This window comes from Micromys minutus (genome assembly GCF_963924665.1).
Source record: "Micromys minutus genome assembly, chromosome: 16".
NCBI classification, from domain to species: domain Eukaryota; kingdom Metazoa; phylum Chordata; class Mammalia; order Rodentia; family Muridae; genus Micromys; species Micromys minutus.
In genome coordinates this window covers 14,306,712-14,450,890 of record NC_137985.1, presented here as the reverse complement: position 1 = coordinate 14,450,890, position 144,179 = coordinate 14,306,712, and the positions used below count along the sequence as shown (strand labels likewise).

Here is a 144,179-nt window from a genome sequence, read left to right as displayed (position 1 = left end):
CTTTCTCTTCTTTCCTTGCTTCCTTACTTCTTTCTTTCTTTCTTTCTTTCTTTTTTTTTTTAAGGGTGGAAGGGTTTATTCTGGCTTACAGTTCACGGTGCATTTCTTTGATGGAGTAGAAGGACAGATTCTGTTTTCACATCCATTCACCTAGTCAGTCTTTATTAAGAAACTGAGTCCACTGATACTGAGAAATATCAGTGGCCACTGATTGTAAAATTTTGTTACTTTTTTGATGGTATTGTTGGTAGTGGTGGTGCTGTGTGTTTGGTTTGTGGGTATGAGATTATTTATTTCCTTTGTGCAGTGAAGCTCCTTGTCTTGCAATTTCTTTTTCCTCAGCCATCTTCTGTAACACTGAATTTGTGGGAAAATATTATTTAAATTTTCCTTTTTCATGGAATAACTTATTTTGTTCATTGATTGGAGATTGGTGATTGAAAATTTTGCTTGGTATAGTAGTCTGGGATGCCATCTCTGATCTCTTAATGTCTGCAGTATGTCATTCCAGGCCCTTCTGGCCTTGAAGTCTCCATTGAGAAGTCAGATGTAATTCCAGTAGCCCTGCCTTTATATGTTACTTGGCCCTTTTCCCTTGCCACTTTTAATATTCTTTCCTTTTTCTCTATGTTTCATGTCTTGATTTAGTAATGAGGTTCGTGTTTGCTTATTTTGTTTTTCTCATCTAAGCTATTTGCCTCTTGCACCTTTATAGGCATTTTCTTATTTTGTTGAAAATATTTTCTAAGTCTTTGAGATGGAATTCTTCTTCCTGTATTCTATTATTTGTATGCTTGGTCTTTTCCTAGTGTCCCAGGTTTGCTGAATTTTTTTGTGTCAAGAGGTGTACTGACTAGTTTTGTGTCAACCTGACACAGCTGTAGTTATCACAGAGAAAGGAGCCTCCCTTGAGGAAATGCCTCCATGAGATCCAGCTGTAAGGCATTTTCTCAACTAGTGATCAAGGGGGGAGGACCCAGCCCACTGTGGGTGGTGCAATCCCTAGGCTGGTAGACCTGGGTTCTATAAAAAGCAGGCTGAGAAAGCCAGGGGAAGCAAGCCACTAAGTAGCATCCCTCCATGGCCTCTGCATCAGCTCCTGCTTTCTGACCTGCTTGGGTTCCATTCCTGACTTCCTTTGGTGGTGAACAGCATGTGGAAGTGTAAGCTGAATAAACCCTTTCCTCCCCGACTTGCTTCTTGGTTATGATGTTTGTATGGAAATAGAAACTCTGACTGAGACAAGAGGTTTTTAGATTGAACTTTTTTTTTTTTTTTTTTTTTTTTTGACGGATGTATTCATTTCTTGTGTGGTTTCTTAAATACCTGAGGTTTCCTCTTTCTTCTCTTGTATTATGTTAGTGATGCTTGCCTCTATAGTTCATGTTTGAATTCCTTTATTTCCAGAATCCCCTCAGTTGGTTTCCTTTATTGATTGTATTTTCATATTTTGAACAGTCTTCTTCATTTCCTCCAACTGTGCTTCTGGGTTTTCTTAAAGTTATTTTTTTTTGTTTGTTTGTTTTTTTTTTCCTGTTAATTTCCTCTTTAAGAACTCCTATCGTCACAGTATCTGGCATCGACGTGTGAAGAGACTTTCGTTCCAGAGAGGTCATGTTTTCCCAATGTAGGGGATTGACAAGGCAATGGGGTGGAGAGGGGGATCAGAAGGGAGCGCACCTTTGTGAAGGGAAATGTAGGGAGAGGTGGATAGGATCCAGGCAGGGTAAAGGGATAACATCTCAAATGTAAATACAGAGTGTCTAAAAAAAAAAAAAAAAAACTGCTATCTTCAGATCTTCAAACAATTTGAAAGTCTATTTCACAGTCTTTTACTCGTGCTTCTGTAGTAGAATAGCTGTGCTCCACTGGGCACATATTGCTCTATTTCTGTGCCCTTGTGCTGGCAAATATCTAGGCATCTGTGTTTGGGATGATTATACATTTAGGAGCTGATTTCTGGAACTGTCTTTGTTGGGTGGGCATTTTGTTCTTTGGTTTCTGGTTCTTCCCTGTACCTTCAGAAAGGGTAATTGCTGTGTGTTGTCTGTTTTTTCTGACCTGCTCATCTGGTGTGTTCACAGAAAATACCTGGTGGTGTTGGGGGCCCATACTGGACTTAGTTGGAGGAAAGGTTCTCTGTGATCCCTTGTGGACTGGATAAAAAGGAAAAGAGAGACCTCAGCAGATTTCTTGTTACAGATCTTGGGATGTACTGGGAAGCAGAAGCAATTGGAAAGGTAAGGCTTTCAGCCTACTTGTTCTGGAGTGAGAGCCCATTGGGTTAGCAGAGTACACCTGTTAGGGTTGGAGTTGAGACTAAGAAATTAGTGGAGGAGGAATGTTAGAAGGTCGAAGAATTTTGAGATCTACAGGGGATGGGAGAATGTTTTGGGAGAGGCTGTCCAAGTTTTGCTGTGTATTATTTTTCCTATAGTAAAATTAAAACTAAGTTATTACTGAGTAGTCTTGTCTAAACAAAATATTTAAGATATACTAAGTTTGAATTTATATACTTAAATAAATATTAAACAAACAAACAAAAACAAACAAACAAAAAACTTGCCAGGCACTCTTGTGATCTCATATTATTCTAGTATTTAGGAGGCAAAAGTGAAGGATGGGGTATTCAAGGTCATGGCCACCAACATGTTTGAGGCCATCTATGAGACTCTGGTCTCAAGAAAGGGAAAAAAAAGATAAAAGAAACAAAAAGTAAACTACCTAGAAATGAAATGACTGAAAATGGAACTGACTTTTTAAATACTGTATTTGAAAATGAAAGATGTACCTTCTACAGTTGAATCTGAGTTCACATAATCAATACTTCTTTCCTGTAGAAGCTTTGCATTCGCCTGCAGTTGAAGCACAGTTGTTAATTCACAGTCTACTATGAACATATAAACAAATAAATGACAACAATTTCCTGGAAAAATGGCCTACTGATGATTATAAGTCAAATACTGTATGTGTCCACAGCAACAAATTTAAAGAAAAATTTAATAATTATTTAATTGGTGATATCAATAATAATTAAATAAGAAAAAATATTATGAAGCTGCATATAAAAATCACAAGGCCCAAGAAAAATATAGTAAGGTGGGAATCCTTGAGTCTCTGTATCAGAATTTGCTGAGTAGAAGCATATGCTAAGATTTGGTAGCCCTACCCAAAGTACTGCTGAATCTTAACTGTTTGAAACAAAACTAAGGCTGAAATCTGCCCTGTAGATAAACTTCTCAAACAGAGCTTGAGAAATATTGCCACAGAGCAGACAAAACATTTCTTTTCAACATATAAACTTTTTTTTTCATTTGTAAACATGGAGAAATTTTTCTTCATTGGAATTGGTGATTTATCTGTTACATAAATGAAGAATATAAGGTTTGGGGGGAGAAGAGGCATTGGTATTTTTTTTTTTTTTTTTTTTTTTTTTTTTTGTACTTTGAGGCAAGATTTTGCTGTGACCAATTAGTCCATGAACAATTTGCTTCCCTTTGCCTCTTGAGTGGTGGGATCAAAGGTGTAAACTCCTATGCCCAGATAATATATAATTTTAAGTAACTCTCTATTATGTAGCACTTGGGATAGGAATAACCTGCATGTACAATTAGTATGAAAATTTTTTTATTCCACATATACATTTTGAGAATTGATTAAACAATTTGTTAGTTTTCAGGCTGTTGGCTTTAGCTAAAAATAAACTAAAATTTTATATGTTTTATGAGAGGAATGATGGAAACTAGTAATTAAAGTAACTGAATGACTTTCGAATGTTAGTCTTTCATCCTGTCTCAATTTTGACAGTAAGTTGAGGCTTGACAACCAATAGGAAATGATACAACATTTAACAGTTTATAAATATGATTGATTTTCTAAACTTAAGTTGGAGTCAGCATTTGGTAAAGAGTTATATAACATGACACATGCACAAATCTAAGGATGGGATACCTACCATTACAAGACCTATTATGGACTAATTAGGTAAGTGTTGAAGAAATCACTCTATATAAAAGTACTAAGGAAAGCAGTATTACCTCCAATACGAATGTCGCCAGTGCTCTATCAGAGGGCATCTACAGCCTGAGTCCTGAAAATCCATTGTAAAAAAGTGTGATTGCCTGGTTCCAGAGTCTTTGGCATATTTATTAATATGGAATCTGTCAGCATTCAGAATTTCAGTTTTCTCAAAAAGATTGATGTCATGAATTGAACTACATACAGCAAACAAATCAGCCTTTGCCATCCAAAATTTAATGACTATGTTGTTTTTATTGTTTTCTTTTTTTTTAAGAAGTAGCACTTTAACCATGAGAAGTACTGTTCAATTGGCCTTGCTTATTGCCATTTCAGAGGTGTGCTATCTTTTGAAGCTAAAAAGATTTGATAGGCAGCTTAGGTAAGTCATAGATACAAACATATAGGTATATGAGTGATTTTTTTCATGATACATGCATTCTGCCATAATTTTTATTTTTATGTAAGGTAATAAAGAACTAAGGGACATAAAAACTAAATAAGTTACTTACTTTGCACTAAATATTAAAATACAAACATGGGTTTACCTTTTTTTTTTTTTTTTTTTTTTTTTTTGAAGCTTTAAAAGTGTCTCTTTATTTCATCCCTACCCCCCTCCCCCGGAATTTTCTCAAGCTCTCACATAATTGGATATCTAGAAAAGAAGGACCAAACAATTTGCTTCAAATAATGTTATTATTTCCTGCCATTTCTGAACACTCAGTAATCATGTTTAAAGACAGTGGATTGTGGAGTATGAGACATAAGAAAGTATTATCTCTTGAAACCCCCTTTAAAACTAACACAGTTACTTAGAAAAAAAATTTTTTTAACTTTATTTTAAAAAACAAAGATAAAAGAAAAAAATTTTAAACTTTTTTGCATAAATGTATACAAATACAATTGTGTCAGTGCTTGGCTTTTTTTTTTTTTTTTTTCTTTTTTTTAAGGTTTGATACTCTGCATTAAGGTCTTACTATTTACAATGAGCAAAAAGTACATGTAAAACAGGGTGTAACCCAGAATTTTTCAACGTGTTCTTAGAGAGAAATAATTTCTCTATAATTTCTGGTTTCTTTAACGGAACAGAACTGAACAGATGACTGTAAAATTAACTGGGTTATAGGATATGGCCTGAGTTGGTTATCTCACATGCACATACTGAGAATCTAGTAATAAGGCTGGACATCTCTGCATCACAAATATGGCCCTGGAGTCCTGGTGGATTTTTAAAAAGTCAGTTGTCCCCAGTCTATGTGGGAATCCAGATGAAGCAAAATTGAATATTGGCCACAGCAATAAGATAAAACTGCCAGATGTTAAAGCAACTAAGCAAAAGGCAACAGCTTCTTCCATGTCCTTTTATGTGGGCTTCCATGAGGTGTGGTGAAGATTTAGACAGCGTATGCCTACTTCAAATGATCTGATTAAAAGAAATTTGTACTCAGAGCTGGAGAGATGTCTTAGTGGTTAAGAACACTGCCTGCGGTGTGTGAGTGGATGTAAGCCGCCGCCGGAGCTGCAGACAGTTTGCCGAGCCCCGACGCCGTCATGTCCCGATACCTGCGCCCCCCCAACACCTCTCTGTTTGTCAGAAACCTGGCAGACGACACCAGGTCTGAAGATTTACGTCGGGAATTTGGTCGTTATGGTCCAATAGTAGATGTTTATGTTCCACTTGATTTCTACACACAGCGTCCAAGAGGATTTGCATATGTTCAATTTGAGGATGTTCGTGATGCTGAAGATGCTTTACATAATTTGGACAGAAAATGGATTTGTGGGCGTCAAATTGAAATACAGTTCGCACAGGGGGATTGAAAGACACCAAATCAAATGAAAGCCAAGGGAGGAATGTATACAGCTCTTCACGATATGACGATTATGACCGATATAGACATTCTCGAAGCTGAAGTTATGAAAGAAGGAGATCAAGGAGTCGCTCCTTTGATTATAACTATAGGAGATCTTACAGTCCTAGAAATAGACCGACTGGAAGACCACGGCGTAGCCGAAGCCCTTCCGACAACGATAGATTCAAACACCGAAATCGATCTTTTTCAAGATCTAAATCCAATTCAAGATCACGGTCCAAGTCCCAGCCCAAGAAAGAAATGAAGGCTAAATCACGTTCTAGGTCTGCATCTCACACCAAAACTAGAGGCACCTCTAAAACAGATTCCAAAACACATTATAAGTCTGGCTCAAGATATGAAAAGGAATCAAGGAAAAAAGAACCACCTAGATCCAAATCTCAGTCAAGATCACAGTCTAGGTCTAGGTCAAAATCTAGATCAAGGTCTTGGACTAGTTCCAAGTCCAGTGGCCACTGATAATATAAATCACGATACTTCTAGGCATGTATCATTCATTTACTCATAGTTTGGTATACTTAAATTATCAGGAATACAATGTTGCAATGATGCTTTTAAAAACAAACAAACTTAACTTGTTAGTTTTCCCTGTATTGGGCAATGGTTATAATTAAAATCATACGCTGTTGAGAAGCCACTCTTAAGAGTCCAGTTTGTTTAATGTTATGGGCAGCTACCAATTTGTGGTGTCTCTGTATATTTTTGTAAAGATTCTCGTTTTTTATGCTTGAAGTATTTGGTGAAAAGATGTTGGTGACCATAATTTGCAACATTGACTTATTAAATAAATTTTCATATTCATATTTGGTAGAACTGTTAACCTAGAAATGTAGCTTGCTAATAAGATAGAATGATACAGAAATGAAGTGGTAGCCACATTACAACACTGACTGCTCAGACACTTAGGTTCAGGGTGGACCTTTATGTCTTGTCAAGATGTCTAAGCCCATGATGATTATTTATGATGCAATGTGGAATAGTTCTTTTGTTAACTCCACTGTCTGGGGATTGATGCCAACTGGATTACATAGTGTTTTCAGGGAGACTGACCTTTTCACTGAAACATGGAGCCTTCACTGCATTCCCCACCTCAATCCCTGCTGGTTTCTAAGATTTGAAACATTAAAGCATAAGGGAAACACCTTCCCCTTAAGTTTTGAGTGTGTCGATGATCCCAGAAATGATTTTAAGGGGAAAAGACTGTTCTTAGCATAGTTTCTCTAAAATTTAACTATTGTTGGTCCTTGTTATTTAGGGGTTTTGTTGTTTGTTTTTTGTTAGAAACAAGTAAACTGTCCGAAAATACATTGTTCGTTTATATGCATAGTGTAAAACCAACGGAATTTTGATGCTCACAGCACTTGACGTGCATTTGTATCAAAATCTGCCTGTTCTTCATAGGGGAGGCTTGCCCTTCACACCTCAGTTTATTCATGTGAGACAAGTTAAGATGACACGCCTAGGTGATTCTGTGGTGCCGTGAAGTTTTTGGGAAAAGTTAAGTTTTAAGCAGAAGCCACATCAGTCTTTGGTAATGTAGGACATAACTAGAAAAAATAACGAAATGATACCCTTAAATATTTATAATTTCTAGTACTTCCAGTTGTTTTGGCGGCAATAACGTGACTTGAAATGTCCAGTGTCATTTCAGAATACAAAGCTAGCATCTCTGAGATCTTAGACTCCTTGCTTACAGATGTGAGTGAGATACTGTGGGTGATCCTCCCAGAGGATTACCTTTTTTTTTTTTTTCTTTCAGTTTTGTTTTAAAAAATCTAGTCCTTGCTTGTAGACAACAAAAGATGATTTTAAGAACTGTTTGTGGAGTGCGTTTGGAAGATTAATTCTAGAACCTTTGTATATTTAATAGTATTTCTAACTTTTGTTTCTCTACTGTTTGCAGTTAATGTCCTTGTTCTGCTATGCAATCACTTATATGCACGTTTCTTTAATTTCTTTAGATTTTCCTGGATGTATAGTTTAAACAACAAAGTCTATTTAAACTGTAGTGGTAGTTTGCAGTTCTAGCAAAGAGGAAAGTTGTGGGGTTAAACTTTGTATTTTCTTTCTTATAGAAGCTTCTAAAAAGGTATTTTTATATGTTCTTTTTAACAAATATTGTGTACAACCTTTAAAACATCAATGTTTGGATCAAAACAAGACCCAGCTTATTTTCTGCTTGCTGTAAATTAAGCAAAGATGCTATAATAAAAACAAAATGAAGGAAAAAAAAAGAAAAAAAAAGAAAAAAAAGAACACTGCCTGCTCATCTTGAGGTCCTCAGTTCAATTCCCAGCAACCACATGGTGGCTCACAACCATCTGAATTGGGATCTGATGCCCTCCTCTGGTGTGTCTGAAGACAGCAGCATTGTACTCATATAAATAAAATAAATCTTAAAAAAATGTATTCAAGGAGGTGTGGTGTCACATGCCTTTAATTCCAGCAGATGGGAAACAGAGGCAGATATATCTCTGAGAAATGAAGGCCAGCCTAGTCTATCCAGTGAGTCCTAGGTCAGACCTACATAATATAAAGGCCCTATTTCAGAGAGGAAAGAAGAGAATACCCTACTGGAGTACCAACAAGCTTAGATTTAACTAAACCAAGATTGACCATCACAGTAAGATTCTTTGAATTTATTGCCAAGCCATTGTTGAGAGGATCTATGATAGATTCTACCTCACCAGTAGCAGAACAACAAAATAGCAAAGAGACAAAAATAACACTCAGGGTAGGCTTAGAGGTCTAAAGAAGGATGTAAGATAATTGAATCATGCAACTATGTAAAGACTCCACCTAAGGATGAGGCTTCCAGTTCTCCTATGCTTAGCTGCAAGCATCTTCCAGTGTATCAGTTTGACTCCAGTAGAGCCTATAAAGAGGCACCCATATCAGGATCCTGCCAGTAAGCACTACTTTGTATTAGTAATAGTGCTTGGGTTTATTCGATGCATATGGGATAGATTCCCAGGTGAGGCAGTCTCTGGATGCAACAGAACTCTAGGGGCAATTTCATTCCATTGAGTCAGTTGCTCTGCAGAGTCCCTGGGAAGTCATCAGACTGTGGTGTCAGTGGTACAGTTAGTTGCCTTGTGTGCAAAGGAACTCCTAGGGTGCCTTCAGGCTGTGGTGTGGTGCCTGGTGTGCATGTGATCTCCTGGGATGCCGAAGAATTTGGTGTTTTCAGAGGAGCAGACTAGCTGGCAGTCTGCACTGACAGAAGTCCCAGGCCAGAAGTGGAATGGAATTCAGGGGAAGGGATTCTGGGGTTTAGGGGTGTGATGGAGTCCACTGGGCTCCCAGCAGCAGATCTCTAGGGATGCCTGTAAGATTTGCCTTGTTCAAGACAACAGAGTCATGTTCTCTTTATTCTTTTTATGTTTGACTTTTATTCCATCCCGAGGGATGCTTTTATTTTCTGTCATGTAAGCCTCTCCAGCCTAGTGTTTATTTCATTTTCCTTTGATTTTCTGAGTCTTACTGTGTCATACTGATCATCCTAGAATTTGATATATATATATATATATATATATATATATATATATATATATATATATATATATATATATATATATATATATATATATATATCAGGCTGCTCTTGAATTTACAGAGATTTGCTTTCCTAGTGCTCAGATTAAATGTGTGCACCACCACAACCAGCATTATTTCCTTATTTTTTTTGGGCAAATTCTAGTAAGATTTCCATATAAGCAAAAAAACCTATTTCAAAAGGAGGAATTATCCATTTCCATTGTTAATAGAATATTACTCTGATTTTTTTTTCATAAATTACAAACATGAAGTTAAACTTTTTTTTTTTTTTTTTTTTTTTTTTTTTTTTGCCTCAGAAATAAAGATTCACACAGACTGTGGAAATCAGAAGCTATGAACTAAGTTCTCTCTGTCTCTGTCTGTGAGACTACAGAGGTCAAGCTGCTGCTGAGGCGTTTGCACAACAGAGATATTAGTTGGGCACATTAATGGCACCATATGATAACCAAGCCCTATGGTCTGAAACAGACATTCTGAAGTTACTGGAATGCTTGAAGAAGAATATCCCATCAGATGACTTCAGAGAATTCAAAAACAGTCAGGCAGACCTAGACTGGAGCAATGTAGCATTTGGACACTTTTCAGGAGAAGTGTGCAGACAGAAATGGATGGAGATTTCTTGTAATTTAAGGAAGTTCCGCACACTGAAAGAATTAGTGCTGGAAGCCAAAGAACTTATTAAAAAACCTCACAAAAATAATACAGTCAAAAAACATCCTGACCAACCCAAAAGACCCTTGACTGCTTATCTGCGCTTTTACAAGGAGCAGCGACCCAAATACCGTCAGAGGTATCCTGAGTACAGCAATGCTCAGCTGACCAAAATTCTGGCTAAAAAATACCATCAGCTGCCAGCAGAGGTAAAGCAGAGATATATCCAGGACTTCAAGAAGGAGAAAGAAGAGTTTCAGAAAAAAATGACTCAATTAAAGGAAAACCATCCTGTTTCAGGGTATCTTAAAAAATCTGTGGTGCCCCCAAGTCACCAAACCAAAGTCTCTAAGAAGTCACAAGGAGATACAAAAAACGTAAAGTCTCTTCTTAAAACAAAATCTCCCAAAACATTTTCCTTAGATATAAAATTTCAGGGAGAACCTAGAAAACCCCCTATGAATGCATATCATAAATTTCACCAAGATTCATGGTCAAGTCCAGAACTGAGGCATCTGTCCTTTAGGCAGCGCTGGGTTGAGATTTCTAGGCGTTGGGGTCGAGTCCCAGAGGACATGAAACAGTTTTATAGCAGACAAGCTGAGAAGCTACAGAAACAATACTGGGTGAAGCTGGACCTCTGGCTCAAGAGATTGTCACCTGAGGGATATGCTGCATACAAAGAGGCAAAGTTCATCTGTAGTAAGGGAAAGAACATGAGCATGTCTGGAGGCAGAAGCCACAAGTTTGGACGAAGAGATGATCTACAGTCCTCAGAGAACGGACTTCAAGTAAAGCTTGTAGAGGTAGAGGAAGTGCTGGATTCTGGGTCAGATTCCTCAGAGACTGAATGGGACCATCATGGTGGCTCCCGGGTATCCAGGCATGATCTGGTGGATGATAGCGAGGAGGAAGGCTTTAGCAGCTCCTCAGATTTTCGAAGCTCCTCAGATTCTAGCTGTACAGATGAAGATGACGAAAATTTTCCTCAGGGGAACCTTTACCATTAGAGTCCATCTTAGACAGCATTATATTCTAAACCATTGTTTAACGCCATAAAAGTAAAACCCAGGGCATTTCTAAGAGGTAGAGAATTGTCCTCTCTGTATTTTTGTGGTGAGACACGAGTGGGTGCGTGGGTGGGAGAGCAACCTTATAAAAGCTGTTGGAGGGTGAGATGGAATAGGGGGGTTGTGGAGGGGAAACCGGGATGGGGATAACATTTAAAATAGAAATAAATAAAATAACCCAGCAATTTTTTTTTTTTAATTCTTGGTGCTCTTATTTATCTCCAGCACATGATTTCTTTCTTTTTTTTTTTTTTTTTGCCATACTTTCTCCTTTTTACCATAGACCAGTATAAGTATTATCAATAATAAACATACCACAGACTCAACATTCTAGAGTCTTTTGTTTGATTTTGAGACATGTTTTCTGAGTTTTATAGACCTAGCTATCCTTGACCTTGTTAAATCTATATGTCTTGCCTTGAGCATACACGGATTCATCTGCTTTTGCCTCCCAAGTAATAGAATTACCACAGTGTGTATCACAGTATCTGGCATCATTATGCAATCTTGAAATTTTCTGTGGCTAAGAAATTTATTACTTTTACATTTCACCCCGGGCAAATTGTTAGGCCAAGAATGGAAGGAAGCCAGATTCTTTTCCAAAACACAAACTCTCCCCACACCAGTTGTGAATATTGCTTATTATCGAAACCTACCTCTGCAGATACAACTCCAAAGTTTCCATTGTGTTTAGAACTACAGTCTTCCATGCTCTATTAGAGTAGTTTGCTAGGCTCTACTTGCAGTGTTCTACCAATTTTGTAGTCCAAATTTACAAAGACTTGCACTATCTGTGGGGGGTGGAGGGAGAACCAAAACAACAAAAGGACCACCACCAACAACAACAACAATAATAACATGGTCTCTGGTACAAACTCCTGTACTAGCTACTATTCTGTTTCTATGATGAGATACCATGACAAGGGAGGAAATAGAAGGGCAGAGGGGAAGGGTCTGTATAGGATGCCCTACTTTAGCAAACTAGAATGAGCTATTTCTTAACATGTACAGGCTTGTTATATTCCTATATATTTTTCTACACATATTTACTTGTCTTTTTTTCATTGGTGGTCTATTAAGCAGAACCTTCTATACCTTGTAACCATGGTTTAATGATTGAACAGTATCATTGCATGTAGTTGCTCCTGACAAAAGTTCAGGGCAAGAAACATTCTGGATCTTTAGAACTTCTTGTATGCTTATTGTTTGAACAACCTAACCTGCTGAAAATTAACATCCTCAAGTCTTGAGTCCCATTTCATGGAATGAGCTCTGATATCTGCACCATAGTGGTACCTGGATAGGGACTTGACAGCTTTGTAAGAATGGGGCACCTGGATCTGTACTTAACTGGTGAGCATGAATGGGTCTAACAGTGGATCTCACCACATTCCCATTGTTATCCGTCTCTTGCACTGTTTAAACAAATGGAGGCTGTGGCTACTAAAACTATTACAGTGCATAATGCAAATGCCAGGCACATAATTTCCAAAAGGAGCATATCAAAATCTGCCTGAACCTTGGGAGTCTACTCAGACTTTACTGAGATGTGACAAGGCTGTCAATTTTTTGTTGTTGTTGACTTTCTTAATTATGTTATAATTGCAATAAAAGAAAAAGTCATTTCTCAGTCAGCAAGTATGTTAAAGTATTGGGTTTTGAAAACATTAATATGGGTATACAAGGAGTTCTGGTCATATTTTGGACAAAAGGTCACTATCAGTAATCACATCAGAATAAGACATTGTAACACAGCAACATAAAACAATGCTTTTACTTCAGGATTATGGAAAGCACTTAAATTGCTAAAGCAGCTTGCATTAGTAGTGAGAAGTAAAGACACCTAGGCAAAGATTGTATAAAATATTCTTCTGGGGCTGGAGAGATGGCTCAGCGGTTTAAGAGCACTGACTGCTCTTCCAGAGGTCCTGAGTTCAATTCCCAGCAACCACATGGTGGCTTATAACCATCTGTAATGAGATCTGATGCCCTTTTCTGGTGTGTCTGAAGACAGTGTACTCCTATAAAAAAATAAATAAATAATTTAAAAAAAAATATTCTTCTGGCTGCATGATTAGCAGTAAACTTGACATGCCCAATTCTGTACAAGCCCCCACCACAGATGTGCCTAAACTCAATGAAGATTTAAAGCTTCCTTTGGCCCCTTACATTGAAAAGTAGTTTCAAGAGATATCTCCAAGGGTCAGCAACAGTTCAGGCATATGATCAAAGAAGTATTTTTTTATCTCTCTTACTAGCAACCCCACGGTGTACAGGATTAAACTTGCCAGGTTCTAGAAATGTGATACTTAAACTAGCAATGGGCATTGAAAACATATCTACAGGAATTTGGGGATCTAAAGTATCTCAGGGACAGTGGGACTGATTGGGGAAAGAAGTCTAAATCAAAAGGGAATTACATCTTTACAATCTGAGGTTGGTAAAGATCTTTTCACAATCTGTTGGCTGCCGTTTTGTTTAATTGACAGTGTCCTTAGCCTTATAGGAACTTTGCAATCTCATTAAGTCCCATTTGTCGATTTTTGACCTTAGAGCACAAGCCATTGGTGTTCTGTTCAAGAAATTGTCCCCCGTGTCTATGTGTTCTAAGGTTTTCCTAACTTTCTCATCTAATAGTTTCAGTGTACTTGGTTTAATGTGGAGATCTTTGATCCACTTGCATTTGAGCTTTGTATAAGAAGATAAGAAAGGGTCTATTTTCATTCTTCTGCATGCTGAGTGCCAGGTGAACCAACACCACTTGTTGAATAGGCTGTCCTTTTCCACTGAATGTTTACAGCTCCTTTGTCAAAAATACATATATGTGTCCATATATGTGAGGGTTAATTTCTAGATTTTCTATTCTATTCCATCAATCCATGTGCCTATCTCTGTACATGTACCATGCAGTTTTTTAGCACAATTGCCTTGTAAGATAGCTTGATGTCAGGGATGGAGATTCCCACAGATGTTTTCTTGTTTTTTGAAGATGGATTTAGCTATACTAGGTCTTTTGTTATTCCAGATGAAATTCCACATAGCTCTTTCCAACTCTATGAAAAATTGGGTTGGAATTTTGTTAGGGATTGCATTGCATCTGTAGATTGCTTTTGGTAAGATGGCCATTTTTACAATGTTGATCCTTCCAATCCATGAGCATGAGAGATCTTTCCATTTTCTGAGATCTTTCTCGATTTTCTTTGTTAGAGATGTGAAATGTCATACAGGTCCTTCACTTGCTTAGTTAGAGTCACACCAAGGTATTTCATATTATTTGTGACTATTGTGAAGAGTATCTTTTCCCTAATTTCTTTCTCAGCATGTTTGTCCTTTGAGTAAAGGAAGGCTACTGATTTGTTTGAGTTAATTTTATATCCAGCCACTTTGCTGAATATGTTTATCAGCTGTAGAAGTTCTCTGGTAAAATTATTGTTGTCACTTAAGTACACTATCATGTCATCTGCAAATAGTGATATTTTTACTTCTTCCTTTCCAATTTGTATCCCTTTGATTTCCTTGTGCTGTCTAATTTCTCTGGCCAGGACTTCTAGTAATATGTTGAATAGGTAGGGGGAGAGTGGGCAGCCTTGTCTAGTCCTTAATTTTAGTGGGATTGCTTCAAGTTTCTTACCATTAAGTTTGATGTTGGCTGTTGGTTTGCTGTATATTGCCTTTATTATGTTTAGGTATGGGCCTTGGATTCCTATTCTTTCCAAGACTTTTAACATGAAGGGGTGTTGAATTTTTTTCAAATGCTTTCTCAGCATCTAGTGAGATGACCATGTGGTTTTTTTCTTTGAGTTTGTTTATATGCTGGATTACATTGATGGATTTCCGTATATTAAACCATACCTGCATCCCAGGGATGAAACCTACGTGATCATGGTGAATGATCATTTTGATGTGTTCTAGGAATTTGTTTCCAAGGATTTTGTTGAGTACTTTTGCATCAATGTTCATATGTGAGATTGGATTGAAGTTCTCTTTTCTTTGTAGGATCTTTGTGTGGTTTAGGAAGGAGGGTTATTGTGGCCCAGAAAAATGAACTAGGTACTGTTCCATCTGATTCTATTTTGTGGAATAGTTTGGAGAGTATTGGTATTAGGTTGTCACTAAGTGTCGGATAGAATTCTGCACTGAACCCATCTGGACCTGGGCTTTTTTTGATTAGGAGGCTTTTGATGACTACTTCTATTTCTTTAGGTGTTATGAGACTATTTAGATGGTTTACTTGTCCTGGTTTAACTTTAGTATCTGGTATCTGTCTGGGAATTCATCCATTTCCTCCAGATTTTCCAGCCTTGTTGAGTATAGGCTTTTGTAGCAGGATCTGATGATTTCTTAAATTTCCTCAGTTTCAGTTGTTATGTCTCCACTTTCTTTTCTGACTTTGTTAATTTGGATACTCCCTCTTTGCCCTCTAGTTAGTCTGGCTAAGGGTTTATCAATCTTGTTAATTTTTCAAAAGAACCAGCGCTTGGTTTTGTTGATTCTTTGGATGGTTCTTTTTGTTCCTATTTGGTCAATTTCTGCTCTGAGTTTGATTATTTCTTGCCATCTACCCGTTTTGGGTGTATCTGCTTTCATTTGTCCTACAGCTTTCAACTGTGCTGTCAAGTTGCTAGTGTATGTTCTCTCCAGTTTCTTTTTGGAAGCACTCAGAGCTATGAGGTTTCCTCTCAGTACTGCTTTCATTGCATCCCATAGGTTTGGGCATGTTGTATTTTCATTTTCATTAAATTCTAGAAAATCCTTAATTTCATTCATTATTTCTTCTTTGACCATGCTATCATTTAATAGAGCATTGTTTAGTTTCCATTTGTATTTGGGCTTTTTATTGTCTTTGTTGTTATTAAAGACCAGCCTTAGTCCATGGTGATCTGATAAGATGCATGGGAGTATTTCAATCTTCTTATATCTATTGAGGCTTGTTTGTGACTGATTATATGATCAATTATTGAGAAGGTGCCGTGAGGTGCAGAGAAGAAGGTGTATTCTGTTGTTGTAGGATAAAATGTTCTACAGATGTCTACTATTTCCAATTGGTTCATAACCTCTGATAGTTTCACTGAGTCCTTTTTCATTTTCTGTTTACCTGATCTGTCCATTGATGTGAGTGGGATGTTGAGGTCTCACACTATTATTGTGTGGGGCACAATGTATTTTTTGAGCTTTAGTAGGGTTTCTTTTATGAATATAGGTGCTTTTGTATTTGGAGCATATATGTTAAGGATTGAGAGTTCCTCCTGACAAATTTTTCCTGTAATGAGTAAAAAGTGTTCCTCCTTATCTTTTTTGATAACTTTTGATTGAAAATCTACTTTATTCAATATTAGAATGGCTACTCCAGCTTTTTCCTTGTGGCCGTTTGCTTGGAAGTTTTTTTTCCCTACCTTTTACTCTGAGATGGTGTCTGTCTTTGTCTCTGAGATGAGTTTCCTGTATGCAGCAAAATGCTTGATTCTGTGTATGTATCCAGTCTGATAGCCTCTGTCTTTTTATTGGGAAGTTGAGTTCATTTATGTTAACAGATATTAAGGAATAGTGGTTGCTGTTTCCTGCTATTTTTGCTTTTAGTGGTAGAATTGTGCCTGTGTGTTTTTCTGCTTTTGGTTTTCTCACTTAGTTATTTTTTTGTTTTTACTAGGATATAGTTTCCCTCCTTGTATTGGTTTTCCACCTATAATTTGTTGTAGTGCTAGGTTTGTGGTCAGATATTGTGTAAATTTAGTTTTGTCCTGGAATATCTTGGTCTCTCCATCTATGGTGATTAAGACTTTTGCTGGATATAGCAGCCTGTCCTGACACTTGTGTTCTCTTAGGGTCTAAATGATGTCTGTCCAGGATCATCTAGCTTTCATAGTCTCTGTTGAGGAGTCGGGTGTGATTCTGATAGGTCTGCCTTTATATGTTACATGACCTTTTCCCTTACTGCTTTTAGTATTCTTTCTTTGTTTTGAACACTTGGCGTTTTAACTATTATGTGTCAGGAAGAATTTCTTTTCTTGTCCACTCTATTTGGAGTTCTGTAGGCTTCTTTTATGCTCATGGTCATCTCATTCTTAAGGGTAGGGAAGTTTTCTTCTACAGTTTTGTTGAAGATATTTACTGTGCCTCTTAGTTGGTATTCTTCGCCCTCTTCTATTCCTATTATCATTATATTTGTTCTTATCATTGTGTTCTGGATCTCCTGGACATTTTGGGTTAGGAGCTTTTTAGCTTTTGCATCTTCTCTGACTGTTTTGTCTGTTTTCAATGTTGTCTTCGGCCCCTGAGATTCTCTTTTCCATCTCTTGTAGTCTGTTGGAGATGCTTGCATCTGTGACCCCTGATTTCTCTTTTTGGTTTTCCACCTCCAGGGTTGTCTCTTTTACTGTTTTCTTTATTGTTTCAGTTTCCATTTTCAATTCCTTCATCTCTTTGCTTCTGTTTTCCTCTAGTTCTTTGATATATTTGAGTGTTTTTCGTGTTTCCTCTTTAAATGCTTCTATTTGTTTATGGTTTTCCTCCCATTCTTGTTTAAGTGAGTTATTCACACTCTTTTCAAAGATCTCCATCATCATCTTGAGGTATGATTTCAGGTCTGAGTCTTTGTTTTCTGGAGTGTTTGGCCTCCCACTGCTTGCTGTGATGGGTTCTGATGTTGCCAGGCATTCTTGGTTTCCATTGCATAAGTTCTTTCACTTTCCTCTTGCCATCTTGTTGTCTGTGATTATACGTGGTCTTGTCAGTGATTGGTTCCCATCTCTCCCTTGTAGTGGCCTGTGTCCCTGGACTTCTGCTGTTTTAGGTGGCAAATGGCTTGAGTGTTTATTCTGCACACAAGGGCCTTCCGAGTGGACACTGAGTCCTTAAGGCAGAGTTCCTGCTCCCCTGGACCAACCGGAGGGCCACACCTACTGTGTCCTAGGCCTAAGGCCTCTCTGTACCCTGGCTACTCACAGAGCAGTCTTGGCAGGCCTGTGTCCCTGGATCTCTGCTGTTCCAGGTGGCAAATGGCCTGAGCGTTTGGTCTGCACGTGGTGGCTTTCTGGGTGGATATCAAGTTTCTCTTCCAGGGTTCCTACTCCCCTGAATCAATCGTGAGGGCCGCCAATTGATGTTAATTTTATGTTCCCAAGAACAAAAAGTTTAGAAGGAGGAATAGAGAAAAAAATAGAGGAAGCTGTCACATCACATGGCCACAACACATTATGAGGGAACAACCTTCTTTAACTCTATACTTAGAAAACAAAAAAAAAAAAATTTTTTTTGGTCTTAGCGATACAATCGATGATAATATTATTACTGCTATCCTTATCATATGGTTGACTGATTCTCCTGTTTGACTTGTCAGTGGCCAACAAATGGAGCAATTATATCATCTTAAAGTATTGGTTCAGCAACAGTTGGATGTCCTAACCACTTGGGTGATCCTAGTGATCCCTGTCTTATTTATCTTTAATGAGCTTCCAGAAAAGGAACTTCCAGAACCACTCTCCAATTACAGTAAAAGACATAAGAGATTCCACTCTGGTAGCACAGGCCTTTGATCCATAAACTCAGGATGCAGAAACTGTGAGTTCTATAAAACTGGGATCAGCTTGGTCTGCACAGTGAAAGCAAGACTGGCTTCCAAACAGTAAGCCCCTCTGTATTTGTCACCATTCCCTAGGGGAACAGAATGATGTTATAAATCAGGTTTATGACATCATCTATAATATCATTGATTTATAACAAATTTGTAACAATGTTATGAATCAAAATATATCTAAAAGGATATTTATTTATTTATTTATTTAATTTTTGGTCTTTCAAGAGAAGATTTTTTTTTTTCTGTCTACTCATGGTTGTCTTAAAACTCTCCATAGACAATACTGGCTTTAGACTCAGAAGACCACCTGCCTCTGCTTCCCAAGTGCTTGATTAAAGGCATGTGCCACTGTCTGGCACAAATGGGGGTTTGTTAGCATGTATTACACTTTGTGGTTTGACTAGGCCAATAGTAACTGTCTCCCCAGAAAAGGGGGCAAGAATACAATTGTTGTTCAGTGAGTGTGAATGCCTCCACTGATTTTTCAGTATTCACTTGAATTGTGGAGTAGTCTTGTAGGGCCAAGGAAATGTTAGTGAACCCCAAAAAACCAAATAGGAGGTAATCTGAGGAAATCACTCCAGGATCTTTGCTCAGGCTCATTCTTGGACTCTGCCCCTTGCTGACACACAGGGCAGTTTTGGTGGAGAGGAGCCTCAAATATCTATCTGTGTAAGATTTTATAGACAGGAACAATAGGAATGAGAGGGTTTCTAGCTGGGCAAGCATCTCATTGAAGAGCTACTATGACCTTTAGCATAATTGGCTGTTGCTGGGAGTAAAACCATAAGCTTAACTTCTGCTGCCCTATGCATTCGTGTTGTTAGGCAGGGTCCTGGGTTTGTTGGAGATTAACCTGGAAATGCTGGATTTGTTAGGGGAGATTAACCTGGACAGGCAAGTCATATTGGGGTTAGGGTAGCAACTGGAACTAGGTTCAGGATTGGTTGGGGTGTGGGGAGGTAACTTGGAAACTAGTGCTAGGTACCAGCCTGTTAGTTTATCTGAGTTTAAGTTCTTTAAAATGGAGACTGAACTTAAATGATTAGGTATTTCAGTCTCTAACACTAGCTACAAAATGCCTCAGGAAAGGATAAATGAACTTTTCAATGAGAGTGAAAAAAAGAATGAGAGGAAAAAGCAAAAGCTTTCTTCATTGCCCTAATATGTATGTTGCTACTAGTATTTCAAGAACACCTAGTTCTGTCATATGTTTTCCAGGGGTGTTGTGGTCCCAGAAGAAGACACTGTCTCAATAAATAAATAAATAAATAAATAAATAAATAAATAAATAAATAAATAAATAAATTTTAAAAATGAGATTTTTAAAAAGTTAGAAGCTTTTAAGTGCCTGGGTGCTGTGGTTACCACACGAGTCTGCTGTGCTCCATGAGAAAGATGCTTACCACTGTGACCCAAGTATTTGCAGGCTCTGTGAAGAAGCCTCCCATAGTTTTGCAAATGATGCTGCATTAGAAATTAATGCTACCTTCAGTGTATGAGGTTTTATGTAGAGGTCTTTGATCCATTTGCACTTGAGCTTTGTACAAGGAGATAAAAATGGATCAATTTGCATTCTTCTACATGCTGACTGCTAGTTGAACTAGCACTATTTGTTGAAAATACTGTCCTTTTTCCATTGAATGTTTCTAGCTCCTTTGTGAAATATCAAGTGACCATAGGTGTGTGGGTTCATTTCTGGGTCTTCGATTCTATTCCATAGGTCTACCTGTCTGTCTCTGTACCAATACCATACAGATTTTTATCACAAATGGTGTAGAAGAAAGCCAACACTTCCAAATAAAAGGCATACTAAATATCTTCAATAAAGTCATAGAATAAAACTTTCCTAACCTAAAGAAAGAGATGCCCATAAACATACAAGAAGCCTACAGAACTTGAAATAGATTGGAACAGAAAAGAAATTTCTCCCATCACATAATAGTCAAAACAACAAATGTTCAAAACAAAGGAAGAATGCTAAAAGCAGTACTATGAAAGCTAAAAGATCCAGGACAGAAATCATACAGACCCTAAGAGAACATAAGTGCCAACCCAGGTTACTATATCCAGCAAAACTCTCAGTTTCCATAGATGGAGAAACCAAGATATTCTAGGACAAAATCAAATTTAGACAATCTCTGTCCACAAACACAGCCCTACAAAGGATAATAGATGGAAAAGTCCAACACAAGGAGGGAAACTACCCCCTAGAAAAATCTTCTTGCAAGAAAACCAAAAGAAGAAAAGCACATAAACATATTTCTATCTCTAACAACAAAAGTAACAGGAAATAACAGTCACTATTTCTTAATATTTCTTGACATCAATGAACCCAATTTCCCAATAAAAAGACATCTACTATCAGGCTAAATAAGAAAGCAAGTTCTAACATTTCGCTGCATACAGGAAAATCATCTGAGTGAAAAATAAACAGATACTACCTCAGAGTAAAAGGTTGGTAAAAAAAAAAAAAAAAAAAAAAAAAAAAAACTTAACTGTTGCAGTAAATATTAAAAAATAAAAAGAAATTTAAAAATGCTTATCTCTTTATCTCACTCCTCAGGCCGGACCCCAATAAGGAGCTGGGTGCACCTCTGGTGCCCAGTCCAAGCAACCATCTTTACTTATTCCTGAAACTCCCTTCCCGGATGGTTTTCTACCGACTGTTCTCTGCCTCGGTCCTGGGGTGTTTCTCTACCCCAAAATCCCACATAAATACAACTCTACAGACTGATAGCTTTTCATACAAGTTTATATATTCAACTCTCAATCCACAAACATTCTACACACAAGATTATATCAAATAGACAAAGATACAAACTGCCCTTCTATATAAGACGCTAGACCTACAAAATCCTTTATGTTCATAGCTATTTAATGCTAATTAATATCACCTGGGTTTGGCTGATTCTTGGGATCATCCATCTTGCCACAACCTTTACCCTCTGTCCTCTGACCTCCTAATACCTCTCAGCCCTCTCCACCTCCCTCGCCCCTCCCAGTCACTGGCTTTCCTTTATTTTACTAATTAAAATGGGAAGGTTCAGCTGGAGTCAGGTCACTAGGCAGCTCTTCTTGGGGAAGTGGAATTAACATTAAAGTACAAACAGGTTCACTTAACAAGCAAATGGTCCCAAGAAACATGCTGGAGGATCACTTCTAATATGGAATAAAATAAGATTTTCAAACAAAAGTCATCAAAAAAGATAAGGAAAAACATTTTTATTCAACAAAGAAAAAAATCTATCAAGATGAACTCTCCATCCTAAACATCTATGATCCGAATACAAGGGGACACACATTGATAAAAGACACTCTACTAAAGCTCAAAGCCAATATTGCACCACACAGAAGTTGCACTAACAGAAGTTATGAACCAAATGAATTTAACAGACATATATAGAACATTTCATCCATATATATTTTTTTCAGTACCTGATGGCATCTTCTCCAAAATTGAACATATAATTGGTCACAAAACAGGCCTCAACAGATACAAAAAGATAGAAATAATCCCATGCATCCCATCAGATCTTCATGGACTAAGGCTGGTCTTCAATAACAACAAAAACAACAAAAAGCCCACGTATACATGGAAACTGAACAGTAATAATTTGGTCAAGGTAGAAATAAAGAAAGAAATTAAGGAGTTTTTAGAATTTAACAAAAATGAAGGCACAACATACCCAAACTTATAGGATATAATGAAAGCAGTGTTAAGAAGGAAGCTGATAGCTCTGAGTGCCTCCAAAAAGAAACTGAAGTGAGAATAAACAAACAGTTTGGCAGAATACCTGAAAGCTCTAGAACAAAAATCAGAAACACCCAAAAGAAATAGACAACAGGAAATAATCAAACTCAGAACTGAAATCAACCAAAAAGAACTATACAAATAATCAACAAAACAAGGAGCTGTTTTTTTTTTTTTTCTTTTCTTTTTCTTTTTGAGAAAATCAACGAGATGGATAAACCACTAGCCAGAAACTAGAGGATACAGAGAGTGTATCTGAATTAACAAAATTAGAGATGAAAGGAAATACAGAACAATACAAACACAAAATTCAAGAAATCACATCCTACTAAAAAAGCCTGTACTAAACAAAACTGAAATATCTAGAGGAAATAGACAATTTTCTAGACAGATATCAGGTACAAAAGTTAAATTGGGAACAGATAAAGCATCTAAACAGTCCCATATCCCATAAAGAAATAGAAGCAGTCATAGTAGAAACAGTCATCAAAAGCCTCCTAACCAAAAAAGATCAGGACCAGATAGGTTTAGTGCAGAATTCTATCAGACCTTCATAGAAGGCCCAATTCCAATACTCTTCAAACTATTCTACAAAATAGAAACTGAGGGGACACTACCCAACTCATTCTTCGACGCCACAATTATGCTCACACCTAAGCCACATAAAAACCCTACAAAGATAGAACTTTAGACAAACTTTCCTCATAAACATCAATACAAAAACAGTCAATAAAATACTTACAAATCGAATCCAAGAACACATCAAAACAATCATCCATCATGATGATGTAGGTCTCATCCCAGGGATGCAGGGATGGTAAACTATGTGGAAGTACATCAACATAATCTGCTATATAAGCAAACTCAAAGAAAAACACCACATGATTAGATGCTGAGAAAGCATTTGACAAATTTCAACACCCCTTCATGTTAAAAGTCTTGGAAAGATCAGGAATTCAAAGCCCATACCTAAACATAGTAAAAGCAATATACAGCAAACCCACAGCCAACCTCAAACTGAATGGTGAGAAACTGGTCACAATCCCACTAAAATCAGGAACCAGACAAGGCTGCCCACTCTCCCACTACCTTTTAAATATAGTACTGGAAGTCCTAGCCAGAGAAATTTGACAGCACAAAGGCATCAAAGGGATACAAATTGGAAAGGAAGAAATCAAAATATCACTATTTGCAGATGATATGATAGTGTACTTAAGAGACATCAAAAGTTCCACAAGAGAATTACTACAGCTGTTTAAAAACTTCAGCAAAGTGGCTGGATATAAAATCAACTCAAACAAGTAGAGCCTTTCTCTACTTAAAGGATAAACAGGTTGAGAAAGACATTAGGGAAATTACTGTCTTCACAATAGTCACAATGAATGTAAAATAACTTAATGAGACTCTAACCAAGCCAGTCAAAAATCTGTATGACAAGAACATCACATCTCTGAAGAAGGAAATTAAAGAAGTCCTCAGAAGATGGAAAGATCTTCCATGCTCATGGATTGGAAGGACAAACATTGTAAAAGTGCCCATCTTGCCGAAAGCAATCTACAGACTCAATGCAATCCCCATCAAAATTCCAACTCAATTCTAAGTAGAGTTAGAAAAGCAATTTGCAAATTTATTTGGGATAACAAAAAGCCCAGGATAGCTAAAACTATTCTCAACAATAAAAGAACTTCCTGGAGAATCACCAGCCCTGGCCTCAAGCTGTATTACTGATCAATTGTGATAGAAACTACATGGTACTGGTACAGAGGCAGGTGAATCAGTGGAACAGAACTGAAGACCCAGAAATGAACCTACACTCCTATGATCACTTGATCTTTTTCAAAGGAGCTAAAAAATTCAATGAAAGGACAGCCTCTTCTACAAATAGTGCTGTTTCAACTAAATGGCAGTCAGCATATAGAAGAATGCAAATTGATCCAGTCTTATCTCTTTGTACAAAGCTCACATTTAAGTGGCTCAAAGATCTCCACATAAAACCAGGTACACTGAAAGTAATAGAACAGAAAGTGGGGAAAAGCTTAGAACACATAAGCACAGAGGAGATTTTCCTGAACAGAACACCAATGGCTTATGCTCTAAAATCAAAACTGAACAAATGGGACCTCATGAAATTGCAAAGTTCTGTAAGGCAAAGAACACTGTAAAGAGGACAAAACACTAACCAACAGATTGTGAACAAATCTTTACTAATCCTACACCTGATAGGGGCTAATATCCAATATATTTGAATAACTCAAAAAAATAAACTCCAGAGAATCAAATAACTATACCTCTCCTGAGGATATACTCAAAAGATGCTCTAACATATACATATAACAAGAACATATGCTCTGCCATGTTTACAGCACCTTATTTATAATAGCCAGAAGATAGAAAGAACCGAGATGTCCTTTAAACAGAGGAATGGATACAGAAATTCTAATATATTTACACAATGGAATATTACTCAGCTATTAAAAACAATGACTCCCTGAAATTTTTGGCAAGTGGATGAAACTAAAAACTATCATGCTGAGTGATGTAACCCAGTCACAAAAGAACACTCATGGTATGCTGTCACTGATAAACCAATACTAGCCCCAAAAGCTCAGAATACTCAAAAAATAATTCACAGACCTTATTAAGCTCAAAAAGAAGAAAGGCCAGAATATAGATGCCTCAGTCCCTCTTAGGAAGGAGAACAAAACACTCACAGGAGGAAATACAGGGACAAATAGAGAAGCAGGGGTTGAAGAAAAGATTATCCAGACTGCTTCACCTGAGGATCCATGCAATTGGAAGCCTCTAAACCCAGACACTATTGCTAATGCCAAGAAATGTTTACTGTCAGGAGCCTCATATGGATGCCTCTCATGCCAAAGCCACACTGATACTGGTGAGGATGCTTTCAGCTAATCATCAGACTGAGCATGGGGACCCCAAAGAAGGAGCTAGAAAAAGGACTGAAGGAGCTGAAAGGGTTTGCAACCCCATAGGAAGAACAACATTATCAAACAACCACACCCTTCACAGCTTCCAGGGACTAAAATACCAAGCAAAGAGCACACATGGAGGAAACCCATGGCTTCAGTTGCATATGTAGCAGAGGATAGCATTTTCCGATATCAATGGGAGGAGAAGCCTTTTGGCCAATGAAGGCTCTTTTTCCCAGTGTAGGGGAATGCCAAGGTGCTGAGCTGGGAGTGGATGGTTGGGAGAAGGAGCACATTCATTGAGGCAAGTGGAGGGATAGAGGGGAAGTGAGTTGGGGGAAATGTAAATACAGAGAATATCTAATAAAAAAATAGAAGAAAAGGAGTGGAAAATACCAGAAGAAAAAGATCTGTAGCACATGACGTATAGTGTGGTAGTGAGGTAGAGGAAAATATGTCAAAGTACATTATTAGTTCTTTCGTAGTCAGGGATTTTTTGTGAAACTGTTTTCTCACCTAAGACAACCTAGTTAGATCACATAGTCCTTAAACTGACAGGGATCTGCCTGCCACTGCTCGGATCAAAGATGTGTGCTAGCACACACAGGTATGTTATGATGTTGTATGAAAATAACCTCATGGAATTTTATATAATTAGGAATATTAATTTATTTTAAATTAGCTATAGAATATGGAGGTATAGCTCATGATAGAGCAGTAGTATAAATGGATAGATAGATGACAGGTATAACAGCATCTGTAATAATATCTTTATGTCATTAAATTACTATCCCCTAAAAGATTCTCTGGACTTTTATTTAAAATGTAAACCTTTATTGATAGTTTGGATTGCAACAGAGAGTTCCACAAAATTAAACAGGTCCCAAGACAGTCATATAAAAAGTTGCTGCGCATAGGTTCATTAGTAAAAGCATTAACAACATAAATACTTAGTATAAAACACTAAATAAGCCCTCAGGTCAATTATTCCTGTATAATAAAAGTAAATTAAAAATAATTTACAATTAGGTAAGGGATTCTTGCTTGTAATAACATTCATCAGGCTAAACCAGAAGAATCAAATTCAAGGTCTAACTGGCCCAAATAGTCAAACTCCAACAATCACCAAATTTCTAAAAATTGTAACCTGAAATTGAACAATTTTGAGTAAAGAGATCCTCTCCCAGTAAATCTAATATAAATGCATCTATTGTTAAACCATGGACATAGCACTACAGAGCAGATTAGTATATCTATTGAGGATTGCCTCTTTCCCAGGCCTGAGGCAACTGGAGGTGGATCCAGTCTTAAACCTAAACACCTAGCAAGTAGCAGTTGCTTGGTAGGAGGCAACAGAAAATTAAATTCAAGGCCTCAAGGCCACCAGGCCTGTTTAGCCTAAGTTAAAGCTTTGTTACTACCTAGTTGCTCCACAAAACCAGCTGCTAAATTCATAGACCCTATTCATCTAAATTCTATATAATAAGGAATTTCTTTTGCTCTGTAAGTTGCTGTCAGATCTATCCCAGAGTCCTACTGTAGATCACAATTGACCAAAAGGATGCTTTTTACATGGAATCTCTTACAGAACATTTCTATTCAAACTGGAAAAACTATGATTACAAACACTACTGCTTAAATTTTTTGCCTTTCCAAAGCCTATAAAGGAATGAGTTGGGTTTATAAAATTTGTTATTTAAAGATATACGAGTAATGCTGGGTGATGGTGGCACGTGCATTTAAACTCAACATTATGGAGGCAGAGGCAGGGTTCCAGGACAATCAGGGTCATATCTGGAAACAGTGTGTTGAAAAACAAAACAAAACAACAAATAAAGTTCCTTCAAGGACTCACAAAGACCTCAACACCTGTTTTCCAGTCATGTTTATTCCCTCATGTTCTCTGCCTGCTTGGCCAGCCTGTCTGCCTCCAAGGCCTCTGCCAGTCTCTTCCTGGCTCTCATCACATTTCTAGTCTGTCTCCAGATGTCGGCAGTAGTTACGTTTTGTGGAGTGAGATGGTAACAGGTGAAGAGGCACTGGCACCGTTACCCCTTGACTGGAGAAAGATGCTGACAACCAAAGAGCCACTTGTTCAGTGTTTTCCGAGCATGGGGGCTGGACAGAGGTGACTTCTCCAGGAGTGAGCTGATCCTTGACATCACTTTGGTTGTTGGCTTCATTCTGCATTCGCAGTGCAATTCTTTCTACAGGGTTTGCAAGCTCCAATGGACATGATAGATCCCCTTTACTGTCTCCAACTTGTTTCTGTACTCTTTTCAGTGCACAGAGCTGCTGGGGCTTCTTCAGATTCACTTCCTCTCCCGTGTACCTGGTTTGATTCTCAGTATATGAAGTTATGGTCACAGGCTTTGGGAAGATGCAACTGGTCTGCCTCACAGCATTCCTGGCAGTAACACAGTGTCTGGGTTTGATCTTCATCTTGTTCTTGGCAACCTCAATCGTCCTTCTCTTCTCTTGTAATTTGTTGGGTATCATACTTCTTTTGAGTCTTCCCTTTGAAAACAAAGTGAAGTTTAAACACAGGATGAATTCTATGCCTTGTTATGGAGACTTTTCTAGGTCATGGATATTACACCATTCCTTTTCTCTGAAGAACTAGGTTCCAGATTTGAAGGCTAGCTCCCTAAGACTGATGCTATAAACACTCTGTTTCCCAGGCTTTTAGGACATCTAGCTCATGTGACTATCAAGGATAGGAAATTGAGGGTCTCTATCAAACAAGTTACACACAGATTCCCTCCATCTTTCTTTAAGGATGCTACTCTTTTCTTTCTTATGTTCACTGTGTGCTGATGCTCCAAACTTTCCTCAGTGACACACTGACATCACTAGTACAGAAGTATACAGTTTCAATTTGTGCAAGAACTCTAGATGTTTTTTTTCAAGGACAAAAATCATCCAACAATGTATTTCACAGAGCAAAGCATGCTCATTTGGGACTAGTGAAGTACATTTTACATTTTCCTACCAAATATTAACAAATAGTTAACAGCTGTACACAGGACATCAACTTATGTCAAGTACAACTATGCACTAAATTAAGGAGGTTTACATACAAAGAAAAAGGACAAGGGTGAACATTCCACAGTAATGTGAATTAAGTACTCACTATGGAAGGCTGGCTTGAAACTGAGTTTCCTGAAAGACCCTCCATGGTTGCAGACTCCATCCTACAGGTTCCACCAGAGACGCATATAAGGCTTGAGTTGCTTGAAATGGTAGTGTCTGTCTCACCTAATCCTCCTTTTATATAGAAAAGAGAGAGACAAGCTAATTATCAGATAATCTAACCCACAAAGGAATATTAAAACTGTCAGGGAATAAATCAATTGATGGATAATCTAACTCACATATAAACTGGACAGTAGATTTTACTTTTTCGGATAAAATGATCAATGGACAATTCAAGGGAGATACTGTGTCATACCCATATGATTTGAGGATACTTAAGTCTTTAAATAAAAGTAAAAATATCTTTGATACTATTAATAAAGAAATAAACATTTAAATGAGGTGATAATTGTCTCTTAAAGATTACATTTTAAAAACTGTCTATAAGCCCAGTGTGGTGCATACACCTTTAATCCCACGCACCTGAGAAGCAGGAGCTAGTGGATTTCTGTGAGTCTGAGCAGAACCTGGTCCACAAACCTTGTTCAAGGACATCCAAAACAGTTACACAGAGAAACCCTGTTTCCAAAAACAGAAAACAAAGCATCAACAAAATTGTCTATAAGGAATGATTGAATATTCTGATCTATATATACAGAACAAGGACAGGACTAATCTACTCAGTATACACAATATATCACTGATATTTTTATATCAACATATATCATCCACTTTTTTTTTCTCTATGCTTCAACATCTCCAAATACATTCTAAAGGAATAGCCATAACTGTTTCTATATTGATAAGTTTTCATACTTTTAAAAAGACAGATACTTCCTATAGATCTCAGACTGGCCTGGAACTCACAGGAGCTTCTGCTTTTGTCTTTCCAGTATTTAGATTAAAGATGTGCAAGGCCCCACCTAAACCATCAGTTATGTGCAGGATAAAATAAGAGAATATTTTTATGTTCATCAGGGTTGGGTGTGAGGGTATACTTCTTTAATCACAGCATTTTGGAGGGAGAGACTGGCAGATCTCTGAGTGGACCATCAAGAACTACATAGTGAGACCCTTTCTCAAAGAGAAAAAATTAAAAACAAAAAAAAAAAAAAACTGCTTACCAATAGAATATTTGAAACATACTCTATGCTTTATAGAAATAACCTATAGAAGTGTTAATATAATGCGTAGGTATTAAAAGAGAAATTGTTATTCTGTATATTGAAATTTTATGTTATTCCTTATAAATCATGCTCATATTACTTATCAGCCCCTTGGTTAACTTTGCCTTCATGCACCATAGGATTATACACATACTTGGTTTTTCAGACAGTTTCTCTGTAACACTGGCTGTCCTGAAATTCACTCTGTAGACCAGGCTGACCTCAACTCAGAGATCTGCCTGCCTCTGCCTCCTGAGTACTGTGAATAAACGTGTGCACCACCACTGCCCAGATAGAAGTGCACATTATTACTCAACTTTTCTCTACATAAACATGGTGTAGGTACATACAGATCTATGTTCTTACCCTAATAAATAAGTCATTAATCTTTTTTATACATGCTAACACAAACATTTTAAAGACCCATGTCTAATGTTATATCTTAGGAAAATGTGATTCTATTTTTGATCCTTCTTCATACCTGAATTTATATTATTATAAATCTTAATTCTAATATAACTTAATTCCAGAAAAACACTTTATGGATGCATAAAATAACAGAAGAATGAAAACTTTTCAATCAATGAGGAGAACATAATTTCTTTGTGCAGAGTACATTAAAAAGACATAGACAAAATTATGATTTATAACACAGGAATTATAATAGTTGCTAATAATTATCAAACTAGATTAAAAAGATGGGAGCAACCCACAGTATTGAAGAAGCAATTTGAATTACATGTATCCTGTTATGTTCTGACTCCGCCCCAGCCTCCCAGAATAGCTGTAACAATTTTGTTCATGCCTGGGAGGTATCTCATATTGTTACTGTAACATTCCTGACAGTCATTGACACAGAGAAGTGATTTGGCTCAAGGATATCCTGACCATATACCCTGTTTATTTCTGTATGCTATGAATGTTCTGTATGAGGTTTGTTAATATTAAACACCATAAAGCATTATGTAGAAACCACCAAATTAAAGGTCAATATGAACTATTGAGTCTAAAATATTTAGAGTCAGACCTGAGCACCATGCCATCCTTCCTGCAACTATCTATAAGCTCAGTGCATTTTTTGTGACTAATACTGAAAAATGCTAATAATAAGCTGAAGTTTATTATTATAATAACGCTCTGACCCAACACAAGAAGAAAAATTACTCCCTAGAATAAGCAAGAAAACCAAAATAAGAAAGATACACAGATGTAATTCTACCTCTAACAGCAAAAATAGCAGGAAACAACAATCACTATTCCTTAATATCTCTCAACATAAATGAATTCAGTTCCCCAATAAACAGACATAAATTATCAGACATAAACAGAATTCCTACCTGTTCAATATATTACTGGAAGTCCTGGCCAGAGCAATTAGACAGCAAAAGGAAATTAAAGGGATACAAATCAAAAAGGAAGAAGTAAAAATATCACTATTTGCAAATGACATGATAATGTACTTAAGTGACCCCAAAAATTTCACCAGAGAACTTCTACAGCTGATAAAAAACTTAGGCAAAGTGGCTGGATAGAAAATTAACTCAAACAAATCAGTAGCCTTCCTCTACTCAAAGGACAAACATGCTGAGAAAGAAATTAGGGAAAAGATACTCTTCACAATAGTCACAAATAATATGAAATACCTTGGTGTGACTCTAACTAAGCAAGTGAAGGACCTGTATGACATTTCACATCTCTAACGAAGAAAATTGAGAAAGATCTCAGAAAATGGAAAGATCTCCCATGCTCATGGATTGGAAGGATCAACATTGTAAAAATGGCCATCTTACCAAAAGCAATCTACAGATGCAATGCAATTCCTAACAAAATTCCAACCCAATTCTTCATAGAGTTGGAAAGAGCAATGTGGAAATTCATCTGGAATAACAAAAGACAGAGAATAGCTAAATCCACCTTCAAAAACAAGAAAACATCTGTGGGAATCTCCATCCCTAACCTCAAGCTATATTACGAGGCAATTGTGCTAAAAAACTGCATGGTACATGTACAGAGATAGGCACATGGATCAATGGAATAGAGTAGAAAATCCAGAAATTAACCCTCACATATATGGACACATATATGGATTTTTGACAAAGGAGCTGTAAACATTCAATGGAAAAAGGACAGCCTATTCAACAAGTGGTGTTGTTTCACCTGGCACTCAGCATGCAGAAGAATAAAAATAGATCCTTTCTTATCTCCTGGTACAAAGCTCAAGTGCAAGTGGATCAAAAATCTCCACATAAAACCAGGTACACTAAAACTATTAGAAGAGAAAGTGGGGAAAACCTTAGAACATATAAGCACAGGGAAAATTTTTCTGAACAGAACACCAATGGCTTGTACTCTAAGACCAAGAATTGACAAATGGGACTTAATGAGATTGCAAAGTTTCTGTAAGGCTAAGGACACTGTCATGAAAATAAAATGGTAGCCAATAGATTGGGAATAGATCTTTACCATCCCCACATGTGATAGAGGACTAATATCTAATATATATAAAGAACTCAAGAAGTTAGACTCCAGAGAATCAAACAATCTCATTAAAAAATGGATTACAGAGCTAAACAAAGAATTCTCGGCTGAGAAACATGGAATGGCTGAGAAGCACCTAAGGAAATGCTCAACATCCCTAGCCATCAGGGAAATGTAAATCAAAACAACCTGAGATTCCTCTTCACACCAGTTAGAATGCCTAAGAAAAAAACTCAGATGACAGCAGATGCTGGCGAGGATGCAGAGAAAAAGAGACACTTCTCCACTGTTGGTGGGGTTGTAAGCTGGTGCAACCTCTCTGGAAACTACTCTGGCAGTTCCTCAGGAAACTGGACATAGTACCTGAAGACACAGTTATTCCACTTCTGGGTATAAACCCCAAAGATGCTCCAACATACAATAAGAACACATGCTCCACCATGTTCATAGCAGCCCTATTTATAATAGCCAGAAGCTGGAAAGAACCCAGATGTCCTTCAGCAGATGAATGGATACAAAAATTGTGGTATATTTACACAATGGAGTACTACTCAGCTATTAGAAACAATGACTTTATGAAATTCCTAGGAAAATGGATGTATCTAGAGAATATCATCCTGAGTGAGGTAACCCAGTCACAAAAGAAAGACATAATATGCAGTCACTGATAATTGGATACTAGCCCCAGAAAGCTCTGAGTGTCCAAGAAACAACTCATAGACCATATGAAGCTCAAAAAAAGAAAGGCCAAAAAGTTGAAGCCTCAGTCCTTCCTACAAATAAATAAATAAATAAATAATACATATATAGCATCCTCTCAAAGTGGGGTACACCTAGACCTTAAATCATTAATAACTCAAGAGCTAAGAAGATAGCCTTGTGGCAATTTTTGGTATTTAAAAACGATTATGTTTAGTCTTTACACACCAAGAAAATTTTGGCTATTTTCATGATATGTTTTGTTTTACATTTACTTTATGCTCATTGTAGCTAGTAAGATTCAATGCATATTATCAAACCTTTAAAAAAATCAAGTACTGACAAAAATATATTCATATAATTTTATGCCAAAATGCTTTTAATAATCTGTACATGTATCTGTTTTTTTTTAATAAAGTTGTAAGAAAATGAAAAAAATAATGCTCTGTTATCTCAGTGTTCTAAAATGCCCGTTCACCACCCCTCCAATACTCCCCTTACCTTACTCAGGACTAATCAGCTTAAAGGTTGAACGATAAGGACTGGCTTTGGGAGTCAACTGCTTCCCTTCTTACTCTTTGAACTTTTGAACCTAGTTTTTCTCCTAAAAACCTACCCTGGGAGCAGACTAAGACCACCTTCCATTTTAAGATCCTGGACATCCAGTATTATGGTGTGTGTTCAATAAAAGGCTTGCTTAACTGAGATTGTTATATGTATAGGTGGCAATTACTCAGCTCCCAACATATCCAATAAATTATATAATAAAGAATTATAAGAAACTGTTAGGAAAATGGGTGGCAAATTGGTTAGTCCCTCCACAGAAAAAGAGAAAACAAATGATCAATAAACCTGTAACAAAATCTTCAATTTCTTTAAATAATGGTGAATTTTGTTTTTAAAATCACAGTAAAATACTTTTTTACACACATGACTCAGCTAAAATGAAAATGATTGGGCTGGAGAGATGGCTCAGTGGATGACAGCCTCAAAGGAGGCTACTGGGAATGTGGATAGTCTGTCTCCCCAAACATTTGAGTAGTGTTTATTAAAGCTACATGAACAATGTAAGTACTTGTAACAGGCAAGGTTGGTGACCCCATCATCCTGAGGACGAGTGGCAGGGGCACTGCAGGTTCCAGTACTCCGTGAGCTACATAACGAAACCCGGTCTCAAAGCCATATTTCCCTGCACACAGCCAGCCTCACGGCCAACACTGCTCATTCTCTTAGGTCATGGGAACTAGACTCAGAAAAGCTGTGAACAAGAATTTAAAAAAAAAAAAAAAAAATTGAACAGCAAAAGAACAGATTCTGAAAATGTGGTGTCACATTTTAAACTCCATACAGCAAGAATTTACATAACACAGCTAATGTAATATTAGGAAACCTCTCACACACAGTGGGGACAGCTGTATTTCTCTTTTCCTGTCTTTCAGACTGGAGTGAGGATCTTTCTTCAGTCTGGACCTTGCCTCTCTCCACTCCTGCTTCATTTACACTAATGATGACACGTACTCTAAAGCTTCAGCTGAGAGACTTTAGAGGGGGAATCGCCTCTTATTAGGGGCACTGGAATAGGAGTATTGTATTCATAGTTAAATAGTAATAAATACAAAATCACTGCTTATGATAGTGAAAAATACTTCATTGTAAACACTTCTTTTAATGGCATGTTTTTCTTAGAACAGCTAAGATGTTGAGGGTGGGGATAATTTGTGTCCCTAGCAGTCATTAAACCTTTAGTGTTACCACAGCTGCCTTGATTTAACAACTAGTTCCCAGAGCAATCAGTCTGACTGCTCAGAGGCTTTGAACAGTCTTCAGATATTCTGAGTTCTGCATTAGCACATTGACTGAACTCCCAAAGACCCTACAACCTATTTCACTGAGGTCAGATGGGAGCACTTCCTGGACCACAGATGGAATGCCTGTAACTGCTACAATCACAATATTTTGATTTCAGAAGAGGCTGTGCCAGGCTTGCTGAAAACTCTGCCCTTTCTTCACTTAAACATCTGCTATGTTTGGAGCAAATACCTCTGTGGTTATCCTCTTCTGGTTCTGTAAGATATTCAGCTGAAATTACACCTTAGCTGGGACCCTTTCCTATATTACTCTACGGTATTTCATCATTCTCTCAAAAGTCTTTTCCTGTATGCTTCACCTTCGCCAGCCCTAGCTCTAATCGGTCATCTCGTTAGCTCGACTAGCTTTGCCAAGCCAGAGCTCCGAGATGGCTCTCTAGCCAGAATCACCCATGGCCAGCTCTGACAGTGTCTGCCTCAGTCTACCACAGCTCCATCAAATAGCCAGTTTGCGTTTTTCTTGAGAACAGTGCCCTTTTCTCCTTGTCTGCTCCTCTGCCTCTGGACTGTCTCTTTCACCCCACCTGACACCAGGAATTGAAACACCAGACAGTTTTAACTCTTTAAAACCAGCCAGACAGTACAACTGCTGGGTGAAACATATCTTGTCTCAATTTACTTGGCGTCTGAAGGATGTGGAGGCCATAATCTATTGGTGCCCCGAGAAACCTACATGTCTATAATCTCTCCTCAGCCTGTGAAGGGTCTGACTCCTAATCCTCCCTTCATCCCTCCATCTCCTTCTCTTGTATCCTGAAAAATCTCATCTTCCTAGTTTTGCCCAGAGACTGACTTTTGTCCTCTTTATTAGCCAATCAACAATTATGGAAATAATTAGGGAAACAATCAGAGAAACTCCTCCTTCAGGCTGGGATAACTGATCTTGAATATTTAATAACAATACTGTTCTAACATGCTCATAGATATTAAAAGACACTATTTTTCTTTTTCCTGCTTTCCCTTTGAGGTCTGTGAGGCCTTACTTAGGGAACTGTGAACCTTCTCTATAAAGACTCTGGAACTGTAGGAAATCATTTATTCTCTTGTTCCAGGAAAACAACGAAGACCCACTCAGTTAATTCTAATCACTATCCTGTCTATGAAAAGGAGGGAAACTCAGAGGAGAAATTCCTTCAGTACTTCAGTGGAAAGATACATCCAGACCAAACGAGGTCTTTACCTTATTTTCACATAGGTAGACAGCTGGTAAAGAAGGGCTTTAGGAGTCAGAGATGCCTCCAAAACCCAAATGAATCTGTCTTAGTGTTTCTATTCTGTGACAAAGCACTAAGACCAAAAAGCAAGTTGGGGAGGAGAAGGTTAACTTGGCATGAACTCACATGTCACAATCCATCCTTGGAGCAAATCAGGACAGGAAGTAAAGCAGGGGGGAAGCTGGAGGCAGGAACTGGTGCAGAAACCATGAAAATGTTATTTACTATCTTGTTTCTCAAGGCTTGCTCAGCCTGGTCTCTGTTGATCACTAACTGAGAAAATGCCTTACATCTGGATCTCATGGAGGCAATTTCTCAACTATAGGTCCTTCTTTTCTGATGACTTTAACTTGTGTCAAGTTGAAACACAAAACCAGCCAATACAGATCCCCCAAGGAACATTGACCCTAATGGGACAAAAACAAAAAATAACTTTGGTTACCTATATGCTTTTAAACTTCAGCAGAAAGATGTTATCAAGTTTAAAATGCTACACACACACACACACACACACACACACACACACACACACACCAGCCAGCCTCTATATTGGGCTCTTTCCCATCTGTAATTTTAACTATAAATGGGTAATGATGTCTGTTTCAGAATGGAAATCACGTCTTTGTTTCAAAAGTTATTTATAATCAACTTGTAACCCTTTTGTTTCAAAATATTATATGACTACCTTGTTATGATTACCTATAGTGATTACATTTTTCTGACCAGCTGTTATGTTCCTCACCTATAAACCCACCTACTTTTCCCCATTTATAAATTCCCTGCTTCTGAGCTATAAAAGCCTAGTCTCTAGCACATCTGATGCTGACGTTTCAAACCCCACTTTAGGGTAAGACGGTGCATACACAGGAATTACACGATTTGATTTAATTAATTACTTTTTAAAATTAATTTGGCCATGATGATTTGGGTGGATGGTATTTCTCCTTCCATCTTGGGATTCACAACCCACACAGAGACATACACACACACACACACAAACACACCAGCATATAAAATCTCCCAGATGTAATGACTTTGACTTATATAATTACCACTGTATCTATACAGAGCTTAGAAAATAATCTAATCTTAAATAAAAAATCTAAAAGTCACTATGCAAACACAAGGTTGAATGAAAACTCTCCATGATGTGGAAATAAAATTTAATGAAGAAGTTGAAGCACTAAAGAAAACCCAAACTGAAATAAAAGTGAAAATGAAAGAATTAAAAAGTCAAACAAAAAATTTTAGAGGATACCTTTAACAATAGAGTACAAGCCATAGAAAAGAAAATCTCAAGTGTTGAAGAACAGGTAGAAAGAAATAGATACCTCATCAAATAAAATGTTAAATACAATAAAAGTACATTGAGAAAACTATGGGAAATATGGAACATTATGAAAAGACATAGTCAATAGATAATGGTGGAACATACGTATCAGATGTGCAGCTTGGTCTTCATACGTTTCATACAAGTGGAGCAGGGGATGTCCCTGAACCAGTTACCTGCCTGTGAACTCATCTACCCTGGGTGGGCCTCCATGGAATGTCCTTCTAAATTGAGGTAATTTATTATGATGACTTAGAGTCTGTATTTCAAGTCCCCAACAATGGACAGCTGTGAATTGGAAGTCCAAGAATCTCATAGTGGCCCATTCCCACAACAAGTGAGCCCTTCATTTCTAAATTGTAGTTCATTCCAGATGTAGCCAAGTTGCAACCAGGAATAGCCATTACAGGTCCTAAAACTGAGAAGAGCAACTGAACACGGTCTGCTACCCCTAACCAAGAAGCTGTCTTCAGTGGACATCTGCTTGAAAAGGAAAAATTAATTCTGTCCAATAGAGTTTCACAGGGTATAGTAACTACTCTGAAGTGTATGTAGGCCCCATGCCTAGAAGTAGGTGACCAAATCAAAAGGAAAGGGGGTACTTTTATGCAATAGTATTTTTGAAGATTATTTTGGTCTCATGTTCTTTTGCTTGAGTATTTTTTGTCTTACAGTTTTGAATATAATTTTTAATTTTGTGTTTTTATAAATGTTGTGTGTGTGTGTGTGTGTGTGCGTGTGCACACACACACACACACACACACACGAATGGGAGTTCTTTACATTTTAAAAAATTATGTTTTTATTGTCTTCTAAAGATAGAGAGAAAAATAGAAGTTATTGAGTTTTGTGAGTGGAGAGGTAGAAAGTAGGGAAGATTGGGGAGGAGTTGAGGGAAGGGAAACTGTGATTAGCATATATTATATATAAAATATTTTCAATAAAAAAGCAAAAATAGAAAAAAAATGTAAAACCATGTATTACATTAATTATAAGAAGAAAGTTAGAAATATCAAAATAAAGACTATAGGACTTGGAAGACTGAAACTTTCTTCATATATTAATAAACAGTAGGAAACTAGAAATGTGTTGAACGCCTTTAATCCCACCAGTATGGACACTGAGGCTGGAGAATCACAAGTCTGAAAAATGTCTGAACTACAAAATAAATTGGAGAACAGTCAGAAAACCTTTTTTAAAAGTAGTAGATACCACTCTTAATTTGAAATTTGTGAAATGCTACCTGAATTTAACTTTTGTGGACGTGTAGAGGTTGTGGGTTTTGACAGCACATATTGTGAAATATGACTCGCAAGACCTTCATTTCACGGGTGGGAAAATGGATTTTTTTTTCCACTTAGAACCTAGATCATGCCATAGACTCTAGAATCCTGCCCTCTTCTGTTTTCCTCTGTGGTGAAAGACCAGGATAAATCCTGACCCCCTAACAGGTAAAGTAGAAGACCCCTAGCAGGTAAAGTAGAGCCAAAAATGTAGGATAGCAGGTTCAGTGACTCTGCTTCAGGAACTGTCTGACCATAAAGAATTTATGGCCTTAAGGTCAGGGTGACTCTGTTTCAGAAAGTGACTGACCATAAAAACATAAAAGTTAAATAACACATCATAAACAATCTTGAGAAACCGGATGTTCCCCCTCGCAATTCTTCACTGGTACTTTTCATCTTATTGGCAATCTTGAGAAACCAGGTATTTCCCTTCACTGGTATCCTCCAATGATGTACTCTTCCCGCCCCCAAGTTGTGGTTTGTTTCCTTTAAAACCCCCATCTCCCAGCCACTTGGGGTCAGACTACTCTACTCCTGCGTGGGATATGAGTCTCGACCCCAGTGCACTGGTTAATAAAAAAACCTCGTGTAATTGCAGCAAGGATGGTTTCTCATGAATTCTTGGGGGTTTGTATTATCCCGAGACTTGAGTGAAGGTCTCTCCTCTGTGGAGGTCTTTCAGTGCCAGAGACATTTAAAACCAATTAATGTCTGACACAGTTGCTTTGCATTAGCGAGGCATATATATTTGTTCCCATCCTTTAGTACCTGTGACTTCAGGATATGAGACCTTCTGTTTCTGTGGTTGTTGTTTGTGTCCCTTTGCAAAATATGAGAAAGTTCATAAAACTGCCCATCTTGAGTACTGGCCCCTGTAATACTGGCCTCTGTTTTCTTGAGGCCATGTTTTATTAAGAAGCTTCTGTCTCTCATGAGAATAAGTATCTGGGTTAAATCTGTGTTCTGAAATTTGTTTGTTAGTTGAGACACTGTGTCTTGGAGTTTAATCTGCCCTCAGGTTTCTAGATATCTGAAGACCATTTTGAATTTCTCTGTTCCTCCATTGCTACCTCGGAAACAGGGAAAGAGAGGCTTGTGGTTTCAGAAGCCCAGAGTCTCTTTCTCAGACTGCTTGCTGCAACTCAAGATGTAAGTTCTCAGCGATGTCACCACCATACTTGCCTGCCTACTGTCATGTTACCTGCCACGATTATAATGGACTAATGCTCTGAAACTGTAAACAAGTCCAGAATTAAATAGATCCTGTAGGTTGCTTTGGTCATGGTGGTGTCTTTTCACAGGAATAGACACTGACTGGTCCTCCCTAAGCCCATGTCTATAGATTTGTCACCATAAGGAACTGACGGTTTAAAGGAAAAAAAATTTAAAAACCCATGAGTGGAAAGAAAACTTTAGACACTAAAAGAAAAAAAAAACTTTTTAAAAAAATACAGATATGTAGGTTTAATTGCAGACGGAAAATGTCCATGGTTGTGAAGCCTGGTTCTCGGGCAGGGTTGAGGAACATCAATAAACCTCAGGGTCTTGAGTGGTCACCTGGCAGCCGGGGACAGGAGCTCTATCCATTAGTCTTGTCTTTTCCTACTCAGCCCATCCTGGTAGGTCATGTGCTGTTATCCACCCCATGGCTATGAGTGGCTTTTAAGGAGAACTGACATGGGTCAGGAACAGAGTACATGGCTCAAATCCCTACACTTCACATAGGACTCATTATGTAGACCAGTCTAGTCTTCAATTCACAGAGATAAATCTGCCTCGGTTTCCCATGTGCTGGGATCAAAGCCAGTGCCAGCACATTTAGCTGAATAAGAAATTTTCTTAATCAGATAACTTGAAGTAGGCATTCTCAATCTAAACATGGATCATACCTTCTTGTGGCAGCCCACATAAAAGGACATGGAAGAAGCTGTTGCTTTTTTTCTTGCTTTTTCTCACACCTAGCAGTTTTGTCTGTCTTATTGCTGTGGCCAATATTAAATTCAGCTTCATCAGGATTCCCACATAGACTGAGGAAAACTAACTTTTTAGAAATCTTCCAGGACCCCAGGGTCATATTTGTTATTCAGAGACATCCAGCCTCATGTGCAAAAAATTACTAGATTCTCAGCCTTCTAGTTGTGAGATAGCCATTGTTAGCCCACTTGGGCCACATCCTGTAATCCCCTGTTAATTTTACAGTCTTCTGTTCAGTTCTGTTCTGTTAAAGAAGCCAGAAATTTTAGAGAAATTATGATTTCAAATGTCACAATGAAATCCACTCTTCTATAATTAATAAAAACTAATTTGATAACTATATTTCTTTGAGTGTAGATTATGTATTTTGAGCTTAGAATAGCTAGCATTGAATTGAGTTGATCTTTGTACAGGTCCGAAAGTATTGACTGAATCAGCAACATACCAGCTTGTTGGACTCCACCTTGATCTCCTTACTCCTTCTTTCTTTTCCTTCTTGTTTTTCCCCCCTATTTTTTAAGGTCAAAACCAGAGTCTATTATAAATTTATCATCTAATTATCAGAAAAGTGTCTTTAGTTATTTGCTGTTTGATAAGCCTGTTTGATTCTGAACAAAATAATTCTTCATGATGTATAGAATGTACTGAAAAGAACCAGCAAGTCTCTGGAAGCCATCTTTCAGGTGGTTTATTCTCAGCACAGAATTAACACTGAATTCTAATTATTGACACTGCAATTTTGAAAAATGTCTCCCAGATCCTACAATGTCTGAGAGAATACGATTTATATTCCAATTAAATGCACAAGGATGTCGGAAGTCAATCGAGTCAGTTATGAATAGTAACTATTTAATGAAAACATTTTTAGCTCAATGGAATAAAAGTAAATTATTTAACTTTTCCAACAAATATTTCCAATATAAAAGTATTAGCTACTCTCTCTTTGCATTTTGCCTTTTGCTGGGGGACTCCTGGAAAATACTTCAAAAGTAAGCCTGGCTTTCTTGGCTATTGACCATATTACACTTCTCGTTCACCTGAAGACTTGCACACTGGAAAGCAAGGCCACACAGTGCCTTCACTGGGTTTGTCTGCTTCTTTGTGATGGCAGTGATCTGTTGACATGGGGTTGCCTAGTCTACATGTGCTGGTTTAACATTTTTGTCCTTGAGGATGCTTTCCCATGAAGGAAGGTAAAATTTAAAAGTAGATCTTGCAGACTTTGGTAGCCACTGCTACAAGTCTAAAATTCAATGTTAAGCTTAAAGAGAGGTTTTGGATTGATCCGGGTGTTGATTTAAAAGAAAACATTGCCTTTAGTCAAATATGTGTGCCCTATATATATACAGTAGCTAGAAGAATTCTGGAAAAGGCCACAAGCAGCTGTGGTTTCTGATTGCAGAATCATTGCAACCTTCTGAAGGTTTGGATATGAGATGTGAAAGAAACTGAAGATTGATATGGGAGACTGGAATCAAAGATGAAGTGAACATCAAATTTAATCCACAGCCTTTACCACCCACAGAAAAGGTAACAGAGGATCTTGGTGCTCAGCTTGCAAGAAGGGTGCAAGTAGAAAGCAAATATACAAAAGTGCCTTAAAAAGAGATTGCAGAGCAGAAAAATGATGCAGACAAAAGTCTGGTTTGCTTCTGACCTCTGATTACGGACGGGAAGGAACAAAGATGGCTGGTTAGCTATCTTTCAGGAAATAGTATCATCGAATGAAAATAGATATCAGAAAAAGAGAGAGTGTTAGAGAGGAGATGTAGAGGAAGTGGGTCACAAGAGTCACTGAAGAAATATTGAGAACACAGAAAGGAAAGGCACCAGGATAGTTAAGACTGGGAAACAGGAGGAATGTATGTGTTAGTGGTTAGAGAAGAAGGGGGCTAAATTGGAAGACCTGGGCTAAAGGCCAATTTATGTAACATACCAGTATTTTATTTCCAACTGGAACCATGAGGTAGGGGACCACAATCTCCACTTGAACTAGAGGGTTGTTCCCTAATTTCTACATATATTGTTGAGTAAAGTAATTGTGACATCAGAAAAAAAAACTACCCAATCACAGTTGCTGCTTTTTCTCTAAATTTCTTCTCCCTTTTGCTAGACTTTTCTCACTACCGTAGTTTCATCTCTCTGAATATTAATAGTTCTCTGAATATTAATGAGTGTGCTAAACTACAACACCTCAGTTTATATTTGTAATGAAAATTGAACCCAGAATCTTAGAAGTGCTCAGCTGGGATGACTCTCTTCACGTGAATCGCAGTACTCAAAATACTAAATATTTGCTTCTTTGAAAGTAAGCTTTGGTGCAAGGAGCGACGTAGCAGCGCTGGGCAGAGCGCCGCTCCCGCTCCCCTTTCCCCTTTGCAGGGCGAGAGGTGTCTATGGGGCTCCCGCTGCCGCCGCCGCTGGTACCGCCACCGCCACCGCCACCGCCACCGCCACCGCCGCCGGGTGCAATCTCTATGGCGAGGAGGAGGAGGAGGAGGAGGAGGAGGAGCGCGAGCTCAGAGACACAAGTACACAAGTAAAGGGTAAAATATTTTTATGAAACAAATCTTCAATCAAGCATAACATTTTGATGCTTCGCATCTAGACCCCTTGTGCTGTCACTATGCCAGCAGCAACTGTAGATCATAGCCAAAGAATTTGTGAAGTTTGGGCCTGTAACCTGGATGAAGAGATGAAGAAAATCCGTCAAGTTATCCGAAAATATAATTATGTTGCTATGGACACCGAGTTTCCAGGTGTTGTTGCAAGGCCCATTGGAGAATTCAGAAGCAATGCTGACTATCAATACCAACTGTTGAGGTGTAATGTAGACTTGTTAAAGATAATTCAGCTCGGACTGACATTTATGAATGAGCAAGGAGAATATCCTCCAGGAACATCAACTTGGCAGTTTAATTTTAAATTTAATTTGACGGAGGACATGTATGCTCAGGACTCTATAGAGCTACTAACAAAATCTGGTATCCAGTTTAAGAAACATGAAGAGGAAGGAATTGAGACCCAATATTTTACAGAACTTCTTATGACTTCAGGAGTGGTTCTTTGTGAAGGGGTCAAATGGTTATCATTTCATAGTGGTTATGACTTTGGCTATTTAATCAAAATTCTGACCAACTCTAACTTGCCTGAAGAAGAACTTGATTTCTTTGAGATCCTTCGATTATTTTTTCCTGTCATTTATGATGTGAAGTACCTCATGAAGAGCTGCAAAAATCTCAAAGGTGGATTACAGGAAGTTGCTGAGCAGTTAGAGCTGGAGCGGATAGGACCTCAGCACCAGGCAGGGTCTGACTCACTGCTCACAGGAATGGCCTTTTTCAAAATGAGAGAAATGTTCTTTGAAGACCACATTGATGATGCCAAATACTGTGGTCACTTATATGGCCTTGGTTCTGGCTCATCCTATGTACAGAACGGCACAGGGAATGCATATGAAGAGGAAGCCAGCAAGCAGTCATGACAGGAAATAGTCTTCTTATTTTTATTTTATACGAGTTACACACATGCTTGTATATAGGTTTTATCATCCCTTAAATAATAGGCAATACCTCCCCCTCCTTTTGTAGCCCGTCTTTTCTGCTTTCAGTAATAAGTATGGCCTTTCTTAGCTATGATCTTAATAAATTAAAGTACATTCAGGTTAAATCTGGCCTTAATTTAATACACTTCTTATCAAGCTTGTGTGACAAAGCTACATTACTGAATAATTTGATAAACTTTGCCTACTTGAGCACGTATGGGTCTAAAAAAAGCCTCTAGAGTTCCCTCACTACTAATATCCAATCACAAGGGCTTCTTCATGAAGAGTGTAAAGCTGGTTTGAAATTCTTCCGTCACATAGCAGCCTATGCATGCCAATTTTAGGAAAAGGGAAAAACAAAACAAAATAAAATTAACTAGCATTGACTGTAATTTATTTCCCTCTTCCATGCCTCTCCTCCTATTCTGCAGTACTTATAGGTATTTAAAATTGTGGACCATCAAGTTTGCACTTTATAGAGTGATTTCAATCCTCTATTTTTTCAGAAATTGTGATTTTTTTTCTTGCTCTTAGCTAGAAAAATGACCATCCACCACCTTTTTACAGTATTTGCTTGTTTTTGACATTCAGCGTACAGCACGTGCATTGTGCAAATTGTTGATTCAGCAGGACTAACAGAAAACAAGAACTACTGAGGAGCCTAGTAACTGCTGTTCTGTGTGTAGTGTTTAGCCTTCCAAGCACATCTCATGTCTGTTGGTTTCTAATTGGCATGCATAGGCCAATTAGCTAATAAAATTACCTGAGGAGTGTAATGCTTGTTTATTTTTTGTGTATATCTTTGCAATCTATTTTATATATATTGACAAGAGACTGTGAAATATTTAGCCATGCAGAATATGTGACCAGACCAGAGCATGTGTTGGAAGATTTTGGTGAACATTAACTCTACCCTGAAGTGATGGACTACAAGTTGTAATGTGTGTTATCTGCACTTCAATCAATAATATTAGCAAGTCTCCAACTGTTAGCAACATAGTTTGTTTCCCTTGTACATTCTGTATACATGATGCTGTACCTGGACGGTCCTTTTTAAACTAAACATTATTTGCAAAACAGAGGGTATTATTTGTTTTTAAAGCTTTTGTAAATAAAGGCTTCAAAAATGTTTTCCTATATATTTGTGACTGGTGAAAAAAAAAAAAAAAAAAAAAAGAAAGTAAGCTTTGCTTTCTCAGCAGACATATATCATGTGGCCTATGACCATTTCTGTAGGAGTGCTACCTTGTGACATCATTGATGGTTTGATGCTTTTAATTTTAAAGGGAACATCTATAATAACACTAAGTCTTCAAATAAAGGATAGAAATTTTTTGTCACAGCTACTGTTGAGAATGTGGATATGACAAATATCCAGTCACTCAACTCTTTTAAAGTTTTTGTGTGCATGTGTGTGTGTTGTTTTATTTGCACAGATTCCTCAATGGTTTTGGTTTAAAAATAGAGTCTATGTATTTCAGATTAACTTGAATTTATTACCTAACCCAGGATGTCTTTAAACTTTTTGAGGTAAATCTTCTCAGCCCCTTGAGTCCTGGTAGTAAAATGCATGCCAGGACACTGGATTCCATCTCAGCTTTTCCTAAAGGTTAGCTATAAATTAGTTGAAATGACTCAATTCTGGAGTTATAAGGATGCTTCTAAGTTGTGAGAATAGGAGGGGAAAAATTCATATAAAAGCATTAAACTTGCTGTATGAGAAAATAGTTTATTTTAGAAGCTTACTGAATAATAAGTTCTTCAAATAGTTATACTGAGAGATTGGTTTCCAATAGAAAATGTTCTTGTATACATACAGCTTTGAAGAAAAAAATTTATTATTATTCTTTAATCCTATTTTTATAGTCCAGTCTTCCTCCCTTCATCACCTTCCCTGTCCACTCCTTTGCTACACACACACACACACACACACACACACACACACACACATTTATATATATACATATATAAATGTATATGTGAAGGGAATGAATCCATTCCATGACTCAAACTTTGAAGTAGAAAGACTCATCTTGATGGCCTTTCCTTCAGTCTCTGCTCCATGCTTTGTCTCAATATTTCCTCCCTTGAGTATTTTGCTCCTCATTATAAATAGGACTGAAGCATCCATACATTGGTCATTCATTTTCGTGAGCTTCATGTGGTCTGTGAATTGTATCTTGGGTATTCTGAGGTTTTGAGGCTAGTATTCACTTGTTTGGGAGTGCATGTCATGGGTGTTCTTTTGTGACTATGTTACCTCACTCAGGATGATAGTTTTTAGTTTCATCAATTTGCCTAAGAATTTCATTAAGTCAGTGTTTTTAATAGCTAAGTAGTACTTCATTGTGTAACTAGCACAATTTCTGTATTCATTCCTCTGTTAAAGGACATCTGAGTTCATTCCAGCTTCTGGCTATTATAAATAAGGCTTCTCTCAACACAGTGGAGCATGTGTCCTTGTTATATGTTTAAGCATCTTTTGGGGTATATGCTCATGAGTTGTATAGCTGAGTCCTCAGGTAGTACTATGTCCAATTTTCTGAGGAATCACCAGACTGATTTCCAGAGTGGTTGTACCAGCTTGCAATCCCACCAACAATGAAGGAGTGTTCTTCTTCCTCATATCCTCACTAGCATCTGTAACCATTCTGCTTTGTGTGAGGTGAAATCTCAGGGTTGTTTTGATTTGCATTTCCCTGAAGACTAAGGATGTTCAACATTTCTTTTGGTGTTTCTTAGCCTTTCAGGATTCGTCAGTTGAAAATTCTTTGTTTATCTCTGTACCCCACTTTTTAATATGGTTATTTGGTTAGTCTAACATCTTGAGTCCTTTTGTATATTGGATATAAGTTCTCTATCAGATCTAGGATTGCTAAAGATCTTTTCTGAATCTCTTCTTTGCAGTTTTGTACACTTGATGGGGTCCTTTGCCTTACAGAACTTTTGCAAGTTTATGAGGTCCCATGTGTCAATTGTTGATCTTAAAGCATCAGCCATTGGTGTTCTGTTCAGAAAAATGTTCCCTGTGCCCATCTGTTCAAGGCAGTTTCCTACTTTTTCTTCTGTTATTCTCAGTGTATCTGGTTTTATATGGAGTTCCTTGAACCACTTTGACTTGAGCTTTGTACAAGGCGATAAGAATGACTGATTTTCATTCTTCTACATGCTGACCTCCAGTTGAACCAGCACCATTTGTTGAAAATGCTATCTGTTTTCCACTGTATAATTTTAGCTGCTTTGTTAAAGATCAAGTGACCATAGTTGTGGGAGTTCATTTCTGAGTCTTCAATTCTATTCCATTGAATTATCTGCCTGTTTCTGTACCAATACAATGAAGTTTTTATCACTATTGCTCTGTAATATAGTTTGACATCAGGGATGGTGATTCCCCATCCATTCCACAGACACCAGACTCAGACACCACTGAGGACACCAAGAAGTGTTTGCTCACAGGAACCCAACAAAACTGTCTCCTGAGAGGCTCCACCAGAGTCTGACAAGCACAGAGGATGCTTGCAACCAACCATTGGACTGACCACGGGGACCCCAATGGAGGAGTTAGAGAAAGGACCAGAGGAACTGAAGAGTTTGCAGCCCATAGGAAGAACTATATCAACCAACCAGACCCCCAGAGCTCACAAGGACTAAACTACCAACCAAAGAATACACATGGAGGGACCCATGGCTCCAGCTGCATATGTAGCAGAGGATGGCCTTGTCAGACATCAATGGGAGAAGAGAATCTCAGAATGGACTTCCTTTTTTCATATTTTCTCCATTCTTTCCTGCAGTTCTTTCTGACAGAAACAATTCTGGGTCAGAGATTTTGCCTGTGGGATGGCAACTCTATCACTCCACTTGATGTCTTGTCCCTCCACTGGAGATGGACTCTACAAGTTCACCCTCCCAACTGTAGTCCACTTCATCCAAGGTTCCTCCCTATGACTTGTGAGAGCCTCTCACCTCCCAGGTCTCAGTTACATTCTAGAGGGTTCTTCCACCTCCTACCTCCCTAGGGTGCTGCCTCTTTCCATTCTTTTCTGCTGGCCCTCGGGGCTTCAGTCCTATCCCCTGACCCCAATACCTGATCATGTTCCCCACTTCCCCTCCCTGTCTGTTCTCCCATCCAGTCCCCCCCCTCTATTCCCTGTGATTACTTTCTTCTCCCCACACCCCAAGTGGTATTGAGGCATCCCGAAAGAAAAAATGCTATTAAAGGTTGGTAAAGAGCAATGATATCTGTGAAGATTCCAATAATTAACAAGAGTTACTTGAGAGCAGCCCTCGGTGATACACTTAATGAAGCTGAAATTCTGAATGCTTACAGATTCCATATTAATAAAGGGCCAAAGATTCTGGAACCAGCCAATCACTTTTTACAATGAATTTTCCGGATTCAGACTGTAGATGCCGTATAATAGAGCATCGGCAACATTCATATTGCAGGTAAACTGTTCTATTAAATCATTTTTATTCAGTGCTTGCCTTATCAGTCCATCATTGTTTGGGAATGGTAGGTATCCCATCCTTAGAAATTTGTACAGTGTGTACCAAGCTATAACTCTTTAATAAATGCTGGCTAGATTATTCTAAAATGTTAAAATTTTAAGTTTGGAAGATCAACCAAATTGACAAACTGATAAATCATGTACTGATTTCTCCTGTCTATCAAACCTCAACTTACTGCCAAAACTGAAACAGGATGGGAAGCATTAACATTTGAAAGTAATTTAGTAACTTTAATCATTAGTTTCCACCTTTCTTATAGTATTTTTGTGTGTTTTTAATTAAAGCCAGCAGCTTGGAAACTAACAAATATTTAATCAATTCTCAAAATGTTTATGTGGGATACAAAAACATTTGATACTATTTCTGAATGGGTGTAATTCCTGTCCCAACTGTTACATAATAGAGGTTATTTAAAACTATATGTTTATCTGGGCATGGTAGTGCATGCCTTTGATTCCAGCATTTAAGAGGCAAACGCAAGCAGATTGCTGAGTTCAATTACTACCTGGTGTATAGAGCAAGTTCTAAGACAGAGAAACCTTGTGTCAAAGAAAAGAGAGAGAAAGAAAAAAAAAAAAAGAAAAAGAAAGAGGACCAAAATCAAACAATGCACTTCCTCCCCCAAACCTTATCATTTTTAATTATATAACAGATAAATTCACCAATTCCAATATGTAAACAATATTTCTTCTTCATGTTTTATAAATGATAAAAGTTCATATGTTAGAAAAATTATTTTATCTGCTCGGTGGCAATATTTCTTAAGCTATATTTGAGGCACCTTTGAAATAATTTTGTTTTAATTTTCTATGTATTTTCTACATGTAGGAGAGTTAATTTTGATATAATAATATATTTTTAAGAGTGTTCATTTCCAAATAAGAATATCAGAGGTACTTGTTTAGGATTGTCCAAAGAGCCAGTATTGAAGGAACTGATGTTACCAGGGGCTTTAAAAGTTTATAAATATTTAAAAATAATTTGTTAGGCCAGGGGATGTGGTGCAATTGGTACAGACACCTCTAAGACGAAAAAGACTTGGGTTCACTTCCCACAGCTGTGTAAACTGTGTGAGGCGTTTCATTCCTCAGCAGTTCTAGGTTGTCATTGCTGGAACAGCAAGATCAAGACCAGACTGTGGGAGTTCTAAAACAACTTACTTTATTCAATGCATTTTTTAAAAGATAGCTCTCAGGGCTTTTGGCAAAGTTTCTAAAGAAATGCCATTTGGCATAGTGGTCAACAGTGACACCCAAGAAAAACACATTAGGAGCTTCCAGAAATTTACCGAAAGCAAGGTGCCTTAACCAAGGCCACTAGGGACTGCTCAGGATACAGAGAAGGCCTAGAGATGTCATTGCTTTCAATGTTCACTCAGGAATTTTGGTTTGGCTGCAAAAACATTTCTGGCTGGGCTGAAAACTCAATTATAAATTGTTAGAATGTTCCCTTTGAGTGAGAGAGATACAGAAGTTTTATTTGCAAGGCCAGCTGTTTTGAGAACTTTCTAAACCACTTTAAGGGGAAATGCTTTTGAAGTTTAACAGGGGGACAGGAACAAGGTCACGAAAGAAGTTTTGAATTTACTGCCAGTAATAAATAGTGCAGGGCCCTTGAAATGATCAATTTTGTTCGTTAGCAGCTGCATTAGTCCAGTGAGGTTTGTTTGTTTGTTTAATCTGCTAAAGAAACACAGAAACGTGGAGTTTTGTTATGTGGGAATGGGGGTTGGAATGGGACTGGGATTGGGGTGGAGTCCGGGTGGATGAGCCCTGGAATAAAGTCTCAATCTCCGGGATTTGGTGGCAGTAAGGAGTTGAGGCAGCAGGTTGTTACTGAAGCAGTCCAGGACACACTGTCCCCCAATGTGAGTCGGTATCTGTTGGGACAGAATCTGCCAGCTGAGTAAGGAACTCCGGTGTGAGCTTTGCAGTGCAAACACCATTCTTGGGACGCAGTTGACAAAAGGCTGTGGTTGGTTGCTTGGGGAAATAATCAGAGCTCTTGGTAGCGGCTCCACCCGCTGCCCTGCCTTCCACTGAAGGCCAACTAACAGGAAGCTGCCTGTTCCCCGGGGGCTTCCAGTCTCCTCTCCAGAGTTTCCCTTAGTCTCTGGATCTTTGCAAAATCCCTGTACTCATTTTAGCTATCCATCTGCAGCCCCCAGGCCTGCAGTTGCAGTCAGAGGCACTTCCTGACCCCAAAAGGCATGGCCAGGCCTCGGCATCTCAAGGGCCTGGGCATGTGCATTGTTGCGGCGCTGGCCTCCTTCATCGCGGGCGTTACTGTGGGTAAGTGCGGAAGCAGGGGCGATGAGACCTCATCACAGGGAGGAGAAGCCCAGGGTGGAGGGCTGGGATTTGTTCCGGAGGAGTTCCCAAAAGAATACAGCAAAACTAGAGGGTGGATGCGATGCAGTTCGGTAGGAATTCAACTTTACTAATCATGTATTGAGTGTAGACTACTGCTGCGTGCAGCTGAGATCACTCAGGCTGTCACTATCTATGGGAATGGGAAAAGATGTAAATTCATTGCCAAGTAATTATGGATTGAAACGGTGGTTTTACACGTATGGTTTTGGAGGGCTCCTTCCGTGTCAGGGCCTGTTATGAACTAGATTCTAAGGGAACGCTGAGAATGCCATGCTTCCTGTTTTCGTAGCACACGAGAAAGAACGCTTCTTAAGTAAACCTATTGTACTGTCTATGAGGATTTTAATAGTTTTCTGCAATTACTATGGTTTTGTGTTGTTTTGGTTTGGTTTTCCCCCAAGCCTGTACAATGATCTGATAGTTAGGTATCATTATGTTCTTTTTATTTTATTTTTATTACTCCTTTAGTAGTGAGAAGCAATCAGTATACATGTGTTTGTTTTCATGTGTGTGTGTGTGTGCTATTCGTGTGTAACTGTAATCCCCCCCACCCCAGGCTGGTTCATTAAGCCTCTCAAAGAAACAACAACTTCATCTGGTTATCATCAAAGCATACAACAGAAATTCTTATCTGAAATGAAAGCTGAAAACATTAAATCTTTTCTTCGGTAAGTCTCTTTTGCATTTTTATCTTAGAAATAGTGTTTATTGCTTGAACAAGTACGTAGAAACTTGGCCGGTCTTCATTTATATGGAAATTATAAATTGCTCATCACTTCAATGATTTTTAAAATGTCTCTGTACCCCGGGGGCTGAAACCCATGGCCTGTTGCAGTGAGACCTTTCTTCTGGCTACATTCACCCTACAGAAAAGTATCTGGTTGGTGCATTTACAGACCTTTCATCTTCATTCGACCTTGGGCTGAACTGAATGGCCTTGTTGTGTTCCTTGTGCATGGATTTATCAGTATTCTGGATTTAACAGAAAAACCTTATTCCCCTCCAAACCCCTTCCTGTAGTGCATGCTGTGGGGAAGAGTCAGGACAGTGGGAGACTCGAGACAGCAGAAAGGAGGTTGGTGTATCTGGCTGTGCTTGTCTTGCATTTTCCGAATTTCACAAATGTAGTTGTTTTTGATTAAGCACTGTACTAACTCATAACAATAAGGATAATGTAGACTTTTCAACTTGTTTTTGGACGGCAGTTACTATGTTATGTTGAGGCTACTTCAGAATATGGTGGCACTTACAAATCAGATTTAATGAGTTACAGTCCATAAAATCCATAGCTTCCAGACCTAAGATTTCCGAGATGTTACAGTTGTATTATAGTAAATGACACACATGTCCTAGTAGGGTCTCTCTTCTCTCTGGTCATGAGTCTGAAACAAACATGAGATACACTTGTGCTTCGTGAAAGGAGAGAGAAGCTGTGGAAGGGAACCTGTAAGGGAGAATGCTATACGTTTGTACTTTACTTGAACATTACCGAATTACTATTCCATTCGGAGCATGAAGGGGAACTCAAACATTACAGTCTGTTTTTCTTTCTTCTTCTCTTCACTTCTGTGTTTTATTTCACTGAACCCTCTAAAAGATGAGAAGCACGCGTTCAACCCCCATCTCTATTTAAACAAATATATCAACTTTTTTAAATTGCAAAAATAGTATGTGTCCATTGTAGAAAGTAACACAACAATAGAGTATTATCATAGACAGATTTCTATTGCTATGATAAGCACCATTAGCAAAAGTCACTTGGGGGAGGAAGGGCTTTCTTTATCTTACAACTCTCAGGAGCTAACCCATCACTGAGGCCAGTGAGGGCAGGTAGCAGATAGCAAAGCTTAAACCATGGATGCGTTTGCTCCCCATGGATTGCTCAGCTTGTTTCTTATTGATTCCAAGACCACCTGCCCAGGGATGGCAGTGCCCACACAGCTGGCTGGTTCCCCTCTCCCAACATCAATCATTAATCAAAGAAATGCCCCACAGAATTGCCTCTCTTGTGCCCCAGGGGGGCTCAGTGTCCGAGGTGTCCACACCCACAGAGACCCAGAGATGGAGAGCAGATGGAATAGCAAGAGGTGGTGTAATTCCAATATACTGGAGGCATCCTGTAGTCAGGACAGAGAGATGACCAGTTCCCAAAACACACCCCCTTTATACATTTTTGTGAAGTAGGATTAACACAGCATGAGTCGGCTACTTTCCATTTGCGGTCAGTGTTGTCCTTTCACACAGTTGGAGACCCCCTGGAAGAGTGATATAGTTCTCTGGTCAGCTGTCACACCCATTTGGGGTGTATGGCAGGAAGTTCCTAGCATCATGGAGTCCACAATTAGAGACCCTTTGAGGAGTGATATAGTTATCTGGCCATTTGGGGGTATGGCAGAAAATGGGGTCCTAAGGTACATCCATTTCTGGCTCCGCTTTTCTCTTTTCCCTCACAGTAATTACGGGCTTGACTCACCAGATCCTCCTTGTCCCTTAGGGCCCCGCACCTCCACTCCAGTCTGACGGAAGTAATTTCTCAGCTGAGATTACCTGGTCCAGATGACTCTAGGTTGTCAAGTTGAAAACAAAACAAAATACAAAGCGAGAAATCCCACCCCAAATGTGGTGGTTTGAATTGGTATAGCTTCCACCCAGACTCATGTGTTTGAATGCTTTCCCCATGGGCACTATTAGGACGTATGGCCTTGTTAGAGGTGTGCCACTGTGAGCATGGTTTTTGGAGTTCCCTATGCTCTTCCCAGTGTGGAAATCCTTCTGCTGCCTTCGGATCAGATCTCAGCTCCGTCTCCACAATCATTTCTGCCTGGGTCCTTCCGTGCTTCCTTCCATGATGATAATCGATTAAAGTTTTGAAACTGTAAGCCAGTCCCAATTAAATGTTGCCTTTTATTAGAATTGGCCTGGTCATGATGTGTCTTCACAGAAACAAAACCCTAACTAAGACACCTAACCAATATAATTATGTGCAGTATAAATCAAATATACCTAGCCTCAATGTGTTGTCCTCTAGTTGTAAGATAACTTGCCTTAATTCACTTGTGCTTTTTAGAAGAAATGTTTGATTTAAACATCTGTAGCCTGTAGTTTTCACTTTATAATGTGGAGAAAGATTTCTAGAGCTTGATATTTAAAGTTTTGTGGATATTTAAAATTTTCAGATAGGCTAGGTAACTATTCAAGTACAGGAAGAAATATTTATGTCTGGAAAGAAGGCCTCTTTCAAATTCTAAAAAGACAGAAAAGGAAAGAATGTGGAAATGTCCACTGCTGTTGACCAGAAGCTTGTGAGCACAGTAACACTGAATGTGTCTGAGAGGTAGAATAATAGAGCAAAGGTATTTTGGGGTTTGAATGTCATAGTTTAGAATATACAAGACTGTCAAAGCATTATTAGCAATGGGGTAATGAGGTCACATCAATTATTAAGAAATACTATATCAGAAATACTGAATCAGAAAGTTTTAATTTTACAATCTTGCCCAAGCATCTGTATGCTGTAAAAACATGAACTAATTTTCCAGTTCCTTTATTTGCAAAAGAGTGGAAAGAAGGAAGGGTTGTGAGGATGGAGATGAAATGTGAAAGTGCAGGTATTAGATTTTCAGTGAAAATTCATCCTCATGTCCATAGGTTTGGTTTTGTTCTGTTCATCAAGGGGTTATTCTTTAGTTAATTTAAAAACTAATTTACAAAATTGTTTGTTCCTTCCATATTGATATGGGGGGGGCGTGGAATCTTTAAACCTAAAGCAGAATGAATCTCACCGATAATTTAACTGTGTTTCCCGGGTCATCAAGGTGCTATGACTGAGTTACACACAAAACTATTAAAATATCCTCCAAAGCAAATCAACAGATTTGTGATTTTCATGTCACAGACAAGACAGCATTAGATAATACAGACGTCCTTGGACCTTAATTTCAATGAAACATCCCGGCCGAATGCAGAGCACCTGACTGGCTCTAAGTGAACATTAAGACTTCATCTGATGTGAGCCCTCCAACACATATGTAAGCAGAGTCTGGTCTGGCTTCAATCGGAGAAGAAGCACTTAACCCTCAAGAGACTGGAGGCCCCAGGGGGAGTTTACAGGTCTGGCACGGTGGGGGGGGGGGGGGAGGGTAGGGACATCCTCATGTGTCCAAGTCCAGCTCGATCAAACCACAGATTTCCTAGGGCAGGAACGAGGATTGAAAGAAAAAAAGAGACAGTCAAAATTGTAACATGACTTCAGTCAGTCTTCAGGCTGAAGCAAGCCTTCTTTATTCAGTCCTCTTTTAAACCACTTAAATTACATGCAGAAAGATAACTTCAGTTCTGAGTCAGTAACCGCACCCCATGATGTTAATCTATCCCGCAGTTAATCTACCCAAACCGGGCGAAGGCCTGGGGGTTTGAAAAGAAAGACACAATTCAGTTATACCTGTTACCAGAAAATGCTTTACTCCACCTCCTACTCCAACAGAACTCCAGATACATACAAAGGCAGTTACAAAGGCAGTATGTAAATTCACTAGCTGCTAGGTGGAAGCTTAACCCCTGGGGTGAAGTTTGTATCCTGAGTTAGCCCGAGGCAGGAACAGGAACCCTTGTGGTGTAGGCTTGAGACCGAGTCAATTAATATTACAAAGGAGGCATGTTGATTTCCCTAAATCAAGGAGAGGTAGCTGGCTGTTCTGCTAACCCTTAGCTGATGGGGGTTGGACATAGCTCCCAACAAGTCCGGGAACTCGCAAGTTAAAAATCAAAAATCCTGTAAACATCTTTCTGGAGGCCAGATGTGAAGATCAGGGACTAGAGGGGATCCCAAGAGACAAAGAGACTGCCACACCTACCTCAACTGAACCTGCCCAGAGCTACAAGTGTAAATGTACTTCTGGGAGCTTAAAATTCTAAGTGCCTTACCCTGAGCTTCAAATGCAAATGTTCTTAATCACAGCCAGTTTCCTGAGTATGGGACCAGAATCAGATTCCTGTTTTGTGGACCAGCTTGATTGTCCTGGTGAAGTAAAAAAATTCCCGTTACCAACTGTCCAGTGGCACTCAAAATGCTCTCCACATTTTTGGAGACAGGGGGAGTGGGAAAGAGATATGGGATGTGGAAACTGGGAGGGAAATAAAATCTTGAGTGTAAAAATAAAATCAAAGGGGGTGGGGAGACTTCTACCTCAAAATATTACTCATAAAACACCAGGTTGTTGTATTCTTGCTACAGAACTGTTACGTTCTTCTCCTTCTCCTTCTCCTTCTCCTTCTCTTTCTTCTCCTCCTCCTCCTCCTACTCCTTCTCCTTCTCCTTCTCCTTCTCCTTCTCCTTCTCCTTCTTCTTCTTCTTCTTCTTCTTCTTTTCTTCTTCTTCTTCTTTTTTTGCCCCAAGTGTGTTTTATTTTATTTTCATCAATCATACAAATAATTTTCTATAATATTCCATAGCAAACCAATGAAATTTGTTAGTCAGATTAGTGGGGGGAGGTCTCCTTCAGAGACCCACGGGGCAGTGGCATTGGCGCAGAATGCCTGCTTCACAGTGCAGCTTGTGGCTTGTGTCCATCTTGCAGGAAGCTCATTCTTAATGGGGTCTTTTCTAATTTGGTCCTGTGCTATTGTTTTTTACAATGGACAATATTCTTTCTAGAGGGAGGAAGGATAACAAGGACATTGCAGTTGTGCTTAATTACTTTAAATAGTCTATCTCTCTCTTCTCTCACTCTCTCTGTATATACACTTGTTCTGTTTCTCTCTCCCTTCCCGATCGTTCCCCATGAAAATTCCCCTGGCTTCAGTTCTTGGGTCCAGAGAACTTGCCTGCAGAGAGCAGCTTCACAATAAATCTGCCTTTTTTGTTTGTTTGTTTGTTTGTTTGTTTTTTTAAAGATTTATTTTATGTATATGACTGTCATTGTCTTCAGACACACCAGAAGAGGGCATCAGATCCCATTACAGATGGTTGTGAGCCACCAGTGGTTGCTAGGAAATGAACTCAGAACTTCTGGAAGAGCAGTCAGTGCTCTTAACTGCTAAGCCATCTCTCCAGCCCCTTAAACCTGCCTTTAATAAATAGGCATGTCTAAAAAAATTAATATATCCAGGTAAGATTTTTCTATGTCTGACACATAATTGATACTTGATTGCCTGCTCTCTTAATTTTAATTTTATTCCTCTCATTTTAGTTCCTTTACAAAACTTCCTCATCTGGCAGGAACGGAACAAAATTTACTGCTTGCCAAGAAAATCCAAACACAGTGGAAGAAATTTGGACTAGATTCAGCCAACCTGGTTCATTATGATGTTCTCTTGTCTTACCCAAATGAGACAAATGCAAACTATGTATCCATCGTGGATGAACATGGAGTCGAGGTGATGTAGCATTATTGGAGGTTTCATATGTTGTAATGTCTGGCTTGCACTTTGCCTCTTACACAGGACCTCACCTTTTAGCTCTTACTGGCATGGAATCTGCTGTATAAACCAGACTGGCTCCAAATTAGCAGCAATCCTCTTGTCTGCTTCCTTAGTTCTGGGATTACAGGTGTACGAAACCGTGTCTAGTTCATTGCTTGCTTCTTGTTTTATCATTGATTGAAATACAGAGTCAAATAACAGATGTTTGATATTATATTAGTGCAGTACCACTTCAGAAAAGTTGATACACTGTAAACTCTTCAGTGTCTGTGTGGTAAAGTTCTTCAGACCAAGCTGAAGATTTAGATATAGCTCTTTTTCTTTGAGTGAGGGGAGTCAGACAAAGGAATAAATCATTTAAAACCAGTGGGGTACGTGCTGGGAAGGTTCATGATCAACACGGAAACAGATCATTTAGACTAAAAAGGGAGATAAAAAGTATTCCTGGATGAATTCATATATGAGCCGAAAAAGGGAATAAGAGTTTAACTACATGAAATGGAAAGCAAGATACAAAAGTTCTAGTCAGAGGAAAGCACTGGAAATGCCTGATGATATAAGACCTGCTCACTGTTGTAGGTGGGTTTATATAGTTAATTACAAAGTCTTGCCATCTCAAGTGTAACTCAGGGGTCAAGATGGGCAGTGCCTTACCTGTGATCTGGAATTATTCTATGTAACTTGACATGTCTGAATTCTTGCTAGATTTTTAAAACATCATACGTTGAACCACCGCCAGATGGATATGAGAACGTCACCAACATCATACCGCCATATAATGCGTTTTCAGCCCATGGCACGCCACAGGTAAAAACCCTACATTTTCAAACATGCATGTCTCTATACCTGTGTAGAGAAATATGACTAAGGAGACTTCACATGGAGACTAGATATGTGTATTCATTGTTTGATATTCAGTATTATGAACACCTTGAAAAAATAAAAACACTTTTTTAATTATAGAAAAGGACATCAGAAAAGGAAAAAATCAAAGAAAACAAATGCCCTAAAAGATACAGCTCCAAGAAACAACAAACTTGAGAAATGTGCTTTAATTCAGGGAAGGCAATGGATGCTTTCAGCAGCGTTCCCCACTGCTTACAGTGCAAATTTTCAATGTTATTAAATGTTATTAAAATAATGTTGCAGTTGGAAATTAAACATTTGACATTTTAGGAGCCATCTCCAGTTGATAGCCACTTGCAAATGAAAAATTGTTTTTTTCCTGAGAAAGTCTTACTAGGGAAACAAACTACACTTAAGGTTAGCTGCATGCCCAGCAGTGCATGGCAAATACAAAGCAAATTCAACTCCGCCTTTAGAGGGGTTTGGATTTTTGTTTGTTTGGTTTTGGTTTTTGTTTGTTTGTTTGTTTGGGTGGGTTTGTTTTTTTGTTTTTTTGTTTTTTTGTTTTTTTTGAGGGGGGGTTGTCTCGTAAGGTTACGCTAGGACTTTTTTACTTTTTAAAGTGACCTTACAAGTCCTTCCCATATATATTTTGGCTTCCAGTTTTGTGTTTAGATGCAATTCCTGTGTGTACAAATACACGAATCTCTGCATCTATATGTATTAATTGTGCTTTTTCTTTGGCTTTTTTGTTGTTTTGTTGTGTTATCCTATGCTGATTTGTTTGTTTTACTTTATCTTATTCAGTCTTATATTATTGCTGCAGTGATCTCTCCAACCCAAATAAGCCCTTGCAAAGAAAACATTTTGCTACATGTTATTATTATTATCTCTCTAAGGAGAGAGATAGGGTATGGATATAGATGGGAAGGGAGGGGAGGAAGAACCGGAAAGAGTAGGGAGAGGGAGAGTTTTAATTATAATATGTTATATGAAAAAACTATTTAAAAATTTGAAAATAGAAGATGAAAACTAAAATGCAAACACGCAGTTGGGATTGTCAAAGCAGCGTATGTTTCCTGCTGATATTTTCTTCTGAGAAGAACTATGTAAAATATCTAAGTCAACTACTTAATGAGCTTCTTGAAGTATTAAAACGATGTTTTGGGCTAAAGAAATGGCTCAGTGGTTAAGAGCACTGACTGCTTTTTCAGAGGTCCTGAGTTCAATTTCCAGCAACCACCTGGCTTCTTACAACCATCTGTAATGGGATCTGATGCCCTCTTCTGGTGTGTCTGAAGGCAATGATTGTGTACTCATAAATATAATAAATCTTTAAGAAAGAAAAAAGATGTTGTAATGAGCTCCAGATGATATAGTTCATCCTAAATAAGGACAGAAAACTGACAATACAGTTTTGAAGAACAAACTTACTTTAATTTCTTCTTTAAGGCATCTGCGTATATATTTTTCCTGTAGGGAGAGCTTGTATATGCCAACTATGCTCGTACTGAGGACTTCTTCAAACTAGAAAGAGAGATGAACATCAACTGCACTGGCAAGATTGTTATTGCAAGATATGGAAAAATCTTCAGAGGAAACAAAGTACAGTATTCTTTTCTCTAGAGGAAAGGGGAGAGGTTCGATCTCACAAGGATAGATGGTCAATTATGTTCACTCTCTCACGTTTCTCTTAATTGTGTTTGTTTTTTGGTTGTTTTCCATGGTACACAGAAGACTTTATTTTATGTAACTTGATATTTCCAGGAAAAATATCTTTTATTAAAAATGTAGGATTTCCTCTTTAAAAGTCAATAGAAGAAAATCTATATCAGTTATAAGGAACATTTCCTCTCTCTGTATCACCCGACTTACTTTTCTACACATAACCAATTTTAGTTGTTCTCGCCTGATTTAACTTTTGCATTCGAAATATGTGCATATGGACACTTGTGCGACTTTTATGATTAGGCTTTAGAGACACACTGACACACTGTTGTGTAACAGTGTTCTCACTCATGACATAGCCATGTCAACACACTGAGAGCTGTACAGAATAGTAGTGGCCAAGTGGCTGAGACACTAATTCCACACCTGGCTCAGGGCTCGTGTGGGCACTGGGTCATCATACATTTTCCCCGTCATTTGCTCTCTATGCCAGCGTTCTCTTGAGCAGAATAGGGATGCTAATGAGACCGATCTCATAGAGTTGTTCATAGGATCCTAGTCTGTACTGGAAAGCACCTCAGTAGCAAACCAATACTAGCAATTTTTATATGACCATTTATTAAATGTCTCGTTAATTTAAGTGTGGACATAATATTTTTAAGAAGCAATAAACAATTTAGCTAATCATCTTCCTGTTAATAAGTATTTTCCTTTGTTGGACTTTAATGCTACTACTATAAATGATTCCATTTTAATATTCTACATATACTTCAATTATCTGTATATAACTTTTGTCACATAGATTAATAAAAATGCTCTTTCAGAGTGTTGGTAAAATAGTCAAGTGCATTTGCAAGAAGGCTGGGACACTGGTGTGGCAGAGTGCTCTCCTCACAGTGGAGCGCATAGCCTTCTGCTACACTTCTGACGATTAGTAATTCAGTTTTCTCACATGATAAAGTTCCATTTTCTTAGCAAATCAAGATGGATAGATGCTTACAAAGCCACTTGTGAAGGACATGCTGTCTATTGTAGATAGAGGTGAAAACCTATTTATTTACATAAGTCTTTGTAAAGTGCTTACTCAATGATGTGCAAAATTTGGTGGATGGTTGTTTAAGAGCATTAGTCACATTCTACCAAACAACCTCATTTTAATGGGGGAGACAAGCACGTGAAAGCTATTTTAATATATTATGAACTGACCTGTGATAGAAATATATACAGTATATATAAGAAGTATAAAGAAGACGGGAGACTTTTAATTTTGAGGGTTTGAGAATGACAGAACAGTTCATAACAGATAATTTAGTTAGGATTTTGTAAGATAAAAATGACCACTTATTAAGTTTAGCAAATTAGCTTGAAAGCAAAGATAACATACAACAACACCATTGAAAGCGAGTATTAAATTGTACTCCTGCATCATGTTTCATATTGTGTGCTTACAGGTCAAAAATGCCATGCTAGCTGGAGCCATGGGCATCATTCTGTACTCTGATCCAGCTGACTACTTTGCCCCTGACGTACAGCCATATCCCAAAGGATGGAACCTTCCTGGAGCTGCAGCCCAGAGAGGAAATGTCTTACATCTGAATGGGGCAGGCGATCCACTCACTCCAGGCTATCCAGCCAAAGGTAATGGGGGTCTGTCAGTTTACTCCTCTAAAATCCTCCTCACTATTTTAGGTGTATAAAAACAAAGACACATTAAAATAAGAATTAGAACAGAACTAAAATTATACATGGCTTTCTGTTGTTTGGATTTTGATTGCGAGGAAGTAAGTAATTTCTCCTGTATTCTTTTGGTTTTAAACTTCCATCAGATGTAGACATGGGAAGGAGGTATTGGCTGACTTTTCTTTTTAAAAAGCAGGATGGAGGTTCAGAAAACGTGACATTCATAATTAAAATAATACAGAATTTAATCTTATAAGTTTTAGTTCTAAATTGACTAAGGATTTGCTATTTAGTTATACATTTCTTTTTTTAATGAGTTCTTAAAAGTTACTTTAAATGGCCTTTAATCCAAGCACTTGGGAGGCACAGGCAGGCAGATCTCTGTGAGTTTGAGTCCATCCTGGTCTACAGAGTTTCAAAACAGCCAAAGCTACAAAGAGAAATCCTGTCTCAAATAATGAAAATATGAAAAATGGAAAAGCAAAGAAGTTACTTTAAATGTACATGTTTTGGCATATGTGAAGCTGTCTGTCTCTACAGAAAGATAATAGCTGTAGCCCCGATCTCTTCGGTTTCCTCTTCTGCCCTTTCTTGCAATTCTCTCTTCCTCAGTACCTATCTCTAGGCAATCCTTGGTCTACTTTTGAGACATTAGCAGTTCTTTTTCCTTTTTCCTCTTTTTTTTTTTTTTTTTTTTTTTTTTTGGTGTCCCCCTTTTCACATTCCCTGGTTAGGATACATTTCTTCAAAATAGTGTGTGGAGGGTGGAATATGTCAAGGACAGAGAGTACATTATCATTTTTTTTTTTTTAATAACTTCTTCAATTCCCGGAAGACTCTTTCACAAAAGACCAGATTCTGGAAGACATTGGACATCTTTTTGAGTGTTACTTTCTTTCCATCCTTCGATCTGTTACTGACCAGACAACACCAAAGGCTCCATATCCAACAGGTCTATCCGGCTCAGTGTCCAGCTGCTGTTGTGGATGATGCGAGTACTGATGATGGTGCGCCTTAACTGTGCCAGCTGTACCCGAGCAGCCGCTACTGCAGCCGGTCCAGGAGCCCGCCTGGTGCGGGTGATGGAAAACATGGCCGCTGTTGCCCGGGGTTTAACATGGCTGCGGCCGCAGCTGCCGAAGAAGTATGCTGCTGTCCTGGGTGTACAAGAGAGAAGGTGTAGAGGTGGTGAAGATCGTGGTGGTGGTGACCTGCCGCCGCCGCAGATGTACCGCCACTGTAAGCCGCCACCAGTTTTGCGTTGGCTCTTGTGCCACGAAGAGACATTTTAAAAAACTGGAAAGCAACCTGGGTCAAGCTGTCATTTTGGCCATTTAAGAAATTAAGAAAAACCACTCACTTCACCTCAAACAACATAGAGCAAAACTGGCTTTCTCTCCCTTCATCAGTCAATCCATACAAGTTGGAGGATTTTGAGAGTTTGATTTTTCGGTGTTGTGGAAGGGTGTATGGGTTGTCAAAATAAAAGTTAAAAACATGAAATAAGAAGAAAAGGAAGAGAAAAGAGAAGAAAAAAAGAGAAAAGAAAACTGGAGAAAGGGTTCCTTCCCTCCCAGGATTTCTGCCACAAATGGATACTAAAACCCCATTCTTATGAGGGGGAGGTTCCAACTTTGAATGTGGGAATAAAGGCCAAGCCTCCTGACGCCCTGAACTCCACACACACCAAGGATTTGGTAACAAGCAACCCTTGGATCTTGTACGAGGGTTGACTCCGTTCCCACATCTTTTTCTAAACACTGCCCACCTCAACACACACACACACACACACACACACACACAAATCCAACCACTCCAAATCAAAAACAGATGAGGGGAAATTATCAGGGAAACCAGCTTCTAGCTTCCCTCCCCTCGGACTCTCAGGCCATACTACTCCCCTACTCGGGGTCTGGCTGACCCGATTGGGGGACTGGGGAGATGTACCAAACTTTCCTGGGCTGTAAAATCCAGGGAAGGAAGCTGGAGGAAGAGTGTGAGGCAAGGAGATCACAGGCAGGACCTAAAAGGAGAGAGAGAACCTGGTAAAAGCCAAGGGAAGAAAGTGCTGGGAGGGAAAGAAAGAGCAGTGGGCAGGCAGCACACGGATGCCCAGACACAGGGCATCCCGAGGAGTTTAGGTTCAGGGGCCAAACCTCCCCTGCGTACCCCACCCCATCCTCGCCCCCTGTTTCTGTACCCATGGTTGATTTCTCCACAGCCTTGACTCCTCAGCCGCCAGCTAGTGCTGCCGAGGCTGGACTCACCTCCCCTAGCCTACCAGTTTGAGATCCAGACATCCTTTCATATGTTTTTACTTATTTGTTTCTACTATTGAATTGATAGGTTATGCCATAGTTTATCCGTATACTTCCTGCTGGGCATTTGTGTTGTTGCTGTTTAGAAGCTTCTATAATAATGTGTTTAGGTTTTTATGTAATTTATATAATTTGCTTTTATGTTCCTTATTTAAATACTTGGAAATCAAAGAGAAAAATACAATGGTGGATGTATAATGTTTTAAGGAAATTTCCAACTGGTGGCATACTTGCTACAGCCTGGTCAATAGTGATACTATTTAGTGCTGCATTCTAATAGGTAGGCGAATCCTCAAATTCTTCTTTTTACAGTATATTTTCCATATGTTCACTGAGGATTTCAAATATACATACAATATATTTTGATTGCATTTCCCCTCTCCCGACTTTTCTGAACCTAGGCTTTCTCCTGTGTCATTCCTCCCAACTTCATGATTTTGGTTTCTCTGTTTTTTGAAACAAGCTCTCAAAGTCTGTCCTTGAACTGTAGATCAGACTGGCCTAACTGAGCTAACAGAGATCCACATGCCTCTCTCTGCCTCCCAAATGCTGGGATTAGAGGCATGTGCCACCTTATCTACCTTTAGAAATCTTTTATTTAATAACCCACTGAATTCAATTAGTGCTACTCATATATACATAAGCATAGGACCTCCTTTTTAAAAAAATCTGGATTTTTGGTCCTACACCATGTGAATTTTAAAATTACTTTGATTTACTTAATTTTTTCCAGAGATAGGTTCTCTCTGTTTGCTTGGCTATTGTAAAAACTTTCTATGTAGACAGGCTGATCTTGAACTCGCAGAGATCCTTTTGTCTCTGCTCCCTGAGTGCTAATATTGAAGGTATGCACCTCTATACGCAGAAATGTTTTTAATTTTCACATTTTTAAGTGTTGTGTGTGCACGTGCTGCATGTGTGCTCGGTACTCACCCAGGATGATGCTTCTAGTTCCATCCATCTGCTTAGGAATTCCACGAAGTCATGGTTTCTAACAGCTGAGTAGTACTCCATTGTGTAAATGTAGCACAATTTCTGTATCCATTCCTCTGTTAAAGGACATCTGGGTTCTTTCCAGCTTCTGGCTATTGTAAATAAGGCTACTATGAACATCCAGAGCATGTGTCCTAGTTATATTTTTGAGCATCTTTTGGGTATATGCCCAGGAGTAGAAAAGCTAGGTCTTCAGATAGTACTGTGTCCAATTTTCTAAGGAACCACCAGACTGATTTTCAGAGCAGTTGTACGAGCTTGCAATCCTATCAACAGTGGAGAAGTGTTCCTCTTTCTCCAGATCCTCAGCAGCATCTGCTGTCACCTGAGTTTTTGATCTTAGCCATTTTGACTGGTGTGAGGTAGAATCTCAGAGTTGTTTTGATTTGCATTTGCTGATGACTAGGGATGTTGACTATTTCTTTAGGTGCTTTTGAGCTATTCAATATTCTTCACTTGAGAATTCTTTGTTTAGCCCTATACCCCATTTTTAATAGGATTATTTGACTCTCTGGAGTCTAACTTCTTGAGTCTTTGTATATATTGGATATTAACCCAATATTTTAGATGTAGAATTGGTAAAGATCCTTTCCCAATATGTTTTGATTGCTGTTGTGTCCTCTTTACAGGGTCCTTAGTCTTACAAAAACTTTGCAATTTCGTGAGGTCTCATTTGTTAATTCTTGATTTTAGAGCATAAGCCATTGGTGTTTTGTTTAGGAATGTTCCCCTGTGCCTATGTGTTCTAAGCTCTTCCCTACCTTCTCTTCTATTAGTTTCAGTGTGCCTGGTTTTATGTGGGGGTCTTTTATCCACCCGGACTTGAGCTTTGAACAAGGAGATAAGAATGGATCGGTTTGTATTCTTCTGCATGCTGACTGACAGTTGAACCACCACCATTTGTTGAAGAGGCTGTCCTTTTTCCATTGAATGTTCTTAACTCCTTCGTCAAAGATCAAGTGACCATAAGTGAGTGGGTTCATTTCTGGGTCTTCAGTTCTGTTCCATTGATCTAACTGCCTGTCTCTGTACCAATACAATGTGGTTGTTTATCACCACTGATTTGTAATACAGCTTGAGGTTAGGGATAATGATTCCCCTGGAAGTTTATTTTTGTATTCTAAGAAGATCTTTAATTTCTTTCTTTCTTTCTACCTTGACCAATTTATCATTGAGTAGAGCATTGTTCAGCTTCCACGTGTATGTGGGCTTTTTGTTGATTTTGTTGCTATTGAAGACCAGCCTTAGTCCATGGTGATCTGACAGGATGCATGGAATTATTTTGATGTTCTTGTATCTGTTGAGGCCTGTTTTGTGACTGCTTTAGAATATTTGGACACATTTTCCAAGCAAGCAGTTTACTGGAGTTTCTACAATAGTATTTCAGAATGTCTTTTGAGCAAATAAAATAATCTTGGAAAGTTTAAGATAATTATTTAAAGTATTTAGCTTAAAAGTCCATAATCTCTATGATTTTATTTTACCTTAAAATGTAAATGTCTTGTTTGTTAATGCTTATTCAACTAGGCCAGTTTAAATACATGCTGATTTTTTGATAACCTCTAATTTTACTTTAATTGTAAATATATAAGAAATCTGTAGTAATAATACAAGAATTTCTTGCATACATTTGCCCTCAATCATATCCTCTAATAGTTTTCACTTATATTCTTGATTCTTGCAGAATATGCATTCAGACTTCCCAATGAAGAAGCAGTGGGGCTTCCGAACATACCAGTACATCCGATTGGATATAATGATGCAGAGAGACTATTACGGTACAATCTTTTAGCTGGATATGAATGTTTATCATGTTTAAGATGTCTATGTCTGCTCTATAAGTCAGTTACATTAAAAATAACTATCAAAATAAATCTTGAAATAGAAACACCATTTTTATGAGAACAGTTTAATAACAAAAACAGTAATAAAACATTCTCTGCTCAGATGTAATTCTCAAATATGAAACTCTGTCCAAAGATTAAAATCACCAACTGTTTAAAAACAGTTAAATATTTAATGTCCTTAGATATTCATCAGTCATTTTTCTATGGTTTAAATAAACAAGCATGCTGGCTACAAAATGTGTGATCTTGCACCAGTTACTTTCTCATGGTCTGTTTTCGTTTCCTTACTGGTAAAATGAGAACAGGCTCTCTGCCAGAATCACAGCAGAAGAAAGTGTCTGCGCTACTGTGAACACTGACTTAGTATTTGCTGGTAGTGTCATCTGTTTCCATTGCCTATTTCCCAACCTTCCATTTCCTAAATGACTCTACCTGAAAACATCATTATTTTTAAATAAGTGCATCATATGTAGTTAGCAGTTTCTTTAAAAATTCAGTGTTTTGTATCACAGTCATAAATATTCCTTCCTTTGAATGTCTTCTCTACTGTAGCAAGTGTGAGAAGGCTATGCTACCCTACTACCCTTTGGATTTATTTATTTCCCCTCTTCAGCTTTGTAATTAACATGTTGCATTCTGCTTATTTGTCTAGCCTATGACTCTTTCCAGAATGAAAGCTCCATGAGAAACCTTTTTTTGTTTATTGAATATTTTATGCATTTGCATTTCAAATGCTATCCTCTTTCCTGGTCCCCCCCAAAACCCCTTATCTCTTCCCCCTCATTCTGCATCTATGTGGGTGCCCCTTTGCACCCACCCACTCCACCTCACCACTCTGGCATTACCCTATATTGGGAAATCAAGTCTTCACAAGAACCTAAGGCCTCTTATTGATGCCAGACAATGCCATCTTCTGCTACATAGGCAGCTGGAGCCATGGGTCCCTCCATGTGTACTGTTTGGTTGGTGGTTTAGTCGCTGGGCGCTCTGGGGCATCTGGTTGTTTGATATTGTTGTTCTTCCTATGGGATTGTAAACCCCCTCAGCTCCTTCAGTCCTTTCTCTAACTCCTCCACTGGGGTTCCCATGCTCAGTTTAATTGTTAGCTGTGAGCATTCGCCTCTGCATTTGTCAGGTTCTGGCAGAGCTTCTCAGCTATAACAGGCTCCTGACAGCAAGCACTCCTTGGTATTCTCAATAGTATCTGGTTTGCTGTCTGTGTATAGGATGATTCCCCAGGTGGAGCAGCCTCTGGATGGACTGTCCTTCAGTCTCTTCTCCACACTTTGTCCCCATATTTTCTTTAGACAGGAGTCATTCTGGGTTAAAAATTTGGAGATGAGTGGGTGGACCCATTCCCTAACTGGGGGCCTATCTTAGCTCTGGCTATGGCCTTCTGCCTCCCGAACCTTTTTGTAAGAGTTCACACATATATGTTACCACCACCAATCTCATTATTTCCTCATAAGAAACCTTTTTGATGTTTCATGTACTTTCAACAGCAACTTGGGAGGAACTGCTGCACCAGACAAAAGCTGGAAGGGAAGTCTAAATGTTAGTTACAATATTGGGCCTGGCTTCACAGAAAATGATTATTCCAGGTAATTCTGTAATTCTTTAATAGTCAAAAAAGTTTTATATTAACTGAAAAATGTCAAGATAATGTTCTGCCAGATAAAGTATGCCTTTCACTTTTTTTGCTTATCACTAGTGAGTAAAAGATTGTTTTTTTTTTTTAATGGATATATTTTATTTACCTTTCAAATGTTATTCTCTTTTCTGGATTTTCCATTATATCCCCTATCCTATCACCCCTCTCCCTGTTTCAATGAGGGTGTCCACCAACCCACCTACCCTCTCCTACCTCTCCACACTAAAATTCTCATACACTGCAGAATAAGCCTTGGCAGGACCAAGGGTTTCTCCTGCCATTGATGCTCAACAAGGCCATCATCTTCCACATGTGCAGCTGGAGCCATGGGTCCATCCATGTGTTATCTTTGGATAGTGGCTTAATCCCTGGGAACTCTAGATGGTTGGTATTGTTATTCTTATGAGGTTGCAAACCCCTACAACTCTTTCAAGTCTTTCTCTAACTCCTTCATTAAGGACCCCATTCTCAGCTCTATCTATGGTTGGCTGTGAGCATCCACCTCTGCATTTGTTATGTTCTGGCAGAGGAACTCAGAAGACAGCTGTATCAGGCTCCTATCAGCATGTGCTTCTTGACATCAGCAATATTGTTTGGGTTTTGTGGCTGAATATGGGCTGGATCTCTAGGTGGTGCAGTCTCTGTATGGCTGTTTCATCTCTGCTTTAAGCTCTGTCTCAATATTTTCTCTTAAGAATATTTTTGTTCACCCTATTAAGAAGGACTGAGGCATTCACATTCTGGCCGTCTTTCTTTTAGACCTTCTTTGGGACTTTAAATTGTATCTTGGCTATTTCGAGCTTTTAGGCTAATATCCAATTATCAGTGAGTGGGTATAATTTTGCAATTGGGTTACCTCACTCAGAATGTTTTCTAGACTCATCCATTTGCCTAAGAGTTTCATGACTAATTATTTTTAATAGCTGAGTAGTAATCCATTGTGTAAATGTACCACATTTTCCGTAACTGTTCTACTGCTGAAGGACATCTGGGTGCTTGGCAGCCCTGGCTATTATAAATAAGGCTGCTATCAACATAATGCAGCATGTGTCCTTGTTGTATGTTGAAACATTTTTTGGGTATATGCCCAGGAGTAGCATACTTGGGTCCTCAGGTAGTACTAGGTCCTGTTTTCCAAGGAACCACCAGACTGATTTCCAGAGTGGTTGTACCACTAACAATAGAGGAATGTTCTTCCTCACATCCTCACCAGCAACTGCTGGCAACTGAGTTTTGATCTTAACCATTCTGACTGGTGTGAGGTGGACTCTCAGGATTGTTTTGATTTTCATTTCCCTGATGACTAAGGATGTTGATCATTTCTTTAGGTGCTTCTCAGCCATTCAGTATTCCTCAGTTGCAAATTCTTTGTGTAGCTTTATACCCCATTTTTTAATAGAATTGTTTGATTCTCTGGAGTCTACCTTTGTGAGTTCTTTGTATATGGTAAATATTAGCCCTATAATGGATGTAGGATTGGCACAGATCCTTGCCATTTTTTCCTAATGACAGTGTCCTTTGCCTTACAGAAGCTTTGCAATTTGATGAGGTCCCATTTGTCAATTCTTGATCTTAGAGCATAAGCAACTGGTGTTATGTTCAGGAAACTTTCCCCAATGCTGATATGTTCCGGGCTCTTCCCCATTTTCTCTTTTATCAGTAGGAGTGTATCTGGTTTTATGTGGAGGTCCTTGATCCACTTGGACTTGAGCTTTGTACAGGGTGATAAGTATTGATTGATTTGCATTCATTTACATTGTGACCACAAGTTGGATCAGCACCATTTATTGAAAATTCTATCTTCTTTCCACTGTATGATTTTAGCTCCTTTGTCAAAGATCAGGTGACCATAAGAGGATAGATCCATTGATCTACCATCCTGTCTCTGTACCAATACCATACAGTTTTTATCACTATTGCTCTGTGACACAGCTTGAGGTCAGGGATGGTAATTCCCCCAGTTCTTTTATTGCTAAAAATAGTTTTTAATATTCTGGGCTTTTTGTTATTTCAAATGAATTTGTAAATTGCTCTTTCCAACTCTATGAAGAATTAAGTTGGAATTTTGATGTGAATTGCATTGAATCTGTAGATTGCTTTTGGCAAGATGGCCATTTTTACTATATTAACCCTGCCAATTCATGAGCATGGGAGATCTTTCTATCTTCTGAAATTTTCAATTTCCTTCTTTAGAGACTTGAAGTTCCTGTCATATAGCTCTTTCACTTGCTTGATTAGATCACACCAAGATATTTTATATTATTTGGAGACTATTGTGAAGGGTGTCATTTCCCTAATTTTTTCTCAGCCTGTTTATCCTTTGAGTAGAGGTAGGCTACTTATTTGTTTGAGGTAATTTTATATCCAGCTACTTTGCTGAAATTGTTTATCATTTGTAGGAGTTCTCTGATGGAATTTTTGGAGTCACTTAAGTATACTATCATATCATCTGCAAATAGTGAAATTTTGACTTCTTCCTTTCCAATTTCTTTTTTTTTTTTACTTGTTTTTTTTCTCTTTTTTTAATTAGATACTCTGTATTTACATTTGAGATGTTTTCTCTTTACCCAGCTCTCATTCCCCCTCCCCCTCCAGTTGCCTTCACAAAGGTGCACTCCCTTCTGATCTCCCCCTCCACCCCATTGCCTTGTCATTCTCCTACATTGGGAACACATGCCCTCTCTGAAACAAAAGCATCTTCTTACATTGATGCCAGACACTTTCTTTCCAATTTAGATCCCTTTGATTTCCTTTTGTTTTGATCTGGCTAAGACTTGGAGTATGATATTGAATAGGTAGGAAGATAGTGGACTGCCTTGCTAGTTCCTCATTTTAGTTGGATTGCTTCAAGTTTCTCAACATTTAGTTTGATGTTGGCTTCTGGTTTGCTGTACATTGCTTTTACTATGTTTAGGTAAGAGTCTTGAATTTCTGATTTTTCCAAAACTTTAAAAATGTATGGGTGTTGATTTTTGTCAAATGCTTTCTCAGCATCTAATGAGATGATCATGTGTTTTTGTTTTTTTCCTTTGAGTTTGTTTAGATAGTGTATTGTGTTGATGGATATCCTTATATTAAAGTGACCCTGCATCTCTGGGAGATGAAGCTTACTTGATCGTGATGGATGAGAGTTTTGATGTGTTCTTTGGTTTGGTTTGTAAAAATTTTATTGAGTATTTTTGCATCAATATTTATAAGGGAAATTGGTCTGAAGTTTTCTTTCCTTGTTGGATCTTTGTGCATTTTAGGTATAAGCATAATGGTGGTTTCATAGAAGGAATTGGGTAGTTTCCTTCTGTTTCTATTTTGTGGAATAATTTGGAAAGTATTGCTATTAGGTCTTCTATGAAGGTATAATTCTTCTATGATAGAATTCTGCACTAAACCCATCTGGTCCTGAGCTTCTTTTAGTTGGGAGACTTTTGATGACTCCTTCTGTTTCTTTAGGGGTTATGGCATTGTTTAGATAGTTTATTTGATCCATATTTAACTTTGGTACATTGTATCTATCTAGAAAATTGTCTATTTCATCCAGTTTTCCCGAGTACAGGCTTTTGTTGTAGAATCTCATTTTTTTTTTTTTTTAAATTTCCTCAGTTTCTGTTGTTATGTCTCCCTTTTCATTTTTGATTTTGTTAATTTGAATATGGTCTCTGGGCCCTTTGGTTAGTATGGCTGAGGGTTTACCTACCTTGTTGATTTTATCAAAGAACCAGTTCTTGGTTTTGTTGATTCTTTGTATAGTTCTTTTTGTTTCTACTTGGTTGATTAGGCCCTGAGTTTGATTATTTCCTGCCTTCTCCTTCTCTTGGGTGCATTTGCTTCTTTTTGTTCTAGATCTTTCAGCTCTTCTGTCAAGCTGCTAGTATATACTCCCTCCAGTTTCTTTTTGGAGGCACTCAGAGCTGAGTTTTTCTCTTAGCATTGCTAGTATTTTTGTCCCATAAGTTTGGGTATGTTATGCCCTCATTAACATTAAATTCTAAAAAGTTTTAAATTTCTTCTTTTATTTCTACCTTGACCAAATTATCATTGAATAGAGCATTGTTCAGTTTTTATGTGTATGTGGGCTTTCTGTTCTTTTTGTTATTAAAGGACAGGCTTAGTTCATGGTGATCTGATAGGTTGGATCGGATTATTTCAATCTTCTTGTATCTATTGAGACCTGTTTTTTGATCAATTACATGGTCAGTTTTGGAGAAAGTACCATGAGGTGTTTTAGGATAAAATGTTCTATATATATCAGTTAAATCCATTTGCTTCATAACTTTTGTTAGTTTCACTGTATCTCTGTTTTGTTCCCACTTCCATGATCTGTCTATTGATAAGAGTGTAATGTTGAAGTCTCCCAGTATTATTGTGTGAGGTACAATGTGTGTTTTGAGCTTTAGTAAGGTTTCTTTTATGAATTTAGGTGTCTTTGAATTTGGAGCATATTCAGAATTGATAATTCATCTATGTTGATTTTTCCTTTGAGAAGTATGAAGTATTCTTCCTTATTTATTTTTTTATAGCTTTTGGTTGAAAGTCGATTATTTTTGATATTAGAATGGCTATTCCAGCTTGATTCTTGGGACCATTTGCTTGGACAATACTTTTTCAGCCTTTTTATTCTGAAGTAGTGTCTGTCTTTGTTACTGAGGTGTGTTTCCTGTATGCAGCAAAATGTTAGGTCCTCTGTAGTATCAAGTCTGTTAGTCTATGTCTTTTCATTAGTGAACTGAGTCCATTGATGTTGAGAGATATTAGGGACCAGTGATTGTTTCCTATTATTTTTGTAGTTAGAGGTGGACTTATGTTTTATTTGCTGTCTTTTTGTGGGGGGGTTAGTTGTAAAAAGATTACTTTATTCCTTTTTCTAGGGTGTGGTTTCCCTCCTTGTGTTGGAGTTTTCCATCTGTTATATTTTGGTTTTGTGGAATGATGTGTAAATTCAGTTTTGTCCTGGAATATCTTGGTTTCTTCATCTATGGTAATTGAGAGTTTTTCAGGATATAGTAGCCTGGGCTAGCATTTGTGTTTTCTTAGGATCTGTATGACATATGCCCAGGATTCATAGTTTCTGTTGAGAAGTCTGCTATGATTCTGATAGGTCTGCCTTTGTATGTTACTTGACCCTTATCTCTTACTGCTTTTAATATTCTTTCTTTGTTTTGTGTATTTGGTGTTTTGATTATTATATGATGGAAGAAATTTCTTTTATAGTCCAATCTATTTGGAGTTATGTAGATTTTTTTGATGTATATGAGCATATATTTCTTTAGATTAGGGAAGTTTTCTTCTATAATTTTTTTTTAAAAAATTTACTTGCCCTTTAAGTTGGTAATTTTTGTCCTCTTCTACAACATGTAATATCCTCAGGTTTGATCTTCTCATTCTGTCCTGGATTTTCTGGATGTTTTAGGTTAGGAGCTTTTTGCATTTTGTACTGTTGTGTCAATGGTGGTTATTGTTCTTGTGTGTGTGTGTGTGTGTGTGTGTGTGTGTGCGTGTGTCTTCTTCCCCAGAGATTCTCTTTCATCTCTTGTATTCTGTTGGTGATGCTTGTGTCTATGACTCTTGACCTCTTTCTAGATTTTGTATCTCCAGGATTTTCTCTCTTTGTGATTTCTTTATTATAGTTCCATTTTTAGATCCTTGATATTTTTGTTCAATTCCTTCACCTGTTTGCTCATGTTTTCCTGATTTTCTCTAAGGGATTTTTGTGGTTTTTGTGTTTCCTCTTTAATGGCTTTTACCTGTTTACCTTTGTTATCCGGTATTTATTTAAGGGAATTATTTATGCCCTTCTTAAAGTCCTCAAACACCAACATGAGTTGTGATTTTAAATCAGAATCTTGCTTTTCTGGTGTGTTGGGTATCCAGGGTTTGAGGTGGTAGGAGAACTGGGTTCTGATGATGCCAAGTGTCCTTGATTTCTGTTGCTTAGGTTCTTGGGCTTCCCTTTCACCATCTGCTTACTTCTGGTGTTAGCTGGTTTTGCTGATTCTGACAGTATCTTGACCCTCCCGTAAGCCTCTGTATCAGTACTACTGAATGACCAGCTCTCTCCCAGTAGGATATGGGTATAGAGATCTGTATCACAGGGTCTGCTTCAGGTACAGGTTAAACCCTATATTTATCATTTCAGTTATTGCATAACACACTACCACTTCTGTGTAGTGAGAGTATGAAGTTAAAAAAAATACTTTAAGGCATTTAATAGAATATTTTGAGTTAGAAGTAAATATCAGTAATAAAGAAAGATATAAAATATTGTTTTTTAATGTACAGTTTTCTGTAGTTCAGGGATTTTTCAGTAAAATGTTAAATAAAACTAAACAAATTGCTCCATATAAACTAACTTGTTTTTTTTTCAAAATTCTAGGAAAGTTAGAATGAATGTTAATAACATTAACAAAATCACCAGAATTTACAATGTAATCGGAACTATCAGAGGGTCTACAGAGCCTGGTGAGTCATTAAAATTTTAAAAACATTTTCTTCCAAGGATTTACTAAAAGATAAATTTCTAGCATACTTTTTGGGTCATTAGAAACTGAAATTCAGGGGAAGGATGTTACCATTCTAGAATATTTTACTTGACATTGCTAGTTGTCTTCTGTGGAGGACACTCATGCAGGAGAAAGTTTAGTTACATACACAAATGACAAGTGCATGTAATATATGCTAGTTGAAGCTCTCCGGAACACATTCTTGTTCAGACAGGTATGTCATTCTTGGAGGTCATCGTGACTCATGGGTGTTTGGAGGGATTGACCCTACCACCGGGACAGCAGTTTTGCAAGAGATTGCACGAAGTTTTGGAAAACTGGTGAATGGAGGTAACTAACAATTCTCTAGTAACTAATAATTGGAAGAGACTTGGTTAAGATTCCTGTAGCTCTAGGTGGCCATAGCTAACTACATGTATTAACATGGTTGCAGGCTGGAGACCTAGAAGAACTATAATTTTTACCAGCTGGGATGCAGAAGAGTTTGGGCTGTTGGGTTCAACTGAATGGGCTGAAGTAAGTAGCATGGAAAGTACTTATTAGAATATTGTATAGATTCTCTTACCTAGTAGAGAATGACTCAAGTTAAATTAAAAAAGACATGGAACTTTTTTACTGTCATGTCTGTTTAGCAAAGCAGAGTCACTTTTTAAAATAACACTATTTACTATCAAAATATTTTTTTCTGTATTTGTGTTGTGAAATCAAAATCGGTAAACTTATAAAATAATCTTAATTTGCAAGCTGTTAATTTGTCTTGCTGTTCATAACAGTTATATGCTTTGATTGTTAATTAAAAAACAATAATACTGAAAATTAAATCACTTTAATAGAATATCTTAATGTAGTATTTCACAGTGTTGGCTTTTTTATTTCTTATAGACTCTTAACTCTTAAAGAGCCTTTCCTAGGCAACTTCTTTCCTCTTTCCAGTTCTCCTTTGTTGGTAATATCTAAGTTTTTACTAATGAGTATAATGTTAGCACACACATTTTCATAAAGTCAGTTGTGGTTTGTGATATTTGCTTTCTTTACTATATGTTTATCACAGATTAGTATACATTTTATTCATGTGTTTTAATATATGCATATTTGTGTATAGTTTTAAATATGCCTTCCCCGACTCATTTTTTCTTATGTTACTGTAAGATAATAATATGAAGCAAAATTGCATATACTTACTTATCTGATAATACTTGACTTTGTTAATTATGTACACATTGTAGCATTTAATTTTGATAGCAGCATTTTAAATATACAGTTTGAAAGTAGAACATTAATTTAGACAAGTATTATTGATCATGGTAATTTTGTAAGAATGTGTGACTTCCTGTAATACATATGTACATAAATTGATTTCAGAAATTTAAAATAATCAAAGAAATCTAACATTTAAGACAGTAAATTTGCATTGATAAATATATCAGTTTAGAAATAATTTCAACATTCTTTCTCGTTTCTACAAGAATATTATTATAGTCAACAGCACATTTAGCTTCTATAAGAACATAGATGAAGTTATATATTGTGACGCTCACCTTAGTTCCTGCACTCAGGCAGCAGAGGCCAGCAAAGTTTATATGAATTCCATTCTAGCCACAGGTACACAGTGAAACCCTGCAAAGGCTGTAATAGAGACTTTGCCTATAATCAAGGCAATTATATTAATTACTTTTCTTGTGGTTGGGACGGTTTGCCTGAGAAAAGAAACTCAAGGTAGAAAGGCTTTACTCTGTTCATATTTCCAATGTGTAGTCCATCATGGTAGAAAAGCAGGGATGGCAGGTCTGGGAAGCAAAGGATGATCTGTACAGGCAGGAAGCTGACATAGATGAGTGCTGGTGCTGGTTGGTCAGCCCAGAACCTGGCACATAGAATCGCCATTTTACTCTTTATCTTAATTCTTTCATTTCTCTATAGATTTTTATAAAAATAGATAAATGGACTTTTATGTTTTTCCCTATTATACTTAGGAATCTACTTAGTGGATCTCAAACTTCAGTAGATCAATCTCTAGGATATCTGTTAGAAAATAGATTTCAGCCCTCACTTTGAACAGTGCAGATTCAGCAGACTTTGGGTAGGAATGCCAAATCTTAGTCCCTTACTTCAGCTTATTCTGATAGAGAGAATCAAAGAATTTCACCTTACAATATTTTTCTTGGGCCTTTTACATTTACCACATGGCTTCATAGAATTTTCATTTTTTATTCTAATTTTTATTGCTTACAACAATTAAGTGGGTATTAAATTTTTCTTTTAAATTTGTGGTTGCGGGAAGATACTGCATTTGACTTATAAACATCAGTAGGCCATTTTTTTCCGGAACACTGTTGTTGTTGTTTATATAGTCATAGTAGACTGTGAGTTAACAACTTGGCTTCAACTGCAGGAGAATGCAAAGATCCTACAGGAGAGAAGCGTCGCTTACATCAACTCAGATTCGGCTATAGAAGGTACAGCTTTCATTTTCAAATACAGTGTTTAAAAAGTCAGTTCCATTTTCAGTAATTTCATCTCTAGTTAGCGTACTTTTGGTTCCTGTGGTCTTTCTTTTTCTTTCCTGAGACCAGAGTCTCATAGATGGCCACAAACATGCGGTGGCCATGACCTTGAATGCCCTATCTTCCCACTTCTACCTAAGTACTAGGATTACAGGAGCTCACCATAGTGCCTGGCAAGTTTTTTTGATTTAATATGTTTACAAGTATATACATTTAAACTTAATATATCTCAAATCTTTTGTGTAACAGGACTATTCAGTAATCACTTAGCTTTTAGCTTTCCTATAGGAAAAAATAATTCACATTAATCATTAGGACTTACAACTGAGCTCCTACTCCTAGTTTTTTCTTCTCTTTCCTTTTTGCTCTAACTTTGGTTTATATTTGCTTGTCTTGAGCAGATCTTTAAAGTCCTAACATCCACCTCACATTTCTTGTACAAGAATTGGAGAAATTTCGCTGAAAATATTTCAAAGAAAATTCTCTGCAGAAAATATCGTACAGAAATTATTTTCTTCATAAAGAAACATTTTTTTTCTGAAAACTAAGATAGTATTTCTGCTATTTATTGGAACTGCTTTTGAATTGACATTGTATTTACCTCCAGATTTTCAGTGCTGTTTTGTTTATTGGCCCTGAAGCTGTTAAAGCACACAACCTGTCTAATATATTGATCTAAAATAATGATTATAATGAAAGAATGAAGAATGAGTTTTCTAGTCTTAATGCTTTTTTTTCCCCTGAGAAATGTTGCTACACTGAAAATTGGCTGCTCACTGTGGGAGCTGCAACCTCAGCCACTAGAGCCCGCCATTTCTTTATCAGTTTACACTACAGCTTCTCTCACTCCCCAGGAACATTGTGGATTAAAAACTGTTCCATTATCATTGAAATAGGAAGATGCAATTAAATGTAAATGTATTTCATTTGATTGCTGAGATATTACTTTTGTGTCGAAATATTCTTCAGGTAATTACACGCTCCGAGTTGATTGTACTCCTCTTCTACACCAGTTGGTGTATAAAGTGGCAAGAGAGGTAAGTGAAGACACCTGGCTTCACTGTCGGAGTGGAGAGCACATCTGTCTCCATTGTCTACATTTACTGTTAAATTAGTATCAGAAAATTTATGGGGCAAATAAGTAGCATCTGAAACAAATGTTACAACTCACCTTGTGGCATAACTGTGAGGATGCTGAGAAATAAACTAGTAAAAATAAGCCGAGGGAGTTAGAGAGTGGTCAGTGTAGAAATCACTGGAATTGATCACCAGACAATTCATTGTGTGTCAAGATAGTGAGTAGAAGGGACACTCGTTAGTGCAAAGGCAAAGGGAGGATTCTGCAACTGGTGATTTCACAGAAACCCCCTAATATTTAACCAATCATATATTAAATGCTCTTGAGAACTAAAGCACATTGAATCTCAAAATAAAATCTGATAATGTGTTGACAGTTTCTGTATCCTTCATTTAAGGAGTTCTCCTGTATAGAGAGGGGGTGTAGGAGAGGAGCTGAGCGGTTAAGATCTTTCAGAGGATGTGAGTTTGGATTCCCAGTATCCACAATTGCCTATAGTTCCAGCCCAAAGGGATTGGACATTGTCGTACTTCCATAGAAAGCTTAACACCCATCACGCGTGAACACAAGCACACACACACACACACACACACACACACACCAACCAAAATACACACCAAACATTAATAAAAATAACATGAATATTTAAAACCAAAGAACATAACTAGAAAATTGTTTGCTCCTTTAAGGTCAGCCTAAAAGAAAAGTGCCATTTTACTGGACATTCTCTTTTCCAATCTCTTTAATCTTGCCCTACATGCCTGTTTACTGCTAATATCTTTAAAAGCAATTTTCCCCCCCAAACAAGTGTGCTATTTTTCCCTCTTGATGGTGTCCTTAACCGTTCATTTAAACTTATTTCCTTTTTCTGTTATAAGAAGGCCTCACAATAGTATCTTCCCTAAGAGCAAGTGTAAACAGACTCTTTATGGTTCAATACTTCAAAATATGTTTTTATGATCTGTACTGGACTAGAAAAAGGGCTCCTGTATTTGTTGTCAGGGGTGATAGGAACTTTGTATTTTTGGTTTTTTTTTTAAGTCTGTAAATTTTTGTTCTTTTCTCTTTTACTTTATTGGATGTTCTTTGTATTTACATTTCAAATGTTATCCCCACTTCCATCACCCCTCTCCCTCCCGTTGCTTCCATGAAGGTGCTCCCTCTCCCAAACACCCTCTCAAACTCAGTGCATTGGCATTCCTCTACGATGGAAAAACGCACCTTCACTGGACCAAAGACCTCTTCTCCCATTGATGCCAGACAATGCTATTCTCTGCAACTGGAGCCATGGGTCTCTCCATGTGTACTCATTGGTTGGTGTTTTAGTCCCTTGGAGCTCTGCAGGGTTTAGTGGATTAATAATGTTGTTCTTCCCATGAGGTTGCAAACCCTTTCAGCTCCTTCAGTCCTTTCTGTAGCTCCTTCATTGGGATCCTAGTGTTCAGTCCTATGGTTAGCTGCAAGCATCCTCAACTGTACTTGTATGATCTGGCAGAGCCTCTGCAGGTGCATCCATATCTGGCTCCTTTCAGTAAGCACGTCTTCACATCAGCAATAGTGCTTGGGTTTGGTGTCTGCATATGGGATGGATCTCCAGGTGAGGCACTCTCTGAGTGATCTTTTCTTCAACCCCTGCTCTACTATTTGTCCATGTATTTCCTCCCTTAAGTGATTTGTTCTCCCTTCTAAGAAGGACTGAAGAATCCATATTCTGGCCTAACTTATTTTTGACTTTCATAATGTCTGTAAATTTTTTCTTGGGTATTCTGAGCTTTTTGGGCTAGTATCAGCTTAGCAGTAACTAAATACCATGTGTGTTGGACACACAAAAGTTACCAACAAAAGCCATCATAAATGAAATATTTGGGCTAGTTTTTCCTTATCAGTTGCAAAATATATTTGTGTATAATAGAACATGACATGTACGCACATACAGAGAACAATTAAAGTCGATACTATTATGTACATGGCGCTATTATGCTGGTTATATATTTGCTTCGGATCCTGATGCCCACTAATTGTTTTTCTAGATTTCCAGTCCCGATGATGGTTTTGAAAGTAAGTCACTTTTTGAAAGCTGGCTGGAAAAGGACCCTTCACCTGAAAATAAAGAATGTCCTAGGTAAATTAGTGTATGCAGCTTTTCTACTCCTGGATAAATAAGGACTTCCCTTTTCCCTTGCTTCTTCAAACATGCAATTCTCACATGGCTAATTAAACAAGACAGGATTTCTCTATGTGACCGAGGCCTGGGTGCCCTGGTTTTACTTCATAGACCTGACTGGCCTTGAATTCACAGAGGTCTGTCTCCCTCTGCTTCACAAGTACTGGGATTAAAGTTATGAGCCACCGTAGCTGACTGGCTTCAGACACATTTTTAAAAAAATTTTTTTTGTTTATTTGTTTGTTCTTGATGTGCTGTGTAACAGAGATAAATGTAGTTTTGAAAATTTTCAATAAACTGATGTTGTGGGGGTTTGAGACATGGCTCAGGAATTAAGCATGCTTGCTGCTCTACTAGGGGATCCAATAGCTTCTTCTGGCTTCAGTGGACATCTGAACACCATGGTACATACAAACAGACATACACATATAAGTATAAATAAGATAAATTATATAGTTTTTGCTATATATTAGCCATTATCTGGCATCCTTCTGTAACTTTAAATTCAGATAAGTAGTAGATGCCTTAAATAATTGTGTAACTTTGTGTGATAATAATGTAAAAATTAAATGTGTGTGTTCATGTGTCTAGGTGTGTGTGCGTGTACATGGTGCATTTATGTGTGTGTTGGTGGGAGGCAAATGTTGATGCTGGGTATTTTCTTCCATTGATTTCCAGCCTTATTTTTTTTCCTTTTATAAAAAGGTTTATTTTACTTTTAATTATATGTATATATGTGTGTCTCTGTGAATTTATTATGTATGTGCCCTTTGAGCCACAGGGTGTGATTTCTGGAAACTGAACTCATTTCTTCTGGAAGATCTGTATATGCTCATAATCGCTGAGCTATCTCTCCACATCTCCATCTAATTCATTTTTACTTTTTTTATAGTAGATCATTCATTGAACCTGGAGCAACCAGCAAAACTGTCTGGTTGTGAATTTCCAGGACCTGGTTGTCTCTACTCCCCCCACCCCTGCTGTCTCCCCGCCCCCCAGACATCCAACATTGAGGTTTAAGATGTGAGTGCCTAAGACTGGCTTTTATGTGGGCTGTGCAAATTTTACTTCAAAGTCCTCACTCTTGCATAGCAAGCACTTAGCCCACTGAATTATTTCCCTAGACCTATGCATTTTTATTTTATATTTAATAAAGGAACATTATTAATCATCATCTATTTGTGTCCTTACCTGTAATCAGTTTAGATTTTTATTTTTCTCATTCATGCTGTAGTAACTTTAGAATCGATTATATACTTATCCAATTTTTGGTACAGTATGATTTAAAACTAGAATAGAAAATTCCTAAAATTAGTGGAAAGTAATAGTTTATGACTTCATTCTATTTTCTAAAGTCTTCTTTAAAATAATATTTATTTTAATTATATATATGTATATTAATTATTTTTTTCCTATTTTTTGAGACTATAATTATTTCATTTTCCCCTTTCCTTTCTTCCCTCCAACCTTTCCTATGTACTCTTTCAAATCTATGGTCTCTTTTTCATTAATTGATGTTACATATATGTCTGCCTGTAGATGTGCACAAATTCACTGTGTATACTCCTAAACGTATGCAAATAACTCAATCTGTACAACATCAGTGGTTTGTGTTTTCAGGGTTGACCATTTGGTTTTGAATAACCAATTAGTGTGTAGTTTTTCCAGGAGAAGACTATTTCTTCTTCTTTCACCAGCATTAGTTGTCTGGAGGTTTTTGTTGATGGTTAATCCTTCTTAAGCCTTTCTCTCTTTCCCATGTTAGCATATCTGTAGGTGTTTTCCTTGTTTAGGTAGCCATGTTGGTGAGACTTCCTGGGCATAGATTTTCTGACATTTCCTATTCCTCTGGATCTTAAAACCTTCCTACCTCCTTTTCCACAATGATCAGAGGTTGTGTTGTAGATATATTAGTTGGGACTGGGCTTCCCTGTTGATCAGGTATTGTTTTTTGTATTGTATCCTGTCACATTTCTGAACCTGTTTAAAATTTCTACAAGTTTTCTGAATTATAGTGATCTCTAGGTATCAGACTGTGTCATCTTCTAAAAGGAATAGTTTGACTTCTTTTCCTATTTGTGTGCCATTAATTTTCTTCTCTTCCATTATAACTCCAGCTAGTGCTTCTAACACAATATTGAAAAAAAGTAGGGCCAGCAGATATCCCTGGGATTGCTTCAAAATTTTCTCCATATAGAACGATATTGGTTGCTGGTTTCTCACATACAGCTATTTTCTTTTTGTTTTTAAGGATTTATTTATTTTATGTATATGAGTACACTTGTGGCTGTCTTAAGACACATCAGAAGAGGGCATCAAATCTCATTACAGAAGGTAGTGGGAGCCACCATGTGGTTGCTGGGATTTGAACTCAGGACCGTTGGAAGAGCAGTCAGTGTTCTTAACCACTGAGCCATTTCTCTGGCCCCTCATACATAGCCCTCATTATTTTAGGTTTGTTCTCTCCACTTACTCTATGACCTTTGTCATCAAGGCATGTATCCCTGTGCTTGATTAGTTAAATATATTTACAAATATATATAATAGCTTCTGGCTATTATAAATAAGGCTGCCATAAACATACTGGAGCATGTGCCCTTGTTATTCCCTTGTTGGAGTATCTTTTGGGCATATGCCCAGGAGTGGTGGGTCCTCAGGTAGTACTATGTTCAATTTTCTGAGGATCTGCCGGACTGATTTCCAAAGTTGTTGTACCAGCTTGCAATTCCACCAACAATGAAGGATTGTTCCTCTTTCTCCATATCTTCGTCAGCATCTGCTGTCACCTGAGATTTTTCATCTTAGCCATTCTAACTGGTGCGTTTTTGTAAGGCTTCAATAGAACAAAACAGCAACCAACAGATTGGAAATAGATCTTTACCAATTCTGTATCTGATAGAGGGCTACTATCCAATATCTACAAAGAACTCAAGAAGTTAGACTCCAGTGAACTAAATAAGCCTATTAAAAATGGGGTACAGAGCTAAACCAAGAAATATCAACTGAAAAATATCGAATGGCCATGAAGCCCCTAAAGAAATGTTCAACATCTTAGTCATCAGGGATATGCAAATCAAAACAACTCTGAAATTCCACCTCACACCAGTCAGAACAGCGAAGATTAATTCTTACAGGGCTTTCCTTTGACTTTTCTAGTTGAGTGTGTAATTTTTTTCTAATACTGTCTTTATTTCAGCTACAGTCTTCTTCAGTGTTTCTCTTTATTGAATTTTTATTCCAAAGCCTGGAATGTCTCCATAATTTATGTCAGTCTACAATTGTGTTTTATGTGAGATCACTCAGGAATTTCTTCTCTTTCAGTTCACTGAGCTACTTCCTTCTTTTGTAAACTCTTTGAAATTTTGATAAAATTTATGTTTTTTTGAGTTGCATCCTTGTATTTATGTAGGTAATCTGAACTAGCTAAAATGATGCAGTGTGTGTGTTTGTGTGTGTATGTGTGTGTATGTTTGGGGGGGGTACTTTGATATTTCATGATATTATTTGTATTTTTGTAAAGCGATCTGGGTTAGACCCTGGCGAAGAATGTTATTCATTTTGACTCTCTTTCCATGTTCTCTGTCTCTTTGTGTCTCTGTCTGTCTGTCTGTCTGTCTCTTTTTCTCTCTCTCTGTGTGTCTGTGTGTCTTTGTCCATTCATGTATCACACATTTGTGTTGAGGTCATAGGACGTTTTCCTCCTTTTCTTATGTGGATCTCAAGAAAACTCAGGGTTATTGGCAAAGGTCATAATCCTGTAAGCTATCTTCCTGGACCCGAAATCAGTCTTGTAAAACTTTAAATGTGTATGTTTATTATAAAAGTTTCATATGCTTATTCAGAAGAACATAATACTCTATAAAAAGCTTGTGGTGGACTTTGATAATGGCTCAGTTAGTGGCTTGAATCTTTCTGCTCATTAAAAAAAATTAGGCTGCAGCATTCCACAGTACTACCAAACTCTGGTCATATTCAGTGTAACTTGTCACATTTATATTCTAGCAAATATAAATCTTCAAGGTTGTTTAGCTTTTACTAGTTCCTATAATAATTTGCTATGAAAATTCTTAGCTACTCTCAAAGCTGGATGCATTTTCCCATCTGTTTGACTTGGCATTATTTATTATTTTATGCACATATAATTATTTATTCATATTCTACACCTAGAATCAATAAGCTTGGATCTGGGAGTGATTTTGAGGCTTACTTTCAAAGACTTGGAATTGCTTCAGGCAGAGCTCGCTACACTAAGAACAAGGTAATCCATTTAATTTTTTCTAATATGCAGTACATATGTTCCCTCTTCATTAACATGATAGCTGAAATAATCATCTCATAAAAACATTGTGTGTGGGTTCATGGTTTCAGTGGTCTCAGTCTGTAGTGTTTGTCCTAGTACTTGTGGGGTTATGCCGAGTCAGCACATCATGGTGGGCAGATCTAGTAAAGAAAGCTGCCACCTAGAGCCAACAGGAAGCAAAGAGAGATCAAACTTTCCTCTTCAAGAACATTTCCCCAATGCCTCTTTCTGAGCACACTTCATTATAACTATGAAGTCATGGGTTTCATTATGACATTTTCATATATGTATACAAGGGAATGTAATGATGGTTATCTCCCCTTGTACTCTCTTCATCCCCTCATAATCCTCCAGTTGTCCATCTGCTTTCATGCCTTTTGCTTTACATTTAGATGTTTGTATACAGAGAAAACATTTCATACTTATTATCTTCTATATGGCTTACTTTGCTTAATATGATGAACTCAAGCTCTACCCATTTTTCTTTACCACTTTTTAAAATGTTTCTGGAACCTATGAGAGTGTCACACTGGGAATATTTGAATATAGAAGCTTCTTTTTGGGGGGTATGGGGTGTACAGACATTCCATATATAAACCATAGCAACATTATACTAATATGAAATGTCACTTAATTTTATGGCATCAGGCAATAGGTGGACTTAGGACCCAAGAATTCCAGGCATACAGACAAAGAGCTTGTTGACACTCCTTTGTAGATACCCTACTGAAGGGGTGTGAACTGTTCTGTGAATGCAACAATAATAAGGTTTTCCAGTGCAATGGTAATTCATGTAGAAATGCCAGCTTCATCCCCGATTATATGTGCTAAACATTTATACCCTTTACTCAAAACAGAAATTATTGGAAAAAAATATTCTTATTTTGTTCTGGGGGGTGTATCTCAGTCCGTAAAGTGCTTGCCTAGGAGGCATGAAGCCCCGCATTCTATTCCCTAAAATGGAATATATAAAGACATTGCTGAAATTTAAGCACTTGGATCAAAAGCAGTGTAGAACAGAAATGCAAGGTCATCCTTGGTTACACAGAGAGTTTAATATCAGCCTGGGCTAGTCTCTAGCTTAAAAATAAATAAAATCTTATTTTTTAGTCTAATTAAGTAGGTCTTACATAATTTTAAGATTGATTGATTGATTTTATGAATATGAGTACACTGTAGCTATCTTCAGACACACCAGAGGAGGGCGTCAGATCCCATTACAGATGGTTGTGAGCCACCATGTGGCTGCTGGGAATTGGACTCAGGACCATTGGATGAGCAGTCAGTGCTCTTTGCTGCTGAGCCATCTCTCCAGCCCTTATATGTTTTTGTTGTTTTGTTTTCCCCCCTTAGAGGAAACGCTCTGTTTGACGGACATGCTGAACTCTGGTGTGTGTTATCCGTTGTCCTTCCATATATTGTCATGTTTGTCTATCATGAGACAAGGTCTGTGGGTAGCAAATAAAGCAAGTGTCTGCTACATTTTAGTCTATCCTTTCTCTAGTCTGTATTGGATTGTCTGTGTCACTGCCATTCAACCATTATGATGATCTCAAGTACTTCAATATGGTGAACATGTGCTGTGTTACTTTGATCATGTCACAAGTTATGTCATATGTCAAACATTAGTAGACTTAGATTCTTTATATCTTAGTCAAGTTCAAGTCCAACATGCAATGCACCGATATTTTGCATCTACATAATGCATATTGGATGCAAATTATACTACCTAAAATATAGCCAATGATAAAGAAGCAAAGATAGCACCAGGATATTGCAAATTAGGTGAAAAAGCACTATATACTAATGTTCACTATTTACTACCGCTGACCATCAAACAACCTGGGTTTAAATGGTATGGGTTCATTTAAATGCAAACATTGTTTGAGATTTTTTTATATTTTGGAAAAGATTACAGATTACATATACCAGAAATATGAAGAAAAATAAAAGGTAGGTCCGTTCTATATAAGATATATGTAGATAAGTGTACAGTAAATGAAAAGATGTCACATTAAGTTATAACTGTATAAAACTAAATATAGTACACAATAAATGACTAAAAAAGTTTTATGGCTATGTGCTGTGCTGTTGTAGTGTGATTATTTGTAGTATTTCCCGAAAGTGCCACATGACACTAATCATCTGTGCTTGAGTTCCTTACCTCTCCAGCAAGTTGTATCACAGTAAAGAGTGGTCTTTTATAGGTCTCATATTTTCACCATATAGAATCCACAGAGTTTTGTGTGTAATTTTTGGAAGCATGTTTCCACTCGCCTGGTCTCCTAGCCCAGTGCTGCGGCCCCTCATGACTTAGAGATCACTGCTGCTTGCTTCCCTGCCATCTGCGCATTCCTCTGAGAACGCCCCAAGCCATAGCTCTTGCTCCACACACCAGCCACCCCTGCCGCCAGCAACCAACACAGTCTCACCCAGCTTCCGTTACGTGAAAGGAAAACTCTGGAGACTTTATAATGACCAGACAACTCAAAAGCTGGGCAAAGAATATCCTGCTCCATCCTCCATGGCCCTGGCCATTGCCAGCAGAGGCCAAAACTATCAGTGCCCCCAAGAAACCTACATGTCTGTAGCTCCTATTCGCCATGTGGTCAGAGTCCCATCCTCTCCTCCTCCTCCTCTTCCAGGCCTGCCCGGAAATCCCGCCTTCTCTTTCACCCAACGGTTTGTCTCTGCCATCTTTATTTAGCCAATTAACAATTAGGGAAACTACCCTTACAACAGAACATACAAAATATATGTTGTTTATATTATTAATAGTTTAGTTGACTCTTCCAAACTGTACATGAAAAGCGTGACTGTGCTTTTGATCACTCTGTTGAATGTTATATTCTGTCACCAGTTTGAACAAAGTTGTCTAATACTTAAGAATACAGTAGATTAGAAGCACAGGATCAGAAGAAGTGGGGTGGGAGATGAATCAGGATTGGTTTTTAGTGAACAAGTAGCAGTAAGAATGATAGTCCTGTAAGAAGATAGAAGATGGTAAAAACTACAGTTAGGATACCCAGACCTAAGACCTCAATCTACATTAGAGTAACATTACAGTAACACGTGATAACATGTTCATTACAGATACTCCCAGAATGTTCTCAAGGGCTAACAGCATTTGATTGGACACTGCTTGGTTAGAGAAAGAATGTGAGCTCTGTAAACACTAAGCTACCCAGAACTTTTTATACCCTTGATCAGTTCATAATTTTGATTGTTCTGGTTTAAATACATATTTCTTTTATTTATTAGGACTGAATGGTTGAATGATGGTTACATATATTATAAAATGAGACAGAAATATAAAAATATAAATCAGTGTGCATTTTGACTCTAGTGTTTAGATTTTAAATTTACTCGTTACATTGGTGAAATCAGGGCTGTAATATATATTTTCGTTAATTATCTCTATGATTAAAGTATTACAAATTGAGCATTTAATTCTTGTTTATTTTTTGACTTTTTCTCCATTTTAGAAAACAGATAAATACAGTAGCTATCCTGTATACCACACCATCTATGAGACCTTTGAATTAGTACAGAACTTTTATGACCCCACATTTAAAAAGCAGCTTGCTGTGGCTCAGCTGCGAGGAGCACTGGTATATGAGCTTGCAGACTCCATAGTCATTCCTTTCAACATTCAAGACTATGCAAAGGCCTTGAAAAACTATGCAACAAGTATCTTCAATTTATCCAAGAAACATGACCAGCAATTGAGAGTCCACGGAGTGTCATTTGGTAAGATATTTTATAGGTTTTAATGTAGATCTTTCTTAGCTCCTACCATGGTCAGTGAGTTCTCGAAGGCATCTCTGCTAGTTTACTATTTTTCATGAAACCTTAAATAAATAATGACTTAGTGATCTGATTTAATATGAAATGTCTATGATGGATCATTAAATAGTGCTACAAACATTGTCGTGTTAATATTTTCCTGTTATTGCTTATATTAATATCCCCTACATATTAAAATTATAATTACAAGTTCTATTATACATATATTATTATTGCCAAATATATTCATGTCAGAGACCATCTCGGTCAAACAGGTTCCCCAGGGAAGGAGCAAGGATTGAAAGAAAAAAAGACAGTCAAAATTGTAACATGACTTCAGCCAGTCTTGAGGCTGAAGGGAAGCCTTCTTTATTCAGTCCTCTTTTAAACAACTTTAATTACATGCAGAAAGATAACATCACTTTTGAGTCAGGGAACAGGCAAGTTAATAGTCAAAAAATCCTGTAAACATCTTTCTGGAGGCCAGGTGTGAAAATCAGGGACAAAAAGGGGATCCCAAGAGACAAAGAGACTGCCACACCTACGCTGAACCTGCCCTCTCCTGAGCTACAATTCTAAGTGTTCTGCCCTGAACTTCAGATGCAAATGTACTTAATCCCGGCCTTTACTGGGTGCCTGACCTGAGTCAGGTTCCTGCCTTGACCAGCTTCAGATTGTCCTGGTGAGGTAAGATTTCCAGCCACCAGCTGTCCAGAGGCACCAAAAATGTTCTTCACATATTCATCAATATTTGTACATATGGAGGTATTTTGCATAGATATAGTCAGTATTTCCTTTTACAAATGACTGCCTATAATGTGTATTTTAGAAAGTAGTGACGAAACCCAGCACAATTCTCTGGCATTAAACATGAGATCTGGAAGGAATTGGCCTGACTCAGATATTCTCTCTTCCATTTAATATCTGTAATCTTTAGCACATGTCCTTCTTCCTTCCTTTCTTTTTCCTCCTCTTCCTCCTCCCTTTCCTGGTTTTTTAATGACAAGGTTTCTCTGTGTATGCCTGGATGTTCTGGAACTCAGTGACCAGGCCAGCCTTGAATTCAGAGATCTGCCTGCCTCTGACCCATGACTACCAGGATTAAAGGCAAGTACCACCACCACTCAGCTATTGCCAATATCTTAACCATGAATAAACACAACATACCTCACTACTAGAGAGAGTATTAAAAAATATAGATCAGTAGTGATTAACTCATAGTGGTTAGTGAATGTTGCCTAATTTTAACTACTCCCCCCCCCCGCCTTTTATATATCCTTAATATATACCAAAATAATCTGTATTAGATGTCTATTATGTACCAAGTACATTATTGAGTGATATTAATGTTTTCAAAAAGCTTGAAATTTCACATGACAAAAGGAAAGACAAATGCAGATAAATACTATCAGAGTGACAAAAAGTATTACGAAAATCCGATATAGAACAGGATTTGGCATTAGTGAGATTTCAATGTTATTTTGAATATTGCACAGTGTTAGTAATCTTTCTGAGGTTATGAAGAACAGCAAATATTTTATTCATTTTAAAGTAAAAAGTTACATTTCCAAAGTCATTGTTTGTGGGGATAGATGCTGTATAATACTATGAAAATGTGAAGGTCAGAGGACAATTTGTGGGAGTTGGTTCTCTCCTAGTCTGTGAGTCTCAGTCATTGAATCAGACATGGCAGCAAGTGTGTTAACCTACTGACCCATCCTGTCATCCCACATGCATTTCCATTTGAACATAAAATGAAATAAAGAGCCACGTGCTCAGATCCATACCTGGAATCCTAGCAGATGGAAGGTTGAGGCGGAAGGACCACAAGGGTTAGGCCAGCCTGGGCTACATAGCAGGATTGCCTGTCCCTCACTCCCCAAAACACTATAAATAAAAGAAGAAAAGAACAGTCTCTCTGGCATGATGAGGGAAATGTAGAGACAAAATTGTAGAAAAAGACAAGACCCTACTCAGGACAGATATTAACAGTTATACAACTATGTAGCATTTCCTAAACATCTTGAGTCACTTTGGGTGAAATGCCTCTTCTACATTTACATAGGCCGAGATCCAGTCAAGAGAAAAGCTATTTAAGATCAGTGGCAGGGCCTTAAGACCAAATTAATTTCTCTCTCCGCTTACCTGCTTATAAAGTAGTCTTCCCTCTTTTATTTATTACTTATATACTTTATATCCAGCTAACTGCCCCCATCTGGTCACTCCGTCCCACAATCTGTCTCCTTTTCCCTTTCCCTCTGAGCAGGTGGGGCTTCCCAGGTATTCCCCAATCCTGGCACATCAAGTCTTTGAAGTTAGGCACATCCCACTGAGGGCAGAGGAGGCTAGAAGAACCTATCCCACCAAGAGGCAACAGCTTTTGGGATAGGCCCCAATCCAGTTATTTAGGACACACATGAAGACCAAGTTGCATATCTGCTATATATGTGTGGGTAGGCCTAGGTCCAGCCCATGTATATTTTTTTGGTCGATGGTTCAGTCTTAGAGGGCTCCCAAAGATCCAGGCTAGGTCTTTCTGTGGAGATCCTATCCCCTTTTGGGCCTAAGATCCCCCTCTTAGAGCCCCTAAGCTCCAGCCACTGTTTGGCTATGGGTGTCTGTATCTATCTGAGTCAGCTGTTGGCTGGAATCTCTCATTGGACAACCATGCTAGACTCCTGTGTGTAAGCATGACAAGCTTATCATTAGAGTGTCAGGGACTGGTGCTTGTCCATGGGATGGGTCTCACGTTGGGCCGGCTATTGGTTGACTATTTCCTCAGTCTCTGCTCCATCTTTGTCCCTGCATTTCTTGTAGACAGAATAAATTTTGGCTCAAAAGTTTTGTGGGTAGGTTGTGTCCTTATTGTTCTAGTAGGGTGCCTGTCTGGCTACAGGAGGTGGTCTCTTCAGGTTTCACATCCCCAATGTTGTGAGTCATAGCTAGTGTCACCCCCATTGATTATTGGACACCTAAGTTTCTTCCTGGAGATGGCCCCCGCTTCCCCAGCCCCAGCAGTTGTATATTTCCATTCATTTTCATGGCCTTCTGGCCATCTGCGCTGTCCCTCTCCACACCTGATCCCAATTCCTTCCTTCCCATTCCCTTCTTTATGGCTTCCCCATCTAGTTCTTTTCATCTGCTGACTATTTTGCCCCCCTCCCGTGCCTTCTAAGTGGGATTCAAGCTCCTCACTTGGGCTTCCCGTCTTTACCTTCTTTGGGTCTGTGCCATGTATCTTGGGTTACCTGTATTTTATGGCTAATACCTACTGATAAGTGAGTACCTGCCAGGATGTCTTTTATTTTTAACATCCATGTCTTTACTGCTGAATATCCATCAAACGGCATATCTCTTCCAAAATTTGTCTCTTGCTGTGCCTCATTTTCTTACTGAAATTTCCCATTTGTTTCAAGACTCTATTTGAATAAAGAATGTTTCTGCTGAATGAATGAAAACACATGCTATACTTCTAGTTCTTTATCTTCCCCTATGCAATTCACTGTGCTCTATATAACTACCCTGAAAATGTTTCTCATATTATCACTGACCAGTGTCACTAATCCTACTGACATATTTCAGTTTTTATCTTGACTTCTGTATTATATTTGAAATGTACACTTCCTTCTTTTACATACATTTCCTTGCTTCCCATCACAACCATTATTAGATTACTTGAACACGGTTTAAACAGAGCTTGTAAATGCTGAGGACTAATAGGCCTCTTTGAAAACACTAAATGTATTTATATTGAAGGGTCCTCCTCCTTCACAGGTGTGGTAGTTCTGTGTGTGACCAGACCTACATGAACGTGATCCGCAAAATAGATACAAATGTAAGCAGTAGTAAATCAATCACGTATGTCGAAGTCCTTATGAAACACGCATGATAGTTTGCTGTAATAAAAATATATGCTAAGAAACTAATTACATGTTTTCCAACATATCTTGCTTGATTATTGTGCCCACTCCCCCACATCAAAAGAAAAAGTCCTATATACTCACTGGAGCAAGGTCAAAGTCTCAGTGGCCAGCCCCTTAAAGAAAACTGAGTTCTTTAGAAACTTTAGATATCTTAGAAAAGTATGACCAGATCAAAGCTGATGTTTCCCTCTGCATAGTTATATCAATTTGTTGTAAGTCACCCTTTGAACAAGATTTTAAGTGTACAGTATTATTTGAAAACACAAATTGGTATTGTTTTAATCTTATAATAATTGTAAAGATAATGTTATCCCTGTCTCCAGTAGCTAACATATCATAATTGTTCCAATAAATATATTCAGGGAAGAAATGCTGGGGTTTAGGTAAATAATTGAGGAATTATTTTTTTCCCTTTACTTCTGAAAGAATTTTCCTAAGAACCAATTTAGGGGAGATCTGGAGAGTGGTTAATCTATTTGGAGGAAAGGTCTTCCTATCTGAAGAAACATGTTTGTGGATCGTTAAGTACCTGCAACTTCACCTCCAAGAGATCTTGCACTCTCATTTTTATGGGTACCTGAAAACAGGTGTATGCGTGTGCATGCGTGCTTGCACGCAAGCGCACAAACAACTCCACAATTTGACTACTTGTAAAATTCCCATCTTTCCTTCCTCCACCCCCAATATTTTTCATGAATTTACAGGAAGGGTCACAAAATATACTGTTTTTCCTACTTGTCCCGTCCTTTTGCAGAGAGGACTGGAACATGTACCTTGAAAGTGTGAACCGCTAACTTATTTCCCTTCTATTTTCCTATTCAAGATCCCTTATTTTCTGCCGTGACAAACTTCTCAGAGGCTGCTTCAGACTTTCACAGAAGACTTACACAAGTTGATCTTAATAAGTAAGTTCCAGATGAAGTATCCTACTGAAAAAAGGATGGACAATCTTCCCGAACATATCTGTAGATCTCTATGTCACTGCTGCTTAAACCGTGGTCTGCACCATTCCATCATCAGCACAACTGCTAGCATGTTAGAAAGCAGGACATACTTAAGAGTTGTCTTTGTAATTTAACTTGAGTTTCATGCTCCATTTTCAACAACTCCTTTAACTCTTCTGTTGTCCCCTTCCCTCACTTCCTTCTTCAGTTCATGACCCGCTTTTCCATGATTAGGGCCTTCAGTTATGTTTTTTAATAATGCTGTAGACAACTGCACTAACATTTATGTTGACTTTGGGATGAGAGTTACAGTTGGTAATTCATAACTTTATAAGCTCAGGTGCATTTGAAAGTATTTCTGTACAGTCCTTCACAATATTCCTATTCACTCAACCGTTTCCTTTTATATAGTTCTTTTTTTCCTGAAAAATTTTTTGTTATTGCCATTTTTAGGTAGAAAATAATTTTACAATTATATTAGAACATTATATAATAAAAAGTTTTCCTTTCAGACTTAATCAGCAAGCTTTGTCAGTCATTTTGAAAAGGCTTTCTTCTCCCTTGGATTGGAGACAAGCTCAAAGACCTGTAGTTCTGCTACCCAAAAAGCAGCAATAAGGAATGTGAATATAGAAGGACCTCCCTTAGTTACCACACACAGCTGCCTGTCTTTTTCATAGTTCAGAATTTGACTTTTTGTTGTTGTTGCTTTTATTTATTCTTAATCTTTATCCTTATCTTTACTCTGTTTCTTTATTCAGCCCACACATGGTGAGATTGTGTAACTCATAAAGAATAACTGGTAGTTTTCTGTCTTCTGAAGTCTGGCTATCTTCCAGAGAAGTAAAGAATATCGTTTACTTCTTTTTGACCTTCCTGTGACCTTGAAAAACAAAACAAACCACTTTTCAGTAGCATTCTCTGTTTAGTATAAATGCTGGGGAGATGGCCTTGTTGTTATAGGTTTTTTGCTATATAACATATTACTGTGTTAACATTAACTTTGTTAATGGTCTATTGATTATTTTATCTCGCTTCCTATTTCGTATGTTTATTTAATGACTTTAATTGAGGATTATTAGGATAGGGTTTAATGATGTGTTTCTTACTCTCCAAGCCCTATTGCAGTGAGAATTATGAATGACCAGCAGATGCTTCTTGAAAGAGCATTCATAGATCCTCTTGGTTTACCTGGGAGGCCGTTCTACAGGTAAGGAAAAGATGGCTGCACCACCAAACGCATCAAACACCTCACTATACTCAAAGAAGCATATGAAAGATGATCACAATATACTAAATATATTAATGCAATATGGATAACATTATGTATCAAGTAATGTTATAATATATAGTATCAGAAAAATACATTTACTATAAATTAGTTCTTCAGGATGTGCCTATCATGTAATTAAGAACATGAACAAAATATTTAAGCCACAGAGTTCTAAAGGGATCTTAGAGCTCACTCAGCCAACAATCTAATGGATCCTTCTTGCATGCTCCAGGTAAGTAAGTATACAGTCTGTTTCATACATAGTGATGGAAATCTCACTGCTTCATAAAGCCCAGTTGATTTTATTTAAAGACATAGTTATTAGAAAATTTCCTTCATAAAGATCTCAAATCTTTATCCTGTAATGTTCTATCTGATCTGATCACTCTTTCTAAATAAAGTTTAGCTTTTATTCTATAAGATTTAGGCTGATAAGATAGCTGCCATGTTCCTGGAATGAAAGTTGTTTTGTTTTTGGTTATTATTAGTACTAGTATTTTGTATTTATGTCATATTTCCTTCTAGTATCTTGGCTTTCAGTCCCCAAAGTCTATTTTCCCAAGGCATTTTAAAAAATAGTTCCTTGTGGCTGGAGAGATGGCTTAGAGATTAAGAACACTCGGTGATTAAAGAGCACTGACTTACTGACTGCTCTTCCAGAGGTCCTGAGTTCAACTCTCAGCAACCATGTGGTGGCTCACAACCGTCTGTCTGTAATGGGATCCGATGCCCTTTTCTGATGTGTCTAAACAGAGCTACAGTGTACTCATATACATAAAATAAATAAATCTTTAAAAAAAGGAGCACCCGCTGCTCTTGTAGAGGGCTCAGATTTAGTTCTCAGTAGTCACTTGGTGGCTCACAAGCATCTGAAACTTCACCTACTCTGCCAGCACCAGGCATGCATGAGGAACACACATATACAATGAGGCAAAGCATTCATACACATTACAATGTAAATAAATAAAACTAAACAATATTTTAAATGGTTCCTTGATGGAAATTAAGAAGGTCCTAGCATTCAATTAAAGTCAGAAAAAACTGTGTTCCTGTTCATGCAGGTTTAGGATTATGTCGGTTTTATTATGATGTGAGCATATCACTTCTAGGATTTGCCTGTCTGAATGCTACTATCACTTTTCTAAATGTTCCTGGTTAGTTAGCGCTACCATTCAAATGATACAAACAGAACTTTTAGAGATCACATCTTCCACTGTGACCTGGGAAATTATTTTTCTAAGCCTTGAATTTCTTAGCTACAAATAGAGATTTCAGCTGTTCAGCTCTGAGGCCTGTAGAACGAAAGCATCTAAAGGTTAAGATAAAAAAGGGAGGCACTCTGGAATGTGAGCTGTATTTATGTTTATTCATAGTTATTAATAGGAGCTATCAGATATGAGTATATATGCATGTGTATGTATATAAAGAGTAAGAAATATCAAAAATTTTAGTCTTTTCTTGCAAGTTATTAGTCTATTAATCCATTTAAAACTAATTTTTACAATGCAAACACGTTTAAAAACTTCAGATTCTGAAGTGCAGTCTGACAGTTCTACTTCATCGGCTCACTCAACTGCACATCTAGTTCTGCTCATTCTTTCCTAGGGAAACTCAACACTGTGCAAATAAATGTGCATAGTATCTGCATGCTTCATGTAACTATCCACATGTATATTTATGGATAACTACTTACTATATTCATATATTTGTATGCAAATATGGACATTTTAAATACAAATACATAGGTCTTTAAGTACAGAAACATTTATCTTTACACAGAGCCATACGTTTTTTTCTCAGAAATCCATCTAATGATATCGGCATAAATATTTTAGAACTTTAATCTCCTGTATAGTCATTCACTGCTAGGCTTCCATTTACAGTCTTAATGATTTACTGTTGAGATTTGTCAGATGAGCTTCTCTCAACCAGTATGAAATATACACTAAGATGTCCTTGTGTTCTATTTGAACATTTATAAACATTAATATCTTTAAAAATCAGGCCCTGGTATTTAAGTACCAAAAAAAGATGACACATTTCAAAATTTGATGAGAATATATCAAAATGTCTTCTAAAACACTACCCTGCATGTTTGAAATATATTCTGATTAATTGAATATCTAGATATTTGAATATTGAAGTAGTTCATATTGCTCTTTCAGTCTACTGCAGTGTTGTAGAATAAAGCTACTATGTTACTGCAGGTTTTGTAGGATGGCGATATGACTTATTGCTTACTTACACTTTACCAACAACTTAAGATAAATGTAGCTCTGACATCTATTTTTCATTTGTTTTAAAAACAATTTTTGTTTCGTTTAGACATATCATCTTTGCTCCAAGCAGCCACAACAAATATGCCGGAGAATCATTCCCTGGGATTTATGATGCAATGTTTGATATTGAAAATAAGGCAGACTCTCACTTGGCCTGGGCAGAAGTGAAGAAACATATTTCTATTGCAGCTTTTACGATTCAAGCAGCAGCAGGGACCCTGGCCGATGTGTTATAGGAAGGTTTCTGTCAAGTAGCTTAATCACTAAACTTACTGCTCAATGTCTGAGAGTGAAACTGTTGGGGAGTGGGTCTGATTCCCTGTGAAAGGTGCTGGTGAGGATCTGATGGAGGCATCCTTTTCTTTGATGATTTACGAAGGCAGACAATCCTCAAACTGTGATTGTCATTACGTTTTGTCCTTCTACTTTACTTATCTGTAAAGAGGGCTTTTAACTTCTATGCATATCCAGTGAAAGTGAAGGTGAAACAGGAAGCAACCCCAAGGCTCTCGGGCAGATGACTGGATTCACTTATACACACGCACACATGCATGCATCCTCATATCAAGTCAGCTTGGCTCTTTACTTCTCCAAATATGTAAAATAAAGTTATTGAATTTACTCTGTTGGCATCAAGAGGCATCAAAGGAGAGGCATGAAGAGAACATAGAGCTGGAGGATGGGAAAGATGCTGAACTGGTCATCTGGACACTACTGTTGCACACATCAACTGTACAACTGTGTCATAAGCACAAGATCAAGCAAAGGATTCCAGAGCAGATAGGAGATGGACCCACTCGGTCCCACCTGCAAATGAACAACTACTGGTGGTTAATGGCTAGGGAGAGGAAGCTAGTTTTTCAGGGCTACAGCCACTGGTAAGTTGGCCAGCGTCCAGTAAACAGACGCACTACCATGCACATGCAAACAAATTAACTAAATTCAGAGTTTTTTTTTTTTTACGACATGAAAGGACTAGAAAGTGTTGGGAATAGGATAAGTTTTGAAGGGAATGGGAGAGATGGGAGAGTGGTAAAAGGGACCTGGGGTAAATATGCTCAAATATATCATGCACAGGCAGGAAATTATCAAAGAATAAAAAGTTAACCTCAGTAGCTGCTATGTTCCTATGATCAGAATGGTGGATATTTTCTATTCTTAACTTGTAACATAGTTATTTTTAAAGATGCAGTTGGGACTTGAAGGCTTGGTTGGTTGTTTGTCCTGTCCTGTCTTGGTAACACCCACCCAGATAGCTTTATCTTTCAATGCCTGTGTGTAGAGCACTCCTAATTAAAGGGGCTGCTACAGGTGCCTTACATTGTATCATGTTGCCATTTCCCACTGTTTCCTTTTGTCCCTCTCTCATTTTCTGTCTCCCGTAATTTTTAATACTTTATTTTGCAAAAAAATTAACCTCAGAACACACTAACTAACTAGTTAACAAAAGCTCAACTTGAGCACAAGAAGAAATGATCACATTCTTCCACCTGGCTAATAAGACAGTGATTCAATGAGTGGACTTAGATAAACACAAAGCTTGCTGAGCCCCATACTGTGTGCATGAGACAGGACAGAAAGACAAGGACGAGGCAACACGGAGAAGAAAGGGAGCCCCTCATGTCAGAGTCTGGTTGAAGTTTTTAAGAATTACACACTAACAAAATTTGCTGTTAAGATAGCCGACATGAGTTTTTTTTTTTTTTTTTTTAAATAGATATTTTAATTAAGAAAATGGTATTAAGACATGCTTAAATTTAGGATAAGAATAAATGACTTTTGAGTTTGGGTTTTTTCCTGCCCCACTTATAAGTCTGTAATATTTCAAGGATTTCACAAGACTATAATAAACTGTGTTTGCAGTAATAACATATACATTCTATTGTGATTTACAATCCTAGTGACCGATGGTTTTGTGGTATCAGCCTATAATCTTGTCTAGTGCACCCTTGGGCACCAATATTAATTACAGAAATCAAAAGAAAAACAAAAAATATTGAGTTTCTTGACAACCCTTTGTACAAAGTAACTTCAGAAACCACCAAAATCTGTGGCTATTTGTTATGACACCTAAGCATTTCTTACCTTTGTGGAGTTCTCCTATTCTTTCTTCTAATATCTAGAATTTGTAGGAAATTGAAGCAGTTGTCCTTTTGGGTAAAGATCCATTAGGAAGGTTGAGAACCACTGTTTTAGAGGGTGAGATCCTATGCCTTAAAGTTGATAAGAAATCATAAGCTCCAATTTTTTCAAATCAGAGGCAAAGGAGGGGGTTGGGGAAGGTTCCAATTTTTTTAATAGTTAATGAAGCCATTCCGAGGGGCTTTGTAACCACTGACCTCTAAGTAGCTGGATAAACTTCTTTGAGGAAGTGGGCATTAGTCACACTGTCAGTTTCCTAGTCTGGTTATGTGCAGTTTGGTAACTCCTTAGAAGGAGCGTCAGAGTTTGTCATTCAGCCCTGAAGGTGGGAAGATAGCAGACAGGCATGGCCTAGCAGCATCTGTTTGAGATCGGATACCTCTATTAATTCCTAAAACTGTATTAAGATCTCACCTTAATAAATCACATCTGTCTCACACTGGCTTCACCTGAGTGGAGGTCCCTGGAAGGACCACTCCAGCTGATGCAGGAGGCAGATGCTCTTCCCAGCCCTACTCCTGCTGCTTACACTTTCCCACTATCCAAGTCAATTTCTAAACATCAAAACTGTAGTATCACATCTACAGGAGATAAAAAACAAAAGTTTTGAAATTTCTGAGAATTCCATTTGGTAGTAGCTTTCCTGGAAAACCAGGCTGCCAAACTACACCTATGTTTAGCAATTTGAGTTAGGGGTAAATAGTAAAACTTCCAATTTGTTACTCTGAATTTGTTATCTTTTTGATTTTAGTCAGCAGCTGATGATTAATGACAGAACAGGGATCATGCCAGATGCAATGTGAACACCCATAACTCCAGAGGATATATGATACTGTTAGTAAGCTAGTTTAAAGTTATAGGACTTCACAGGCCACTCGAAATGGGTGACCATTATTACCAGTTTTGGGGGAAGTGAAAACCAGTAATGGGTGAGAGTATCAAAGGTCTCCCTGAGGTTTAAAATACCGTACGGAAAGGAGTACAGCAGCGTAGGACATGTATAACCACCAAAGATAGCTTCTACTGTAAATCATGACTATTTTTCTAAACTAAATACTACTTATGTGTATGGGTGTTTTGTCTGTATGTAGGTGTTTGCACTACATGTGTGCCTACTGCCCTTCGAGGTCAGAGGAGGGCAGTAGACCCTCTGGAATTGAGTTATATAGGCAGTTGTGAGTTGCTACAAGGTGTTGGGGATTGAATTCTGTTTCTCTGAAAAAGCAGTGAACTCTTAGCTTCTAAGATCCAAACATGGTTAGTATTAGATCTCTCCCTCCCCCTTAATTTTTTAGTTACTTTTTAGACATTTTTCTTCTCACCAAAAGATTAAGACCTGACAAATTCCACACCTAGCCTGGAAGCTGTTGGTAACTAGTGACTGCTAAAGGGAAAGAGGGGATGGAGACATTCTTAATACAACCACTGAGACACTCCCATGCTCTGGAAGACAGCTTTATACCCACACCTGCAATACACAGTGACATTACTAAGTGAATTCAGTGGGTTTAAAGGGGGGAAAGAACCAACTCACAAACATGAAATTTAACGGGAATGCTGGTAACAGAATAGGGGGAAATGAGGGGTTAAAGTGTGTGTGTGTTTACTTTCGCGAAACACATTGTACACAGGTACACAATTCTCAATGAAAAAAGGACCCGAGTCTTCTCTCTGGCTTTAGCTTTTTGGTAAAGGATAGACTTCTTACTGTCTTCTCGATTAGGAATTAATACAAATAAGCCTGCCAATAAATGGACACATAAGAACTCTTACATTGGGAAGCCTGTTGAGACAATTAAGTAGTATAAAACTGTCGAGACCACGCTTTACCCTGCTCCAAGAAAAAGTTTTTTCCTTGTGATGCTTGCTAAGGTTCCACAAGTAAGAAACTATTTTACATTGCTGAAATGAGTGATGTTGCCTGATCCATTACTATTCAATTTTGGCGCCCTATTTCTCCTGCCTAATGTACTGACAGTTTAGAAACATGGAACCTAGTAGAGATGTAGAACATTCTAGTCGAGATGAGGATGCAGATAGCCAGGGATCTGTTTCAATCTGGTTTTAATTCCCAGAAAACCATCTAATGGTCTGTTTATTTACGTTTCTGTAATCTGACACAAACTTCCATTTTCTTTAAGAAAGTACTGTATGTTTTATTACTGAATGAATCCAGACCTGAAATGTCCTGGCTTGTGTTGTTTTCCCACTCATCTTCCTTTTTCATTTTTTTTGGTAAGACTCCCTTCCTATAAGAGGCACATTATAGATGACTTGGTGATGTCGATCAGACTTTTGATGCACTTATATAAATCAATCTTTTACTCAATCGTTTAACTGAAATGTTTCGTTTATTTTATGCCTGTCTTAACTGTAGTGTGTTATCACTTTTCTCAGAATAAAGTTTCCTCAGTTGGCCAGAATTCCCCCAGTGTGCATCCTCAGGTTGTAGAATCTCACATCCTGCTGATTTACTCACAATTTCCAAATCTGACAGAGCCTCCTTAAAGCCTGGGCAACCTAAGTTGATTGTGACTCAGAAATCTCTGAACCAGTCACTTCCAGAATCTATTATCTGCCTGCTTTTGGTTCTTCCTCTTTTCTTAAACCTCAGAACTATTTATTCTCTAATTCCCAATTCAAGATTGTAGTTTAATACTTCTCCTTCCTGCTGTTATTTTATACCTTCCTGCCTCTTTCCCCTACCTACAAATTCCTTGTGTCAAACTGATCTAAGATGTGAGTTATGTTACTCATGTGAAAAAAAAAAGATACAAAAAGAACTCAACTTTGATCTTGTAAGCATCTCACAACACATGATGTATTTCAAAACAACCAATACAGAACTTAAAGTCCCAGTATATAAAGATGTCTATGTAGTGGCTAAAGAGATGAAAATGGTTCTTCATTGGTATGATTCAAAAACTATAAACACTAATCATGATAATGTACTCCAGAAAGACAAATTTGAGAAGTTAAAAAATTGTTTTACCTCTTAACTTAAAATTATTTTGTAATCAGAGGTTTCATTTCCAGTTTCTAACTTAGTATTTATAGAGTTGGGGACCAAAACCTTCATTTCTAACAAAGTCTTATTGATGGGTGGCTAATCTAGTCCAGAAATAACACTTTGATTACCTTTAGTCTGACAGGAAGAGAAGGACAAAAATCTAATAATCCTTAGTTATTTGGCTCTAACCACCTATTGCTAAACCACAAATATGCAGTAGGTACTCCAAATTCTGTCACTGTTTTAAATAGATCTTAAATTAATGGCTAAAAAAAGGGAAGTCTGCTGATGTTTGTATGTAGGTTCAGGCATACACTTTTAGAAGGTACGTAACACTACTTAAATAATAATGAAAACCATTATGACTTTTGATATTTCTTTCAAAGACCTTTCGAAAAAAATCACAGACTTTAAGGGTTAAAAATCACAAATAATGAGTTTTTAATAGACTATTAATCAAAACTATCCAAGAAAAATGACATTTTTTGTGAAATTATTTTCTAACATAACATCTGCCATGCCATATGCAAGTATTTTTAAAAAGCTATTCATTCAATTAATGAGCAATACAGAGTATGTCTGGGCAGAGGCAAAGACAAAAGCACAGATTCAAAAAAAATTCAAAATGCCTGTGTCTGCAATCTTTGATGAACAGCTTAGTGACTTCAACTCTGCAAGAGTTTAAACAATGTGACAGGAATCCTTTTTCTCACCTGTATGTGAGGACAACACATCTTACAGGGTAGCCATAAGCAGTTAAGTTCATATTCATTGATGTTCCTAAAATGCAAGTCTATTACTTATATATGGTTGTTATTAATAGCTACCAAAATATGCCAAATACTGCAGATAATAAGCATTCATTAGTTGGCCAAGATAAAAAGAGCAAAATATGCAGGCAGAAAAAAACACTCTAACAAATAATAGACATAGAACAGGAATAAACTTATCCAATGTCTTTGCTGTAAAGACACTGTCTCATTCTTTCGGAGGTTGTCTTTTATTTGTGTTTATTCATCAGTCTGTAATTAGAAAAACCTTTTTTAAAAGATAATTTTCCAATTTAACCATTTGAATTGTGTATTTGCTTAATGAAAAAGGAGTAACAAATCATGCTATTTTAACACAAAATCTTTAAATGATGTAAAATGTTTAAAGATCATTAATGAAAATAAGTCTTTGGAAGCCCGTTCTTGAAAAATTTCTTCACATCTAATGTTTCCATAAAAATTAAAAAAATAAAGATACATCTATGTGTAGATATAAAATACATACATGTATGTATACACACACACACACACATATATATGTAAAAACCTGGCAAGATAGATATTTCAGAGAGAATGCTACATACCCAATGCTATGAGAAGGTGTCATTAATTAAAAGGTCTATGCAAGATGATGAGAATCACCGTTGTAAGAACAGAAGATATGCAGTCAGGTAAAAGCAATCAGACAGGTTAAAAAAAAAACAAAAGCAAAACAGGTTGGACTTAATAGCTTATACTTCAGAATTAAGGCCACAAACCAACTGAATAAACAAACATAAAGTAAAATAAACAAACCTGCAACAAAGCACAAACCAATCCTTTTCGAAACTACAAAAGTAGAGCTGTTTAAAAAAAAAAAAAAAAAGACAAAGATAAAAACAGAATGAAAAATGATGCTTAAAAAAGTATATACCTAAGTACCTGTCAGTGAATACTAGGTCTCTTAATGAGCTTTTAAAGTCTACCTTGAGTATATAAAAGACCAAATTTTCAGAGTAACTTTAAAAAAATTATTCTGTTTGTGGGTGCTCACAAGGAAAAAAGGAAAAAAAAAAAAAAAAAAAAAAAAAAAAAAAAAAAAAAAAGCCAGAAGAAAGCATTATATCCTTTGTAGTTGAAGTTATAGGTAGCTGTTAAGTGCCCAAAGTGGGTGCTGGAAAGTTACCTCCAGTCCAGAGGAATCAAGTGCTCTTAACCACTGTACTATTGTTTTTGTAGCCTCCCAGGGTTATCTTTTAAACAAGAGGGTTGGAAAGAGTATTTCCCAGGACTCTCTCAGGACTCAAAATATTTGCAAGAATGTTTTAATGGTTTTCATTCTGATGAAGAACTAATATTAGAAAATCAAACAAATTATATGAAATAAAGACAAAAATTCATAAGATACCAATGTCACAGCTAAATCCTTGTACTGACAGTATGTTGTTACTCTTTAAAAATGTACACAAGCAACCCATAAACATCTGATTTCAATTCATGTTTTGTCTACATCACTGGCTAAGTTTTAAAATAGGTTTCAAGAATTATTACCCTTTAAGGGTTCCACTAAAATGGTTAGAATTAAACATCCATGCTTTAAAATATTACACCAATGTTAATGTCTTAGTTTTTTACCATATCATGTAAGATTTTTATAGAGACAATATACTTATTAAAAAACCTCCTGCACTATTTTTGTAATTCCACCAACACAAAGTTATTGCAAAATAAATGGTTAGGAAAGACAGGATATTACTGCCTTTGAGCAAGCAAGAGCTAGATGAGAAAAACTGCACTTTAAATTTCTTATGAGAAATTGAGTTACCATGTGTATAACGTATTCCCAGGTTCGACTGTTTTGAAGCTATAATAAAAGAAAGGCATATATCTAATAGAAATAACTTCTCAAATCTAACAAGCATTTTTATTAACTTTTCTTAATAAAATGACAGTGTAAAATATTCTTTCTAAAAAACATTGCTGCTTTAGAGTTTAAGGTAAATTTGAATTAACTTTTATCTGAAGGCCATGCAGAGTCTTGAAACAGCTATTAAATGGTCAGAAATGTAATCTCTGCACACACAACTATGAAAACAAACAATGTTGTACAATCAAGTCTGAAGTTAAAAAGCTTTACTTGCTCTAAGTGTCACCCAAACAAAATTGTTGCTATACAAAGGACAACAAAATCACGTCAATAAGGAAGTGATACAGATATAATTAGTATTCTGAATCAAACTGTTTCAACCTCTTTCCTCAGGTAGTACACAAGATCTCTTCTTCTAAATGTGTTCCCTTTTACCTAGGAACCTAGAAACATTATTTGGATCCCAGTTTTTTTTTTTTTTTTTTTTTTTTTTTTTTTTTTTGTTTTGTTTTTTTTGTAAAAGCATGTTCTTGCTTCATCAAAGCCTGAAGGCTAGATTAGTATATTTATACTTGTTGCCAGAGGTACATGGTATCCTTAATAGTTATTTGCTAATAGCAGAATGAGGATTCATGCAGACAGGTTGCCTGCTGTATTGAGTGATGCCCATAGAGGCAAGAAGGATCTGTATCTGAAGTGAAGATCCTAAAGTATCTAAATTTTCACGTGGATGAAGGGAATTGAAGCCATTAACCAGTGCTCTTAAAAGAGCTGTTGCTCCAGCCCCCATACAGATTCTTTATTAACTAAGACAATACTTTGACTATAACAAAACTTTGTGAGGATTCTATTACACCAAAGAGTTTGGGATATAAAACTTTCCACTTTCATTTTGATCTATCTAAGTTTATCTGTGTCATCTATAATTAATGAAAATGAAGTATAACTTATATGTATAAAATTCTTCATGAACTCCCTAAACTAACTGCCAAGAATTAAACTACTGCATTAACATATAACATTTAGCTATTCTAAAATACAGTCTATAATTTTCCTGTAATATATTACTTTTCTTGTCTTGTCCAAAGCACATGAAAGAAACAACTCAAGGGAGGTAAGGTTTATTTTGGCTCACGGTTTCAGAGGATACAATCTATAATGACTAAGGAAACAGCAGTGGAAGTACGGGACAGAGGTGGTTCATATGTCCTAACTGGATCAGACCAGCAGGAGTGTATAATCTTCAAAGGCTTAGCACTCAATATCCTAAAGGTTTCACAGCCTTCAAAATAAAGCCTTAAGTTGAAAGACCAACAGCTTAAAACCTGAATCTCCAGGTACATTTCAGATTCAAGCCTCAACACACACCTTAATATATTTCACCAAAGCTATACATTCACAATTTAACAGATACAGTTTTTCATCAGGGAGACAGATACAGTCCATGAGTGTTTAGACTATAAATCAGATACAATTTAGTCAAAACACCATCAAGAGTCCTTTAAATAATCAGGAAAGAGATTTTAACATTACTGCTACTCTTATGATGAATTTTAACCAAATTGATAGTTCTATAATCTTAGTTTATTTTCTACTGACTTAAATTATACTTCTTGCCAGATAATGTAAGTATTGATACAAGTTTCTGAAATTAATTTAACTGCAAACAAATTATAAACTTAGCCAGTACAGAGATGGCTTGACTCCACTGCTTCAGAATCCTTACTACAATAAGTAACCACTGCAAAGGGAAAAACAAACTATTTTCCTTAAGAGTTTCAAGAATTATAGTAACAAAAGTTTATGGAGAGGCCAATTTAATTTTTACATACCACTTTGCTTTTCTATTTAAGGGAAGAAGTTATCAAATTAATAAAAAACTTCTTTCATTTCCTGCTTATAATAATCTATACTAAAAAGTCCTGTAATTATACTTATGGGTTCTCCCCCCTTCAAGTGTAAGGACACATACTATAGTTATAGTGAGGAGACTTGAATAATCATTTAACGAAACTCAAAAGGAAGACAGGCACAAAAATTTAACAGACTTTGGCTTTGAAGAACCTCATGATACCCCTAAATTGGCAGATTAAAACAACAAAAAGATTGCAGCAGCAAGCAACTACTTCACCACACACATTAAGAACTCTAAAATAGACTAGAGATGTTTATTTCTCTTCTAATCAATCAGCTATATCTTTTTGTTTCTCCTGCTTTTTGGCTGTAGGTAGTTCGAGACTTGCCCACTGCATGGGTTCTGCCTTTCTCATAGTGATTTCGATCTTTGTTGCAGTCATAGTCACGTAACTTCGTTTAACATCAATCACCTACAACAAACACATCAAGAGAAGTTAACCTGGTTGTGTTTATTGGTCTCAGAAAAACACATTTTGTTTATTCTAATATCAAAATCAAGCTTCTGGAGCCATTTTTAAGCAATTTAAGTATCATGATAGGACATGTTAAGGTTAAATGCATGAACTTTATATAAGCATCTAAAAATGTTTTAAGCATCAGGGAAATTGATGGATTCATAATACTTACACCCCATAGTTTCACATTTTGATGAAATTCTTTCTCTCCTTCAAATACAATGTGAACATTTAACTGAAAAAGATTAGTTTATTGTCATTATTTTGGTGCTAGGTATTGAAAACATGAGCTTAATTCACACTAACCATGCAATGAAACAACGAACCACAGCAAGTCAAGACTAGTAACTGTGAGACTAAATATTAATTATAAAGACAATACTGACGTTACTCAAGCCATGAGAAAATGCCAATATTGAGCTCCACCATTTCATTTAAGAAAATAATTAACAGAAAAATTTTGCTAGAATGTTTATACTGAGCAAGAAATAAAAATTCTTTGACTCTTCTAAGCTATATTTCTAGATAACTTTAGAATAAAGTCTACTACACTGTGAGTTTTATTTAAAATACTGTTTCTATGAAAGTCATTTGTGATTTCTGACCAAAAGTAAAAACTTCTGAGAAAATGCTTACATATAAACAATGTATTTAAGGTAATTTATATTGAGTCACTTAATATACTCACCAGTGTACTATTTGCTTCTACTTGACTGAGTTCTGGCAATGAATTTTTAGCATACACTGAGATAGTAACTTCACCCCCAGTTTGATGCCAGTCGTGTCTACATGGAACTACTTTTTTACCCTGCAATGTAAGAAAAACACTGTAATCTTAAAACCCACTACACTATCACCACTTTTAAAAGAACTGGCCCAGCTAGTAGAGGAAAATGATTATGCACAACTAAGCACTTCATGCATTCAGGGCACTAACTTCTAAAGATTCTACTGAGAGTCTAAATAATAAATTATGAAGTGAGCACTCTTTCTTCTTTAAGGCTATATTGTTACTGTCCATTTAGGAGATAATTTTACAAGCCTCACTAAACTTTTGTTCCATTGTGAATACCCTACAGTCCACGAAGTACTGTCATAGAATCATTCTCAAAGACAGAAAGGAAAAAGGCATTTGTATGGTAAGAGATAACCAATAAACTTGAAAGCATCAGATGCTTAAGTTTATTTTGTATGAATGAACATTTTGGGGATGTTGGAAATATGGTTCTGTTGGTATTGTGCCTGCTTTCCAAGCATGAAGCCCGTGTTTGGAACGCCAGCACCCGCAAATAAGATGTTTGTATGTTCTGGAATGCATCTGTAACCCTAATGCTGGAGGATTGAGCACAAGATCCCACAACTGAACTGATGAGCTCTAGGCTCAGGGAAAGACCATACTTCATGAAATAAGGTGGCAAAACGTGGAACCTTCACACGAGTGCACATACACATAATTGTTAGCTAATAACTATTCTTATGATTATTAAATTATCTTGTCCTTTCATATTAATATGCAGATTATGAAAAACTTACAGTATCATCTTTTGACTGCTACTATAAAAAGGAGCATTATTCTTCATTACTACACTATGGTATCAGTCCAATTTCTAAAACAAATGAACAAATGGTGATGTTTTCTAAGTAAACTGCTCTAAGTAAGAACAAATCAGCAACAAAATTCAAAGAACTCTGAAACACTTATATTAAAAAGGAAAAGAAAAAAAAAAATCAAAAAAGTTACATTTCACCAGGGATCATACTCTGAAATTTTTTAAACAAAAAGTAAAACATAATTTTATTTTTAAAAGTTTCAATTGTTAACATTTGACAATAGAGAAAAATGTATGAGCATATCTCACTTTCTGCTAGTAAAATATTTCGTCAAGTTTTGCGATCAGAAAACTATGATTTAAAAGCAAGAATAATGTTACCCAAATACTGAACATTCTAGAGTTAAAGACACAAGTTTTATGAACTAGAAAGTATCATAAAACATCAGTAACAGCATGACACAAGATTTCATATTAATCATGCTATTAAAATAAAAAGATCTAAGTATATAAACTATTTACCAACAAACCAGTTTTCTTGTTTTAACTTAAGGATGGTAAGTTAATATGTTTATAGGCCTAATACGACTTTTGGCCACTAGATAGAGTCCCTATACATGGGTGAATGATTCTGTGGCTATATATATATATTTATATATAAATATATATATAATTTAAATATTGGTTTAGTAACACTAAATTAGTAGTTAAGTGATTTTATAAAACAATTTTAAGAACTGAAAAAGGTTGTGAAGCTAATTTTTTGAAAAATGTTTTTTTAGGTTTATTTTGTGTGGATGAGTACTTTCTTGAATGTGGTCTGTGCACCACATGCATGCACGGCGTCTCCTAAGGAGGTGGTGAGCCTTGTGGATACTGGGAACCAAGCCCTGGTCCTTTCCAAGAACAAGTGCACTTAACCACTGAGCCAACTCTCCAGTTCTTGTGAAACTAGTTTTAGTAAGACAAAGATCTTTCAATTTCGGCAGGTATAGGGAGTTTTTTAAAACTTATATACCTGTATCAATACATACAAGGATTATTTTCTCAAAAGGTATCCCTGAGATACTGAGATTAACTTTGTACATATGCCAATCCTTTACTTTGTGAGAGCTATTTTTTTAAAATATAAATACATACTAATCTCAGATCTCTTAAAAACGATTGAGATGAACACAGATCATCATGTGACTTTGAAAAGGTTACTTACTGCATCTTTTTTAGTCCACACATGTTTCCCGCTTGTACAGCCCTCTTGGGCTAAGAATGTATTAAAATCTGAAGTTTTTCTTCTACAACAGCTCCAATATTTCATCCTATAGATAATGAGTTAAAGCCAGTATTATCACTGTAACAAATATAATTTAGAAATAAAAACTCCAACTTTAAATATCTTACAATCACTTAACTGTTAAAATACAGACATTCTAAGGAAACTCATTTTAAAAACCAGGGTATTATTTATTGTATTAACTCAGCTTTTGAGTAATATACAAAATGAACACAATTCCAGGTCTAGTTTCTCATGGAGAATGTACACCTAGTTCCCTCATGTGGTATAACCAAAGATCCTAATATTTATATTTCAATAACAGAGTTATGAACATGGACCAAAGTAGAAACCAGTGTTTCCAGACAAGATGGGCAATCAGAAAGACCATAAAAGCACTACTAACTTAACAAACAACCCCGCACAGGGAACGAAAAATTATAGATCTTCAGGCTAAAAATCCTAAAGCATGTGGAAAGCTGAAAAGTCTAATATAGTGAAGTTTCTATATATTAGTTGTATCATAACATAGAAACAAACTGTGACTTGAGAGTTATGGAATAGCATGGCCTTTCCTGAGTACTGGTGCTTTCATTGCTCGATGGCTAAAAAAACTAATGTCCTAAAACCAAATGCCTGTCCATTACACAAAATACCAGTAAGTTAGGCAACATGGTAGGACATGCTTTTAAGTGGTTCCAAAGGAGGCTAAGTCCTGAGGATCCTGAGGTAGAGGCTGTCCACATAACCTGCAGGAGCATGCCAAAACCAAACAAATCCAAGTAAGACCACACTGCAGAATCACAATGATTACTTAAAAACCATCACCCTAATTTCCATCTGTGTCTAATGAAGGCAGCTGTGCCTACCCACGTTCTGAGATTATTCCCAGGATTAAATACTAATACAGGTAACATTTTCACTACAGCTACATGGCAATGTTTAAAGACATAATGGGTTAATTAACACCTTGAATCAATACCATAAATATTTTAATTAGGTATAGGCAAGTTACCCCTCATGGAAAATGGGTACTCCAGAATGATATACACAGACTTCTTCTAGACTCTGAAGACCCTGGTAAGTCTACAAAACAAAGACACAGAGGAAAAACATTAGTTGTTTATCTCACAGTTGCATCTTAATACCTATCTGAAATACTGGTTACACATAAAACCTTTATAAAATACTTAAATAACAGTAGCTACAAGAACACTAGACAGTTCACCAAGGAATGAAAAATGACCCTCTTTTGGACATGTAAAGTAAGCAAACAGAAACTTACTATGTAAGATGGCCTTTTAGGCATGAAGTTACAATGATTTATATTCAAGTATTCAAATGTAAAGAAAAATGTTGGAATCAAGGAACTTGTACTCTTACCAGAAACATAATTTATATGTACAGTATATTTAATCTGTGTGGGCATTACAAATTAAGATGGGAAGTCTAATCATCATTTCTGAAGTCTCAGTAGAATACTGATTTCTTGTCCCTACAAACGGTAAAATGAGCTGCAGACCTATATATAAATCCATGGTTTGTCTGGAGGATCCGGGCCCCACTGCTGCTGTACGTGAAGGCTCTACAGGTGAATTCACAAAAAGTCATGTTAATAAAATATGGATGCAGCTTGCAGTGTATTCTCTGTTTATGTATTCATATTAACTAAAGTACAGAAAACCAAAATTTTCAGTTTTGTTATGTACAAAGTGCTAGGATCTCCTTAAGTATTTGTGTTAGATCCTCAACTTATTACTGCTCCCTAAAAATGTCTCTTTTGTCATCTCATTCAATAGGACCAAATGTCTTCAGTCTTCCACGTCTGAATCAGTAATCTGTCCTCTCTTCCTCTAAAGTTATCACAAAATCTTGTCAAGTTCAATGCAATGACTTATCAGTTTAACCTTTCTCACGAACTAGCAAATGCGCTGTTCCCATTTCCCACTTCTCTACTGGGTACAATTTCCTAATTACTACCATTCTTCTTGAATTCCTTTAAGAACACCATCATATTCAAGTTATAGGCTTTTCATACATTTCTCTCTCCATGAGAAAATTATTGTAGCTCAGAAGTATTTCTTAAATAAGCAAAATAACAGAAAAAAAGACAATCTTCATGCATGAAAACTAAGTCCCTCTACTTATCAATGACATCATGTCAGTACGAATCCTATAAAATATCTCTGACAAAGAACTTGCAGCTCTAAGACATGAAGATTTCCTACAAGATTATTAAGAAACAGATGCCAAAAAAGTAGGTGGGCGATTATATACATTTAACCCGGGAAGAAAGAACTGGCTCATCGGCAAAGTAAAACACCAGCAAAGAAAGTAAGAAGCGAGGGAGAAGACGGTACGCTCTACCAGAGCTGCTAGAGGACAGACACTGACAGGACTGCCAGGGTAGACACCAGGGTCAAACCCACGAATACTGACAAGCAAATGCCTCCAGAGCAGCTAAAACTGAGCACACACACAATTCCATGTCTAGTCACCAAAGTTACACACTGAAATACTTAGAGTGATAGGAAAAAAATCAATTTTCAACTGTAATGCACTTTAACAATAATATCCTCAAAGCACGGGCCAGGCCATGGCTGCTTTCCAGAAAACAAATCCAACAAATGTAAAAGAGAAAAGATAAATTAAGAAAGATGACAAGTTTTATTATTCCTATTACATTAACATTGGTAATAAGCAAAAAGTAGATGCTAATAGAAATCTTTGGAAGAAAAATGTCAAATAGTAGTTAAGCAGTCCTTTCCACCCTGCCATGTTCATTTTGAAAACCCTCAAGTTCTGGGTAAATCCCCCTCCGGAAATTTCAATCCAGGAGATTAGAAGGCCCAAATCAAGTGCCAAGTCCAATGGCAAGGCCCAACTATAGTGAGCTGATGGTAGGTGGGACCATATTTTGACTTGGACTGCTTAATTATACATATTTTTAGCCCTCTATTTAAGGCTTAATCTCACTCAGCCAAAATGGACTTTGGGTGGGTACTGTTGGATCTTTGTCCCTCTTCCCAATGTGATCACAAGAATAAGAGCTTTTTATGTTTTTCACTATTAATTTATGTTTTAACTAAATTATCAAAGATAGTTGGCTGAACTTGGCTTCTTGGGATATAGGATGTGACCTTAAGTCCATCCGTTACCCAGGTTCTTGAATGCCCAACTATTCAAATTATACCATTAACTGTACAGATATCAGCTATATGCCAGTCATTGAGCTAAGCAATCAAAATACAACAAGAAGCAAACAAAACCATATTATAATCCTCACCATGAGATGGAGGTGAGCCAAGTAAAGGTAAAAGTGTCACAGAGAAAAAAGCATGGAAGGGTGTACAGAGCAGACAGCGAAGGTCTCAAGATGCCTAGCCATACTCTACATATGGTCACAGCTGATTTCCCTTCATCTGATTCTACTTACAACAGAGTTCTCTCCCTAAATTGGCCATGGTGGTACACTACTGAAATCCTGCCACTCAGCTGAGGGAAAGGACTGGAGTGTGAGGTCAGACTGGGATAGAAAGAGACTCATTTCAACAAACAAAATAAAACACCTCCCTGTAGCTGGTAATAGCTTACCATCAGTGTAACATAGCCCAGACCCTTGTCCTGGGTTAGGCCGTTCACTGCCTCATCTACTTCTTCACCTCCCCTATCAGATCACTGCCCAAGCTCTGTGACCTTGCCATCTGCTGAACAGCATGTCTCTAAAGCCACTTTACTTGCACGGCTCTCTCTGTGGAGAGCTATTCCTAGGTGTATCACCATCCCCTTCCCTCACCCCTGAATTCTTACCTAGTGCTGCTGACCAATCTTACACACACAGTCCCTAACTGGAACCACTGTAGTTGCTAGGTCTACTGTATTTCAGATCTCCCTGAATTAATTATTCAATGGCCTATTTTTATCCTCCTGTCCGTATTTAATGCTCCACAGGATGAGGTTTTTGTTTAATTTGATACTATTACCTTCACCCCCTGACACTTGTCTAGCACATAAAAAGTGCTTACTAAATGTTAATAAAATCAGCTTTATTCCCTTCATTGTATCATGTTTCTTCCAAGTCTTATTGTATTTATAACCTCAGTTTACAGCCAAGTGCCAAACATGTAAGTAGCATGCAACTATTTGCTAACTTTTGAGTAAACTGCAGTCCTTTGCTTGAATATTAAAATTTTACTGAATAAATCCAAAGTTTTATAACGTATACCTTTGAACACCCTCCATTTTTACAAGAAGTCCCAATCTTAATTTCATCATTGTCTTCTTCTGCAATGAAGAAAAAAGAAAGGTAACATGAGGTTTCATAACTATGTTCTCTTTGAAACAAGAGGAATAAAATTATAGTATTAAAATAGTACTTCCACTGTTGTATTCTTAAAAAGTATCCTTTCTTTGAAAACAAGTCTAATTCAAGGGAAAACATGAGAGGAAAAGCTAATGTACATCCCAGCACCTGAAAGGATGAGTCAGATGACAATGAATTCTAAGTCATTCTAGATCACACAAAACCATCCAGAACTGCTGGAGCTACTGGATAATTTCTTGTCTCAAAACCTACTTTTACCTATACACCCTCCAATACTATATATTGTTTTACTCTACAATTCAGTGATCGTCCAATTTTATAAAATTTTATATTCTCTTGTAAAACAGAAGTTATGGATATTTTTGTCCCTTGATATTAGGCAGAGATTAAATGGATAATAAAGGTATTTTATATGATGTACAAAGAAACAGTTTAGTTATTGAAGAAATTTAACTGATAAAATGAGGGGTGATGGGTTCGCACAAAGATATAACCAATGAACCAAATGTTACTTCTATGCTGTTATTAGCATATGGGAAGGAAGGAAGTTCTCTGCTACAACATGCTACATTTTCACAGTAGCTAACTTTTCTGACAGAAAATTTCTAAATTATATCTATTACTTAGATGGGAAATTATTAAAAATAAACAAACAAAAAAACAATGTGTTACCTTTTTTATCTTCTTCATTCCCAGATGACAGTTTAAGTTTATCAAGTGCTTGTTTTAGGGAAGCCGATATTTTTAATTCCAAGTTTGTCATTGGCTCATCTGGGCTAGAGAATTTTGAAGTCTTATTATCATCATCATCAATAGACCAAAGTACTTCTTTGTACTTAAAATACTAAAATTGTAACCTTAAAAATATTCCATGTGAGATGTTAATTATCCATGCATTAAGTTATTTCTAATTAAAAATATTTCATAAATAAATGCTATAACCTAGCAACATTCTAATTTTCAATAAACTGCTGCATCCACTAAGAAATTACGTTTCAAATATCCATGGCACTGCTAGCATAAAGACACTAACTAGTGGACTGTACGAGGGGAGGAAGGACTAGAGACTCAAGTTTGTGAAGGTGAGGAGCCCCCACATAATGGACCGTGGAACCCTTTTCAGCTCATCCCTAAGCAAATTCTCAAGCACTAAGTGAGAATAAGCTTATCTGTAACAGCTGAGACAATTTACTGTGTGGAGAGTATAGACTTTTCAATTCAGATAAATTTATGACTGTGCAAAACCACCATCTTCTAGTACTTCATAAGGATTCAATTATATATATAATTTGTTTCAACCTACTCAATAAAAAAAGGTTATTAATAAATGTAGCAATAAAAAGATCACAGGGTATTCACTGTGAATATACAATAACTTGTAAAACATTATTAGTGAATATGTAACTCATGTATCAGACTTAAAATAAAACATTTAAGTGCTAGGAAGCTAGCTCAGTGGTTTAGAGGACTCAGTGTTCTTCCAGAGAATTGGGGTTTGATTCGCAGTACCCACACGGTGGCTCAAAAATTGTTTGTAATACCGGATCCAAGGGAAACAGTTGTTCTCCGTGGTACCAGGTATGCAGGCATTCACACATACAGGCAAAACATACCCTTACAGATAAAACAAAGTAAAAATTAAAAAGCATTTCCTTTTCCTCAATAAAGCTTGTATTTCTGTAGTCCATCATTTAAAGAAATGGTAATAATTCATTCTATTATTAAATTCTAGTAGAATCTACTGTGATGTAACAGATTTAAGGATTAACTGTACTGTAACATAATTGTCCTTTTCTGGTATTCATTTAACTGCGTAGGCTAATGTTCGATAGTCTCTTAAGACTGAATGAATACTGTAGATAGAATAAAGCCATTCTGATCTCTAACGACACCCTATACCTCAAAATATTATTGAGCAAATGAACATCAAAAGTCAGGATTCTTATTTTGGGCCTATGTTATGTAATTATCTATACATTTATTTAAACATAATGAAAAAGAAACACTGTAAATTTATAATGTGAATACATGCTTCAATTGGTTTTGATGATTTTTCAGGCTTGTACTTAAAAAGAACTCACCTGAGTAACAAATCTGGAGCCAAATTGTACATCTATATTCTACAGCCACTATTCCAGACAGATTGAAGATCTTGCATTTCAGGAGTAAACTGATTAATATAGTGGTTCTCATGACTCCTTTGGGGTGGGGTCAACCAACCCCATCAGAAAACAGATTTTTTACATTATGATTCACAGCAACAGCAAAATTGCAGTTATGAAGTAGCAATAAAATAATTTTATAGTGGAGGGTCCCCATAACACGAGAAACTGAATTACAGAGTCACAATATTAGGAACTACGGCACTAATGTATTTCAAAATATAGTCTGGTTTAAGCAGGAGGTGATTAGATAAGAACAATCCAGCTCTACTTCAAGCTGAGCAAAAGCAATTTTTATAGTATTTTGACAGAGAGGGTATTCTAACTCAAGTAAATGAAAAATCCCTAAGTACTAATCTAAATGTAAAGTAAGTGACTAGGCCTCTGTGACTCTTCAGTTCAAATTAATTATATAAAAGGACAACTCTTTTATCAAATCTCACCATCCTACCAAGAGAATGATTCACCAGAAAACAAAAACATACAGCTCTCCAAGTGTACGTGCATACCCTCAAAAATTAAAGGGTTGCTGCAAAAGGAAGAAAAAAACCACATACAGCGGACACTACAAATGTCTATACAAAATGCTAAATGAAAATACCACCAGCAAATTTCAAGTATGACACTGTCACAAATATAAGCAATTGTATAGATTTTACCTTGGTCTTTTTATTGCTTCTACTGGCTTAGGGGCTTGAATGATGTGCTCCTGAAATTTGGGTTTGAGTTCGGATAGTTCCTTCTTCTCAGTAGTCTTGACTTCAGGCTTGACTGGTTCAGGTGGCTTCTCACTATTATGCCTACCTTTTGTACAGCCCTGTTAGTAAATGACATGAATGGACAGTTATGCTGTGACCTACTATGTTTGTATTTTGGGAGTTTTAAAAGCCTTTTCTAATTATTTATACGTGCCAAAGCTCTTAATTCAGAAAGTCTCAGCCTGTAATATCAGTTGCTAGAGTGCTTGTCTACCATGTACAGAGCCCTTGGTTTGATCTCCAACACTACTAAGCCTGGCTCGGTGCTACCTCTCATCACAGCACTTGTATTTGAATGCAGGTTATGAGACTGACGCGCTGCCTACTGCCCTAAGGAGGCACCCGTTGTATTTGAATGCAGGAAGATCAGGAGTTAAAGGTCATCCAAGGCTATACTTGGGCTGCATTAAGACCCTGCTTGACATAATGTAAACAAAAACAATATGAGCTTTCCCTCTCCTATTAAGCTGAAATAGCTTAATAAGCTAATAAGCTTAATGACCTTAACCCAAACAACTTATTAAAATTTATTTTTCTCATCTATAACACTGAAATAGTGACTGTTCTTTTTTGGTGTCACATAAAACAATGGACCATATCATTGATGTCTTGATGAAATTTACTGCCTCTAATTGAGATTGTTTATATTTCTTTTGTTACTTATATACTTTATATCCCAATTATCAGCCTTCCCTGTCCTCTTGTACCCCCTCACCCAGATCATTCCCCATTCCTCCTCCTCATCCCCTCATACTCCACACCCTGTCGCCACCCCCCACCCCTCCGCCCCCAGCACATCAAGTCACTGTAGTACTGGGGCATCCCTTCCCAATCATTCCACATTCCTTCCTGATGTCCTCTTACAGACTACCAAAACCAAGGACAAGAAACAACAAATGAATAGTTACCATGATAAAATCTTAATTCTCCAAGGCAAAGATTTTAGAGGTGATGGAGATGCAGCCCCTTTATAGAGTATGGTACAGCCTGATATTTGAGTCAATGAATATCAGTTATCTGACGGAATAATCCAGAGCCTCCAGGAATATGTACTTGTAGGAAAACAATAGAGGAACGAACTAGTACTTACTACAATGCTTAAGAAGTCAGAAAAATCAGTTGTTCTTCTCTTACAGCAGGACCAACCCTATAAAACAAGGAAAGACAACAATCTAAAACACCCTTAAAACCATGCTGTACCTATTTCCTTGAATCCTGAGATCACACACACCAGTTCAGCCTTTGTACGATGTTTTCTAATCACACAAAATGATTTTAAGAAAAACAATTACTTCCTTAAAATAGAAAACCAGAAGATATACATAACAGTATATACTTCGATCCCAACACTTGGGAGATAGAGGACATACCTTCTGTGCCTTGCCTTTTTTGTTTTTTATCAGTTTGGTAAAGGATCTTTTGTAGCTAAACCTCTCTTCTCATAAATTTTTCATTCGAAAGGGCTATTTTTAATATGCCATAAAATATACTGTACTGTTTTAGATAATAAAAATTGGACGAGGGATTTAACTCACTGGAAGAGCTCTTCCCAGTGTACACAAGACCCCATGGTCAATTTCTAGGGGAGGTTGTTCTTGTCACAGCAACAGAATAAAGACTGAGAACAATATGACTTTTATTCCACTTCAAACTTAGAAAGGGAATAAATTATTAAGAAAGTGGGTTGGAATGTAAACAAAATAACTTTATAACTGGAAAATATCACTGTTGACTATCTTTGTCTTTAGATAATCTGCTTAAAGTACCACAAAATGGTTATTAAGAAAGAAAAAACTAACAAGCTGGGGAAGAAAAAAAAAAGGGTTTTATTACATCTTTAAGTTTATCATGCAAATACAAAGACACTGAAAAGGTATCTTGTTCCTACCTTTAGGGCATCATGAAAGACTGGAACACCTGGGTGGTAAGTGCAAGCGTCTGCTCAAAAACAGAAAAGGAAAATCACACAGCTGCTGATGAACAGAAATTTAGACATCATTCCTTCCTTCAGGTGTTAGGGTTCCAACTTTTTCCCAAATGCAGGGAAGTCCTCCTTAGAACTTTATTAATTCCTGTATTAAACAGTGAGTTAAATCTCCAGGAGTATGAAACATGTCAGGATAATGTTCAGAAGCACTCTGTGTCAGTGGTTCTCAGCCTTCCTAATGCTCTGACTCTCTCAGCTTCTAGAGACTCCAACTATAACTGCAATTTTGCTACTATTATCACTGCTCTATATTCTTTCATTTTTTGTAGTAAATTTTGTTTATTAATACAACTTTGAATCCTAATGATCCTGACAATATCGTTTTATTTTCTAGAAATCTCATGCATGCACACACAGCATCCAGCCCTGTCCAGCTCTCACCTGCCATGCCACCTACACCCACCATCTCCTTCCCCGGATTCCAAGTCCACCAGGTCCAGTTAGTGCTAGCCAGTCTCCAACCGCCAGCAGACCCTCAGCTTAGCCTGAGAGACCCCAGTCCCCTTCCCTCTCTGTGCTAGAGTTTGTAACTAGCTACGAGCACAGACTCACAGCATTCCTACCCATCTTCTGTTTGGCTCTATCTTTTCAGAAAAATAGCAAACTGAAGTATACTTATAAACTTATTCATACAAGTTTCCCTAAATATTCTCTAAAAAGAGTTAAAAAAAAACGACATTTAGGTAACTGGTGTAATATCTAATTACTAAATTAGCATTTTAACCAATTCCCAGATACAAATCATAGATTTCTACAGTCTGTTTCATTGTTGCTATTGATCATTTTGTATTTTCTGTCTCTTTCCACATAACAAAATAAAAGTTTTAATTTATTTAGTTCTCATACAAAATACATTTATTACCACCAACAGTGTGGAATGCTTTGTTTAAAACAATCAGACAGCAGACATACTTATTACCTTACAACACAGTGTTAAAAAGAGTTCATTCCTCTGTAAATGTCTCAACTCACTCAACCTTCCAAGCTTAATTCCCTACAATCCAATTCCTGCTGTTGCCTTGAAATCTCTAACCTTAAGTACCTTTTCAGTAAGTGCTGGCTATGTACACAAAATAGTAGTTAAAGCAATGGGACAAGAAGAGGCTATTAATTGTGTATAACAGAGTTAGAATACAGAAGTTCGGAATGGAAAGGTGTATGCACAAAGATATGAAGTTGAGAGGGAATCATTTAAAACTGAATTTAATATACAGTCACTACTACAGTATACAATGTATAAACAGCCAACTTTATAACCTGGACTATAAACAGTCCAGAATGTCAGGAACAGCTACATCTTCAAGGTGTAACTGGCATGAATGAAATGGGGGGGGGGGGGGGAATCACTGCTTTCAAATGAGAATTAGACATTTCTTGTCTAGCATTTATCACATTTAACAGTTTATCTGAAATTTACATTTAATGGTAAGAAACGGCAACACATTAGTGGTTAAGTTTTGAGGGTTTTACACAGGTGTAGCTCAAATGTTCACTTGTCATTCATAACTGCTGTGCTCTTTGTAAAAGTTTGTCTTTCACACATGTAAGTTACAATTCAGTTCTCTTTAACATGTACTTGAATGACAAACTAAAATGTCTTATCATTTTGAAAAGTCTAATTTTGGTATACAGGCAGAACAAAACGACCAACCAACTTAAAACGGCATGAAACACAGCAATAAGCATGGAAAGTATCCCACATCTCTAAGAACGAGAGGACTGCATGCAGGCTGGCAGCTTCTTACACGTAACTCATCTATCACTGCACTTGAAAACCAGAACAAATTGGTATCTTCAACACTAATCCTTTAAGTAGCAATTTTAATATGTGAAGTCAAATCCCATTCTAAAAAATGTTTCCTAAATCCAGTGTTATCAACTGTCATTCATTCAACAATTTACTTGGCATTTATCTCTACTTTATAAAACATTTCCTACTTTGCAAAAGTGAATAAACTTTGGCCAGCTGACTGGAGTTCCCCTGAAGCTGTTAACAGCCCCAACTTCATGGCTGTTTATTTACTTGTGGCTTTCTTTCCTAGCTCCCCGCCCCAGACAAACTTCCAACAAGTCAGTATCTCTCTTGAACTCTATACTGCCCCATGCTACAAGCCATCAATGTATTCAGCACTGAAGTAGAGTATGCATACACCATGACAGTTTAACATGTGCTCGTACACTGGCTGCACCTTTCCCTTTAAATTCCGTCCTCATCTTATTTTGAAAGAAGTTACCAGTTTACTTGTGTATCAAGATAAATATTTCAAACACGTCAAGCGTGAAAAAGAGATCTCTAACTAAGGAATTGGTTTTAACCTTTTTCACAAAGCTGAACTGTGTAGTTACTACCATGTGCTGTTCCGGTCTTCGAAGAGATACTTCAGTGTGGTTCAGTTATATAATGAAGCCCAATACCTATAGAGAGCATACTACACATACTAGACGAATCTGAGATAAGCGTTTATTCCAGCAACAGTCCAGTAATCTGCATCAACATTCCAGCCACTAGTGAGATTCACACATACACAGCACAGGTGCTTGCTTTCACTGTGCATTCTAAATTAGACCACACTGGTTTTTGAAACACCACTCGGGGATCATTATATGCTGGAATGGCGTAATTTAAAGTTGCAGGCCCCAGCTAAAGTATGCCAAAAACGTTATTGTGGAACGGATGTGTAACAGTCATTTCCGAAGCCCAGCACGGTTAGTTAAAAAGCAGGTAATTGTATAACTGACAACACGCTTTTCACTACTACTCAAACGCAAACCAGAAGTCTAATGCAAGAATGGTCCGCGGTGCACCTCTCACGCCCTGGAATCACGGCGGTGACAAAGTGTAAACCGGGTACCGATAGCCCTAGGATTGAGGAAGTGCAGGAGTTGCCCACTGAGTAATGAGGGGCACCGGGGACATTTAAGCGCCCGGCCCTGCGCTCCCGGAGACGGTGAGAGATCAGGGGGGATCCTGGGGACAGCAGGAGGTGAAGCCAGGTGACAGAGGCCAGGGGTCGGGAGAAGGATGCGGGCCACACTCCTCCTTACCGTCCGCGTTGGCCTCGGGGTCGAAACGCTGGCCACAGCCGCGGTTGTAACACAGAAGCGCCATTCCGTTTTCCTGGCGAAATCCACACCTCCCGGACCAGAAGTGAATCACCACGGCAATCAGCAGCACTACTGCTCAGGCCGCAGCTAGCTTCCGGAAGCCGCCGGTACGGCTTCACGAATTTTCCCGAACGTTCCGGTTGCGCAGGCGCAGAAGAGACGGGAAAAGGGGCAAGCGCCGGGCGGTGAGCGGTAGATTTCCTGCAGGACTCCCACAGCTAAGCACAGTGGGCTGGACCCGGGCAGTTACGGATGAGACACCAATGGGCGGAAGCGGAAGACGAGGAGCGTGTCTACCCCTCCCCCCGACCTCCCCCGCCATTCTCCCCGGGTGCAGTGAGCTGCGTTGTACGCTGAGTTCTCCGCGCAGCCGCAGTCGCTTGGCAGCGAGAGGCGACGCCCGCCCCTTCCCCCTCCCTTGCTCCAGATTTGTCCTGCTTTAGGACCTACGCTCTTCTGGGACTTCGTCAGTTGTTTTAGGAGTTGAGGTTTTGTTGTTTTAAAAAGACAGGACTTTAAAATGAGCAAAATTATGTTTTGACTGCAGTCCTAGAGTCAATCACAATTCTAAACTGAAATTTCACATTAGTCCTCGCTTAACCTAATATTCAATCTTTTAGTCGGTCTTGTAAAATTTTTTTTACTGTGGAAAACACTATTCCATTAATAGGCAACGATATTTTCCTCAGCAAATTCTTTCTCTATGGTGCTTTTGAAATAGCAAACAGTTTCATGACAGAAATCCCAATTTTATTAATGAAGATCTGCTCACAACCTTCCCATCTCAATAATAAAAGAATTCTCATTTCCTGTATCCTTTTTATTCCTAGAAATAGCAAATTTATGTGTTACAACATAAAAAATAAAAGGTATTTATTTAAGCTAATAGGATTTTTATTTTATGTTATTGCTATGACATTCATAGTGTTAGGAAGGATGGAATATATTGAATTCTGTCATTTTCACTTTCTCCTGTAATTTCAACAATTGTGCCCAAGTCAATAATCAATTTACTGCATATTGCTCTCTTCCCACACGTTGGAAGTAGCTAATACTGTGTAAAGGGCATACGTCTGTTAAATAGTTCTGTGCTTTAAAAGACTATATATTGCCAATTGATTTCTAAAAGGTGGTATCAACTTTTACTTTAGTCATAGATAGCTAGTATAATCGACCATAGAAATTAATTATAAATAATGAGAAAAGAACTCTAGGAAGTTTTTTATTATGGCGAGTTTTAGCGTTGCGTATCAGTTTCATCACATCATTAATGGGATTATTAGATGAGTCTTTTTAAATAGGCTTACAACGTAGTGCCAGTTGTTTTTCACTGATACAAATTTACAGTCAGAAAATCATTTCTTAAAGTACATAAATTGAAAAATACAAAAATGTGGCAACAAAATAAGCAATTCTACAACCCAGCAATAAATATAGAATTGCTAAAATAACTGATAAATTAATTTTAATTATTCACACAAAGTATTTATACTTATAGATGTTAAAACAAACCAAAGCTACAAAGGGGTGCTGAAGCTACTGTTTTACTCAAGTGTTTTCTCCTATCCCGTATTCTGTAATATCTATTACCATCCTGCTTCTGCTTCTAAGAGTTCCTCTCTGTTTTCCCAGTGTAGGGGACTCCAAGGCACTGAGGTGGGAGAGGGTGGTTGGGAGACGGAGCATCTTCATGGAGGCAATGGGAGGGGGAGCAAGATGGGATTGGGGAAAAGGGGATAACACCTGAAATGTAAATACAAGAGAATATCCAATTAAAAAATAAATAAAGAGTTACTCTTTGTTATGGTTTGAATAAGAATACACCCCCCCACATAGGCTCATATATTTGAATGCTTAGTCACCTTGGAGTGGTACCATTTGAAAGGATTAGAAGGATAAGGGGCTATGGTCTTGCTTGAGGAAGTGTGTCACTGGGGGTAGGCTTTAAGGTTTCAAAACCCCATGCCAAGTCTAGTGTCTCTCTTGGCCTATGGATGAGGATGTAGCTCTCAACTACTCCTCTAGCCACTGTTGTACTAACATGCTACCTGAGAAACGGTAAGCAATTCCCAATTAAATGCTTTCTTTTCTAAGGGTTGTCTTGATCATGGTGTCTCTTCACAACAATAGAACATTGACTAGGACACTCTAGTTGAGACTCTAAATTGTTAGAACATGCAGAATTTGTTATTTTTGTTCCTGTGTAATATTGATAACTTTTACATTCTTGGCAAATGGTTGACCACCCGGCAACATATACAGTTCTAGTATTTATATTTTTTGGACTTTATTTCCCATAGCATAACATTAGCACAGGTTTATTCATGTTGTCAAAAATAACATTATTTCCTTCTCTTCACAGGGTAAATAATATACTATTGTTTTTGCATTTATAATATCATGCTATTTATAAAGTCATTTGTCTGTTGGCGATTTTGTTATTATATCTTACCTATTGTGAATAGTGCTATAATTAACATGCATGTACAGGGATGCTTTTGATATGATGATTACCATTTCATAGAATGTATAAAAAAGAAGTAGAAGCTCTTGTGGTTCTTGGCCATTATTACTGGTATTTGATAATATCATATTTAATTCATATTTTTTCTGACCTTTTCACATTTGAATATCTTTTCATATTTATTATGCTTTAAATTTCTGTTATTGAAGTGACTAAATGGTTCTTTGCCCATTGACTCATACTTTTTGCATATTTTATATGATTTCTAACACCTGAAAGATCATTTAGAATTGCTAAATATCTTTAAGTATGTGACAATTTGAATTGCCACAAAACCTTAGGGTTTCAAAGTTTTATAAACTTGTTTGTTTTTCCTTTGAGACACAGGTTCTCATGTAGCTCACACTGGGTTCCTTCTTGGTGTGCTCCTTTATTCAGCCTTGGCTCAGGGAACATAGCAGAAGAAGGGGACAAAAATTTGAATGATGTAGAGGAGTGTTCTGAAACATTGTCTTCAAAGTGTGACATTGTCGATCCAGCCTATCAACATATGGGTGATGGGTTGGTCACCAAAACCACCCCTGCTTAAGGAGTAATTGGTGATTAGTGTTTACTGGAGAAGGGTGAAATTTCTCTCTAAGTGGGATTGGCCACTGATAGGTTCCTCATGTCCCAGGAACTTGGGTTGGAGGTCATGGTTATTATTAATGTGTATAGGGCTAGAGAGGAGCCCTGAGGTGGAGGGGGGTTGATTAGGATCAAGATATATTGTGTATATCTATAAAATTGTTAAAGAGTAAATAGCACACTGATAGAAAATACTAGCTACCAGTCAGCTAGTCACTTAGAAAAATTTTACCATCACACACCTGGAAGTAAAAGTACAAAATGGCCAAACTTTTATCTAACATATGGTTAGGAAGTGACAGGGAAACACTCTATGCTCTCTGTCTAAAGCTGACTATAGGCAAAAGCTGATGTCTGTTCAGTAAGCCATAAAATACTTCTGCAAGCTTTAAGATTGAGCTCCATCAGATACCACAGCAGAAAAAGTGATATATAACAGGACTTGCTTTTACTTCCTCCCACCCAAATTTGTACTCTTCTTTTTTGGTATCTTCTTAAAATGAATTATTTGCTTGAAACTTTTGTCTTCAGCTTTGCCTTTAGAAAGGACCCAGACAACAATAAATTAATATGCTTAAATATATTTATTGAATGTCTTTTTAAAAATTAGAGCCTCAAGATTGAAATTTATCATAGCTCATTTTTATGGATTAAAAGTTCTACAGAAATGGGGACAATTGGCAGATAGCAATTTAAGCTATTATCAGTTAGGATTGACTTCCTTAGGCAATAATGGCACACATTGTCTAAAAATTATTCTTTTATTATCTAAAACAGGTGTTAAAAATTATTTCAGATTTTTATAAAAATTTACCTCTGATTATACATGTAAATAGTTGACAATTTGTCTTGTTGAGATTTAAATAAATTAGGCAAAATTTGAATTTTACTGTTAACTTCTGTATTTATGGTTTTTTTCCTGAAATCTCATTAATGCATGAATTTTTTTTTTCAATTTTCTACATTTTGTATTTCTGAGTCTAATTTTGAAGTATTCTGAATTATACTTTCTCAACAAACAGATGGTATGTCTTATGGTTTATTTGTTAAACTAGGAATGTATTATGCAATTTTTTGTTGTTTGTTTATTTTTATTTTATTTACTTCTACACCCAAGATTTTATTCCCCTCCCTGTCCACCCTCCTACTGTTTCATATCTTCCTTCCTGCTACCCTGTTTCCTGGAGGATGTCCCTACTCCTCCTGCAAGACCTCTAAACTTCAGTCCCTTGAGGGTTGGGTGTATCTTTTCTGACTGAACCCAGACCCAAGAGTCCTCTGCTGTATCTATGTTGGGGACCTCATATCAATGGTGTATGTTGCCTGGTTGTTGTCTGAGAGATCTCAGGGATCCAGGTTAATTGAGACTGCTGGTCCTCTTACAGGCTCGCCCTCCTGCTGAGCTTTCTCCAGCTTTTCCCTAATTCAACCACAGGGGCCAGGAGCTTCTATTGATTGATTTAGTGTAAATATCCACTTCTCACTCTTTCAGCTGCTTGTTCGGTCTTTAGAAGGGCAGTCATGATAGGTTCCTTTTTATGTGCACTCCATGGCCTCAGTAATAGTGTCAGGCCTTGGGGCCTCCCCTTGAGCTGGATCTTCCTTTGGGCCTGTTGCTGAACCTTCTTTTCCTGAGGCCCTTTCTCTATTTCCATCCCTGCAGTGCTTTCAGAGAGGAACAACTGTGGGTCAGAGTTTCAACTGTGGGGTGGCAACCTAATTCCTCAGTTGATGCACTGTCTCTCTGCTGGAGGTGGGCTCTACAAGTTCCCTCTCGCCACTGTAGGACATTTCATCTACACCACCCCCACCCCTGACTACTGAGGGTCTGTCACTTTCCAGGTTTCTGGTACTTTCTGGAGTGTCTTCCCAACTGGTTACCTCCTGAGGTTGCATGTTTCTATTCTTTCTGTTGGTCCTCAGGGCTTCAGTCCTTTCCCCTCCCACCCCAGTCCACTTTCCATCAGGGGTCTCCTTCTCCCTCCCCCCCTTGTGGTTGCGTTCTTCTCCCCCCCAAATGGGACTGAGGCATCCTCACTTGGGCCCTTCAGCTTGTTGATCTTTTCAGTTCTGTGGACTGTATCTTATATGTTCAATATTTTTAATTTTTTTGTCTAATATTCACATATCAGTGAGTACAACTTGTGAATGTCCCTTTGGGTCTAAGTTACTTCACTCAGGATGATATTTTTTAGTTTCAACTATTTGCCTGCAAAACTCAGGATGTCCTTGCTCTTAGTGGCTGAGTAGAATTCCATTGTGTAAATGAACCACATTTTTTGTATCCATTCTTCTGTCCTGGGACATCTGGGTTGTTTCCAACTTCTGGCTATCACAAATAAGGCTGCTACGAACATAGTGGAATACGTGCTCCTGTGGCATGCTGGGGCTTCTTTTGGGTATATTCCAAAGAGTGGTATTGTGGGTCTTTAGGTAGGTCTATTTCCAATTTCCAGAGTGGTTTTTACCAGTTTTCAATCCCATTAGCAGTGAAGGAGTGTTTATTTTTCTCTACATCCTCGCTAACAGGTGTTGTCACCTGAGCTTTTGATCTTGACCATTCTGATTGGTGTAAGGTGGAATCTCAGGGTCGTTTTGATTTGCATTTCTCTGATCACACTGAGGTCTTTGAACATTTCTTTAGGTGCTTCTCAGCCATTTGAGATTCCTCTGTTATGGATTCTTGGTTTAGTTCTAAACTCCATTTTTTGATTGAGTGGTTAGATTTTTTTGGTGGTTAGCTTTTTGAGTTTTTTGTATATTTTTGATGTTAGCCATCTATGAGGTTAGTGAAGATTTTTTTCCCCAGCCTATGGGTTGCCGATTTGTCTTATTGACTGTCCTTTGCCTTACAAAAGCTTTTCCCTTTCATGAGGTCCCATTTATCAATTCTTGATCTTAGAGTGTGGGCCACTGGAGTTCAATTTAGGAAATTTGCCCCTGTGCCAATGAGTTCTAGACTTTCCCATTTTCTCTTCTATTAGATTCAGTGTATCTGGTTTTATGTTGAGGTCCTTGATTCACTTGGATTTGAGCTTTGTGCAAGGTGACAAATATATGTGTATGTTTTCATTTTTTCTACATATACACAGCTTTAAACAAGCACCATTTATTGAGTATGCTTTCTTTTTTCCATTGTATATTTTTGGCTTCTTTGTCAAAAATCAAGTGATTGTAAATGTGTGGTTTTATTTCTGGGTCTTCAATTTTATTCCATTGATCAACCTGTCTGTCTCTGTACCAATAGCATGCAGTTTTTATCACCATTGCTCTGTAGTAGAGCTTGAAGTCAGGGTTGATGATTCCATCCAGCTGTTCTTTTATTGTTGAGAATTGTTTTTGCTATTCTGTTTTGTTTTGTTTTGTTTTGTTTTGCCTTCCCAGATGAATTTTTGAATTGCTTTTTTCACTGTAAGACTCCCAGAGTCTTAGCCTATGGGCATGGCCCCACAGAGCACAACTTGACCACAGATCCCTGCAATGGCAGGAGGTTTATTGATCTGACACTCATGGGGTTGCTCAGGGAGAGTCAACCCCAAACTCAAAGAGCACACATCTTTTATACCTTTTTTGTGAGGGGGGCGGTGAACTACTATTTTACCGTTGGTCAGCAAAGCAGCAGTATGATTTTTAGAAAGAGGAGAGGAAGCGGGGAGGAAGCGGGGAGAAAGCTGGGAGAAATTTTTGGCAATAAGGTTGTTGACAATTCTCAGAATTCAGTACTGGGAGGGACAAGGGGGTCATTCTGAAAGCAGTTATTTTTGTTTTGTCTTAACTTGGTCAGCATAGCCTGGTCATTTTGACTTGTCTACTAAAACTTTGTTTTTACATTTTTAAAATCTTGTTTGTACATTCTCAAAAACGTTGAGGGGTTCAGGCTGATGATGACACATTTTGACTTTTTCTATGAGACCTTGCGGCTGTCAGCCAGTAAATTCCGTCTTCAAAAACGGATGTTTTGGAAAAGTCTCGGAGCCCCTAAAAACTTTGTTTTCTACATCATGTTTTTGAAGAATTGTGTAGGGATTTTGAGGGGGAGTGCATTGAATCTGTACATCGACTTTGGTAAGATGGCCGTTTTTACTGTTTTGTGCCATTTAGTTATGTGAGATAAACACATTTTTAAAAACTAGGAGAAGAGACTTCTGAGAAGTGGGGCTTGAGAAGGTCCTTTCACAGACCCACACACTGAGGTGTCTGAGTGAAAAGTGTAGCACCATGGCCTCTGTGTTGTCCTGTGGAAGTCTGGTACACGCCATGTCCGCAGCTGTGGGAAGTGTGACTGCCCTGGCAGTGTTCTTCCCTTGGATACTGTTAGACTTTGGCTTCAGGTCGATGAGAATAGAAAGTCAAAAAACTACATATGCAGTGTTCCTGGAGATAATTAAGGAAGAAGGCTGCCTGGCACCATGCCGAGGATATTTCCAGGCTGCTCCAGTGTTCTCTATTTTTACACTTCAGAGCAGTGTGGGTCAAAGGTCAGCGTTCTTCTACAGGAAAAGATCCGGTGGTTGGATGTGTAGCAGGAGTGGTGACTGTTGCTAACTACCCTGCTCTGGGTGGTAAACACCAGACCGAAGCTGCAGGGGCCAAAATTCTGGAATGAAAACATTATACCAACTAACTACAAAGGAATTATCGATGCATTCCACCAGATTATTCGAGATGAAGGGATCTTGGCTCTGTGGAATGGCACCTTTCCTTCCTTGCTGTTGGTCTTCAACCCTGTCATCCAATTGTTCTATGATGCATTTTTTAACAACTAGTATTTTAAATAATAAAAAGTTATGTATAAAACACACATACATATATTCCCTATGAAAATAAATCAATAAATTTATAGTCAGCATAAAATTTTTTCTTAGCCTGTTGAATTTGAACCAAAATTAAAAACAAAATGAAATATAAAAATTAGTTTATAAGAATAAGTAATGAAGCAATATATTGGATCCCGAAACATACAGATGAAAATGTGATATGTTTTTCATGAATGCAACAGAAGGAATATTTAAATTTCAAGAAATAATTTGAAGTTTCCTTTTAAATAACGAAGTAGAGATAACTATATATTGTTAATCTTATGTTCAACTATATAGATAAAATATAAAACCTATTTTGTCCCACAAGATGGCAGCAAAGATTTATTTTACCACCACCAAACAACCAGTCATTAAATCAAATGATGCTCATCTATAAGGAAATGTATGAGGAACCCGAAGGTGTTAGCTGTCTAAATTACCCTTTGCTGTTCCTTACCAGCAGTTTTTCTACAAAATTTTTATGCTCTGTCGTCATACTTTTGGTGTCTTTTAATAGCTTTCTCTTCAGACTCTCCATTCCTATTTAATTTTTAAAATACAGCCCACATAATGGCATTTCTGTGAAGGACAGACAACACATAGGAGAGTAATCTAATGACATCAGAGCAATGCCAACCTTTCTCTACGGATAGCATTGAATGTCAGTAAAGTCCCATGAGTTGCTGATGCCAATATAAGCAAGCAATGCTGCCAACTACATTAGTGTAGCACAAGCAGATCTTTACAATACAAGGTAGTTGATAATGACAGTAAATGCTTGTCTCTAGTTTATATATTTCCTGTCAGGTGATTTTTGAGTTACATCTACTCATCATCAAAGTTTACAGCATCTTGTGGGACTATGTTTGCAACAGCGTCATCTGTCTTGTGTCTCTTATGTCTCGTTTCTTCCAAGAGGGCATGGCAAATAGTTGGCTTAAGTCATCTACCACTGAAGTTCTGAAAAACACAGTTATCTTTACTTCACAGTGAAGCTGGCAATTGTCACATTTCTCATTTGTGCCCAATTGTTAAGCAGCAAATGACTATATTTCTAAGTTTAATCTAAATCTAAGTATACTAAACTCCTAAACTCAAAACACTTCAGCAGTTCTCCAAACCATAAAGAATAAAGAATTATTCCTTAAGTTAAACCTTCCAGTTATCTAATGCCATAGGTGTGTCCTGTTTACAAGGTGCTATGTATGTAAGTACTAAGAAAACATGATTAATTTAGGAACTTTCCACTTGTCGGCTACTATGAAGTTACAGATGCAGCAGAGGACTTACTAGGTGGGTGTGTGCTTGGAAATAGAAAGAATAATGCAGTAAGGGATGAATTTGAGTTACTTTCTGAAGAAATAAATGGCGAGTCTCATGGTTTTCTGGTAAGCTAGGAATGTATTGTGTAGATTTTTTAATGGGAAAGGTGAAAGGGTAGTTTGGGAATTTAAAATGTAATTGTAAAATATTAAAGCTATTGGTTATTTACTGTTGACTCCCTTGTTTCAAAATTATGTCATAATTATAAAAGTGATGAAAACGAAATTTATTCACATTATCTCCTTTCTAGAATTTTCAGACATGGTCACAATCTATTTCTACAGAAACACAACATAGTATCACTTTCTGAACGTCTACGTTTCTCAGTGTGTAGATAGTATGGGACCATAATATGCATCCTTTAGTTGCCACTAAAATTCATATAACAATAAGTAAATGAGGAAGCAGTGGAGCGGATGATGCAATGGAACAGAAAAGGCATAGTCAGAAGGGCATAAGCTGCAGTGCCATAGGTGACAGACACTGAAAGACTTAGGATAAGGGATAATTTCATATTAAGTGATGCTAAATTATTTCATACATGTCTAAATTTGATTCTAGTTACCCACCCCATAGTCTCCATCTTTCTTGGAAATCTGTTTCTTACATTTCTCTATTTTTATTTGTTTGTTTTTGTTAAGGCACACTGACTTTTACCAAGGTCATGTGTTAGCTCTTTACAAATATGACACAGATGCCTTCAGATAATGGCGATGGTAAGGATTGGTTTATTTTATAGTTGATTCCCCATCAACCCCAGTCCTGGGAACTGAACCGAGGATCTTGCTTTGCTAGGTGAACATTCTACCTCGAAGTCATAGTATAGCAAATCTTCCAATTCAGCTCTTAAACTCTGCTGTATTCGTATTCTACTCTTCTTTTTACTCTTCCAATGTCCGCCTGGTAAGCACTGACACAGATACTAACAAGTCATACCTTTGTCTGGTTGTCTATGATTTGAGTGTTATGTGCTCAGTCTTAACGAATTGCTTGAGTAGCTGTTACTATAAATTATTTTATGAAAAATATTAGTGGCAAAATACCCCAAGACAGCTGAGTGAAAAGTTTCATGAAGGCAAATGTGCAGTGTACTTGAACAACCGAAGAAATACAGTATTATGAGAAAGTTTTCAAGAAATGTTAGATTTAGGAACAGGGTTCTACTGCTTAAATCATGCCGTATAATAGACTCCCATGGGGAAGTATGAGAAGCCAGTTATTCAAAACCAGCCTGGAAATATCATTAAAACTCAGCTCCTGGGAGTAGTATTATGTGGTGGCTGAGTTGCCTAGGAGTCTAACAGGCATAACCATGTCTTCTTTGTGTAGTGGACGTAAAGTGACAGTTTTTACATAGTGTTTGCCATTGTGAAGGATGTGGCTAGTACAGGTAAAATGAGTCTTTTAATAAAATGCAGCAACATTTTAATAACTTATCAAATTAGTGGAATGTTGGTTAACGGCAAAGAAAATAAAATATGTTTTAAAGTATCAGCAGACTTTATTACATAATTTGATTCATACATATTTTTCTGGAGAAATAATTTTATAAAATGAAAAGTAGGAGAAGGAGAGTGCTAGTAAAATGAAAAGGAAAAATTAATAAAAGGGAAGACATAAAATATCTATTAACCACTTTAAAGGGCATCAGCTTTAATAGCAGTGGTTCAAGTAGAATTTGTTCATGGTAAAATAAAAAAAGAATTTCAGATGTTTCTGTTAGAAATGTGTTAAAGAAAACATTTAGTAACCCCCTTAAAGATGAGATGTTTTAGCATTAGGTTTCAAGACCACAGATACATCACTGGTTGGACATTTATTATTCATTATTTTTGGTTTTCTATTATCATTGAAAAACAAGCAAATAGTTTTGGAAGGCAGTGATGTAAATTATAATTCAAACACTTATTTTAACTAGCATCTTTGTCAATAACATTGTGGTACTTCAAAGTATAAAAAGGTAAAAGCAGATAGTATTTTTTTAAAATAGGACAAACAAAAAGTAACAATGTTAAAATATATACATTTGATTCATTTGTTATTATAGTGTTTGGATTACAAAGATATAATTCAAACCTAGGCATTGGGAATACAGATGTCATGGACTTGATTATTTATAACCAAATCATTTAAAATCTGCTTATTATACAGTACTTGAGGTTATAAAGTGAGTTCATACAACAAAATTTTACCGTGTTGTAGTAACTGTGTAAGTAATTTCAAGACATTTTCTGATGAAAATTGTAGTCAACGTTTAGTCTTTGATTCTTTTAAGTACCCAAAATAATGTTATGATGAAATACTGTGGATATGCAAACATGCATCCTGAATAAATTAAATTATATACTGAAAGAATGTGATGCCATATTTCAAAACTACTTTTATTCTATCAAATAACTCTTTTAAAAAGAATCTAATGTATTTATGAGTATGTGTGAACGTGGTATGTGCACATGCATGTACTAGTGCCCTGAGAGTCCAGAAGATAGCATTGGACCCTCTGGATCTGGAGGCACAGGGGGTTGTGATTTTATCTGGTGTCACATAGTTGCGGAACCAGAGTCCTTTGCCACACAAGTATGTGTTCTTAACCACTGAGCCAATGTACCATACCTCTATCAGGTAACTCTTTGAAGTCATCTTAGTTTGGGAATGACTGAAGATACAGAAGCTGCTATAAAATACCAGCTGCAACAGTAACATTAAGTTCTGTATATCTTTTACCTGAGTTCTCCTATGGCAGCATCTTGCAATACTATAGTACAGAAACTATAACAAAGAAGATGATATTTATCCAAACCACCCCTCTCAGTCAAACAGCTTTGCCTATACAGCCAGTTGTTGATTAATAACATGGACATAAGAAATACGTTTTAAACATAAATTTGTCATTGTGGAAAATATAATTCTTTTACATCACATAGATTATTTAGCTTACTACACACCATAGCTATATTATAAACACGCACATAATATGTATATACCTACAGTTCATAAAGCCATAATAAGTAAAACAGCATCAAAGTTTTTGTTTTCTTCTAATAACTAAAGAAAAAGAATGTGAAAGATTCCCAAAGGGAGACCCTCACTCAAATCTCAGGAGAGGCGCACACCCAGCGAGGCACCGAGACCAGACTTGCTGCAATCGCACGAGGAAATTTATTGAAAGTGAAACGGAGCGAGATCTCAGGCCAGCATGCTGGGGTCGAGACTCATACACCACACAGGGGTAGAGGAGTTCGACCCCGGCCTGAACTTGTGACAGGCTTATAAAGGCAAAAACCACAAAAGAGGGGGAGGACAGGGGGAGAATGAGGAAATTCAAAGTGGAAGAGTCATACATTATTCATCAGTTAAACCATGTGTCACATGAATCATACACCTGGGGCACACCTTGGGCATTGAAACATTCCACAGAGGTCATCGGGACTTTCTGTGGTTATTCTGGGAACTGTTCTTCTCAAGAAAGTTCCGGGTGCGATTACCTGCAGAGGAGAGGGCCCTAGGGCAAGGAATCAGTGTCCTTTGACAACTTTTTACTCTTCATCACCACTTTAATACACATATGTGTATTAATCCATTTATATATGTACATAATTGTTATTTTTACTTCCTATTTGCATGAAAATGTCATTATGAAATTAATCACTATGTACAAAACAGATACTGATAAAAATGTTTATGTTAAAATATGATAAAGCTTATATTTACCATCAAATTTTTATTTTTCCAGGTTCAATTCTATGTTCCTCACATATACTAATTGCATCTACACAGAGTTTTAAAACCTTGTCAAAGTTTTTATAGCTAATAAGTGGCAGCATTCAAACTCAGCACCCTGATGGAGCAGCCCATGACCCTGTTGACTCTTTACTCAATATTACTTCTTCCAGAAGGGAAATAAACTCATCATTAGTTTAGGATATTAAGGGTCGAAGTTTGAGTCACTTGAATATGTGACTTACATTTGAATGTTTTATAATCCAGTTAGTACTTGGCACACAACCTTTTATACGTTCTTTAACTAGGATACACGTTGAGTTGTTAAACTTCCAAAATGTGATTCTACTACTTAAACAACCTCAACATTATTTTGGGAGATTGTTGAAAATGACAAGCTCATTTTTTCAACTGTAAATGGTTAAGGTAGTGAGGGAATAGTATTTAATATGGAGATTCTATTTCCTTACAGGGTATGTAGTAGCATAAGAATCAAGAAAGAAAGTACTATTATTAAATATGCCTGATAATACTGATGTAATTTAGAGCTCTCTACATGAGAAAAAAATAGCCGTCTTAAGATGAGGTTTCTTTTTCAGTAAATTCAATAAAAATATTAGCAAGGTTTAAATTGTATGCCAGTGTTTTGAATAAAAAGGTGTTTATTATTGAACATAAATTTCCTAAATAAATTCATTTTTTTTCTTGGTTGTATCTTAGTAATTTAGGCTGTTCGTTCTACCTTGGCCAGTTAATGGACAACATGCAATTTTTTAATAACTGAATTTTATATGAAAACTGAGGGTATTGAGTTCAAATGCTTATGGTTTAATATCTTAATTATCCCACTGGAAGATGTATGGTATTGTTAATTTTTGTGTCTCTTTGACTGTTAATGTAATGGTGAAAGAATACACATATGATTTAGTTTTTAATAATTCTCAAGGAGAAGATGATAGACTATGCCCTTTCAAGGAATAATGTATTGTTTTGAGGATTTTATTTATTTTATGTGTGTAAGTTTTTGCATGCAAACAGTGCAAGCAGAGGCCAGAAGAGGGTGTCAGACCCCATGGGACTGGTGATAAAAATGGTTATGAGCCACCATGTGAGTACTAAAAATTGGAGAAGGGTCTTCTGGAAGAGTAGCCAGTGCTTTTAACCACAGAGTAAACTCTAAAAGTCAAGAAGAATAATGTAGATAATCATCTTAAAACCCATACCAGAGGCATCTGGGGACAGTAGGATTAATCAGAGTGGTGAAATTATAGAAAAATGAAGTGGCTTTCAACAATACATGGACATTATTAACTTTCATGTTTATAACTGATTCATATATAGATTATACGTCAAAATTTAATTACATATGTACATAGTAGGTGAATTTATCCCACACGGAATACATAGAAAAACAAGTGGCTGTTCCAAGACTTAGAAGTTCTTTATAATTTTATTACTTCTCTCAGAATTGCATGAAGTCCTACTAACATTTTCATGTGATTCTGAAATGTATAGTCTCTACATTTTGAACATTAAAGTTAAACTTCCAGTCTTATTGCCAATCTTTTTGTAAAGCAATGGATAGGTGTGTGGTCCTTAGTGATTGTAGACATCACCATAAACATATATTTCTAGTTAACTGAAACACACAATTCATAAATTGGTAACTAATGAGAAAATTCAATTTTAGTTTAATTTAGTATCTTAACTACAATTTTAATTCCTAGAATTATTAATTAGAAATGTAATATTAAAGTGAAAATTAGTAGGTGCAAAGTAGCATGTTTTAGTTAGCATTTTACTGCTATGAACAGACACCATGACCAAAACAATTCTAATAAGGACATTTAACTGAGGATGGCTTACAGGCTGAGAGGTTCAGTTATATCATCAAGGTGAGAACATGGCCAGGGAGAATAAAAAATCCTGCAGGGTTGTGATGACTTTTTCTATCTTCTGTATATCTGCATCTATTATCATCTACAGGGCCTTGTAATTTTTACCTTGGAGTAGTAGTGGTGAGGCCTCTACACTAGAAGCTCTGTCCAGCCCCATGCCAGGAAGAAAACTTGCTAACACAGCAGAAATGGCCATTCTTTTAGCCCAATAGTTTGGTGGTGCTAGCTGGTTGAAGACATTCTCCCCAGAGTAATAAGGCACTCTGGGTATAAACTGTATTGGAACATAAAGATTCCCAGTCATAATTATAACAAGACTATTACCATCATCCCTACATACCTGATTCCATTCTGCATGAAGGTGCTACTATCTGTGAAGTATATACATTCTGTGTTTGGCCAGGGTACATAAGTCAAATCTGGCATGATGTTCTGCACATGCCTCAGAACTATAGAGCAATCATGCTGCACATCTGAGGATGAGTCAGGTAGAAGGTTGGCTGGGTTAAGGGCAGATGATGAGTTAAATTTAAAAGTAGAGCCTGGGTACCCAGAGCTGACTCTGTGCCACAGCTCTCTGTACCCAGATAACACTGGGAGAGAGTTGGACTCCAGAGAATGCTGACACAGCTGAGAACACAGGTGAGACCATCATTTCTTCTCAAATACTTGGAACAAAAGAAAACTACCCAGAGCCCTCAGGACACAGCAATGAAGGAACAACCAGAAACAGGATCCTTCTGGTTTCTGTCTGCATCCTGAAGATGATGCTCCAGGATAATGCTCTATAGCCAAACCCTGTTAAGAGAGAGCTCATCTTTCAGGGGTGCTAACATACAAGCTAACAGGAAGGTCAAGCCACTGTCAGAAACAGCAAGATCGGCTAGCATCAGAGATAACCACATGGCAAGAGGCAAGTGCAAGAAACTAAGCAACAAAATCCAAGGCCACTTGGCATCATCAGAACCCAGTTCTTCCACCACAAGAAGCCCTGGGTATCCCAACACACTGAAAGAGCAAAATTCTTTTAAAATCATATCTTGTGATGATGATAAAGGATGTTAGGAAGAACTCCTTTAAAGAAATACAGGCGAACACAGTTAAGCCTGTAGAAGCACTTAAAGAGGAAACACAAAAATCCGTTAAAGAATTACAGGAAAACCCAACCAAACTGGTGAAGAAATTGAACAAAATCATCCAAGATCTAAAAAATGGAAATAAAAACAATAAATAAATCACACAGAGAGGCAATCCTGGAGTTAGAAAACCTAGAAAAGAGATCAGGAGTCAGAGATGAAAGCATCACCAACAGACTATAAGAAATAGTAGAAAGACTCTCAGGTGCAGAAGATACCATAGAAAACATGGACACAAAAGTCAAAGAAAATGCAAAATTCATAAATCTCCTAACCCAAAACATCCAGGAAATCAAGAACAAAATGAGAAGATCAAACCTAAGGATAATAGATATAGAAGAGAATGAAGATTCCCAACTTAAAGAGCCAGTAAATATCACCAACAAAGTTGTAGAAGAAAATTTCCTAACATAAAGAGAGAGATGCCCATAAACATACAAGAAGACTACAGAACTCTAAATAAATTGAACCAGAAAAAAAATTTTCCTGGCACATAGTAGTTAAAACACTAAATGCACAAAACAAAGAAAGAATATTAAAAGCAGTAAGGGAAACATGTCAAGTAACATATAAAGACATACCTATCAGAATTACATCAAATTTCTCAACAAAGGCTATGAAAGCTAGAAGGTCCTGGATAGATTGTCTTACAGACTCTAAGAGAACACAAATTCAAGCACAGGTTACTATACCCTGTAAAACGCTCAATTACCATAGATAGAAAAACCAAGATATTCCATGACAAAAACAAATTTATACAATATCTTTCCACAAATCCAGTTCTACAAAGGATGATAAACTGAAAACTCTGACACAAAGAGGGAAACTACGCACTAGAAAAAGCAAGAAAGTAATCTTCTTTGAACTAACCCAAAAGAAGATAGCCACATAAACATAATTTTACTGATAACAAAAAACAAAACAAAACAAACAAAACAAAATCTATCAGGAAGCAACAATCACTTTTCCTTAATATCTCTGAATAACAATGGACTCAATTCTCCTATAAAAAGAAATAGACCAATTGATTAGATACATAAACAGGACCCAGCATTTTGCTACATATAAGAAACACACCTCAGTAACAAACACAGACACAAACTCAGAGTAAAAGGCTGAAAACTAATTTTTCAAGTAAATGGTCCCGAGAAACAAGCTGGAGTAGCCATTCAAATATTCAATAAAATAGGCTTTCAATCAAAAGTTATCAAAAAAGATAAGGAAGGACACTTCATAATCATCAAAAAATATCTGCCTGATGAACTTTCAGTTTTGAACATCTATGCTCCAAATGCAAGGGTACCCATATTTATATAAGAAACTTTACTAAAGCTCAAAGCACACACTGCACATCACACAATAATAGTAGAAGACTTGAATACCTCACTCTCTGTCATCATTGGGAAGATCCTGGTAAGAGAAATTAAACTGAGACACGGTGAAACTAACAAGTTATAGACCAAACGAATTTAACAGATATCTATAGAAAAATATCATCTTAAAACAAAAAGAAAATACCTTCTTTTCAGTACCTCATGATACTTTCTCCAAAACTGACCATATAATTGATCATAAAAAAGCCTCAACAAATAGAATAAGATTAAAAAAAAATCACATGCAACTATGGACTAAGTCTGGTCGTCAATGACAACAAAACCAACAGAAAGCCTACATATACATGGAAGCTAAACAACACTCTACTCAATTAAGAAAGAAATAAAGAAAGAACTTAAAGGATTTTAAAAATGTAACAAAAATTAAGGCATAGCTCACTCAAACTTATGGGACACAATGAAAGCAGTGGTAAGAGGTAAGCTTATCTCTTTGAGTGCCTGCAAAAAGAAACTGGAGAGAGCATGCACTAACAGCTTGACAGCACACCTGATATCTCTAGAACAAAATGAAGCAAATATACCCAAGAGGAGTAGTCAGCAGAAAATAATCAAACTCAGAGCTGAAATCAATTTGTAGAAACAAAAACAACTATGCAGAAAAAAAAATCAATAAAACCAGGACCTTGTTCTTTGAGAAAATCAGCAAGATTGATAAACCCTTATTCAGATTAACCACATAGCACAGAGACAGTATCCAGATTAATAATATCAAAAATGGAAAGAGAGTCATAACAACAAAGAAACTGGGAAAAATTTAAAAAAATCATTAGGTTCCACTTTGAAAGCCTATACTCAATAAATTTGCAAAATTTGTATTATATTGACTATTTTCTTGACAGATGCCAGGTACCAAAGTCAAATCTGGATAAGATGAGCCATCTAAACAGTCCCATAACCCATAAAGAAATAGAAGCAGTTATCAAAAGTCCCCCAACAACAAAAAGCCCACGACCAGATAGGTTTATAGCAGAATTTTATCAGACCTTCAAAGAAGACCTAATGCCAATACTCTTCAAACTATTCCACAAAATAGAAACAGAAAGAACACTACCCAGTTTATTCTACAAAGCCACAATCATGCTTATACCTCAACCACATAAAGATCCAACAAACAAAGACAATTTCAGACCACTTTCCCTTATGAATATCAATGTAAAATTACTCACTGAAATTCTTGTAAACAAAATCCGAGAACACATCAAAATGATCATTTACCACGATCAAGTGGGTGTCAGACCAGGGATGCAGGGATGGTTGAAGATATGGAAATCCATCATTGTAATTCAGTTATAAACAAACTCAAAGAAAGAAACCACATGATCATCTCACTAGATACTGAGAATGCATTTGACAAAATTCAACACCACTTCATGTTAAATATCTTGCAAAGATCAGAAATTTAAGGCCCATACCTTAACATAGTAAATGAAGTATACAGCAAACAACTGGCTGGATATAAAATTAACTCAAACGTTATCAGTAGTCTCTACTCAAAGGATAAAAGAGATGACAAAGAAATTAAGGACACAACAACCTTCACAACAAACATAAATAATATAAATACCTTGGTGGCACACTAACCAAACAAATGAAAAATCTGCATGACAAGAACTTCTTGTCTCTGAGAAAAGAAATCAAAGAAGATCTCAGAAGATGAAAAGATCTTCCAAGCTTATAGATTGGCAGGATGAATATAGTAAAAATGGCCATCTTGCCAAAAGTAATCTACAGATTCAATGCAATCCTCATCAAAATTCCAACTCAATTCTTCATATAGTTAGAAAGACCAATTTGCAAATTCATTTGGAATAACAAAAAAAAATCCAGGATAGGAGAAACTATCCCCAGAAAATAAAAGAACTTCTGGGGGAATCACCATCTCTGACCTAAAGCTGTGCTTCAGATCAATCATAATAAAAACTGTATAGTATTCGTACAGAAATAGACAGGTAAATCAATGGAATATAATTAAAGACCCAGAAAAGAACCCATACCATTGACCATTGACAAAGAAGCTGCAATTATCTAGTTGGGAAAAAGAGTATTTTGAACAAACTATGTTTGTTCAAGTGGGAGTAAGCATGTAGAAGGCAAATTGACCCACTCTTATAGCCTTGTACAGTGCTCAAGTCCAAGTAGATCAAGGATCTCCACAGAAATCCAGATACACTGAAACTAACAGTAAAGAAAGTGGGGAAGAGCCTTGAACATATTGGTACAGGGAGAATTTTTCTGAACAGAACACCAATGGCTTATGCTGTATGATCAAGAATCAACAAATAAGGACTCATAAAATTGCAAAGCTTCTATACAGCAAAGGTCACAGTCAACAGGACAAAATGGCAACCCACAGACTGGAACAAGATTTTTACCAGTTTTACAGATGATAGAGGGCTAATATTCAATATACACAAAGAACTCAAGAAGTTGTACTCCAGAATACCAAGTAACCCTGTTTGAAATGGGGTACAGAGAATTCTAAACAAAGAATTCTCAACCAAGGAAACTCATATAGCCACAAAGCACCTAAAGTAATGTTCAAAGTCTTTAGTCATTAGAGAAATGCCAATCAAATAAAAGTAACCCTGAGATTCTACCTCATACCAGTCAGAATGGCTAAGAATAAAAACTCAGGTGACAGAAAATACCAGCAAGGTTGTGAAGAAAGGTGAACACTCTTCCATTGTTGGTCGATTGCAAGCTGTTACAACTAATCTGGAAATCAGTCTGGTGGTTCCTCAGAAATTTGGACATGCCTGAGGACCCAGGCACAGACCCAAAATATGCTCCAACATATATCAAGGTCACATGCTGCACTATGTTCATAGCAGCCTTATTTATAATAGCCAGAAGCTGGAAAGAACCCAGATGTCCTTCAACAAAGGAATTAATACAGAAAATATGGTACATTTACAGAATGTAGTACTACTCAGCTATTTTTTAATTTAATTTATGTTTTATTTTTAACTACTTAGCTATTACAACAATGAGTTCATGAAATTCTAAGACAAATGGGATGGAACTAGAAAATATTATCCTGAGATTACCCAGTTACAAAAGAAGAATCATGGCATACACTCACTGATATATGCAAATTAGTTCACGTGCTCGAAATACTTAAGATACAGTTCACAGACGACATGAAGCTTAAGAAGGAGGAAGACCAATGTGTGGTTGTTTAAGTTGTTCTTAGACGGGAGGAGATACAGATACAAAGTGTGAAGCAGAGACTGAAGTAAAGGCCATACAGATACTGTTTCACCTGGGGAATCTATTCCATATACAGTCACAAAACTTGGACTATATTGCAGACGCTAAAAAGTGCATGTGAATAGGAGCCTGATACAGTTTTCTCCTGAGAGGCTCTACCAGAGCCTAAGTAATATACAGGTATATGCTTAATCCACCAACCATTGGATTAAGAACAAGGTCCCTAGTGGAAGACTGAAGAGGACTGAAGGAGCTGAAGGTTTTTTTAACCTCATAGGAAGAATAACAGTACTAACCAACCAGACCTCCAGAGTTTTCAGGGACTAAAACACCAATCAAAGAGTCCACATGGAGGGATCAATGGCTTCAGCCTCATATATATCAGAGGATGGCCTTGTTAGGCATCAATGTGAGGAGAGGCCCTTGGTCCTGTCAAGGCTTGATACCCAATTGTAGGGTAATATCAGAGCAGGTAGGAGAGAGGGAGTGTGTGGGTGGGTGTGGGGGTACCTTCATAGAAGCTGGAGGAGGTGGGATGTTATGGAGGTCTTTGGACAACATTTGAAATGTGAATAAAAATATCCAATAAAAGAAGAAGAAAATAGCACAACAAACCAAACAAAACACTAGAAGGCTTTTTGGGGAGCAGGACTGTAATGAGAATTCTTAGTCTCAGTTTAACCTTAAGCCTTTTAAGACACTTTACTTAGAAATACCAGCACAGGAGTCATATAGTCAAGATTCCATTACTGGTTCCTTATATTTTCATATCTGTAACTCTGTGAAGATTTTGATATCATTTTCATTCAGTTTTATGTTTATACAGTATGGACAACATTATGTAACTTGAGGGATTGCTGTGATGAATAAATAAAATAAAATCCTGAAATTTGTTTGTAAGATAAAATTATATATATATAGATCATTAAAATTCTAGCACATGGGAGATTCACCATAAATCATGGCTGATTGCCTTACCAAAAGTTCTGTTTTTATAAAGAGATAAATGAAAGGTCTGGAAAAAAAAGTCATTTAATTGGGGGCTTGCGTATAGTCCATTATTACCATGGTAGGATGCATGATGAGGAGCCTTCAGGCACACAAGGTGCTAGAGAAGTAACTGAGAGCTCCTATACGAC

The 144,179-nt window shown here is 37.3% G+C and overlaps 4 protein-coding genes and 2 pseudogenes across 6 annotated transcripts; 4 read left to right on the top strand and 2 right to left on the bottom strand.

Moving 5' to 3' along the window:
• The first annotated feature begins 5,568 nt into the window (after window positions 1-5,568).
• On the top strand, window positions 5,569-7,060 carry LOC308431307 (serine/arginine-rich splicing factor 10-like; annotated as a pseudogene). Its single transcript has one exon. The product of its transcript is annotated as a serine/arginine-rich splicing factor 10-like (transcript).
• A 2,817-nt stretch (window positions 7,061-9,877) lies between these two features.
• Window positions 9,878-11,110, top strand: LOC308430865 (upstream-binding factor 1-like protein 1; the record flags this gene model as incomplete). The annotated part of the gene is made up of 1 exon (XM_080930144.1): window positions 9,878-11,110. The coding sequence occupies one exon, from the start codon at window positions 9,878-9,880 to the stop codon at window positions 11,108-11,110; it is 1,233 nt and encodes a 410-aa protein (XP_080786270.1).
• Window positions 11,111-27,313: 16,203 nt separating this feature from the next.
• On the bottom strand, window positions 27,314-27,926 carry LOC308430864 (putative methyl-CpG-binding domain protein 3-like 3; annotated as a pseudogene). The gene has a single exon. The product of its transcript is annotated as a putative methyl-CpG-binding domain protein 3-like 3 (transcript).
• Window positions 27,927-43,088: 15,162 nt separating this feature from the next.
• On the top strand, window positions 43,089-44,324 carry LOC308430665 (CCR4-NOT transcription complex subunit 7-like). The gene has a single exon (XM_080929889.1). The coding sequence runs from the start codon at window positions 43,204-43,206 to the stop codon at window positions 44,059-44,061; it is 858 nt and encodes a 285-aa protein (XP_080786015.1). The 5' UTR covers window positions 43,089-43,203; the 3' UTR covers window positions 44,062-44,324.
• A 4,181-nt stretch (window positions 44,325-48,505) lies between these two features.
• NAALAD2 (N-acetylated alpha-linked acidic dipeptidase 2) lies at window positions 48,506-97,409 on the top strand (the record flags this gene model as incomplete). Its single annotated transcript, XM_080930626.1, has 20 exons — window positions 48,506-48,570; window positions 50,794-50,924; window positions 51,562-51,673; window positions 57,194-57,380; window positions 58,131-58,232; window positions 59,751-59,876; window positions 61,391-61,577; window positions 66,615-66,708; window positions 68,280-68,378; window positions 74,796-74,881; window positions 75,133-75,252; window positions 75,356-75,438; window positions 77,315-77,378; window positions 78,396-78,463; window positions 80,535-80,626; window positions 84,836-84,926; window positions 88,454-88,718; window positions 93,501-93,582; window positions 94,739-94,831; window positions 97,220-97,409. 20 exons carry the CDS (start codon window positions 48,506-48,508, stop codon window positions 97,407-97,409), a joined length of 2,337 nt encoding a protein of 778 aa, XP_080786752.1.
• Window positions 97,410-104,285: 6,876 nt separating this feature from the next.
• CHORDC1 (cysteine and histidine rich domain containing 1) lies at window positions 104,286-122,679 on the bottom strand. The gene is made up of 11 exons (XM_080930515.1): window positions 122,410-122,679; window positions 119,266-119,315; window positions 118,468-118,524; window positions 117,279-117,436; window positions 115,130-115,233; window positions 114,359-114,417; window positions 111,149-111,219; window positions 110,074-110,179; window positions 108,002-108,121; window positions 107,486-107,548; window positions 104,286-107,268 (listed from the first exon to the last, which is right to left on the bottom strand). The coding sequence occupies exons 1-11, from the start codon at window positions 122,471-122,473 to the stop codon at window positions 107,125-107,127; spliced, it is 996 nt and encodes a 331-aa protein (XP_080786641.1). The 5' UTR covers window positions 122,474-122,679; the 3' UTR covers window positions 104,286-107,124.
• Between the last annotated feature and the right edge of the window lie 21,500 nt (window positions 122,680-144,179).

Bases quoted from the DNA above. Each gene is read 5' to 3' on its own strand.
- LOC308430665 (XM_080929889.1), top strand. From the start codon at position 43,204: ATGCCAGCAGCAACTGTAGATCATAGCCAAAGAATTTGTGAAGTTTGG.
- CHORDC1 (XM_080930515.1), bottom strand. From the start codon at position 122,473: ATGGCGCTTCTGTGTTACAACCGCGGCTGTGGCCAGCGTTTCGACCCC. The intron at 117,437-118,467 runs GTAAGTACTAGT...ATTTACTAACAG, and splicing joins CTGACTTCTTAAGCATTGTA to GGCTGTACAAAAGGTAGGCA. The intron at 111,220-114,358 runs GTATACGTTATA...TTTGTTTTGTAG, and splicing joins AAAATGGAGGGTGTTCAAAG to ACTTACCAGGGTCTTCAGAG.